The 144,179-nt window shown below is 34.3% G+C and overlaps 7 protein-coding genes across 8 annotated transcripts; 3 read left to right on the plus strand and 4 right to left on the minus strand.

Moving 5' to 3' along the window:
• The first annotated feature begins 4,039 nt into the window (after window positions 1-4,039).
• Window positions 4,040-5,161, plus strand: LOC129946073 (rab-like protein 3). The gene is made up of 3 exons (XM_056056100.1): window positions 4,040-4,196; window positions 4,251-4,718; window positions 4,789-5,161. Exons 1-3 carry the CDS (start codon window positions 4,148-4,150, stop codon window positions 5,037-5,039), a joined length of 768 nt encoding a protein of 255 aa, XP_055912075.1. The 5' UTR covers window positions 4,040-4,147; the 3' UTR covers window positions 5,040-5,161.
• A 3,563-nt stretch (window positions 5,162-8,724) lies between these two features.
• Window positions 8,725-24,107, minus strand: LOC129946833 (anaphase-promoting complex subunit 1). The gene is made up of 19 exons (XM_056057183.1): window positions 23,894-24,107; window positions 23,507-23,822; window positions 23,295-23,444; window positions 19,552-20,016; window positions 19,369-19,489; window positions 19,147-19,308; window positions 18,894-19,080; window positions 18,686-18,828; window positions 18,516-18,620; window positions 17,868-18,444; window positions 17,527-17,784; window positions 17,286-17,448; window positions 11,458-12,348; window positions 11,224-11,403; window positions 10,637-11,168; window positions 10,140-10,574; window positions 9,823-10,077; window positions 9,430-9,763; window positions 8,725-9,351 (listed from the first exon to the last, which is right to left on the minus strand). Exons 1-19 carry the CDS (start codon window positions 23,915-23,917, stop codon window positions 8,944-8,946), a joined length of 5,706 nt encoding a protein of 1,901 aa, XP_055913158.1. The 5' UTR covers window positions 23,918-24,107; the 3' UTR covers window positions 8,725-8,943.
• A 7,734-nt stretch (window positions 24,108-31,841) lies between these two features.
• On the plus strand, window positions 31,842-45,269 carry LOC129945831 (sorting nexin-25). 2 transcript variants are annotated; one of them, XM_056055762.1, is made up of 13 exons: window positions 31,842-32,427; window positions 32,520-32,616; window positions 32,692-32,826; window positions 32,918-33,094; window positions 39,078-39,250; window positions 39,315-39,563; window positions 39,629-39,786; window positions 39,857-40,561; window positions 40,622-40,768; window positions 40,845-40,982; window positions 43,697-44,094; window positions 44,163-44,445; window positions 44,512-45,269. In XM_056055762.1, the coding sequence occupies exons 1-13, from the start codon at window positions 32,307-32,309 to the stop codon at window positions 44,602-44,604; spliced, it is 2,874 nt and encodes a 957-aa protein (XP_055911737.1). In that variant the 5' UTR covers window positions 31,842-32,306; the 3' UTR covers window positions 44,605-45,269. The 2 variants fall into 2 exon arrangements, with proteins under 2 accessions (XP_055911737.1, XP_055911739.1); XM_056055764.1 differs by having other exon boundaries at window positions 31,843-32,427; window positions 39,857-40,558.
• Window positions 45,270-49,425: 4,156 nt separating this feature from the next.
• Window positions 49,426-71,235, minus strand: LOC129946197 (17-beta-hydroxysteroid dehydrogenase 13). Its single transcript, XM_056056289.1, has 6 exons — window positions 71,023-71,235; window positions 54,074-54,230; window positions 50,347-50,498; window positions 50,101-50,278; window positions 49,849-50,031; window positions 49,426-49,782 (listed from the first exon to the last, which is right to left on the minus strand). Exons 1-6 carry the CDS (start codon window positions 71,058-71,060, stop codon window positions 49,525-49,527), a joined length of 966 nt encoding a protein of 321 aa, XP_055912264.1. The 5' UTR covers window positions 71,061-71,235; the 3' UTR covers window positions 49,426-49,524.
• An 8,341-nt stretch (window positions 71,236-79,576) lies between these two features.
• Window positions 79,577-98,308, minus strand: LOC129946453 (calaxin). The gene is made up of 5 exons (XM_056056636.1): window positions 98,234-98,308; window positions 87,686-87,998; window positions 87,378-87,501; window positions 79,839-80,198; window positions 79,577-79,769 (listed from the first exon to the last, which is right to left on the minus strand). The coding sequence occupies exons 2-5, from the start codon at window positions 87,985-87,987 to the stop codon at window positions 79,650-79,652; spliced, it is 906 nt and encodes a 301-aa protein (XP_055912611.1). The 5' UTR covers window positions 87,988-87,998; window positions 98,234-98,308; the 3' UTR covers window positions 79,577-79,649.
• Window positions 98,309-101,653: 3,345 nt separating this feature from the next.
• On the plus strand, window positions 101,654-121,067 carry LOC129948001 (G2/mitotic-specific cyclin-B3). Its single transcript, XM_056058800.1, has 8 exons — window positions 101,654-101,995; window positions 114,193-114,371; window positions 114,444-114,654; window positions 114,734-115,216; window positions 115,294-115,524; window positions 115,583-115,738; window positions 115,812-115,989; window positions 120,329-121,067. Exons 2-8 carry the CDS (start codon window positions 114,295-114,297, stop codon window positions 120,529-120,531), a joined length of 1,539 nt encoding a protein of 512 aa, XP_055914775.1. The 5' UTR covers window positions 101,654-101,995; window positions 114,193-114,294; the 3' UTR covers window positions 120,532-121,067.
• A 5,871-nt stretch (window positions 121,068-126,938) lies between these two features.
• LOC129945635 (uncharacterized) lies at window positions 126,939-128,057 on the minus strand. The gene is made up of 2 exons (XM_056055478.1): window positions 127,900-128,057; window positions 126,939-127,779 (listed from the first exon to the last, which is right to left on the minus strand). Exons 1-2 carry the CDS (start codon window positions 127,924-127,926, stop codon window positions 127,168-127,170), a joined length of 639 nt encoding a protein of 212 aa, XP_055911453.1. The 5' UTR covers window positions 127,927-128,057; the 3' UTR covers window positions 126,939-127,167.
• Between the last annotated feature and the right edge of the window lie 16,122 nt (window positions 128,058-144,179).

Genomic DNA, 144,179 nt, shown 5'->3' on the forward strand with positions numbered 1-144,179 from the left:
CCTTTTCGTGAGTATGTTTTACGACATATTTTGCATTCGGACTTGTCAGGATCATTTTTGTTTAAATTAAAATAGATCCAGATGCTGCTTTTTGTTGGTGGTGGCATTCATGTTCTGTATCTGTATCACTTTTTCACTTAATATATAAAAATAAACTGTGTCCTCTGGCCACTTAGCAAGAGCTTTTATATCCTCCAATCTGTGAACTGTGCCCATTGAATATGACCTGTTGTTGCTTTTGTCGTCGGCTACTTGGGACCGAGATTTTTGAATTTAAAATGTTTACTAAGGGTGAAAGGGTCGTTTTTATTGATCATGGCGGTTGCTATTTTTCGAATTTGAAAAAAAGCGTTAGAAGACATCCGCATCCGCAACAAACTCAGCATCAGTTTATGCGGATGTTGGAATTATTGCGAATAATCCGCAATTGCGGATGCGGATGCGAATATTCGCAACATCTCTAGTAGGTATACATTTTATTGTTAAGAACAAGTTAAAAGCATAGTCTTAGGTTATCTTTGACATTTTTAAGTAATCATATTTTAAAAACTTGATGTGATAGAAAAGTTATAAGGTTAGATATGATTTCAGAACAAATGTGTCCTTAAGAAATTCAGGGGCCTGATTGTGGGATTCGCAGCGAATCGTTTTGCTAGCGAGTTTGCTATTTTTCAATTATTGCTTTCGCTTTCTTTTTCTTTTTCTTTTGCTTTTTCTTTTTGATTTCTACCAATTAACGAATTCGAAGACGAATTTGAAATATCATAATGTTTGTTGGCGAATTGAAATCCGACAGCTTTTTTTGCCGAATTCGCAGGCGAAAGAGTGCTTATTATTATTCACTGTTCGATTTCGTGGATTCTTTGTAGATAGTAATTATATAAAAATGTGAGCAAGCTTTATTTTTCTTTTCTTATAATTTATCCACAATACACAATAAAATATAAAATTTTGAATAAATCACTGCAAATTTCACAAATTGAATAAAAACAAAATAAAATTAGTGGAAAGCTGTCAAATCACTGGAATATAGGAAGATAAAGTCAAACCAAAAGTGTCCAATCATTGTAATATAGGACTATGTAATGTAGAACTATTTTCGCTTCGCCGCGAATTCGTTAATTAGTTAATACGACGAGAATCGAATATGAAAGGTCGAATTGAAAATGATCCGCCGCGAACCTCATAATCAACCCTAGTGTTTTATTTGTGGGATAGAAACAAATATCAATTTGCTCGACTTAATACGAGTGACACAGATAACAATTTGAATGTAAAATAAATCTCTTTTTCGTCGAAACTTTATCGAATGCAAAAATAAACTGAAATTAGTTATAACCAATTTTGTCTGAAACTTCTAACCCACTAAATTGTTTCGCTGATGACAGTACCCTCAGCTTTTCATATTCGTTTTTAGATTCTCATCCTTGTCCTTCAGATGTGAAACTTCAACGCCAGCGTATGATAAACTCATTAAATTTTGATCTGGATAGCATTGTACAATGGGGAATCAAAAACCGTGTAGAATTTAATGCTTCGAAAACTCAATGCTGTCGTTAAAGCGTAACCCACCCCGATGCCGATATCCATGGCACTTGCATCCAGGAAACTAAACAACTTTCAGTACTCGGTTTTAATATCACAGATCACCTCTTATGGAATGATCACATATTCGATATTGCAAAAAATGCTACTAGGTGCTTAGGATTTCTCCGACGGTGCAAGGAATTTTTCACCTCTTCTGATCTGGCTGTAATTTATAGAGCTTTCATTCCTCCAAAACTTGAATATAATTCGCATATTTGGGCAAGTACCCCTAAAACAAGTTTGAAAATGATAGGCGATAGAACCATAACCGAAACAATTACGTCACTTGAACACCGTCACTTGTTCTACCTATATTTTTATAAACAGTGTTCTATCGAATTAGCCAGTTGCATTCCCCCCTAAAACAATTCAGCCGTAATACTCGTATTTCTAGGAATGCATATCAGTTTAACCTTGAGCTCAATTTCGGACGTACTGTCAAGTACAGAGATTCTTTTTTTAACCACACATCGAGAATGTGGAATGCTTTACGCAGCTCTGTTTTTCCCTATCATTTTGATATTCAAAACTTTAAGACCAATGTGCATCGGTATCTCCTCTTTAATCCTTCCCTATTTTCCTAACGCTCGCACTGTGTTTAAACATACATGTTAAGGAAAAAAATAAAATCAACTCATTTAAATTTAATAGTTTTATTTCAGTTCAGAACTGAAGAAGGAAACACCTCAGGTTACATTACCTGTGTTTTGTTGGAAAATCTATCAATCTACAATATATTTAGTAGGGTTTACACGAATAACAAAAACAATATCCGCAGTATGAATACTACCGATAAACGTTAAAGTAGCATCTTACTACGGATGGGTTTTTGACATTTATACGAGTCTCGAATGGATCTTATGTGATTTCGTACTCAAATGTTAGTACGATTGATACTGCATTTGTATCTCGATGGCAGTGTTCGTTGAGTAGTTGTGAATTTGGAATAATGTGTTTTCCATTGGTGAAAAAAATCAATCTGTTACAGCTGATATTGTTTAGTCTTGTTAATGAAAATGGAATAACTGGGCTTTTTTTACAAGAGTAAACAATAGAAAAGATAATAAAGTTTTGTTATGTTTCCACCAAAGGTTTATCTTAGTTTAATAAAATAAATCTTTTTGGTGTTTCCACCACACAAGAAGATTTAAAAATGATTAAGTTTGACAGCACTTTCTAAAATACACATGGTGTTTCGATGTTTCTTATGAAGTGCAAGTGAAATAGTTTGATTCGTGTTAAACAATGAAAAACCACCATAGAAGAATATGCTACTAACAGCATGTGCATTTTTTTTTAAATTTAATAAAAACAAAACTATATTTTTTGTACACAGACATGAAAATTAACAGACCATAACGCATTATCTGTAAAACCAACTCCTCCACACAGGTTTTTCTTCACAAATTTTGACTCGACTCTAATCCACGACCGGAATCGAGGCGAAACAAGCTCATTTCAACTCGATTCAGGTGTATAAAGAATTAAGGCAAGCTTCAAGCTCGCTTCAACACTACATGTTAAAGTAAACTTCTTGAAGTTTTAATTGTGTGTCAAATTGTTTGGTTAAAACTTTGAAATCGACAACTTTCAAAAATCAGCTTACAAGATTTCACCCCTGGCCTGAATTTCGCTATTTTTTGATATATTATTCTGGCAAATATTCAATTGTATCAACTTTCAAATATAAAAACCTGACTACTGCTGATCGTTTTTTTTGGCAATTTCTCAATGTACTATACATAAAATCCCAAAAAAACACGGTTATTAACGCGTCCAATTTGTAGTGTTAAAGTGGATTGACGTTCAGATATTAATATCGCAACCTGAAAGCTGGAGTGAATACAAATTTAAATTGAATTGTTGAAAATGGTGTAAAACACGTGAAAGTATAAACATTTAAAAAAAAACAAGAAATGAAAACCTTCTATTACATTTGCAAAATTTTTCGACACTGATGCAGGCAAAGGTGCTATAATAAGGATGAACATTTTCATCTTCACTATAATCTTCAATCGATTTCCTATAATTAACATTTTTGAATGCGCCTGGCTTTTGATCATCTCTCTCTCTCTTTGAAACCAGTTTGATTTCATTATTTTGCATACTTTTTGTCTACAGACTTCGAAGTGGAGATACATTACATTTACCATTAAGAAACTGTTAGTCTAATGGGAATAAATGCTAAACCATAATAGAAGTTACCTATCACTAATATAAGAACTATAATAAATAGTTAAAGCTAACAAAGCTAGTGAATTTATAATTTGTGCATTACGCATTATTTATAATTTTTTTAAATGCGTTTTCAGTAACTTCACTACCTTTTTATATTTTCAATAAACCACACTGAATTATTTGCATTTAATCTCTTTATCTTCTTTGTAATAAAGTCAACAGGAAATGTTAACCTCGTTCCATCAGAGTCCGTCTAGCCGAACGTGTCTTTAATCATTGTGACGGGGCCTTAAATTTTAAATGTCACAATCAGCTGAGTACGACAACAAAAATAAAAACTATTTCAGTCGTCAACACAAAATTTTAAATCAAATTCTTCGAAATGGCTAAAAACATTGATAAAGTACGAATTCTTCTTGTTGGAGATTCAGGTAAATGATCTAAAAAAATGTAGTATATTTGTTACCAATAAATACCTTCCTTAGGTGTTGGAAAAACATGCCTTACCCACTTAATCGCCCACAATGAGTCCCTAACTCAGCCAGGATGGACGGTTGGCTGTTCAATAGAAGTAAAACTGCACGAATTCAAAGAAGGCACACCTCAGCAAAATACATTCTTCATTGAACTCTTCGACATAGGAGGCTCTTTAAATCACAAAAACTCCAGAGGAGTATTTTACAATCCAACACATGGAATAATTTTGGTTCATGATTTAACCAATCGGAAAAGCCATGAAAATCTCAAGGAATGGCTCTACGAAATTCTTAATAAAGATGGCAAGGATACTGCCAAGGGTAATAACACCGCGTCTTTAGCATCAGATGCAGCATTATTCGATCCAGAACAATTCTTTGGTTCGACCCAAATTCCCATATTGGTTGTTGGAACTAAACTTGATTTAGTAGATGAAAAGAGGCACCCAAAAATGTTACCAAAATCTGGTGGAATTGGTAGTTTTTAAATACAAAATTAAAATAGTGTACGAAAATGGGGGCATTTACGTTTTTTTTTTCTTTTTAGCTGAGCAATGTGGAGCCGAAGAGATTTGGCTGAATTGTAGAAATACCCGTAGTTTGGCGGCTGGCACCACAGACTCGGTTAAATTGGCTAGATTTTTCGACAAAGTTATTGAAAAGAAATTAAGCTCCCGTGAGTCTGGTATGTTTGGAGTAACAGATAGGAGAAAACTTATATCTTCGTCATCCTACACACCACTGGAAAGCAGCGCTCCCATATACATTCCAACTTCCAAGATCATCGATGCTAATTGATAATGTTAAAGTTGTTTCCAATAAAAAAAATATCATAATTATACAAAAGTTTAAAAATGTTTATTGTTTTTGTTTATAATTAAGGAGTTGGTCATCTTAAAACTCCCCAATTTCAAATTGAATATGAATTGTTATCGATGTTTTGAGGATCCTACGGAAATTGAAATGTTTATTTTTCTTGTTGCTAAATATGGCACACGGAACAGGGGCACCAGAAAGATGAAAAGGTACAAGCAGAATGAAATACTTTAAATATTCATTAAACTTTCAAGACGTTTATTTTGTGTTCATACTTTTTGCGCCAATTATTTTTTAATAAAACAAGAGTCATAATTAAAAGGGCTTTGAGACGGTGCTTACTTAAAATTTTTGAATTACAGGGCAAATTAGCTTTGTTTGTTCGAGCACATATGTAGATAATAATTGAATTTAAAATTGACGGTGTAACGACTTTTTAAATAGTACCCGTGGCGTAATGGTTCGTGCATGCCAGAGGTCTTGGGTTCAATCCCTGCCTGAAGTTTTTTTCACTGGTAATATCTCTAGGAATAATTCTTGTCATGAAAAGTGCTTTCTCAAATAAGCTGTTAGAATTTGGCGTAAAACTGTCTCCTCCATCCTCACATGATACGCACACAGTAATGGTTGAAAATTGTAAGTCACTAGGCACTATCAACGGCCTGTTGCAACACCTAATTTATCTATTTTTATGCCATGCTATTTGTGTAGCATTGACTGATGAAGTTAAATATTCATATTCAAGTATTGTTGGCTATAACTGATTGGCTTGCATTTCGAGCATTTAAGTTTATTCAAATAACGATGGCAAGAATAAAAATAATCAGCCAAATGATCACTGACCAGAGACAGAAAAGGTGTTATACTCAAAACTTATCTCTTAAAGCAATGAACTGTGTTTTTTAATTGGTTTTAATGACTCGAGTAAATGTTTCATTTCATTCAAAAATCATACATTGCCACTCATCTGAATAGGTTCACAAATATTTTCACCTCACTGTTGGCTTCTCTTCATATGTTTTGCAATGACACATCTTTTTTATATATGTAATGAAAGGGCATCATTTACCGCGTTTACAAGGAGAATTGAATCCGAATTGAATCAGGATTTAGCGCCGTATAGACCTGGATCGGATCGAAATAGGATTACTCGATCCGATCCCACTGAAAGAGGTGAATCGAATCGAAAATTTGTTTGTAAACCTGAATCGGGGAATCGAGTTATTGGTGTGTGAGGTCTTGCTTGTATGCGTGCGATAAGTTTTTTTCTATCTTGTTTGTTCTAAGCAAATATACTCCATTTAAATGGAGTATTTTTGGTTATAAGCTGAATTTTATTTGGCGCTCGTCTTTGTGTTGATAGCATTGTTTAAAAATTTGAAAAAACGTAGCAGTACGCACACAAATGCAACCCAAATGTCATTTCGATTCCATTTGAGTTCGATTCCTCGATTCAGTGCCATCATATACCTGGATCGAAATCTCAATTCGATTCGATTCGATTCCTCGATCTCCTCTTGTAACCAGGGTAATTATGTGCTTGTTTTGAGAGAACAAAAATTGTCTTAAAGCTTACCGTTATTCTCCCACGATAGTTGGACTAAATGTATAGCATTTTTTGGCTCATCTGAATAGGTTCAACAGCAAAACTTGCAGTTTGCGTTGAGTTGCGTGTTAATTGTAATCGAAATTTTATCTGTCAATAAAGTTATTGTATTTTTCCTATTAACGGGTCGCTGAAAATCTTTAAGCGAGGAAGAAAAAGGTAAAATAAAAGCATTTCGGGAATCAGGCCTTATCCAAAGACTTATAGCGAAGAAAATTAAAAGAAGTCAAAATTCGGTAGGAAGTTACTTGCGAAATATCCAAAATTATGCAAAAAACACGAAAGGAGGAACTTATACGGCCACGTCAATGGCTGATAGACCTGCTATCATCAGAGCAGTTTCTTATTCTCATGATTCCGCGTAAAAAATAAAATAAAAAAAAGGTTAGAAAAACGATAATTTAGAGGGCTCTGACGGCTATAATTATTACTTTCATGACATTCGAAAAGAGGAGCATTGTTTAAGTCGGCTGCATAGCTGTGAAGGCAGTGTTATGGTGTGGGGAGCTATTTCTTTGTACGGAGCTTTGGTGCTCAAATTTGTTACATCAAGAATGAATGCAAATTCTTATAAAGGTGTGCTAGAAAAGGCCTTTTCACAAATTTCTGACCTGTTTGGACCAATATCGTGGACATTATAACATGATAATGCCATACAGTATGGCAGTGTATTGAGAGTCAAAATGTGCAGATGGTGTGGCCACCATACTTTCCTGACCTTAACATAACAGAGAATGTGTGGGGACTTCTCTCACGTAAAGTATACGAGTCAGGGAGGCAATTCGAAGACAAAATTTGAATTTACGAGACTACATTAAAAAGAGGTGGCAACGCTCATTATTAACTTCTGTTAAATAATCATACAATACATAAATCTTTGAATTCAAATAATTTGTATTGTTTTAATCCATTTCATCCATTGAACCTATTCAGATGAGCCAAAAAAATGCTTGTTTTTATAAATACATTTAGTCCAACTACCGTGGGAGAATAACAGTAAGCTTTAAAACAAATATTTTTCTCCCAATATGATGCCCTTTCATGGCACATATCAAGTAAGGCCAACAGTGAGGTGAAAATATTTGTGAACCTCTTCAGATGAGCGGCAGTGTAAATGTATGGTGATCTTTATCAAAAGTCGTGGTCAATTCGAAAAAAAAATCTACGTGGATTTAGCCTTCGTCTCAACATTTTTCGAAAAAAAACAAAGCTCATACCATTGCTATATTGCCCATTTAACACTATGTGAAACTTGAGTGGCAAACCTACAGAAATTGTGTTGATAATTGCTTGACTGGTTTTCGGACATGCAACATTCATTTTGAGAACCCATAATCCATCCCATATGATTCCCTTTTAATTCTAAAACTGGACAAGATTTCGAACTCGCAACGTAGTTCAAAACGTATTTAAAATTGGAGAAGAGTACTCTTATCATAAAAACACATTAAGCGAGTGCAGCGGTGCTTCTGGTGTGTCCAGAATTGACAATGTCAATGTGAGGAATCATTGTGAGAGGTCGGCAAAAGTTGTTTAGAACGATCTAGTTTCTGGATTATTCTGGATTATTAACCCAGAATACTTCAAAAACACACTTACGAGTAGATTTTTACCTCCCGAGGCGTTCTTGTTTCTGGATGCACATGGCTATTTGTCCAACTCGATGAACGTACCTATAATATACCATATGGCAAGATTAGCTTCAGATAAAAGAATACTATATAGACCTTCTGAATTAGTAATATAATAGACCAATATACTGCGAAAGCATGCCTCAAAGATGTGAACAAAATTTCGATCGTTATAATCGCGAAAGATATTGGTGGCTTGACCGGGTCGTTGCAGACCAGTACTACTTTTAAAAATTAGTTTCTAAGAAAAAAATAGTCATAGTCAACATATCCGTCAATTCTGTCTTTGAAGTTGTTATAGGTCAGATTCTCCTCCATTGAAATTTCAACAAAAATAAGTTCATAAGAATCTGTACTCATTTCAGGCAGTTCATCAACCTTTTCTTTTACTTAAGATAAAACTTCTTCATGAAAGCCCATCGAAAAATGTTGATCCACTTGAACAAGAACGTCATTAGGTCCCACAAGAAGAAACCCAAAATTGTACAGGGTATCGGGGTCTTTTACACGAATAACAAAATACAAATATTTAATTTTGCTCTTCTGACTTTAAATGATAATTAAGTATTTATTAGTTTATTTAAATACAATCAGTTTTTAAAATTTTAGAGCTAAATTAATTAATTTAAATTTTTGTAACACTAACTCATTACGGTAAATCCAATACTTTAATTATGCAGTTAATTGTACTTGTCTCCATGTTGATTTTATTCAATTCATATAACAATCGCATGTAATTTACAGTTCCGCTCAAATCAACTAAACTCAGAACATTAGGCAGCAAGCCATAAAAAACAACCACCGCCAGAATTTTAGATATTTCATCAGATCCTAGTCCACATAAGCTTTCAAAGCAATGAGATGTAATAAAGCGTTTCAATTGATCCCTACTTGAGATCTGACAATTTTCAATGTACGATTTTAGATTTTCCAAAACAGAATTAACAATCTCCTTTGATATAAGGATGTTCTCCTTTTGCATTTGAATGTAGATTTCAATAAGCTTAAGCTGCCACACGTCATAAGTCTTTGCATGTTCCTTGATTGCTTGCAAAGTCTAGAAAAACAAAAAACATAAGAATAATTATAATTAAATACCAATTAAGATTAATGCACAAACAAAACTGCTGCTTACATTAACAATTGACAAATAAATTGGCAACCCATGCATCTTGTCTTTTATCACTGAATTATAAAAGATCACTATCAATTGTTGATAGCGCTCCATTTCGATTTTTGTTATTTTGCATTCCCTCGCATCAATGCTCAGGAACCGATCAGTGAAACCAATGACAATGGGATCCGAGGAAAATGTTTCCAAAGACTTAGTGTCAATTTTCCAGCAGGTGTACTGCTCCGTGGTTAGGGTTTGGGCGAACAGACTTTTCAGTCGATCCGGATCATCTAAATGTGAGTGACATCCGGAACGTTTTTTAATATCAATGCAACCAGATACTTCTAAAGCTTTTCTAAATATTAAATATTAGCCTTAGTGTATTTATGTTAATAGATTTAAAAAAAAACTTACACCAATTGATCCCAGTTACGTCCTTTTTCAAAACAAACTGGCCAATAATTCTGATCGTCTACTATCACTGATTTTAGAGTGCTCAATTCTGGTAACATACAAGGTGCCATGGGTAGCTTTTTAATCTCAGATGAACCGATTTCAATGTAGGAAATTTGACAGAGGCATAGTTTTTTTGTGTCGAGATCTCGGGGAAGGAAAAGTCTTGGTTCAACAGCCAATACGTAAAGATGACGGAATGCTTGAAGGTGATATCTACAAGTTTATGATTTAATCAAGAGAGTTATTCATTCGAAAGACTCAAAAATAACACCAACCTATTATCATTGCTATGATTTGGGAACTTTGGAAACAAAGCACACACAAGAGCTGCTACAGCTTCCGGTCTTTTTGAAAGTGTATATCGACCAGCGCCGAGAAATAAAAATCCCAATGACATGTGTATAGCCATTTGAGAGCCATAAGTAACCTGAGAATGAGCGGTGCCTATTCTAGAGCGCAAATATCGAATCATTCGCATTATTTCTAAATCTCCAGTTCCAGCATAAACAAGCGATATAGAAATGAGGATCAGCATAAGGCTACTCTCCACAGTTGCTCGTCCAGCATATTCGCCAACGTATTTGCCCGAGAATCCAAGGAAGAGTTTTATGGTTTTCTTCAGAGACTTGAAAGCTTCTTTGTTCTCGGTTCCCGCATATTTGAGACCTATACAAACAGCTGCTCCCGCAATTATGTTACAATACGCTTGCCTGAAATAGCAATCAATGACAACTCAAGAAATACACTAAAAGATAAAACAAATAAAACTCACGTAATTGCTTCATGATCTGTAAGATCTTTCTTTGGCACTGGTCCCCGATTGATATCGAATCTAAGATTTGCCGGAAACTGATTGAACAGCCATTCGGAGCTTGGTTCCACGTCTTTCCAAAGAATCAACCCTCGAGCGATTGTGCGAAGAAGAAGCAGATCTGGTCGTACTAGATCAAGAAGATAACTTGTATCGGGAGGATCCATCCATTGGGCAACTGCCTTATTGTCAGTATCGAAAAACATTAAACCAAGCGCCAGAGTTGCTCCTGGAGCGGTGACATCAATATTAACAGTGTCACCTTCTCGCACTTGGAATGAAGGCAGTTTGTACTTTTCTTTCTGTGATCCCAGCAATGGTCGTTTATTGCCGCCAACCATGTAATAGTGCAGCGTGTCAGGTAACTGCAAGTCTCTCAGACCAGCAGGAGCCTCACCATGCCCCAAGGTAACCAAACCTAAAGCTAAGCCAGCAGTCAATGCGTATGATTCACGTTCCACACTGTTTTCCATTTCCGGACCAGGCGGTCGACCTTTAATAAACATATGTTTGAAATTTCAAAGAAAATGTATGTTATTTGAATGTACCGATTTCTTGAAGCAAGACTTCTGCTATGTGTCGCTTTGCAGTTCCCTGGTATATGAGACCTATTCCCATTAGGGAAGCTACTTGAATATTTTGTGGAATATCTAATTCTAGAGCTGTGGCAGGTAATAATGCTTCAATGTGGACACTTAGCAGTTTTGTCGTCGTTGTATCCATTGTACCTATAAAAATAATGCATTCAGTCGAGAGCATTTAAAAATAAAAGCCTATTTTACCTCTGTGTGTAGCTGAAATTCCCAATAAGAGACCCACGCTTGTCATCTCATCGCATTTAACTAAATACTCATATATGCTCATAAACGAGAGAGTCTTAAGATGACCATTTAGACCAAGGGCCATTAAAAAGCCAGCGTGCTCGGTGGTGACTTCAGTTGGCCCTTTTGGTTTATTATACACAATCCAAGTGGAATCAACGTCCCTCGCATTTGGAGAAATTCTCAAACCAGCTGCAACACCATTGTGAAAACTTGGCCACAAGTTCATATTTGCGGGAAATTCAATTTGCTGCATCTCAATAGTTGCTCCCTTCACCGGTTCCTTTCCGGTGAGACATAACTTTGGAATTGGCATCGATTCCGTTGGAGTGGGAATTGATGTTCTCAATGTAAACATTCCTCGTCCCATTGGCAAGGTCATGGTTCTTGTACACAAAGCATACAATTGTTTTTCTTGCTCTTCGATGAATTCATGATCGGATATACCAGGCGATTGTGTAATGTCAATCAGAACTGGCTCCGAACTTATAAGCAAACGCCGGACTTCTGCTATTCTTAAGTCATCGGGAAAGCGTAGACTCAACAATTTTGTATCAATATTTTCCATGCCATCATCATCGGCAGATTCGGTTCGGGAAAATCCATTTGGATTTGGTGGACAACGTGGAGATAGGGAATCTTCAGCGTCTATGTTTGCTTTGCTAAACTTAACTGAATACAATTCTGTGGAATATTGATAGCGAGTGTGTTCCAGCAGCTCGGAACGCAATATAAGTTCGTAGGTTGGTGGTGCGCAACCCATCGGTGGGGAGAGACGTCCATGTTCTAAACATTCGGCTATTATCAAGTGCAAGGAAACAGGCAATCGTTCGACATCGGTTCTTGTCATGTCTGTCACAAAAAATGAGTGAAATATTTAAATTATATTGATTAAGCTTAAGTTGAAGCAAGAGCGATAACTCTAATTAACTTTGTGAATATGGGTGTGTTATAAAATAATTACACTAACAAGTGTTTGCCTAATTTAAATTAAATGCTTTTTTATAAAAAAGATAACTGTGATGAATCCTTGATAACAAGAGGAAATCATTTGCTCAGGAATTAGGTCATGATCCCTTCCAAGCTGATATACCTAATTACTATAATGTTGGATACTTTTCACTGCTCACATTTTTAAAGAGACTCAAGCAAAACTTTCGAAACTACTAGAGGACTGCGTCTCTCAAACTATAACTAAAATTAACTGATTGATAAATTTCCACTTGAGCCAGTTGGCATATTTCTACAGTGCACTGCTCAATTATCTCCTCACCTCTCATTAGTTTTTATTTTATCTTAAGCTCATAGGGAATTTCCACCTGTTTGGAAAGCCTCATTTGTTAAAGGATTTTAAACTATCGCCCAATTTTCAAAATTTTCCAAAACTATTTGTACGATATTTGACGTTTTCATTGCAAATCCTTCACTTCCTCTAGGTTACATGGTTTTAAGAATTTTAAGTCTACAGCTACCAAGTTTGTGGAATTTGTGTCCTTTACGCTCTCGGCGCTTAAAAAAATTTGATGTAATCTCAACAGACTTTAGCAAAGCCTTTAACAAAATATCCCACAGACTTATACTCTTTAAGTTTTCTAATTTCGGCTTTAAACCGATCTTTTTACCTACGCTTCAGATAAGCTCCCTCCCACTATTTTCTTGCTACCTCTGGCGTACTACAACCTCTTTTATATCCTCACCATTAATGGGCTGATGACACAATTTGTAAGGTTCATTGGGTCGATGCTTAATTATTATCTTAAGAAGAACTGCTTACATCTTAATAAGCGAGCAAAAACTTCATCTCGTCAAAACATAAACCTAAGCATTTTTTCTGTTGATACTATAGGCTCTTACGTTACCGAGGACTATATTTTCGGGCACAGATGATATAACACTCGAAGCTGTTAGGTTAGATTAAAGTGGCTGTTGGTTGGGAAGTCCAACACACTTAGACCAAAGTATGGTCCGTTGTGATACCACATGGATCAGTTGATCAGCTTAACTCGTCGAACCAATTGGAGCTTCTAATAAAGCGTAGGAGACAAATAATGCCAGATTTTTGTAGATCGCTGGTATCTTTGAAGTAGTAGCTTCCAAGGTGGATTCTACGTCTTTGTGATAAGGCAGGACATGTGCATAGAAGATGTGAGATTGTCTCCTCCTCCTCCTCGTCCATGCAACTCCTACAAAAATCATTTGCAGGGGCTCCAAGTCGAATAGCATGCCTTTCTATCAAGCAGTGCCCAGACAGGACACAAAAAACGTAGCTAATGTGCAATCTACTCAGAGAGATTAATTGTTTTGAGCGCCTGGCGCTAAGACTAGGCCAAATTAGTTTAGTCGCTAAACAGGTGGTGGTGTTATTCTACCTGAAGTTTGTTTTCTCTATGGTATCTTGCTTTAGCATGAGTTTACATGTAGCTAAGGGAAAACCTATGCTAGCATTGTGAGCCAGCAGAGGTAAAGTTGTTCCGCTTTTAGCAAGTTCGTCAGCTTTGCAACTTCCTGGAATGTCTCTATGGCCCGGCACCCAGAAAAGGTGAATGTTGAACTGTGCAGCCATCTCCGTAAGAGATGATCGACAATTAAGGGCTGTTAGTGAGTTAGTGGAGAGATATTCTAGGGACTTTGACGCAGCTTGGCTATCCGAGAAGATGCGTATATCATTAGTTAATATAACGTTTTCTCTAAGCCATGATTTGACTTCTTTTATAGCCAGGATTTCAGATTGGAACACGCTATAATGATCGGGTAGACGAAAGGAGAGGCTTAAGTTTAGTTTATGTGAGTATACGCCTCCACCAACACCAACCTCCGTTTTTGATCCGTCTGTATAAAAGTTTATAGGATCATCGTTAAAAAATGATATATTCTCCCAAGAAGACTTGGGAGGTATAGTCACTTTGAAGCTATGGTTATTAAACTGAGGATGGGGTATGGTGTAGTCAATATTACTGTTTATAGTTCTGAACGAGTTCAAAATAGTGGTGTGGCCAATTCCATTATTGATCCACAGAGAGGAGGCTTGAAGCCGTATGGCTGTATTAGCAGACGTTTGCTTGCTGAAAATGTCCAGCGGTATTAGATGGAACAGAACATCAAGTGAGGCGGAGGGGGTAGATCGAAGTGCTCCTCCCATACACAGGTAGGCTGTTCGTTGGACTTTGCTGAGTTTATCGCGATTAGTCGCTATATTTAGCGCCGTCCACCATACCGATACTTCATACGTAAGGATCGGCCTTATGACCGAGATATATAGCTAGTGTGTAATGCGGGGCTGTAGGCCCCATTTATTACCAATGGCCTTTTTACAGGAGAACAGGGCTACTCTTGAATATTAGGTTTCTTATCCAAAATGAGACCCAAGTATTTTGCTTTTTCAGAGAATTTAAGTGGTAAACCGTTTATGAGGGGAGGGTCAATGAGTGGGACTTTGTATTTCCTTGTGAAGAGGACAAGGTCGGTTTTTTGTGGGTTAACACCTAGTCCACACCGATTTGCCCATCTGTATATCTTTTAGTATATTGGGATGTTTACCCGTTACTGCAATAGCAACATCGTCCTCATAAGCAAACACTATGTATCCCTCTCTTTCTAGAATAATTAGTAATTCATTAAATTTTCAAAGGAGAGTGGATAGGACACCACCTTGTGGCGTACCTCTGCTGACACCCCTTTGTGCAGTAAAATCGCCCAGTTTTGAATTGATAATGCTGCTTATCAGCATCTGATTAATCAATTCACTGATCGACTTATCTACCTTCAGAAATGTCAATACACGTGCAATTGCAGATGTGTCGACATTGTTAAATGCACCCTCTAGATCTAAGAAGGCAACTAAGGTGTACTCTTTATGATGGAGGGAATAATCGATTGTGCCTCATACTTAGCAATAAGTCACTCCATCTCTTGAGTATGCAGATAAGAGGCATAAAAGCAAAAAACAAACGAACAGTTTTGATTCTTCATATCAATGAGAAGTAAACGAAGGAGGTTTATATATTGATCGAAAAGAGTCGAATACCATCAGATTTGTCAAAACGAGACTCGAAAATTTGTCAGGAAACTTCGGGGTGGTCTTTGGTTTTTTTTTTACCTGGTCATTTATAACAACTCTGTAAATGACATCAGCTTAGATCAAGCGCTGGATAACTCTTGGTAGTCGCTGTTTTTGTGGGTTTAGTGTGCAATTGAGAATAAAAGCCTTATCGAGAATCCATACCGGTGATGGCAAGTATGTAAACTTTTTGTCCTCGAGAGAAAAGTATGGGTTCCGTTGCAATAGTTCCACTGGTAATCTCATGGTTTATCTCACCGGAAAGTGGAACAAATCTTTACATCGTTTTGGAGAAAGTAAGATTATTTCGCTTGATATTTCAAAAGTATTTAATAGAGTTTGGCATCAAGCTCTCTCATCGAAAATTTGGTATTGATAAATCCCTTTCGGACCGTTCAATTCAAGTAGTATTGAACGGGTTCAAACTTCTAACCCACCAAATTGTTTCGCGGATGACAGTACCCTCAGCTTTTCATATTCGTTTTTAGATTCCCATTCTTGGGATGAGGACTACCAACGGCAGCGTATGATAAGCTCATTAAATTTTGATCTTGACAGCATTGTTCAATGGGGAATCAGAAACCGTGTCGAATTTAATGCTTCGAAAACTCAATGCTGTCCACTGTCGCAAAAGCGTAACCCTCACCCAATGCCACTATCCATGAGTGGTATGTGCATTATAAACCTCTTGTTGTGTAGTGATCACATATTTGACATCGCCATTACATTTATAAAGCCATTATTCGTCCAAAACTTGAGTACATTTCCCATATTTGGGCAGGTGCTGCTATAACCCACTTGAGTCTCTTGGACAGAATTCAAAACAGAGCTCTAAAAATGATAGGTGACCGTTGTCGAACTGAAACGTTTGCATCTCTCGAGCACCGTTGTAAGGTTTCATGTCTCTCATTATTTTATCGCTACTTCCATAAGCATTCCTCTAATGAAATAGCCAGTTGCATTTATCCCGTCAAACAATTCAACCGTAATACTCGTTCTTTTAGGAATGCCCTTCAGTTTACCTTTGAGCCCAATTTCGGTCGTAATGTAAAGTACAGAGATTCTTTTTTTAGTCACACTACACGAATGTGGAACGCTTCACCAGACTCAATATTTCCCACTCATTACAATGTGCAGGCATTTAAAACCAATGTGCATCGGTATCTACTTTCAAATCCTATCCTCCCCTCCAAATTACTCGCACTGTGTATAATCATTATAAGGGTATTCTTATCCCCTTGAGTGCGCGTACAGTATAAAAAAAATGCATACGCATTTCTATTCATAGATAAAATAATGTACATCGATAGGCCACGGGTCAAAAAACCGGGTATTTAACGGTCTGAAGGTATGTGAGGTTTTCAACTGTAATCCAGACGAGAAACAGAAGCAGACCTCATCTTTGGTGGTTATTTAAAACTGGAGACAGGAGGACCTCGCGCTTGGTTGCTTTCTCTTCCAAAAAACTAAAGTTTTATTCGTTTTAAAAAATGATTTAAATTTCGAAAAAGTACATCTAAAGAACGAAATATAAAACAAAATATTTATTATAAGAGCAAAGCGGGGTTCGCTACGACTTCAATATCGATAATGGTAATGCTTGGCCTTGAAACTGCTTAAAATCATCTGCTTCCTTATCACTTGAGAATAGTTAAGACTTTGTACAATTTTTTGACCTTTCTTATCTTTCCTCTTAGACAAAAACTTAAACTCTAAAACAATCAATACTCACCCATATTTATTAACATTTGTATAAGCTGTTCATGTAAAGGCACATTTGTTGCAATGTATTGCTTCTTCTTGTTGGGAAGATCCGAATACATTGTATCGGGAAATTCCAATGGTTTAATCCAATTCTTAATTTTTAAGCATCCATGAATTATAAGTGAAATTAACTGAATACAACAAGAAAAAACAAATACATAAGATCAAATCAAAATTCACGCCTTAGTTAAAACTACAAACTTATTTACCTTTAAAACATTTCTGCTAACTGTATTTATACCTTCTATACTGGAATATTGATAAATTTCCCGATTTTTAAGTATATTTTCAATTTGCTGGAAGATATTGGGCACCGGTTCGGCCAGTAGGTCTTTATGAAACATTTGTTTGGCATGATCTTCGGTGAAGATATTATGTGACTTAATGCTGGCCAAGTGCGGGAAATCCAGGAAATAATGAAGGCAGTGTGCAGTCAGTTGCATATCAGTCGCTAGTTGGTAAAGAAACTTAATGAAGCGAAAAAAAGAAAGGACTTTATTGTTGGAAAGAAAGTTCCCTATCGCTATTATCCCCCATCAACTAAACTTACCTCTCCCAAAGAACACAAACTATCATGCATTGTATTATCGAGCTTCAAGTCCTCATACAATAAATGGAAGGCAAAAAATATCTTTGGTATTTCCTTGAAAAGTATGGCACTGCAATCTATGAATTTAATTGCATTCGGCTTGAAAGGACCTTGTTTATTGCGCCGGTTCAAGATCGTTTCCAAATACTCCCAATCTTCGTCGGTGCCGTCGAGAACTTCATCATTCTTCCTTCTCTTTTTTGGTTCTTCTGGTTGACAAGGAATATTTATACTTGAATCATCAGAACTCGCTACTCGTCCCATCATTTCAGACAAAACAGTCTTGAACGTCTGCCATTCCTTTTCGCCACTAAAGTCCTTCGATCCGGGTGGATTTCGCACACCATACCAATGAGTTATCAGTTGAATAAATGTTTCCTTCTTCAGAATTCGTCGCAAGGCTTCTATGCATCGAGTTACGAAATAAGTTTCATTTATGAGTGGCAACGACAAGCGATACATTTTCCCCGTTGGATAGACAAGAGTTAACCGATTGCCAGCGGGATCGCGAAGGTTTAAGCAAACTCCACTGGTTCCGCTATATAAGTTAATAAAGATAAAATATATTTTCAACTTTCTCCCCAGATCAGTATCGACCATTAGACTCACCGATTTGGGAATAATGGCTGGAGTGGATGCACTGGTGATAACATGTGTAATTCTTCTTCGAAATTTGAATCACTTTTTTGAGATGTTGGCAGAAGACTGCTTCGTCTGTAAAATGTTTTTGAAAATTGTAATTTTATGGTGAGTAGAAAAAATTCCAAACAAAACTTTACCTTGGGAATGGAGAACATGATGGTTTGCTTTGGGGCAATGAAGATGGAAGAACAGCTACGACGTGAACCTTTGACACGAAAACTTTTCCTGTGTACAAGGTTAAGGTTCCACTTGGATCAAGAACTGCGATCATTTTCATTTTCTAAAATACATTGAAGAGTTGTAATTTTTGTTTTCCAATCAATTGAGAATACAAATAATACAAACCTCAAGGACAACAGCATCTTTAGCAGCTATTGAAAATATTTCACCTTCGATTTGAGTATTTTCCTCGTCGAAATTCAATATTCGAACTAATTGTAGCTTTCCCGATCTAGGAAGCAGAAAGCACAGATATGTCTGCCCGATCAAATCACTATGGATAAAAGCTTTTGTTGCAATTTCACAAAATTCTCTGAAATTCAAATTTAATTTGAAATTAAAAGTTAGTTAAAACCCTGATTATTTAGTCTAAACTAACTTTGACAATATCTGTTCGGTCCAAATGTGTTCCAAGCAATAATCTGGAACAATTGCTTTTGATGGCTGTGCCTGCCCGGGTTTCCTTATATCTTGCATTGACAATGAATGCGCTCCCAAAGAAGATTGCAATCGATTTAAAGCTGATTGACTGTTTGTTCGGCTGCAAGGATGGAAGAAATTTTAAGAAACCAGAAGCATTTATTTTCTAGAGACTACTCACTTAAAATTTCCAGCCCCACTGTTTATCGACTGGGAACTCAGAAATTTGCTAATATGTGGATTACAAGCAGTTGTTCCTAAACTCGATCGCGGCATATAGGCTGTACTGTTTTTGGCTCCAGCTAATTTTGATTTTTATTGATTTATGATTGTTCAGAGGTTTTTATGTTTTTAAAAATAATACCTGAAAATTTCATGGAACTTTGAGAAAAACTAGACAATCCAGGTCGTTGGGTTTGATTGACAGTTGTTGCACTACAAAATGCTGTCTCATTGTTACATCCAACATAAGATATTTCATCTTCTGTTGCTTTCCGCAATTTAGACACAAAATGTTTTCCCATTTTATTGTCGTAAAGCAAAACTAAATCACTGGATTCGGTGGTAAAGATGACACTGTAATCGGCTTCGGTGAGATAACTCACAACACCGCTTGATGACTTAATGAGTACCGGACATATTTCATCGAGAGGATGTGAAAGTGAAAATATTCGAGGCATTGATATAGCAAGATTTTGAACAATTGTATTGATGGCTTCCTTTTCAAGAAGTATTCCGAATTTTGTGACCCAGACATTGGAGACAGGAAATTCTAAATTTGATGTGAAATCTTCACCGTTGCTACAATAAACACGCAGGCAGGATGAATCTGAAAAAAATTATGAAATATGAAAGAATATTGGTTGTGGATGATATGACTTATTGGATCTGAAATTCGGAAAATACTTATATAGGTTCAGTTTATTAATTTTTCTGAGCTACATATATTCCTTCTGCTAAATCGAAGACGGTCTATTGTAAGCATATAAACAAGATAAAAAGCATGTTATCCAAATTTGACTGCTGCGAAACGAAAGTGTGTTTTCTCAACGACTAAGATAGCCGTATAAAGTGATGAAAGAATTCTTCCAGTTTATTTTATCAACTGAAATATACTCTTTGTCTAACAGCCATCAGATATCCCGCCTCTGAAGTGCTAGGTTTTACAGGGCCACCAAAGCAAAAGAGGAGAGAAGAACAAAGGTTTGTTAGTAGGAAAAAAGGAGCATGAGAAGCTTGGGATCGATGAGTTAGAGGGAACAGGAATGAGCTTCCTAAATTTTACCAAAAAATTAGAATATTGTTTGTTTACCAAAGCAACGCTATAAATTTAGACAATGATACCAGCCCTGAAATTAAACGAAGAATAACTCTTGCAAACCGCTGCTTCTTTGGACTTAGAATGCACTTGAAGATAAAATTCTCTCTCGAGTATCCAGACTTGGCGCTCATCATGAGAACGTCTTGCGATATTTAGAGAGGACAATTATTCTGGTGATTTTTGGTCCACTCTACATAGATGGAGAGTTTACGAGAAGATACTACGACCACCTGTACTGCCCATAATCTCGTTAAGGCCTTATCTACAAAATTTCCGATTTTGAGTTTTTTACATATTTGGAGTTAGGGCATTGTCTCTGTATTTTCTACATTCATTTCTTAACCTTAAATCTTCAAATAAGCCAGAAAAACACAATTTCTAGAAGCCCTAACTACAAATCATGTGCATCGAAATTTATAAAATAGGGACTTTTATAATGCACTGCATAGAGAATATTCATGTTCTTTTTTAAAAAGCCCTATGTGGCAGTTAGGGCTTTTTATAAATTTTGATGCAAGAATTTTTGTAGTTAGGGCTTTTTTTCTGGCTGCAATTTTTTATGTAAAAGGTTTTAACCTCGTAACGTGTTGAATCTTATTGAGTTTTTTTACGAATTTAGAATTTGATTTTGTTGGAGAGTGCGTTATTGGCCTTCAGTTGAATGAAATTTTTGATACGCAAAGGTCGTAACCTAGTTTCGTGCTTGGTCCTGTTTAAGCAGAGGGCTTTATTATTAATTTTTCTTATTTTTCTTCATATATATTATTTAAAATAAGTGATTAAACATGAACCGGTCAAGAATGCTTGTTAATGTAGCTTTAAATATTAATCACAGAAAAAAAATCGAGTTAATGAAAACAGAATTAAGAAATTAAAATAAAGAAAAATAGGTTGAAGTGGATCCTGATTATGTTCCCGAAAATAGTAGTGATTCAGAAAATGAAAATATCCTTGTTACTATTGGTGGTACAGAGACAGACGGAGTGAATCAAGTAGAAATTGTAACATTAAATATTGAAGAAGTGGAAGAGACAAACCCAGGACAGGCTGCGGAGTCCAACGATGATGGCGGAAGATTGAAGCAGAAGAGAAAAGGGCTGTCAGCCAAAGAAAAACAAAGAAAAACAAAGTAAAAGAAGAGAAAAATAATCAAAAAACATCCGGTTTGACTACCGGGTGGAAAAAAATGTATTAAAAAATGCATTTCAAATAATTGTAAAGGTAGGAGAATTGAAATAAATACTCAGTTTTGGTCTTTAGATTGGCTTGAATGGCGACATTTTATATTAAATTCAACACGCTAACAAAACACTGCTCGTGATACAAAAAAAGATAAGTTATCGTCAAGGAGAAAATTTAGCTTTTTCTATTTTTGGAAAAATGAACAGGGTAATATCTGTGCTGTTTGCAAAACCTTCTACCTTACTATGTTAGGTTTTTCCAAGGAAAACAACAGAGTAATTTATGACGTAATTATGACAACTCCTCAAAATTCATTAGCACCCCTTAATGATAAACGTGGACGATGTGGTCGTTCGTATCCCCGATTGGACACACAAAAAATAAAAGAGTTTATTGAGGCTTACAATCCAACGATTTCTCACTATCGTCGAGAGCACGCTCCTCTACGCCGTTATCTTCCAAGTAACTTAACCACGATAAAGCATGCATAAAAGTAGAGGGAGGAAGCAAACATTTGTTCTACAAATTATTCTTTGAGTCAGATTTCATAACGCTTAATTTTCTAAAAAATAAATATATGAAGTCAGGATTTTATAGGCCCGCTTCAGCCGTTCGTTCTCAACCAAGAGGAATTGCCATCGAACGAAAAAATTAAATTGAAAAAAATTAGTTTTCTTTCTCATAACTAAAATGTTTAAAATAAACTAATTTAATTTGAATTCTTATTTCATGTTTTATTAAGGTCTTTTAATAAAGTATAACGTAAATTATTACATAGGGCCTTTTTTTGTTTTCGTCCAAAGCAAAAAAGCCCTATCTACCTTGTTTTCCAAATGAATACAAATTTTGAGTTTAAAACTATTCCAAAAAATAAAGCAATAAAAAAGCTTTAGAAAAATATTTTTTGGTATTTTCACTTTTTACCTTCAGGTCACGGTTAACGATTTAGTGTTTACATCATTATCTCGAAATAGTTAAAATGTTAGTTAGGACTTTTAAGAAATTATGGGCAGTGTACGCGCTGTACAGCGACAATGATTTAATCAAAAGACTCAAAGTCCAACGACTTACGAATGCTGGCTCATGTAAAGCGAATGGACATCAACGCGCCAGCTCCAGAGAAATGCCGAGGCTCATTACCTTGAACAACTTGTTGTTGTGCGAAACTGGAAACAGCTAGCTGGGGTCTAGCTGGTTGTAGACGCATGTTGGTTAAGATCCAGGTCCGTTCCGGACTTTAACTCCACTTTAAGTAAGTATCTGATTTGTTTTGAGATAAAATGTTTTTGCGATATTATTGTTGTAGATTTGTTTTCTTATGCTTTTTAAACTATTCTATCTGGAACAATACTATTGTTTTCTCACTTAAAAGAAACAGTTTCAATAAGGAAGAGCTCATTCAAGGATGGACTCCAAATGCTGCTAGTCGCAATAAGAAAATATTTTGTAAAAAGAATGTTGTTATACCTATATTGAAGTTTTCATCTATTAAGAAAAATCGTTTCCCCTTGCCGGGAAAGACTAGTGGGATCGGCTTTTACAACAGCCTTAACAGGAGTAATAGATATCTAATGACAAACTTACTGCCACATAAAGATACTTACCAATTAAGCATATTGAAGTGAGATTACTCTTATCGGACTCTTTTTTAAGGGTTCCATGTAAAAAGCTTTGATTGCAGAAGAAGGCAAATTTTATAGGTGTTTCACAAGTAAAGCACATTCGCGGAAGAACTCCTCTTTCAGCATAAAGACCTTACAAAAAATAAAATAAATATGTATTGGTCTTTTTGTATTAATTTAAATAAAATACCTACCTCGATTCCAAACAGCTGTATTTTTCTTCACATACAATTCCTCCTCGGAATTCACATAGAAATCGGTCATGTATTCGGGGTTCTTATTATCTTTTGATTTGTTCTTTTCTTGATTTTGCTGCTGTGGAGTTTCTCGTCGACATTCAGAATAGATTTCACGAATATACCAAAATTCATTAAACTCATCATTCGAGGAAATATTAACATTTTGCATGCGATAGAGAAGAACATTCTCGGAAGGGATGCAAGAATTTGGCATAGGCACCACAGGACCTGGGTGCTCCTCAACCGCCTGACGCCCCCGAGGAATGAATTCCTTTTGTGGAAAACATTTTGTTTGTTAGTGTTTAAAATCTAAAATAATGCTAATCTTACAAATTTACTTACCAAAGGTTCTGAGGCGGCGATCATAGCTTCGCCAGTTTCATCCAGATTTGCAAAATAATGTTAAATCGTGAATTAAATATCCACTGAATGTCGTTGTTTTTATAGATTGAATTACTTTTGTTGTTTATATTGAAAATAGTTTTGTTTTTTGGATTTAATATTTTATAATTTTAAAATAAAGTTTGTTTCGGTGAATTGTTAACACCGCTAACAAAATTAAAATCCACAAAACTACCGGGAAAAGAATATAAACTAAAAAGAGGAATGTCAAAAATTAAAAATTAATTGTTGCTTTTTTGCAATTTTTGTCGTTCCTCTTCGGTTTATTCATTTTGTTTTGTTCAGATTTTTCTTATTAAGGGTGAGGTAGGTGTGTTTGTTTTCATGTTGGCGATGTTTTTTCATAGAAAATGTCATAATGGCGATTATTTGCCATAATTTTGATCACAAGTCTTGTCTTAAGACCCCTCTGACAAGATGAAACAAAATTTAATGGAAAATTTTAAGTTTTTTGTTTCGGTTAAAAGTGGATTAGGAAAATGTAGAAAGCCTAAGAAAGTGGGAGAGAATACACCAATTGTTCATATTTTTTTAATTCCTATAAAATACTATACTAAAACATTTGACATATAATAGAGCCTTACCAATAATTTTCGCTAAACACACGTTTAGATATCGTTGAGTTAAATTTTAACAGAGAGTTAATTTGTGTGTATACTAATAAGCAAAATAAACACGTTTTTTACTACATTATCTGTCAAAAAGACAGCATTGAATTGACATTAGCAAGATTTGCAAAAATAATCAAAACAAGAATATTTGATTCAAATTAAATTATACAATATTTAAATTAAAATTATTGAGAGTTCAAAATAATAAATGGTTTGAAATTTTGGTAGAACAAATAAGAACAAAACATATTTGTTTAACAATTATTTATTAATGACTTTTTAAAAAAGACATATAAGTTTATGTTTTAAAACTAAATTAAATACTTTTTCTACTTAAAATGCTACAAAAAAAATCACAAAAAAAATAAAGTTCAGTCCGTGCTCGAAAAAAAAACACAATGCTTATAAACTAATTACAAAATAGCACTTATGCACTTATAACAAAACAAATAAATACTCCAGTTTGTTAGAAAAAAATATTAATGACTCTTGGTATGATTCAGTTAGATTTACAGAAAATCTATCTACCAATCAAATTCCAGTGAAAGAAATGAAGCTAAATTCATTTAAAGGCACAATTCACGTTTATTGGCAGATAAATTATCCGTAAAATTCAGGTTCTGGTGGATTTAATGGGGATGGTAAACTGCATCAAAAAAATGCACGTACCTCTGACTGTTTAGTGAACTAATCTGCATGCTTTAACAAAAATACTTACTATATATTTATTTTATTTTTCATTAATCATTATTTTTTATTATGATAGAAGCAAAATCAAAATAAAATTTAGAATGCTATTGCAATGTCCTCGCTTAAGCCCATTTTATTGGCGCTGGCTTTTAAGTTCTCTCTTAGTATTTGCAAATAAACCATTTTACCCATCATTGATTCAACAAATACTAAATTTCCAAACCCGCTAGCCCCCCCCCCCCCCCATCGCTCCCCAAACTATGACATTTCCGCCTCCATGCTTCACTGTTAGCTGCATTTTTTTTTGTCTCCAAGGCCGTGTTTGGTTACCGCCACACAAACCTTCTTCCATCCTTGAACTTACTCTCGTCAAGAAATAACACGTTCTTCCAGAAATCATTCGGCTTTGAAACATACGCATTTGCATGGTCCAAACACTTTTGCATGTCTATCTTTGAAATATATGGCTTTTTTCTAATTGCACGTCCTTTATAACTAATAGAATGCAATAAGTTCCGAACTATTTGTGGGTTTAGTGATATTCCATGACTTACTGTGATTTCTGCAGCTATCTTAGGAGCACTTATTTTTGGGTCAACCTTCACTATTGTTATGATTTCGCGTTCCATTTTGTCGTTTTTTCGGCCTCTTCCTGAAGCCATTTCGAAGCTTTTGTATTTTTCATAGTTCTTATCATTTTTTTAACGCAAAAAAAAACACTTACAGCACACTTAAACAACACTTTTGCCAGGCTATAGATTTGGCTTTTAATAACTTGTCATCATGCGCAAGTGGTCTAGCTCCTTCGACCAGTAGCTCCTTCATTGCCATCGTTAAATTTGACGATCTTCTCCGTTTTATATTTTGTTTTCGGCCATTTCTAAAATGATGGTTATTTATTAGAACATATCACAATTACTTACTTTTTTATAAAATATTGTAGACAACAAGCACAACAAATCTCAACTCTTGTGACCTGAAAAGTTTTTGTTGCGTGTGCTGTCAAACCATGGAGTTTAATTTAATTGACAGACGAAGATGCTATAATAAAAATGTACATATTTGCTTCCACTACAGTTTAACTTCTTGCATTTATCGAATTACCTATTATGCAGAAATGCTTTGCTTCTTATCTCCATCTTAAAGACATTTAATTTAGAAGTTAAATGCAGATACATATGAATCAATTCACTGTAAATAATGTATTTATTTTCATTTTTAAACAGACTAATAGCCTTTCCACACTGAACATTTACACGTTTAGGTTTGAAATTTCAATTTTTATTACATCGACTGTTTTGATGTGAAATCTCTTAGTTAAAGTTTATTCCTTCAATAATTATTTTTGAAATTAAAATGTATTCTGACCAATTAAAATTGATTTTAATACATAAAAGAAAGCTGAATAAAATATGAACATTTCTTAAAGTTTTTTTTTCATTTATCAATAGAAAAAAATATAATTTTTGTATGAAAATCCCTGGAACTTCTAAGGCTAATAGCCTTTCCACACCAAACTGAAAACCCGGTTTTCTTCGAAAAGTTTTCGAAAACTCATAAAGTGTTCACACCGAGTATTTACAAGTTTTCCTTTGACATTTCCATTATTTTGATACTAATTGTCAGTTTTTGTATAAATAGTATATTTTTAATTTAAAAATTTATTGGTTTTTGAATAATTTGTGAAATAAAATGAATTCTCGCCAAATTGGTTTGATTTCCATACATACAAAGAAAATGGAACAAAGCATGAAGTTCCTGCTCAACTTCATATCATTACCTCAAGGCTCTACAATGACCAGAAAACGCCAGCGTTTTATTTTAAAAATGTTGAAAATGAAAAAAAATAAGAGTATGATTGATGCAATTGAGAATCATCATCGCCAAAGAAGCATGTGGACAAAGGTAAGCTTCCATAATACCATTTACCTCTAAATTATAAAAACAAACTTTCTACCTCAATCTCAGATACGTACAAGCACTTTTTGGGAACACGAAGTCTTAGAAAACAATGATGAGCTTTTTAAACACCATTTTAGAATGAGCCGTGAAACATTCGACATATTGTGCAATGAGCTGAAAAATCTAGAAATGCACGATACCAACTTTAGAAAGTGCATACCTTTGAAAAAAAAGAATAGCCATTGCAATATATACGCTTGGGTCGTCTGCTGAATGCAGGACAGTTGCAGCTATCTTTGGCGTTGGCACATCCACAGTAGGCATGATATTAAAAGAGTTTTGTAGAGAAGTTTGGCTTGTTCTAAAACCAAAATACCTTTGTGCCTATCCACTCACAGAACAAACTATAAAAGAAAATGTGAGTGGTTTTGAAAAACTTGGTTTCCCTCAGTGTTTTGGAGCTATTGGTATAGTATAGATTCAAGAATCTCCCAAACCAATGCGAAACGTTGAAGAAGACAAAACAACACGTTGTTGTTGTTTAGTAGTCGTACTGAATGTTTCGTATTGGTTTGGAAGAGTCATTTTTGTACTCTTAATAACTTTTTTTCATAATTTTCAATTTTACTGAAGATGGGTGCCATATTGAGATCCAAGCCCCAGCTCTGGGCTCTCTAGATTACTATAATTATAAGGGATGGCATTCAACTGTATAGCTAGCTGTGGTTGATTATCGGTAAACTCTTACAAAAATAGTCCTAATAATTATTCCTATTCATAGTTACAGATTTCTTTTCATAAATGTAGGAGCTCCAGGTCGCTGTAATGATTCCCAAATATACGAAGATTCTTATGTAAGACAACAGCATCGGCAACATATTCTAAAGGAAATGTCAAAAAATTTATGTGGTGTGGATGTTCCTGTAGTCCTAATTGGAGACTCAGCTTTCAGATTTTCTGAATCCTTAATGAAACCATTTCCTTTTAGTACCGCAGCTACGGCAGAAGAAAAGAACTTCAACTACTCTCTTTCAAAATGTCGAAGAGTAGTTGAAAACTGTTTTGGACATTTGAAAGCAAGATTTAGAAGAATTGGAAAGGGTCTTGATAACCGTATTGACAACAGTACCTTGATCATAAAAGCATGCTGTGTCTTACATAATTTTATGAATGTCAATAACGATGAAATAAACCTTCAATGGTTGCAGAATACAAACAATAATCCGCAAAGACAATAACCAGAACATTCAACGCAGATAGATAATTTGAGAAGTTCACCTTCAATCATACGAAATGCCATCAGCATGCATTTATGTAAGTAAACTTATATGTGCTGTTTGAGTGAAGCTTCATAGCTCAAAAAATACATACATAAAGGGTATTCACGATCCGATGTAACTGGTCTAGTATCATTGCAAAAGTGTAAAATTCAAAAATGTTCTTGCTCTAAAACAACAACACTGCCTTAAATTCCCATGTAAAAGTATTTTCAACATTTTTTGATTCTCAAAAAAAAGTTGAAACAATTTTTAGATGGAAATTTTTTGAAATAAGTTTTTTAATTTAATAGAGTTTACGGAATCAGTTAGCAGACATAAATTAAAACTCCGAAACGTTTGAACAATCCCAATGAAGAGAGTAGTTATGAAATGACGGTGGGTTGTATGTAACACTTTTAAGAATTTTGTATGATTTTCATTTGAAATTCTTGGAAGTTTTACATACAAACCCCTGTCATTTCAAAACTACTCTCTTCATTGAGATGGTTCAGACGGTTCTGAGTTCTAATTTATGTCACCTTAGTGTTTCTTACAAACATTTTCAATTTAAAGAATGATTTGAAGGAAATAAATCCACCTGTTTTTGCTGGATATCCATTCAACCATGCTTTGAAATTCCCACAGAATGCCTGAAGCGTATTATAAATACCTACCCTGCCCTACTTCAAATATAAATTGAGTTTCCATTCCAGTAATCTAAAATGTTTCAGAATTAAAAGAGATAATTAGAAACAAAAATGTATAATCCTATACTGCAGAATTAACTTTTTCTTTCTATTTTATCTAAGCTGAATTTGCAATTATTAGAACAAATGAATAATACCTACAAACCTCGAAAACAAAAACTATAATTACACCCACTCAATAACTTTAGCAAAAAAAAATATCAAAACATACATTTTAATTTTTTTTCTTTATTTTTTCATTTATCATTAGAAAAAAATATAATTTTTTTATGCAAATCCTGGAACTTCTAAAGCTAAAGCCTTGTTTTGTTCTGATGTTTGGGATTTATTGATTGAGAAAGGTTTGTTTCGTTAGTTTATCTTTAAATTGCTACTAGTTTTTGACAGGATTTTATTAAACTTGTAGTTTACGAAAACTCGTGGTTTACGTTAATAATAAATAGAAAAAAATTAAGTTTCCAATTTAGGTTTTTGGCTTGAACCGATAATTTCACGTAAATTCTATGACGTGTTTTATTTTGGATCAATTTTTGTGATCCAAAAATTAGTTTTTCAACAAAATATTGTTTTCACATTTTTGTGTGAAAAATCATTGTTGAACAAAATGTTCAAAGGGCAACACAGCTGCAAAGCATGATACACAGCTCGAGCTTAAATTAAGCTTCCATACAAAATTCTCTGCAAAGCTTAGTCAAGCTAAAATTAAGTAAATAATTTTAGACGGAGGATTATTGAAAGTCATTATCATAGAGGAAATATATTATCTAGAGTCCCGACTTAATGGGTTTGCTCTCTTTCGGCCTACAAACTAAATTGAAAGAATTTTGCCCGTTAGCATAAGCATGTGTTAGTTCTCCCGTGCATTTCTTATGGGAAAATCCAGATTCTATGTAGTTGTTATGGGCTTTTGGTGAAGTTTGCACAATCATGGGGAAAACAATATAAGGTGAACTCAGACGTTCAAAAAAGAAATACGTTGAATTCAAAAATTGAAAAATGAATGCAATATTTTTAGAAAAATGAATTTTACACATTCTTTTTAGTGAAAACTGTGCTAAAAATAATATTTGAATGCTTTTGGCACACAAATTCTATGTATTTTATAAAAAATTTCGCTAAAAACAGAAAAAATCGTGCTGAAAGTATAAGCGCACCCTAGAACTGTAATGCAAACTTGGAGATGGTGACACCTCCACCGTCAACGCCTGCGGCAGCTATGGCCCTTGATAAGTACATACAAACACAATGGGTATCTGTCGTTAAAAACTTTAATATTATTTTGTTAAGATAAATATAATATACAAAAAAACTTCCTGCAAATCAGCGCTTTGTGTGCTTGGACTTCCAGATTTCTTAGGGAAATTGCTTAATGTATGAGAGTATGTTATTGGCACTATCTTAAATGAAAAGACAGACTATAAAATAAATCGATTATTGTTGCACCTCCATCACTGCAATTTGACTTACTTTTTATTCAATGAAGTAAACTTTTATATACCCTTTTTATTATAAAGAATTTTGAAAAATATCAAATAATGTTAAAAATCAAAACAATTAACAAAAACTCACTCTTAAAATCCGAAACCTATTGTTTTGTTTTGCAAAATTGATTTTCTTTTTTGTCACAAAAATTCCATAAGATTCTTTTTAGCCCAATCCCCCATTTTGCTTTTTTTTCTCCACTCACATGTATTCACCGATAGCGAATTTGAGAGAGTTTACCTCGAATTTGAGAGAGTTCACCTCGAATAAAATTTGAGGGTGTTTCAGGTAGGACGGGTACCGGTCGGGACTCTAGATAATATATTTCCTCTATGGTCATGATCATGATTAGAAGTAGTACCCGTGCCATGATGTGCCCGTGCGAACTAAAGTTTTTTTTTCACGGGTACTGTCTCTTGCAAGGAATTGACAAATTCTCCAAGAGTAATTCCTGTCATGAAAAGTGCTTTCTCAAATTAGTTGTTCAGATTCGGCTTAAAACTGTAGGTCCCCTCCATCCCTGGAAAGTTGTAAGTCACTAGGCTCTGGTTCTCAACACACTGTTGCGCCACTTAATTTTGTTTGTATCATGACTAAAAGGGGAAGTGATTATTGTGATAATAAATCCCGACTATAGTTATCTTGAATTGCTAGATAAGTACGCGCTCCATGGACTTTCGACTCGCTAGAATATATTATAGTATACGATTAAGATCTTTTATAGAAAAATTGTTTATGTCGGGGATTTATTATGATTTTTAATAATTTGATGTTCGTTATGCATAAAACCCAAAGTCGTTTCATATTAATTGCTTACTTTACATTTATTTAAAAAGGCTTGTGTTAAATAAAACATTTCTTTCACAAGAATTGTATTTTTGTTCGAAAAAAAGTGTCAACTGATATATCCAAAACCCATCCCTACTCACCGCTACGCATTAATTCCACTCGGTTCAACTTCAGCATTCGGAACAGACCCACAAGAAAACTTAACGAATCTTTTGGTTTTTCATTCCACACCCCATTCGTAGTTACAAGTAGTCCACCAACAATGCTGTGTATTTTTCTTTATTTTGGACATCGTTTGTTGTTTTCCCTTTTCTTGTTATTGTTTTTCTTATCAGTATTATTTGACATTCCCTTTTGAACCTTCGTTATAATTATGGTACGCCCGTTTACGCCTGTTTTCCTATTGCTGTCATTCAACTTCTACTATAACTATTCTATTTTACATCGTTATTCTTATTACTTATTGGGGCTTTTGCGTTGCGTATGCCTTTTAGCAGCTATCGCTATCGCTCCCATTCGCTGTCGCTGGGGCTGCACTTCAAAGTTCAGAATCAAAAGTTTTACAATCCAAAAAATCGAACCAAGAATATTTTCCAATTAGCTAAAGCTGAAGAAAAAATGAAGTAAAACCTCATAACTTGTTGCAGTATTGATTGGTGCTAAGAAAAATCGAAGAACTATAATTGTTATCGCGTGATGTAGTTAGTGTTGTATTACCTGCCTACCTATTTGCAATTTGCCTATAGTCACAGAGTCTCAGAGTCACGTAAAAGCCTACGATATGAAATAGTGAACTATTATTAGTAATTATCGAGAACATGACCCAAAAGTATTTGCAGATAAAGTAAAATAATAATAATTAATTATTGTTAAAGAGGACTTTGTTCGAGACACAAACATTAATTAAGTTGAAATGAATATACACTACTGTCTTGGAGGATGTTTGGCGGCACTGCTGGCTACAATCTATTGTTACCCATCGTTTTTTTACATATTCTTGTTTATAGTCTATTCCATTATTCTTATCTTGGGAGGTAAGTTCAAGGAATAGTAATTCTCATTTAAATGATAAGCGAGAGCTCCTCTATATAATATATTCCATTTCCTGCTTATTTTTTTTTCTTAGCCATTGCTGGAACAATCTATATTCATTTTAATTTGACCTCAAAAACGCAGCCCAAGTTAATCCATCAACCCTATTCGATAGTGTACAATGCTACGAAGTAAGTACCTACGATGTGAATTAATCGTTAATCCAAGTTTAACACATTTATCGTTCCTCTTTTTATACTATGCAGGTCTAGCATATTTGATTTGCCAAAACCGATACAGAATCCGTCGAATTTGCCTTTGATTTTTGGGAAAACTGTTGACTTGCAACTTCAACAAATAATCGAGTATGTACTGCGGGATTTCATGTCACCATGGTTGGGGTAAATATGACTTGACTATATTTTTGGATAACATTTGTCCATCAATTTTGATAGTTATAAATAAAAATGATGGGAATTTTTTTAATTCAAGACATGTGGCGACTAAACCGAAGCTCATTAATGATGTATTGCGCGAGGATTTGTGGAACGCAGTACAAAAAATTCGTGAACGCGCCATCAAAGTCGATGCGGCCAAGGTTATAGCTGTTGATATGGTTAACCGTGTGACCGTTCATTTGGAAAAAATACGAATATCTGAAGCCAGAGCGTAAGATTTTTTTTTGTTTGTTGTTTAAACATTATTGGATTTATTTAAGGAAGTTCATATTACCTAGAAAGTATCCTTAGTTTTTGGGGGAGGTGTTTTTAAAAGTACATATTTACATGTCTATGTTAGCCTTGAAATTAAATTAGAAATTCATTAATTTATATCATGTCCTTCTTACCTACAAAAGTTACAAATATTATTGATGAATTTGAGAAGGGTCGTTTCGTTTAGGTACGTAGTAGCTTTGACAGTGAATAAATATCGATCGATTCTAGTTGATTTCTATCTTTAAGTAGTACCCTATTGTTTTATCATCTTAATCTTAATCTTGAGATCATTACAAGATAAGTTTATATGTGTATATTTTTTCTCAAAGCAGTTGGCTTATTGAAATATACAATATTAAATTCTAATTAATTATACTGTCAAGAAAACAGTATTATGTATTTTTTTTTCAAGCCTTAAAAAAGTAAAGTTTTTTCGAGTTCACACCTTGACTCTGTTTAAAGTTAGAGTTGCTCATTATTTAATGTATAATATTATTTATATGGAACGACTGCAGACTCATTTTTGTTGTGCCCTCCTCCAATTCGTTCGTGATTAGAATACCCGTTTTTTTATATACACTGCGAGTCATTAGGTTAGCACACCTGGCATTAGTTATTTTAGCCACCTAAATTTTTTTTAAATAATTGTTATTTATGGCCTTTACATTCTTATAGTTAGATAAAACAAAGTTCTACTTTTCAATTTTGTTTTTGTTTATATTTGTGTATGCATTAGGCGTATTCATTAAGTTAGAGGCTACGTAGTCAAGGCAACTATAAAAGTAGTTGAATATCCCCTCCGAGGTATCGTAAAATTTTCAGCTACAAATTTAGTGCACTCTTATTTTGGCGTATCACAATCAGCTCTTCGGGAAAGACGAATATGTATTTTATTTTATTGAATTTAAAATGCCCCTACTAGTTTTATGAATGCGCCCATTTTAATATAAAATTATTAATAATTAAAAATTATGTTAATGACAGTTGATCATGTTTTTTCATTCAACTGAAAGCTAAACTTTATTGCTTTATGATTTATTTATTTTCTGCACGTAATATTCCTGTTCAATAAAAAATGCGAATTGTGGTGGACTTGTAGGTTGACTGAGAAGTGTTTTTGTAGACAATAATGTTTTTGATAGTTTTTGTACGATCAACTGAAGGTAGAGGTTAGTAAAGTTTAGTTTCAACTTGACTGCAAATGAAGTTTCTTATGTTGTCCAATGTATCGATCCTCACTTGTTGAAAACGACCACAATGATATGATTGGGAAAAAATAAATTAGGTGGCGCAACAGTCCGTAGAGAACCAGGGCCTAGTGACTTGCAACTCTCAACCATTCCTGTGTGAGAGTAATTGCAGGGATGGAGGGACCTACAGTTTATTTGCCGAATCTGAACGGCTGATTTGAGAAAGCACTTTTTCATGACAAGAATTACTCTTGGAGAATTTGTCAATTACTCGCAAGAGGCAGTATCCGTGAATACAACTATAGGTGGAACAGGCAGGGATCGAACCCAAGACCTCTCGCATGGCAGTCCAACGCATTAACCATCATTCCATGGGTACTAGGATATGATTGGAAAGCGAATTTTAAAACTGTCTAATTAAAAAAAAACAGGTTGGACAGGAAGAGCTCATGTCTGTAACTAGTTCCCCTTCCTTGGAAAATTATAAACTTCAAAAGCCTTTCATCCTCAAACGCCTTCTATCAGACTGATCTCGTTTGAGTAAGGCACTCAATGCAATAAACTATAAACTGGCATTTTGGCTCTCAACCTTAACCACCCTAGCAATGTGGATGGAAGGATTGTCGTGTTGGTAATGCCATGGCAACTTATCAAACAAATTTTTCAAATGAAAAAAGCAGTTTTAAGAAAGTTCTTGTAAATTCTTGCGGTTACATAATATACATTTTTTTTTAAATAAAAACTGGAACCATATCGTTAAATAATATGATATGCCTCCATTACCATTACCATTACAACCATCAAAAGAACATCAAAGTAAATCAATTGGCTTTTCTTCTTTTTGAAGAACATATAATTTTTATTCGTAGCAGTTAAAATTATTTTTGTTTGCCTAAAAATACAAAGTACTGCCAATCAGAACTTAAGGTCATGTGACGTGTTCCTTTTCAGGGCCCGTTGAAGGTTTTTGTCTTGACTTGAAATGTGAGATGTAAATAGTTTCTTATCATTCTTTGAATTGTGGATAAGATTGCACTAACAATACCATTTACCTTGATCTTTGTGCGCGATTTATAGTAGTTCGATGCTTCTCCTCAAAATAGCTCTTTTATCAGCATTGAAAAATATTTTCTTTTTGCCGGGTTTATTGTTCTTAACACAATCCATCTTATGACACAGGGAAGTAGATATCAATCACCGTGCGACATCTACCAGACATTGCACTTTCGCTGATAGCTTCAACTCTTCGTAAGCCTTAAGTTTTGGCTTTTTCTCGATTGATTGTAGTTTTCTTTGTTCCGTGTTAATGAAAATAGACTACTTAGGATGTAAACAAAAAATTGCTTGTCATACGCTATTAACTTTGGAACAAACAACTAAAAATAAAATACGCTATCAGCTTTGGAAGAAAATAATATGGATGTGCTGTATGGGATTATATTATAATATGTTTTTCTTGGAAATGAGGGTTTTTTGCCTGGTTCTAGCTTTTTCTAATTGCTTTCTAGTTATAAGTCAGAACAAAATCAATCCCGTTTTTGATTAACCGTAAGTTAAACTATGTCCATCTGCGGCAATTCTTTATACGATATATGTTGTTGGCAGATGTGAGACGATATTTTGAATTGAATTCAAAAATTATAAATAAATTGAAGTGTTTATTCTTCAATGATCAAATTTGATGCATTTTCAGTTGGGACATAGACTTTTATTGGTGTATAGTTTGTGGTTTGCTATTTAAAGTTGTATACCAATCACTTTCTCATTGAACATCTTATTCTCTTTTATATATTTCCCATGTTATATTTTAATTAAAAAACCAATCCCTTATGTATCTGGTCTTTCTCCCTTCTTGTCATGAAAAAATGCTTTCTCAAATTAGCTGTTCGGATTCGGCATATAAACAGTAGGTAACCTCTACTACTCGCATACAGGTTGCATGAGAGTTTGTAAGTCACTAGGCCCTGGTTCTTTACGGACTGTTGCGCCACCTTATTTATTTATTTATATATTTTATCTTCACCTTCTAATAGAAGATTAAAAGTACGTGCCAATGGCTACTATTCATTAGACAACATAATCGAAAAGGGTGTGCCACAAGGATCTCCAATTTCTACAATGTACAATACGTACGTAAACCGCTTTTAAATGAATTGAACATTGATGGTGATCCACAAATCAAATCAACTTTAGCATTCGCCGAAAACATTTTCGTTTTAAGTTCTGGTAGCCCAGAAGAAGTTGCTAATGCGCTCAATCAAATCATACAGAAAGCACAAACTTGGTGCACAAATACTGGAGCTAAACTACCTGTTGGAAAAATGGAAGTTCTGCATATATGCAGAAAAAGATCTTGTCCGAACACAACTATCAACCTTAACAAAAATTAAGAATTCTTCGTCTGATTTGCTCGAAAACTAGGAAATGGCATGCACACACGAAGTTTCTACTTAAAACTAAACCCTAATACTATTAAACAAGTATGTAAGTCGGCCAAGGCTTAAAACCCCATCCCGACAACCCACTATCAAGTGCCGATTGAAGCCACCAAAACTGGTTCTCCTGCTTCACCCTATCAGTTCGGTCCCGTTCGGACACAGACCTACTGAACCGAAGGAGCTCTGCTCCGCTTTGTGCCATGACGTCCCGATTGTACAGGAGTCGCGGAATTGCCAATCTATCCTGTATCAGTCCGCATTTGTCTAAAAAGAGGAATGCCTCTGGTGGAATGAAGCCGCTCAAGCGTGCACTCTCAAAATACTCGTCGTTCGGATAGAACGCCCCGAAAATGAAATTGTTGGTCGAAGACATAGCTCTTGCAATGTGACCTCGGACGAGTTTTATCACGAAATTGTCAATTCGGTTGATTCGAGCCCCGTTGTATAGGACCTCCTTGGAATAGTAATGCACATAAGAAGATTCGGCTGTTCGATATAAGCGGGTACAGCGTCGTAAACACTGCCGCTCGAACACCCGAAACTTCTCCATCTGGGAAGGGGCAACGTTGAACCACACAGGACAACCATAAACGATCATTGGCCGTATGAGGGCCATGCAGCAAATTACCTTCACTCTGGGGTCAAGCCGACTGCTGCTAAAAACAGCCGTTTCGTCAGAGCGAAAGCTCCTCTGGCCCTGGTCAGAGCAGCATTTATATGTCTGTCGAAATATAAATACTGATCTAACCAAATACCGAGGTACTTCACTACACTTTTGCTCGCTAATGGCTGCCCGTGAAGATCAACGATGACCATCTTGCGCCAATTCTTACACGTATCCCTCGTGGCCCTAGCCAACGGAGTGCGGAACAGAATTGTCTCCGACTTCTGGACATTTATTTTCAGTTTCCAGTCGTCGCAATATCGCTGAATCTTGTCGAAATCACGCTGCAAGAGAATTCTAATAACCTCAACCTTTCGGGCCGTTCTGTACGCATTAGATCGTCGGCGTACGCAATTGCCTTTGTAAGACTACCTATCAGATCGCTGGTGTAAATGCTGAAGAGAATCGGCGAATTCACCGCTCCCTGTTGAAGACCATTTTTAATTGTGAATGTTGTGGTAGAAGTTACATTGCCACTTTTGACAACAAACTTTCTACCGTTAAGCATATCATAAAGTATATACAACAATGGCTTGCTTATGCCAAGCCTGCTCAGTTTTAGGTAAAGACCCTCTAACCATACGGTGTCAAAGGCCTTTTCCAAATCAACCAGAACAATACCTGTGCATTGTTGTTTTAATTTATTCCATTGGATTTCAGAAACGAGATTAGACGCAGCATGAATTGTGTCATGACCCGTCTTGAACCCGAACTGTTTATCCGGGATTATTTTGTTGTCCGCAGCCCACTTAGTCAGAGCCCTTTTAATGATCTTTTCGAAAACTTTGCTGATGCTCGGAAGAAGACTTATCGACCGAAGATTTGACGGGTTGGAGTTGTCCTTTCCCTTTTTCGGGAGAGGATGAACCACAGGGGTCTTCCAATGCACTGGATAATATGCATTATTCAGTGCTTTGTTGAAGAGTGTGGTACAGTCCAACGCACTAACCATCATGCCACGGGTACTACCTATTTGTATTGATACCTGTGATAAAATAAATAAAATAAAATATTTTATCTTCAAACTCCTGATAGATGGATAATATCCCACTTGACTTTATCCAAAGCTTTCATTAGTGGAACATACTTTTCCATTCTTGGTATGTTCCACCCATATTTTCTATTGCAATTTCCATTTTTAAAAATGTCCTTCTCTTTAACCGGAATTTATACGAGAGAGTTTGGTATCATATAAGCGTTAATATTTTATAGAAATTGATCTTCGTTTCATGTCTTTCAATTAGATTAATAAATGTTTTTATTAAAAGATCAATAAATTTGAAAGCGCTTCTCCAAAAAATCGAGGTACAAGTGGAGACTTAAAAGAAGTTTCTTAAAACAAATCCCTAAATTCATATGTTTTACCCTTGATTATGTTTCCTTCGACCTAGAAGAAAGCCTTTTTTATGAACTGTATTTCGATGAAAAACATACAATCGCTTTTTGAAATGAATAACTTCAAGATCTTATATCTTATAAACGATTCTCTTTACAAGCATCTTTTTTCGTTATGTTCATCTTTGTAAAATGTAGAATATAGGCAGTGATTTTTTGAAATTTAATTAAGTCAAATTCGTATTGTTTTAAATCCTGTTGGTTTTGTTCATAATGAGTTTTATTTTTTTTTTTTCATTTCATTTCCAGCATTGAAACTTCGTCGACCCCAGTTTTTTCAACTAATTCCTACCTGCAAGATATTGACCACGAAATGCAGTTTTTACGAAAATTAAGCGAAATCATGGTTATTCTGTTACTGCCACGAGGATATTCTTTGCCTCCATTAAAAATTTTACTTACAGAAATTCTATCATTCAAAAGTATGAATATCATTTAAAAGTTTGAAGAAACAAAACTCAAATATTAATTTAATTTCTATTTAAGTATTTTTCCCAATGATCAACATGCTTACTTCTCCTGATTACATTAATCAGAAAGTTGTTCAAAATATGGAGTCTAGATTAGCTGCTGCAGCGATAAATAAACGCAGCTATGAGTATGCAGCAAGTTTTGAAGATTTTTTAAAAATCATAAATAATTCTGGAAATATGGAAGAACTATCATTAATACGAACAAGTATTGTTAACGATTTGATGCATGCAACAACAATGCAAAATCTACAACGAGCCAAAGGTAAAGTCTAAAGTTTTCGCCAAAAGTGTAAAAAATAAAAATAATTTCCAAATATTTTTTTAAAGGACTTGATCCAGATTCAGACGAAAAGTGTTTGTCGCGTGCAGAACTGACAACTGCTGTGAGACTAAAGCGATATGTCCAACAATTATCCTTCGCCAAAGCACAGTGTGAGAAAAATCTCATGAAATTCGGATGGAAAGGAAATTACAGTAATGATATGGTATGTTTTTTTTTTAAATTAGCTTTGAGTATAACCTTTTTTTATATGTAAAACAATGTTTCCTCAACAGAACCTAACACTGACCGACATATTGAACACAAGCGTTGGTCGACGCTATTTGACAATATTCTTAGAACCACTCAAAGCTAGTTCTTTGGTTGGGTTTTATGTGGCAGTTGAAGATATGAAACACGCACCCAAATCACAATGGCATCACATGGGAACTGAAATTTTTTACACACACATTCGGGTACCAAAGCCCGAAATAAAAATCGATAAATCTGACCGCAAATTAATTGAGACATTTTTACTCGGTGATGCTGGTCCCGATATATTTTATCAAATTCAATCGAATGTAGTTAAAACTTTGGAAGACAAATACTTCCCACCTTTTTTACTTAGCGAACAATATCTGCAACTAAAAGACGCTCTAAATTCTGAAGACTTCAAGGACCCCACCCTTAATTTGCTGGCCGATGGTCAAGAAGAACAAAATACGTCGTCGGAAGCTGAAAACCAAATGGATGTAGCAACACACACCACCTATGCTAGAAAAAAACTAGAACAAATACAAGAACGTTTAGATAAGAAGAGTTTAGCCCTGGATGCACTGAAGTACTCTGTGAAACCCGAGTCGAAGGTACTCATAATACTGGAGAAAGAAATGGAATGGCTGAGGAATGAAAAACGACAAACCGAAGCCCATCTACGACGGACAGATGCTTGGTCTGATCACATAGGAAAATGGAAGGCAACAATACAAAGTCTTGAGGTGGTAATTTCTTGATACTTAAAACAATATGTATGGTTTTTTAATTTTTGATAAATCTATCAGATATCAGATGAAAAGGAATCTCTGCAGTTTATGGTTTTAGTGCATGTGGATGAGGATATTAACAATCCACAAAATTACTGCAAGGAACAAAAACCGAGTAACATCTCCAGTGGATGGGTGGTGCTTCGCTCTATTACACAGTTTCATGTAAATATTTATATAACTAATAAATCTAAAACCTAAAATGGTATCGGATATTAAAATAGAAAAATATTCTCCACAGGAACTTCATAGAAAATTACGACCAATGTGCAATGAACTTAAATCAATTGACCTTCCGACGAACTTTAAGCTTTTCTTTTTGAAGAACGATAAAAACTCTATGGAAAAAATTAGGGCACAAGTTCAGAAGTACTTAAATGTAAGTATTAAATTGTATGTGCAATATTTATGTATATTATTTAATTTCCTTTTGATCTTTAAGTAGAATACATTTTGCCGTCTTACTTACTTACTTAAGGTGGCGCTACAGTCCTGTGTGAACTAGGGCCTCACCCAACAAACTCCAAGTTGGGTGAGGTCACCTTCCACTTGTGCGCGCCACCTGATCCGCGGTCTTCCTCTACTTCGCTGGCCTGTGGGTGCTGATTCGAAGACTTTCCGGGCCGGAGCATTGGTTTCCATGCGCTCTACGTGACCGAGCCATCTTAGTCGTTGGACTTTTATTCTTCTGGCTAAGTCTACGTCGCTGTACAGCCCGTACAGTTCGTCGTTCCATCTTCTCATCCACTCCCCTTCGATGCATACGGGACCGTAGATAACACGAAGAACTTTTCTCTCGAAGCGACCCAAGGTGCTTTCATCCGCTTCTGTCATGGTCCATGCTTCTGCACCGTATAGCAGGACGGGGATGATAATGGTCTTATATAGCTTTGGTCCCTCGAGAGAGGACTTTACTACTCAATTGCTTTCTTAGTCCAAAGAAACAGCGGTTAGCAAGAGTTATTCTGCGTTTGATCTCAGCGCTGGTGTTGTTTTCTGCGTTTACAGCAGAGCCTAGGTAGACGAAGTCCTTGACTACCTCAAAGTTACGTCTGTCGATTGTGACGTTTTGACCAAAACTTCGATGTTGTATGTCCTTTCTAGACGACAACATGTACTTTGTTTTGCCCTCATTAACCGTTAAACCCATTTTTGCCGCCTCTGCCTCAATACTCACAAAAGCCCCATTGACATCACGCTGAGTTCTTCCCATTATGTCAATGTCATCAGCATATGCCAGTAATTGGACAGACTTTTGAAAGATAGTGCCTCTAGTGTTGACGTGTGAGCTCTGCACTATTCTTTCAAGCACGATGTTAAAAAAATCGCATGACAGCGCATCACCTTGTCTAAAAGCTTTTTTGACATCGAAAGGTTCTGTTAAGTTGTTTCCAACCTTTATGGAGCAGCGTGCATTCTCCATGGTCATCCTGCACAAACTGACGAGTTTGGCAGGGATGCTCGTAGATGCTGTCATATGCGGCCTTGAAATCGATGAAAAGATGGTGGGTGTCGATTTGGTGTTCTTGAGTTTTTTCCAGGATCTGCCGTAATGTGAATATTTGATCAACTGTGGACTTTCCTGGTGTAAAACCACACTGATAAGGACCTATCAGGTTGTTGACGATGGGCTTTAGACGTTCACATATTACGGCAGAGAAGATTTTATAGGCGATGTTAAGTAGACTGATTCCTCTATAGTTGGTGCAGTTTAGAGGGTCTCCTTTTTTCAGGATCGGGCAAACAATACTCAGGTTCCATTCATCGGGCATGTTTTCTTCCGACCATATCTTACAGATAAGTTGGTGCATGCTCCTAACCAACTTATCTCCAGCTGCCTTAAAGAGCTCGGCATTCAAGCCATCCGCTCCAGCGACTTTATTAGACTTCAGCTTAGATATGGCAATCTTTACTTCGTCTAAGTCGAGAGGACGGGATTGTTGGCTTTCGTCGTCTATATTGAATGGATCATCCTGCCTGACAGCGGAATTCTGTTCTTCGTCACCGTTATACAGTCTGCAGAAGTGGTTATTCCATATCCTCAGCATTGACTGCGGTTCCACTATGATGTTTCCACTTTCGTCTTTGCAGCCTTCGGTTCTAGGTTTATGTACCTGTGAATTTCGTTTCACCTGTTCATAAACTTTCGAACCTCATTCCTGCTTTTATACCTCTCAACATCTTCGACCGCACGCTTCTCATGCTTTTTCCTTCCGAGAAGTCGGCGTTCCTCTCGCCTCTTCTGCTCATAGAGAAACCAGGGGTTCCTTGTTGGTGGCTGTTTGAAACCCAGCACATCAGAGGCGGCTTCTCTGATTGCATCTTGGCAATGTTGCCACTGGTTTTCGATACATTGTGTTGGCGGCAGAGAACTTCGAGAGAGGCTACTTGTAACTCGGTCGGAAAGGATTTGGAGATCTCTGGCGATTGTAGCCGTTCGACGTTGTATCTTCCCCCAGCACCCCCCTGTTTTGCCTTGGGTTTGGAAATCCGAAGTGCTACCTTGGCTACAACGAGGTAGTGGTCCGAGTCGATGTTAGCTCCTCGGAAAGTTCGTACATCCATAATGCTGGAAGTGTGTCTGGCGTCGATCGCAATATTTGTCAATCTGGTTGACGGTAGATTGATCTGGAGAGGTCCAAGTTCCTTTGTGGATGTTGAGGTGTGGAAAACGCGTACTGGCTACTATGACGTTTCGTCCCGCAGCAAAATCTATGAGGCTTAATCCATTGTCGGAAGTGTTGTCGTGCAGGCTGTTCTTCCCGATTATTCCACCAAAGATGTCTTCCCTTCCTAGCTTGGCATTAAAATCGCCCAGGACTATTTTAATATCGAAGAACATATCTTTGGTGTTGTCGTCTTTCTCTTCTGTTGGGGCGTGCGCGCATATCAGGCTCATGTTGCCGAATTTAGCCTTGATGCGTATGGATATGAGGCGCTCATTGATACACCTATTTTGCCGTCTTGCAATGTTTAAATATTCAAAACCAAAGTAAACCAACGAAAATTCCTTCCTAATTCCTCCCTTTTTTGCTAATGCTCTAACTTTTAATGAAACTTTGATGATGACAAAATTATACATATTTTGTTTAGTTTATACTAGAAGACGACCATTTATGTGGAAGTGAAGCTATTTATACATTCCTCAGTCCCAGTTCGGATCATTTAAAACAAACAACCCCCTCACCGAGAAAAACAAAATTCTCCCTCTCAACGTTATTCAAAAGTGACAGTGCCAAAGCTGAAAATAACAAACCATCGGATCCCTTCTGGGGTCTTACTCATCACCGCGAAGACGATGATATATCTATGTACTTAGAAGGATCTGAATCAGATTCCAAGCTTCAACTGGATTTGGATAGTAAGGATTCGATTGCAGAGCCCTTGTACGCATTAATGGGTGAAATATTCGATATGGGTGGAGTTTTTAAATGGTTGCGAAAGAGTATTATATCATTTGTCCAAATATCTTATGGTAGAACCATAAATAGGTAAACTACCAAAATATCCTTTATTAGATCTTTGTTGTATAAATACAAGTTTGTTTTTGTAATTTAAGACAAATTCGTGAATCTGTGGCATATTTGTTTGAGGAATCAATGCTACATCACTATTTCTCGGCAATACTAAAATCATTTTGGCCTGGAGGTGTTCTTGCCTCGTCGTATCCCCTACGATCTGAGGACACGATGGAAATGACAAGAAACGCTGCCAAAGCTCTTCTCATGGATAACATTCCAGAAGTATTAAGTAATCTCGTTGGTGCTCAGGCTGCTAAGCATGGTGTGTTGAAAGTTTTTGATGCTCTTCAAAATCCCATCTATAATAAACAACTATTTTATGTAAGTAGATTTTCCTATAAAAACATGAACCAAGTTGACCGTTTTATTTTTTTCAAATTTGTACAGGAATTAGTTGAGATTTTGATGATTGAACTATTTCCCGAAATCAGACAACTTAAAGTAACAGCTTCTGCAAAAGCAGCAAATAATGTTAAATGAACTTGTGATTGTGTTATTATTATGTATATTACATTTTATGTGTATTTTTACAACAAACAAAAACCCCATAATTGATCCCTCTCTATATATGTATGTAATATATATATTATATACAATATGTTCTTAGTACAAATTAAGTTTGATAATTTTACTCGTGGTATTTTGGCGTGGAAAAATATAATACTGACAATTAACCAAAGGTCACATCTTAGAATTAAGACTAAAACATTAAGTTTTTAAATGTTATTATGTTTTAACTGAAAGCAAACTAACAAAAAAGAAAGAAAAACTCAACTCATTCTCAAATTTTTACTCAATTATGTTGATTTTATAGAATTATATAAAATTGTGCTCATATTATATATATTTTTAATTTTATGTTTGTTAAAAAATGGAAATTGATATTTCATAATCATAATGTGTTAATGCCGCAGTATTAACTTGTGTGTTTTTTGTTTTGTAATTATTATTATTCTTATTTAAATATCACATGTAGTGCATTTTTGGTGAGCGTGTATAGTTATCTAAAAATTGTGTATCTACAAACATAGCTAATAAAAAAAAAGTAAATTAACCACCCCAAAGCAAATATTTATGTAGTCAAATTATGCCTATACATACCTTATACAATATAAAATATAAAATGAATGAATTTTGTGTATAAATTATGTTTTTTTTTCAACTTCATAGTTTTTTCTCTGAAAAATTAAGGTTCAAAATTCTTTAATCATTTCATTCCATTGAAGTAGATGGTTATAGTAAAGTGTGAATAGAAATGTTGCTGTACATATTTCATAATATGTGCTTAATGGGTCTTATCGTGAACGATATATCCCTGGAAATATTTCCCTATTTCGAAACGCGAATAGTTTTTGAACATTTTTCCCACAGGAAATTTGATGTCATTTTTTTAAAATATATCCGCATTTATTTTGGCGGAAGAATTAAAAAGAGGCGAATAAATAAACACAATTTTTAAAAAGACGAACTCAATCAAAACCATATTGAACTGCTGCTCAGTACTATGAAAAAAAAATACAAGGAAAACAAGATTTGACAAAATTTTGGCAGAAAACGGGGACCGAGCTCAATAGTTTTTCTCCACCAATCAAATACTATCTGGTTGGAAAAAAGTGATATTTGTTTACAAAATTATAAAAACGTTATTTTCAATAGAAACAGGTACGTCCTGAAAAAAAAAATATATTCGAAACAAAATGTCAAGGTCAATTAAATACAAATTCGGAATGGCTTCTTGATTGAAGGTGGCTTTCGGGTTAATTTGAGGGAGCTGCGATATAGCCAGATTCCATTTGCATCCCTTTTTGGAGTCACCACCTACCATTTAGAAAACAATTGGGATGGTTCATACCACATACAGTTGTGTTCATAAAAATAGCTGTGTTCTCCAAATAAAACAAAAATACCTTCAATATCAACGTTATAACACATTTCATTAAACTTCTAACAATAAACTAAAATATTTTATTCATAATAACAGAAAATAAGTATTATCGATTTTTTACCGTTAGCTTTGTCACAGTAAAAACCGTTTTTTAAATATAAAGCTGTTCATAAAAATAGCAGTGCATGACAAATTACTAGATTTATTAATAAGTAAGAAAAATTGTAATAAGTTATAAGAAAGTGTAGAAATAATGATAGCTTACAATTAGTTTTTTGTTGCATAACCATTGTTTTTATGATGCTTCGTATCTACATGGCATCGAGTCCACTAAAACCTGACACCTTTCGACTGGTATTGAGTTCCACGAATCACGCACTGCTTCCCACAATTATTTCGAATTCTAGTGTTTTGTTTATGAACTGCGTTCTTAACATCCCCCCACAAATTTGCGATGGGGTTAAGGTCGGGGGATTGAGCGGAACACTTCATAACGGTTAACGACTTCTGCGCAAAACATGGTTTTGCCTTTTGCTTTGGGTCATAGTCTTGTTGGTATACCCAAACCAACGGCATTTCCTTCTCAGCATAGGGTAACATAACCTTCTCGAGAATGTTCACATACTCGGTTAAATCCCTTATACCCCCATGAGATAAATGGGCCCGACCCCGTAATATGAAAAGCAAGCTCATATCATAATTTTTCCTCCACCTTGCTTCACTGTTTTTATAGTGTACCTTGGATAGTATGCTGGGTCTGCTCACATATTCTCGACGACCCTTGGACCCAAAAAGGACGACTTTGCTTTCATCGCTTTAAAGAACATTCCTCTATTTCTCTTTTGCCCAATCTTAATGCGCTTCAACAAGCTATATTGTCTTAGCCACATGCCTTTTCGTCAATGACGTCTTCGTATTGTGACAGCGCTAACAGACAGTTGAAGTCCATTTCTTATTTTCCTAGAGCCTATTAAAGGGTTCTGTTTTGCTAACTGAACAATTTTTCTGTCAGTTCTTTCAGTAGTCATCCTTTTGGGGCCTCGCGTTTTTAGTTTATTGAGCCATTTTAAGGCGTTACTGACCATTTTTGCTGAGCAACATAGGATGTCTTAAATATTTGGGTAGGTTTTTCCTTCCAAACGCAGTTTTCGAACAAGTTTTTGAATTTCTTCGGTGCAGTGTCTTGACCGTCCGATTGTTTATTTTTGAGCTAATACTTATTAATTTTGTATATGCTTGTATGGTTCAAATACTTTAATACTTTATATAGTATAATATTTACTTACTGAAAATAAAAAAAAATTGAATTTTTAACACTTTTTAATTATAAAATCAAAAGCACTGCTATTTTTATGAACAGAGTTTGAAATAATGGGTGTTCACCGGGAAAAGTAGAGTGTAACTTCAAGCTAAAAGTCTCTAATATGAAAACGAAAGACCGCTAGATGCAAGTAAAATGTCAATTTTTTTTGTACGAATTTCCGTTCTTAAAATAATTGACAATGTAATAAAATGTGACCAGCACTGCTATTTTTATTAACACAACTGTACATTAAGTCCCTGAAAGTAAGGAAAGTTTACAGTAACTAGGTATCTGATTGGATAGCTTCCAAAGTGCAACTTTATAGAAAAGTTGCTTGGAAAGTTAAGCTAAATATACATGATTGGAAGATCTTCCATTCTTGACAGATTTTTCGCAAAACATTTGTCAGGTTCAGGCAACATAAGCTACTTCATTTGCAGTCAACTGTATTTTTTTACCGTACATTTTGCCTTAGGCTCTAAGTGAGTTTTCAAGTGGCATACAATTCAAACTTGGAGCTTTACAAAAATTACTTAAAACATTATTGTCTACATAACACTCTTCAGACAAGCTGCAAGTCCATCACGATTTGTATTTTGTATTGTAAAGAAATAGTACTTATTTATTTTCCAATTCGACAATGGACCCTTTTACACAAAACAGTGATGGAATTATGAACAAAATAAAAAAATAAATGAGGTATAAAGTGCAGCTTTCAGTTAAATGGAAAAACATGATCAACTGTCATTTTGACATAAGTAGATTTGACTTGACATTTAGGGAAATTTTTCTTGACTAACTTTCCAGTCAACTTTCCAACAAAGTTGCCTTAATTAGAAAGCAATTTTTTGGCGAGCTGGCTAGAAACTTGGCTTTCTTTCAAGTCCCTTATGTCGCCTGAACCTACCCATTTTAACCACTTTTCTATCAACCATGGGCAGGTTCAGGCAATATAAGGGACTTCATTTGCAGTCAACTGCATTTTTTGAACGTATATTTTGACCAAAACAACTAGTTAGCCTTTCAAGTGTCATGAATTTCAAATTCAGATATACACTTCGCAAACCTCTACTTTAAGTTCATAGTACAAAAAGTACCAACAAAATAAAGTCTACAAAACACCCCTCAGGCATGCTACAAGTCCATCACGATTTGTATTTTGTATTGTAAAGAAATATTTTCAAAATGACAAGGAACCCATTTACAGAAAACATTAAATGAAGTTGTGTAGAAAATAAATTAATCATAGAGTAATAAAGTTCAGCTTTCAGTTGAATGAAAAAACACGATCAACTGTCATTTTGATAGAAGTAGACTTGACTTAATAGTTAGGGCTTAGGGAGATTTTTCTTCACTAACTTTCCAGTCAACTGTCTATTGAAGTTGCCTTATTTGGAAGGTAATTTTTTGGCAGGTGGCCAATCAAATAATAAAAACTTGCCTAACTTTAAAGTCCCTTATGTAGGCTGAACCTGCCCCATGTAAACACCCAATTTCATCTGTCAAAAGTGACAGATCAAACATTTATTACTATAAATAATTTGAAAATAAAAGTAAATAAATAAATTGGCTGGAGCAACAGTCAAGAAAAATCAAGTCAAGTCTACTTATGACTTATGGCTCAACAAAACAAAAGTTAGCCCAAACAACTAAAATTGTTACTGTCAAAACATTGTTTGAGGTGGAGGGATGTTGTTGCTTTTCGGATTTGTAATTTAAAAGAAAAATATTGAAGAATGCTCAAACGTAAAAATCGTGTTGGCAACATTAAACAATTTAATAGTTTTGTTTACTGTACATTGTAAGGTATCGGAGAGGACATTTTTATACAATTCAGTTAAAATGAACGTACCCAATATGCATATGTTCTCTCACATTGAAGGGGAATTTAATTGGGATATTTTCTTTTATTGTAAATGGAATTTAAACCTATACAATTCAAAATTGAACTCCTAAAATAGTTTTGTTTTTCCAATGTTGGTTGTTTATTTCAAGAAGAATTTTTACGTGGGAAATAAAATTCACTTTATGATTCCCGACAGGGCTCATTGACAAGTTGATGATGAAATTTCACATCACTCACTTCATTTCATTTAAAAAAAACAGCAACGAATAAAAACAATTAAAATATATGTATTTTATTTGAAAACAATAACTTCATAGTAAATTTATAAAAGTACAAAAATACTGCTAAATGCTAAATTCCCTTTTTTTATAAATCCGAATCGACTCCACTGTTTAGAAAATCATTCACAGCTTCACTTGCTTTTCTCGGCAAAAAATTGGTGAATTTTTCCAAATATAAATAATGCTGAGGTATACTCATTTCCATGATTCCACGTCTTTGTGCACTAACAATAGTCTTTGCTACTTCTTGTGGTGATATCAGTTTCATAAATTTGAACCTGAAATGTGGCTTCTTACACAAACCAGTATCTACCATGTAAGGATAAATCGTTGTCAACTTAATCTAAAAAAAAAACACCATAAGGACTTCGTTAATTTGAAATTTTTGTCTTTGTATCAAATTGCTTACATGTTCATGAAGACCAATTGTTCGTAGTTCTTCATAGAAGGAACTCATAACACCTTTGACGGCAAATTTAGTTCCACAGTAAGGCACTAGGTTTTTCAAACCAAAGAGGCCGGCACACGATGACAGAGCAATAATATGGCCATGTTTCTTTTCAATCATTTCTGGAACAAAAGCTTGTATCATCTACATGAAAGTGTGAAAGGAATAATATTACTTTCGTATGCTTACATACAATTTTCAAATTGAATTTACCCAGAAATGTGCGAGGACATTGATGTCATACATCATCCGAATCTCATTTTCGTTGTGGTCCAAGAGAGGATGGCATGGCATTATACCTGCGTTATTGACTAGAATACTCACGAAGCCCACTTCCTTCTTAACTTTTTCAGCTACTTGTAAGATCTCTTCCCTTTTCGTAATATTACACCTAAAAATGAAATTAGAATTTTTTGCACAAGTTAAAATATAAAGTCCGTGAAAGGACTGAATACTTACACGTAAGCAAATGCTTTACCTCCCATTGCTTTGATTTCTTTGACCGTTTCAATATTTCCTCTTTCATTGATATCCCAACAAACAATTGTTGCTCCTTTGCTGGCATACTCTAAAGCTGTATCCTTTCCAATTCCGTGCGCTGCCCCAGTTATCTACAAATTTCAAAAAATAATAGTAATGGAATTTAAAATACTGGTAGCTTTTTAAATAACCAAAAAAAAATATTTTAAACTAATGTTTGTTTTGATGTGTTTGCAACCCTAAACAAATTTGACAAGTTTTGATATATGTATTTGTTGACAATGTCCAATCTGTTAACTCTCAGATTCTTTTATTTCTTATATAGGAAAGTGACAGTAGTTGTGGATCGGGCCAGGATGAAGTACTATGGGACCTTTACTCTATAATGGTCCAAAATGTTTTCTACAAGCTGAAAGACCCAAAGTGGATCAGTTATTCTTTCCCGTCGATGGAACTTTAAATTGACTCAGTGAGCAATTGGTGAATGTTCCGCATTTAAGCGTACATTTATTATGACAATTTCCTGATCCAAGCAGGTTGTTCCGTTTATATTTATTAAAATGGAACAGTGCTTCTAAAGCGCTAAAAGTTTACATATGAACGTCAATGGCAACATTATTTGATTGGCGGCCTAGTTGTCATCTGTTAAGATTGAACGTTTGGTAACAAGATAGTTTCACGTTACGGACTCGTGAATTGGTCTACACTTGACTTGGAGTACAATATTCACGCATTATTGACAGTATTTGGTCACAAATGTTGGAAAAGCAATCGAAAATTGAACTTCAAAATTAGACTACGTCCGAACCAGACGTGTAAGTCATATATGCAAAAAATCATAGTTATGTTATAATGCAAGAAATTCTTTTAGTCCAGAAGATTATCTTTCGAATAAAATGTCATGTAATTTAAAAAAAACATCTATTCTTGTTTTATTCCACTTCAAATTTATGTGCCTATCAGAAGAGCACCCTTTATAAACATATAAGAATAATTAGACAGAGAGAGGAGTTGTAGTTCTACTGCCATTCCAAAACCTGGGATTTGATTGCCAACGTTTACTTTATAAATTCAAAAACAGTTTTTTTTTTTTTTGAATTCATTTTTATTAGTTCATTCTTAAACCTATTTTAAAGCTAGACAAAAATTCATAAGACCAGCCTAATTATCCATAACTTAAAACTAACTTAATGGTCCCATACGGACACTCTAAGTTAAACTATAACACTAACTACTAATGCCTTTCGGCCCTAAGATCTATTTTAACTTCCATTCAATCTTATTAATTTTTGTATTAATTAGAAAATGTAAAAAACTAATATCAATATCCTTTTTATTTTTGCTTAAAAACTACTTAAAATAAGGTCCCTAATATAAAACTTAAAACTAACTTAAACTACCTATTCTACCTATAAACTTCTTAAAACTAGAACAACCACAGCAGCAAATCTAACTATCTAACATTTTTGTTTATCATATTTTGTTGTTTTTTTTTTATTCCATGTTTTTTTTTTTTTTTTTTTTTATTTTATTTTTTTTTACTGTTTTTTTTTTTTCTATTTCTTTTTGTGCCACCATGCCTATTCTACTTAAAACTAAACCCTAATACTATTAAACAAGTATGTAAGCCGGCCAAGTCTTAAAACCCCATCCGAAGGAGCTCTGCTCAGCCTTGTGCCATGACGTCCCGATTGTACGGGAGGCGCCTATCCACGGTTCTTCGTCTGACGTGGTAGATTGACGGAACTGCCAATCTATCCTGTATCAGACCGCATTTGTCTAAAAAGCGGAATGCCTCTGATGGAATGAAGCCGCTCAAGCGTGCACTTTCAAAATACTTGTCGTTCGGATAGAACGCCCCGAAAATTAAATTGTTCGTCGAAGACATAGCCCTTGCAATGTGACCTCGAACGAGTTTTATCACGAAATTTTCAATTCGGTTGATTCGAGCCCCGTTGTATAGGAACTCGTTGGAAAAGTAATGCATGTAAGAAGATTCGGCTGTTCGATATAAGCCGGTACAGCGTCGTAAACACTGCCGCTCGAACATCCGAAACTTTTCCATCTGGGAAGGGGCTACCTTCACTCTGGGGTCAAGCCGACTGCTAAAAAACAGCCGTTTCGTCAGAGCGAAGGCTCCTCTGGCCCTGGTCAGAGCAGCATTTATATGTCTGTCGAAATATAAATACTGATCAACCCAGATACCGAGGTACTTCACTACACTTTTGCTCGCTAATGGCTGCCCGTGAAGATCAACGATGACCATCTTGCGCCAATTCTTGCACGTATCCCTCGTGGCCCTAGCCAACAGAGTCCGGAACAGAATTGTCTCCGACTTCTGGACATTTATTTTCAGTTTCCAGTCGGCGCAATATCGCTGAATCTTGTCGAAATCACGCTGCAAGAGAATTCTAATAACCTCAACCTTTCGGGCCTTTCTGTACGCAATTAGATCGTCGGCGTACGCAATTGCCTTTGTAAGACTACCTATCAGATCGCTGGTGTACATGCTGAAGAGAATCGGCGAATTCACCGCTCCCTGTTGAAGACCATTTTTAATTGAGAATGTTGTGGTAGAAGTTACATTGCCACTTTTGACAACAAACTTTCTACCGTTAAGCATATCATAAAGTATATACAACAATGGCTTGCTTATTCCAAGCCTTCTCAGTTTTAGGTAAAGACCCTCTAACCATACGATGTCAAAGGCCTTTTCCAAATCAACCAGAATCAGATATCAGAAACGAGTTTAGACGCAGCATGAATTGTGCCTTGAACCCGAACTGTTTATCCGGAATTATTTTATTGTCCGCAGCCCACTTAGTCAGAGTCCTATTAATGATCTTTTCGAAAACTTTGCTGATGCTCGGAAGAAGACTTATCGACCGAAGATTTGACGGGTTGGAGTTGTCCTTTCTCTTTTTCGGGAGAGGATGAACCACGGCGGTCATCCAATGCACTGGATAATATACATTATTCAGTGCATTATTGAAGAGCGTGGTGTAAATGTCAATTGCTTCCATCGGTAAATGTCTTAGTACAACGATGGATATACCATCGACGCCTGCTGCTCTTTTGTTTTTAATTGAATTGAAGATGAGCTGAAGCTCAACCTTCGTCACTAACAAGGGACTTGGTCCCGTTCTCTGGGCGATTATGGCATTTGCCAAGCAATCGTCATTGAACCGCATGAAACCGTGGTTCTCAGATCGCCATTGTGTCATGTCATTTCGAAGGTAAAAGTGATTAAGTAGGGCTCTGTTTTCAAGGTCGTGGTTGAGGCGAATGCTAACATTCACCTTGTACACTTGCTGGAAAGCAGCAGTTCGTAATCTGCACTAAAGCAGCCAGTCCAACTTTAGGACGAATGTAGTTCCCTTGGCATGATGGTTAGTGCCATGGACTGTCATGCGAGAGGTCTTGGGTTCGATCCCAGCCTATACCATCTAAAGTTTCTTTCACGGGTACTGCCTCTTGCGAGGAATTGACAAATTCTCCAACAGTAATTCTTGTCATGAAAAGTGCTTTCTCAAATTAGCTGTTCGGATTCGGCTTAAACTGTAGGTCCCTTCTATCCCTGACAACAGTACTCGCACACAGGAATGGTTGAGAGTTGTCAGTCACTAGGCCCTAGTTCTCAAACGGACTATTGCGCCACCCAATTTATTTTATTTATTTATTAAATTAAGGATATGCATGTACATACCAGGACAATTTCTCCTCTCACATCCTTTTCCTCCTTTTTTAAGAACAGTTGGTATATGTGTTCAAAAATATAGTACCAAAAATGCAAGTGAACAATAATAATATCCAATATTAACTGAATTGTTTCGTACCCATAGCCACGGTTGACAGGTGGTTGGCTGAAAATAAAAGATATATTTTACTTTTATATAACGGTATACTAGTACAAATTAAGTGTAAGTTTTATTTCTAAGTAATAATAGTTTATAGATTTTATGAAAGCTTTGAATTTACTAGTATATAACTCATGATAATGTTTTAAGAAAAATTCAACGAAGTTATATTTTCTTATAATATACTTATCCTTTGAATTTGATTAAATAACATCAATTTCATTTTTATCAAAACTGTGAACCCAGCATTCAAGTAGACAGAACTGTCTACTTATTTTCTTAAAAGTCAAAATTACCCACAAATATTGCAGCACTATTGGTAAAGTTTATTCCCATTGTACAGTCTTGGCACTACACTGCTATCAAAGCGTTCCATAACTTTGCACTCAATATACTCCAAAAATACTTATGGGTGTTTCCGTTGTTAAAATAAATCCATTTATTGTTGAACAAATTTCACCTGCCTTTGAATTCCATGGGGTAAAAGTATTTATTTATTTTTGATTAATGATCAAATCTGAAGATCTGGATTTTAAAAATGAATTGGTGGATTTATCAACTTCATTATCTAATTCTGTAAATTAATCAAGTGTTGAAAATTTTGTTGATTTGATGATTCAATTTCAAAAGGATAAGAAATATCGAGTTCCAGAATCTGTAAAGGATGTTATAACAAAATATTCCGAGAAAGAGGTAAGCGATAAACATAAGAAACCTTACTTCATTATAATTAACTTGTAATAAATTATATTTTATAGTTGGGAGAAAAATTGCCGACTTTATTATAAAGAAACTGTCAACAAATTAATAGACATGTATAAAACTTCAAGACATTTAAAAAAAATGAATGCTGTGGTCTTCCACAGGTATGAGTGCCGAAACCCAATATCCAAAAATTTCGTTTTGTGTAAAAAAATCACCCGAAGAATTTTTCTCTCGAAGCATCCTAAGACGCTCTCATCTTACTTTGACAGGGTCCAGGCCTCAGCGCCATAAATGAGAACCGGGATGACGAGTGTCTTATAGATGGTGATTTTAAATGCTCGAGAGAGGACTTTACTTCTCAATTGCCTTCTACGTAAGTCTAAAGAAGCAAAGATTTGCAAGAGTTATTCTTCGTTTTATTTCAGCGCTGGTGTCGTTGTCTGCATTAATAGCGGTGCCTAGGTAGACAAAGTCCTTAACTACCTCAAAGTTATAGCTGTCCATGGTGACGTTTTGTCCAATACGTCGTCGTTCAGTGTCCTTTTTTGATGACAGCATATACTTGGTCTTGCCCTCATTGACCACTAAACCCATCTTCTTCGCTTCCGTCGCAATGCTCAAAAACGCTCCACTGACATCACGCTTTGATCTTCCAATTATGTCAATATCATCTGCGTATCCGAGTAATTGGATGGATCTTTGGAAGATTGTGCCTCTAGTGTTGACGGTTGAGTTTTGCACAATTCTTTCCAGAACGATGTTGAAGAAGTCGCATGACAGTGTATCGCCTTGTCTAAAACCTTTTTGGACATCAAATGCATCGGTAAGATCTTTTCCGACCTTGATAGAACAGCGTGATTAGTTTGGCAGGGATGCCAAAACTAGACATTGCTCGGTAGAGCTCTTCCCATAGATGCTGTCATACGCGGCTTTAAAATCGATAAAGAGATGGTGGGTATCGATTTGAAGTTCCTGGGTTTTTTCCAAGATCTGCCGTAGTGCGAATATTTGGTCGATAGTGGACTTTCCTGGTCTGAAACCACACTGATAAGGACCAATCAGGTTGTTGACGAATGGCTTCAGACGTTCACATAATACGGCACAGAGGATCTTATACGCAATGTTAAGGAGACTGATGCCTCTGTAGTTGGCGCAATTTAGAGGATATCCTTTCTTATGTATCGGGCATACTATGCTGAGATTCCACTCATCGGGCATGCTTTCTTTCGACCAAATTTTGCAGATGAGTTGGTGCATGCTCCCTACCAAGTCATCGCCTGCTGCTTTGAATAGTTCGGCAGCGATGTCGTCAGCTCCAGCAGATTTGTTTGACTTAAGTTTAGATATAGCTTCTTCACTTCGGGTAGGCGGAATTGATGATCTTCGTCGGTTGAGTGGTTCTATCTCCCTTACAGCGGAATTCGGTTCGTCATCGCCGTTATATAATTTGAAGAAGTGATCTTTCCATATTCTCAGCATCGACTGCGGTTCTACTACGATGTTCCCCTGATCATCCTTACAGGCTTCGGTTCGTGGCTGGTACCCTTGGGAGGTTTTTTTTTTACCTTTTGGTAAAATTTACGAACCTCATTAATGTTGTGACATCCCTATATCTCCTCGATCGCGCGTTTCTTATGCTCTCTTTTTTTCCGTCTAAGAATCCGGTGTTCCTCTCTCCTCTTCTGCTCGTAGAGCTCGCGAGCAGCTCTAGTCCTTTTGTGCAGCGCCGTTTTGTATGCCTGTTGTTTCGCTGCGTGCGCTTGCCGGCATTCGTCGTCAAACCAGGGGTTTCGCTGTGGTGGCCGTGTGAAACCTAGCACTTCAGAGGCGGCATCTCTGATGGCTGCAAGGAAATGTTGCCACTGGTTTTCAATGCTTAATGCAGAAAGCATAGGACTCCTTAGGAGGTTATTAGAGACTCGATCGGAAAAGGACATGGCAGTCTCTTGTAGCTGTCTGATTGTAGCCGTCTAACGTCGAATCTTCTCACAGTACTTCCTTGTTTTGGCTTGGATCGGGATATCCGTAGCCGTACCTTGGCTACAACGAGGTAGTGGCCCGAGTCAATGTTGGCCTCTCGAAATGTTCGGATATCCTGGATATTGGAGAAGTGTCGTGCGTCGATCGCAACGAGGTCAATCTGGTTGACGGTTGATTGATCAGGAGATTTCCATGTCCCCTTGTGGATATTAAGATGCGTGAACTGCGTACGGCCGAAAACCCTGTCAGAATGGCCAACGATTAGAAAAACGAATTCGATGTATTTTATATTCGGAGGCGAAAGCTCAAGAAGCCATTTTGCCAGCATCCCAATTACAGTTATATTTTTGTTTTGGCCAGGGCAGCCATCCGAAAACATTTGAATTTTAGAACAGCTTTCGAGATTTAGGCCTTTTAGGTAGGAGACAAAAATTGATGCGATTTCGTTGGAACCTTTAAACCGTTGATCTTCAGACCAAGAATAAATTTTAACAGTGTCGGATGTTTGTTTGTTTTTGATGTCCCTTCACAGATTGTGAAATTATACTGATAGAGCTGCCTTGAATAATATGCAGCTTGATCTGGAACTTTTAGTAAAACTTGATTTTTCTGACAGTCAAATGGAAACTTAAAGATTTCTTCAGAGGATTTTTGGAGCAATTCATGAAAAGCCTTAGCTTTCTTTTTATGCACCGCATACTTTGCCATTGTCAACACTTTTTCTTTCCCTGGTGAACACTTAATAAGCGACTTTAATCTAATGCACTCCGAACAAGCATCCGTCGCAGGTGTGTCAAAGCTAAGGTTGAAGTCTCGTCGAAAAATTTCCCAGAAAAAGTGATATTTTACCTTGATACCGGGTGTCAGCACCATTGTTGTACTGCCTCCAAAGCAGTTTAACGCTCCAGTCGCTTGGAAAATATTGCCGAACACTGTGTTCCCTGGTGTAATGGGACTCCACACAGTGCAACTTTTTAATAATAATGTCACCCCCCCCCCCCCGTTTTTCTTGTGGTGTTTCTCCAGCTGAGAGATGATTTTTGCATATATTTTGAACTCTGAATTTAGATATACCCAGAATTTGCAAAAAAGCGGTTTGACAAACTTGCAATAAGCCATCATTCTTGGACCTTACAAAGTAACTTATTGAAATGCCCTTGAAAGGAACTTCTTGTGTTTCATTTCCTAAATGATTAGACTTTTCAAAATACCACATAGTTGCAATTCAAATTATTACCAGAGCGTCTTATCCTCATTAGCTTTGTTTGAGATGTATATTTTAAAATGAAATTATCCTGTGCAATCTTTTCTTTATTTGCATAAAAGGATTCATAAAAACAACGAACATCTTGAATGGAAATGTTAGTGCATTTAAGATTTTTCTTATGCATTTACCTAAGGCAAATACCTAAGCAAAAATGCTATAAACTTGATAAATTGATGCTTGAAAATCTCACCTTTTCTTCCTTAGCTGTTCCCTTTTCCAAGAGCTTTTATTACACTTTTTTTTTGCCCCTACCTTCAGACAAAACTGGGATAGAATGATTATCCATCTTAAATCGATATTATTAGATTATCACTATCAAAAGAATGTAATTTCGTCTGAGAACAACGGTAAACACATGAAGAGAAGAAGTGTTTTGAAAACAATACCTACTGCGATGGATATGAAACGTTTTGCTGCAAAAGTCAAAGTCGATAAAAAGTACATTTAAACAAAACTTATGAATAATTGTAATATCTGTATAGTTTTCTAATAATAAAGACTCATACAGAGAACTTTCGAATTTATTTCATTTCTCTTTGATAAGTTCCTAGTTATAGGATTTTGAAAATTTTGAGCAGGAGCTTTCACGGCTATACTGCCCTCGCTAGGTTTGCATGCATCAATTTAAAAAATGTTAAATTTGAATAGTTGACATTAGCCACTAATTGCAAAAACTACACCATCCTTTATTTTATATTTTTTAGGTGTCAAGTGGTTCGGGAGTTCATAAATATGTGTGTTTACCATAAAGATCAGTTTAGGGTAAAATATCACTACTTCGCTGGCAGGTGTGATTGATCTTTGTTATGTCATTTTGGGGACTTTTAAGTTATTTTGGGTGTCATTGGTTCATATACCTCAGCGATGGAGAGATGTAAAGGTAGTTTTCATTCCCAAGGCGGGCAAATGCTCGCATGTCAACCCTAAGGACCTAAGACCTATTAGCCTATCATCTTTCATTCTCAAAACTCTGGAACGATTGATCGATATCCATATACGCAACAACATTGAGAAGAGACTATCAATGTCTCAGCATGCTTACTGCAAAGGGAAATCGGTAGAAATAGCCTTGCACACTCTGGTAAGAACTATCGAATACTCCCTAGAGAAAAAGGAATACACTATGGCCTTCTTGGATACTGAGGGCGCTTTTAATAACGTTGACACATCCGCTATCACTTCTGCTATGACGACCTTAAACATCGAATATTCAATCTGTGAGTTGATTAATCTAATGCTAAAAAGCAGGATCATCAACTCTAGTTTGGGAGATTTTTGCACAAAAAGGTCTGTCAGTAGAGGCACTCCGCAAGGTGGTGTTCTGTCCCCTCTCCTGTAGAACATAGTGGTTAACCAACTTCTAATATCCCTTGAGAGGGATGGCTACAGAGTGGTTGCGTATGCCGATGATGTTGCTATCGCTGTCACAGGGGAACATCCTAATACACTGAGAGAGCTCCTCCAAAATGCACTCAATATGCTCACTAGATGGGCTGATAACTGTGGACTTAGTATTAATCCTCCAAAAACAGACCTCGTCCTTTTCACACGGAAATACAAGATCCCAGTAATTGTACCTCCTTCAATAAAAGGTATACCACTAATTTTTACCAATGAAGCCAAATACCTTGGTCTGATATTGGACAAAAAATTAAGTTGGAAATCCAATATACAGGAAAGAGTTAAAAAAGCTACAGTAGCTCTTTTCCTTTGCAAGAAAGCTATAGGAAGCAAATGGGGTTTTCAACCTCGCATAACCTACTGGCTATTCACATCGGTCATCCGACTAATACTTATGTACGGGGTTGCAGTATGGTGGACTGCACTGGAGAAAGTCACATACTGCGACATACTCAGCAGAGTTCAGCGCACTGCATGTCTCTGCATAAGCGGGGCATTAAGAACCACACCCTCAGCAGCGTTAGACACTCTCCTCTATCTGACACCCCTCGACATCTTCAGTAACCTCATCTCAATGAGAACCTCTTTGGTTCTATACCAAAGTACATAGACTACACTATTCCTAAACCCCTATTTGAAAAAAAACTTCCAGGTATTCATTCCATCCAGAGATGAATGGGAAGACAAAAAACTCCTGGATAACAAAAGTATTCATTTTTATACAGATGGATCCAAGACAAATGAGGGAGTTGGTAGTGGTGTGTACTCAGAAAAGCTTAATCTAAGCATCTCATTCCGCCTCCCTAATCATTGTAGCGTCTTTCAAGCGGAAATTTTAGCGATCAAAGAGGTTCCCTGCTGGCTAAGAGAAAACGTGATATCAACTTCTGATATCCGCATCTTCTCTGACAGTCAAGCTGCTATCAAATCCCTTGACGGTGTCTCGACCAAATCTTTAACGGCCCTCGATTATCGATCGTTTCTTATGGAGATGGCGCAGCAATTTCACCTCTGTTTGGGTGCCGGGCCACAGAGACATCACAGGTAATTGTAGAGCCGATGAACTCGCTAAAAATGGAACCGTCATACCTATTTCACCTGAAAGGGAGAAGATAGGTATACCGATAGCTACATGTAAACTTATGCTAAAAGAAACAGCTTTACCAACATGCGCAGCCACAAAACTCATATGGCCTTCACTGGACCTAAAGCGCTCTAAAGACTTGTTATCTCAAAGCAGACACCCTAATAGGTGTCCTTACAGGACGCTGTCTTATAGGCAGACACGCAATACGACTTGGCGTCGCCTCAAATGACTTCTGTAGAAGCCTCAAATGACTTCTGTAGGAGCTGCTCTTTCACTCAGACGCAAACTTCATCTGGGACACTACTCTTTTGATAATCCCAGTGAACTAGCTAAAAAGGATATCAAATATCTTCTTCGCTTTATAAAAAGCTTAAAATGGTTCGACTAGTTAGAAGTAATTATCTAGATTCATGTGGTATCACAACGGGCCTTTCTCTTGGCCTAAGTGTGTGGATTCTAAATCCGCAGCCACGTTAACCTAACCTAACCTTCATCATTTGAATATATTATGTATAGAAATTATGAAATCCAACGTATTTAATGGCCTAGTATATAAGCCAAATTTATAAAAGAAATACCCTTCAGAACTGAACAAATTATGGAAAACTAATGTATATGAAATACAACCAGTTTAAAAGTTAATTAAAACATTATGTTACCTATTTGAATTGATATTAATCATCAATTGAAAGATAAACACTATCCCAATCAATATATGACATATAGCTTATCTTTACATCCTCTACCATTATTAAAATCGTTACATCTTTCATTTTAATTGTAGGCATAAGGCTAACAACTAATCAACTCTTGATTATTTATTATTCATTATTATTTAATAATACACCAACAAAGTGACGTTAACTTAACTTGCAATTAAAATAAGTTTTTCAATCAAATACAGTACAACTGATGCATAACAAAGGGAAGTTTATTCATTACATTTTTGTTGTGATATACAAATCTCGATAGTTCCACAATATCATTTGTTTTGTTCATGCTTCAGGCTCTACTTAACGCTTTATGATTATTTAAATACATGTACTATGATGTTTGTACAAACGTTCAGTTCATATCAAAATAATCAATCAGAGTCACGATAGGTGCATTATATCTGATGGATACACCATTTAAAGATAATTTGTCCCCTCACGCAAAATGTGTAGTTCATGGCATCACATCTAGCGACATCTATATATTTTTTCCATAAATGTATAAAATGTAATGAACCAGGTCCAGTTAGTTTTCAAGTTCGATATCATGGCCTTTTAGCTACATATACACATGTCTGTTATATTAAACATGTAAATGAATATACCTACGCAAAAAAGATGATTCAGCATCAACTGTCACAGCATTGAAGTCTAGAATTTCTCAGTTGCAGTAGGTGTACTTGAAGCATTTGGCGTTTGGGAGATCTTTAACCAAACGTCTATATAAAAATTATAATAGTTAAAAAAATGCATACCGGCAAAAGCTGTTGTGTTTAAATTCAAGTTAAAGCTTATAGAATATTATAATGATGTGGCTAGTAAACACGTCAGGGACAGGAATGTTTTAGGAAAAGATACAACGAACTGATGTGCTATATAAGGTTTTTAATAAGAATATTCATTTTGAAAAGCCTGCAATTTAGATAGATTCGACTTTTAAAGTTGTCATATTTTGACATTTGGCTACGCCACATTGGGCAGGTTCAGGCGACATAAGGGACTTGAAAGTAAGGAAAGTTTCTTGTATCTGATTTGCCAGCTTCCAAAAAAACGCCTTCCAATTAAGGCAACTTTATTGGAAAGTTGTCTGGAAAGTAAGTCAAGAAAAATCTCCCTAACTATCAAGTCAAATCAACTTATTTCAAAATGACAGCTGATCATGTTCTTTCATTCAAGTGAAAGCTGAGCTTTACTATTCTATAATTTATTTATTTTTTGCACAATTCCATTTAATTTTTTCTGTAAAAGAGTTCCATCTCAATTAAAAAAGAAATAATTATTATTTGTTTACAATACAAAAGACAAATCCTAATCGACTTGTAGCTTGTCTGAGGAGTGTTTTTTAGACAATAATGTGTTTGGTAGTTATTTATTTATTTAATCCGTTAATTATCTAACGTTAATATAAACTTTTAGCTATTTACATAATTTTTAATATAAAATTTTAATTAGCATAGAAATAAATAAATACTATAACATATTAAAAAAGCTTTCTTTAAATTGTTTACTTTTAACATTGTCATTAACAGATGAAATTAAAATATAAAATTTATTGAAGACTGAAATCAATTGATTTAAATGGTCACAGAACGTTAATTTACTGTCAAGAATAACACCTAAATCAGAAGCTTACAAATGGAGGAAGAATCTAATAAATAGTTATAATCTGTAATTGTTTTTTTGCGTGTAAAACACATAGTCTTACATTTGTCAATATTCAATAAAAGCCGGTTTGTATTGCACCATTCCCTAAAACTATGAAGATCTTCTTGAAGCTGGGAGCAGTAATTAATTGCACTAATAGATTTGAAAATTTTAATGTCATCAGCGTATATTAAAACGGAGGAGTTTTTTATAACGAATGTTATGTCATTTATATATAAGATAAATAATAAAGGACCTAAATGGCTACCCTGTGGAACACCAGAGTTGACGTAAAATTGGTCGGAGAATTCATTTCTGAATATAACGCTATAACTTCTGTTCTTGAGATAAGACGAAATCCACGTCAAGAATTTGTCGTTAAACCCTAAGGCCTTAAGTTTATGGACTAAAGTCTTGTGACACAATTTGTCAAAGGCTTTGCTGACATCTGTAAATACGCAATCTACTTGCTTACGATCTTCGAAGGAGTCAAGGCAGAAAGAAGTGAAGTGAAGTAGGTTTGTAATTCTGGACGAAACCATGTTGATTTTCACATACAATTGAATTACAATTAAAGGATAACATCTTACAGATAATGGACTCAAATAGTTTGGGAATAACGGAAAGTTTGCCAATCAGCCGGTAATTCGTTATTTCATTCTTAGACCCTTTTTTATGAATCGGAGTTATAAATGCACTTTTCCATAATAGTGGGAAAATTGAGCTTCTAAGAGATTCATTCAACAAAACAAACAGAAGGTACGATAAATTAGACACAGATTTTTTTAAAACACATGATGGTACTCCATCAGGGCCAGGGTGAAAACAGTCATCAAGTTCTGAGACACAACGAACAATTGAATCCTCACATATTGTCAAGTCAAGTGAGTTAAGGTGTGGATAATTTTGGGTTGGAAAGAACGAATCGGGAATTTGAAAAGAAGGAGGCACGTCGAAAGCATCTTTGAAGAAATTAGCAAACATATTTGAAATTATTTGGGAGTCATGACTTGTTGTGTTATTAAAAGACATAGAGTTTGGGTAACAGTCAGTTTTTCTTTTACCTGCCTTGGTCAAAATTTACGTTGAAAAAATGAAGTTGACTGCAAATGAAGTCCCTTATGTTGCCCGAACCTGCCCATTGGCTGCGTATTATTTTAGACAGATAGGGTATCCATATACCTTATTGTTATTGTTTTATGTGTACAGCTGATCTGGGATGTCAAAAAAGACATCCAAGAGCTTCTGGGTATATGAGAGCACAACTGATTCAACATAATATACACAGTTGAATTCGAAGGAACTCGAAAAAGGATTTCAAATGTATGTATGTATATATTTTTTGGTAAAAATAGGAGGAATTATTGAAATGATCTATTACAAATTTTATTTTGCAATAATTTAGTACCTCAACTTTCATCATTTGCCTCGTTTTTATGAACAGCTGAAAGTTATTTTTATATATTTAGGTATCGAACTCGATCCATTAGGTATCTAAGAATCCCCGCACATAGAATAGCCTAATCAACACGAGATTGAAATTTGATCAGTTTACTCAGATCTCAAAAAAGTCCTTATTTTTAAAACATTTCTCACTTTTGCTGTCAGAAATCTGATAACAGAATTTTTATGATCTAAATTCTCAAGTATTCTCCAACTATTACCTTGCTATTAAAAAAGAATGAAAAGAATTTTAAATCTTGCTCTGTCAATCCGCCTGAGAAAATGTTCAGAAATCTTAGAAACAAACACTGGACAATTGTTAAAATTTACTACAAAAAGGTGAACGTTTGTAGTCACCGAGTTATTTCTCGAAAAGTTGTTTCCAATTATCCACCAAGATATTTTGATCTGATCGTTAGACTTTTTTCTTCGAAGCCATTTACAAGATAGATCTTTATGTCAGTCCTTCAATACTCTTATTAAACCCCTTATTTGGAAAAATGGTTCTACGATTTACGAAAAATTCGCATAGACATGTAAACATTTTAGACTTTCTAGAAGACGAAGCTCTGCTTTTCCATACAAGTGATGAGGTTGGTGAGGATGTCCAATTAATTTTATACTTAAAATGTGTATACGGCTTTTGTACTGATTATTTTGTATAAAGAGAAAATAAAACGGTATAATCTGGAAGCATTAATTGCATACCTATGGTTTTGACAGCTGCTTTCATTTGCTCATTACTATGCTACATATTTCTTTCTTAAATTGAAAATAAGTCTTGAGAATCAATTGACAATTGTTGCTGAAGATGTGAGCATAGCATCAAGTTCATAGTTCACTAACATTTCGCTAAGTGTCACTCAAAGCACACATTTTTTTGAACAGTAGTTGTGAGTGTCAAATCATTATTCAGCAAATTCTTTGCACGCATTATCAGTTACTTTCATTACAGAACATACTAAATAAATCCAGAAAAGTCTTTATGCGGATTAAAAAACTACTTTCCAACTCAAAAGTTTCTAAATTAAGTGTTGATAAATTGAGCTAATAGGAAATTGGAAACAAAATTTCAGATTCTTAAGAGCGTTGAACTTTTGGACTTACCGATAGATTGTCATAAAGTAACAAAAATAGTTTATGATTAAGAAAATACAATACGATTAAATGGTTATCAATGACATTAACAACATTTAAAAAAATATAAAATATCAGTGTGATTTTATAAACAGAGATAACAGAGATTACATGTAGGTATACATTCAATCACAAATACCTACAGCAATTCCTGATAGAATTTGATGTTGTAAGATAGTTTATTTCCCTCAAATTGTAAAACTTTTTAATAGCTATAAAAATGCAATATTTCTTGCTAAAAGCACCGTTTTAGACAAAAGTAAAAAAATCAATTTATTTGTTGATACACGAGTTGGAAATAATTACAAAGATGATTTACAGTGATCAACTTAGCCATTGGCTGATTAAGTTGAAGTTTGTTAAGCATCCTTAGATATTTAAGTACCACTTTCTCATGGCTGGAAGTTAACTTAAAATGTCATAAATGGAAAACTTATTCTGTTAAGGGTATTTGCATTACACGAATCTGTTCCTCAGAGTTATTAATGCACTTGTCTACGATTTTTCAAAATCCAACATTGTAACAGTTTTACTTTTTCGCAATTTTAACCTAAAGAATTTTACTCATTAACACGGAACTTATTTATAAATTGCATGCGTGCAAGCGATGAATTTTATCAAACACATGACCTTGTTTTGTTTTCGTGATTAATTAAACAAATTTTGATAATTAAAGTCTTCTGAAAGAATAAAGCTCATACAAATTTGTTATTTACAAAAAAAAAAACAATTGCTTTTAAATTAGTTAGCCTAAAACATCAAAAAAGAATATTTATGAAAAATGTTCATAGAAGAAAATATTATGAATGTCATTGGTGAAAGATTATTTATTTCCAAATTGGACTTATTTGGGTTCATTTTGTCGTTTTGGTCCTTATCATTTTATTAAGATTTTGGTAACATTAATAAAAGCTTCTGTATCTCTTTTAGTTCACTTTATTGCCATGCGGAGTTATAAGATGATGGGACGTCAAAAGATTTCGCCTCGAATGAGTTCAATGTAAACACAACCGAAGAACATTTTTTTGACGTTACTATTTCGAGTTAAATGTTTTTGTAATATGCTTTTGTAAAAGTTTGTCATATAATGAGACGTTCATAAAAAAATCACTATTATAAAATATAGTACCTGAGGTTAGATTTATTCATTTGTACTCTAGTTTGTTGTTTTGCCTGCCACTTAGTTTTTTTTGTTGTTGTTCTTACTTCAAAATAGTGAAATGTATGTACTTGCACATGTTAAAAATGTACTATCAAAAAACAGGTCTTACTTTTTATTACAGGTAAAAGTTATTATTGTTTGTTTTTTTTTGCTGGATTGATAAGATTTTTCTGCAAATTCGTCCATTGATATTTGTTTTGAAACTATATCACTTCTAAAAGTCTTTTCACCGGTAAGAAAAGCTTTTTATCAATTTTTCACAAATCGTGACTACGCTTTATTTATACATTATTATTTAACTGCTTTTGATCTATTTAGATAATTGTACATATATATGTGTGTACAGTACATAGATTATAAATTATAGTATAAATCATATTCGATAAGGCTTCAACACCTTGTAAATCGTCGTTAAGTTGAAATTAGATTGACTCAGCTTGTCAGGTTATTGTCAGGGAGTGGAGCCGAGTTTAAATTTTATACAAAACAAAAAATTAATATAACTTGACATAATAAACAAAATCTTTGGACAAACTGATGTAAATACGAACAAAATAGATGCAAGCCATAAAAAGCGCTTGTGATAAAGTGATTATGTTGGCCTTCACATTTTCATTATGGCACTGCCTATTGCATTTTTGGTCTACTCTCTTTTTATCCATCTTATGTTATTTCATTATTTCGCATCCTCTTTTTGGGCAAATTTGGAAAGCGCAATTCCCAATAGTGTACACCTATCATTAAGTTCGAAGTTCCTATCAAGATGAAGCGAGAGAGATGCTTTCCTTAAGAATCTTCGAAAAAATGTAATTGATGTATAAAACAATTTCTTATGTTTGGAAGGTACTCATTTTTGACAGTTTTCCTTAATCTTTAACAATTTATCAAATCATTTGAAGCCCAAGCTTTTTTTCCAGATAACAGTGACCAGATTATTGAATAATCTAAATCTATTTTTCTTATTTTAATTATTAAAACCTGCACCCTTTTAGAAGATTGTGTTTTTAAAATTTGTTTTTGACAAATCAATATTTGTCAGAATGTGGTTTGATTGCTTTAACTCTTTTATTGTTCGGTTATAGGCAAAACGATATTTTCAAGAGAATTAAAAGTAGCCCTCCACAAATCTGCAGCAAAAATTTGTTTGATTTTTAACCCGAAAAAAAAACAAAAAGAACACTTCAAATTTGTCGTAATCATTTTGAAATGTAAAGAAGATATTGACAATTTTAATTGAAAAGCTTAAATTTTTCAGATTTCTCAGTCAGAATAACAGATCAGTATTAACCAAGCAATCAAATTAGATGCATATAGATAGAGAGTTCTTCAGAAATCCAATCATACCAAATTCTATTCTCAGATTTCTGACAGTAAAACTGAGAAATGTATATGAAACGTACGTTTTGTTTATAATTCTGAGAACACATACATAAATCTCTCAGATCCTGCAAATATAAACTGGCATGTAATAGGTCCGTTCGTGTACCCTTCTAAAACAGCCCATTTTTACGAAAGAAAAGGAAATTTGACCAAATCCTGTTCGCGTTCGCTCACGGGAGAGTAAAATATTTCCCCAAGAAATTTCTTTTTTCTGATTTGTGAAAAGTGTCAAATTTGATAGAAATTTAAATAAATTAAATAAGTTGCTCGCTTTTGCTGTCACTTATAAAATTAAAAATTCTTTTCCCAAAGAACAGCAATTTTTAAGTTTCAGTTTGATCAATCAATAACTAATCCTTTTATAAAAAAAAAACAAAAAAAACAAAAAAGAGGCTGGGATGCGACCCACACTGATAACTTCTTATCCCGTCTGTCGATTTGTCTTGCTTAAAAGTTTGTCTATATGTACTCGTATCAATTTTTACCAAATTTGCATACTACTTTTTGTAGATTTATTTTTTTATGAAAAAACGGACTGTTGGATTTTTATATAAAAATTACTGAATATTGAAAACAATATTTTCTGTGAAATGAAATAAGTTTGAAGCCAATATTTTTTATTTTTGAAAAGCTATTTGAGCCGAAAGTAAATTTTTACCAAGTTTTAGTATTGTTTTTTTTAGAGTTTATTTTTTTGTAAAAAAACTGTCAATTCGAATTTTTTAAAAAATTTTACCAAATGTTGAAAACAATATTTTTTATAAGAAAAAATTAGTTAGAAGCTATTATCTCAAAGTTTTTAAAAGATATTTGAGTCAAAAATAATTTTTTACCAACTTTTATACATTTTGTTTTTTAGGTTTTTATGTTTTGTAAAAAACTGTCAATTCGATTTTTCTCAAAATTTCACTGAATGTTGAAAACAATATTTCTTATAAGAAAAACTTAGTTAGAAGCTATTATCTCAAAGTTTTTAAAAGATATTTGAGTCAACAATAATTTTTTACCAACTTTTGTTAATTTTTTTTTAAGTTTTTAATTCTTTGTAAAAAAAAACTGTCAATCCGATTTTTTTCAAACTTTAACTGAATGTTGGCAACAAGATTTTTTGAAAGATAAAAGTAAATTAAAGCCAATATCTCAAAGCTTTAAAAAGATATTTGAGTCGAAAATCAATTTTTACCAACTTTTATACATTTTTGTTTAGGTTTTTATTTTTTGTAAGATTCGATTTTTCTCAACATTTTTCAAAATGTTGAAAACAATATTTCTTATAAGATAAAATAAGCTTGAAGCCTAAATTTCAAGTTTTTGAAAGGATATTTGAATTTTGAGTAATTTTTTTTTAGATTTTTATTTTATATAAAAAACACTGTCAATTCGATTTTTCTCAAAATTTTATCAGATGTCAAAAACATTATACTTCGTTGCACAAAATTGTTTTAGCGATGAAATCATATTTCAGTCGTAAAATTTTGGAGGCGACACATTTTTTTTTTCAGTTTTATTGATTTATAAAAAAAACCTTTATATTGATTTTTTTCAAAAAATATACCTGTTTGGTATCACGTTACCTTTTTGGTTCGTAAGATATTTAGGGTTGACCAAAATGTTCACCTTTTTTTCAAACTGCTATGGTAAAAAAAACACACACGCAATTTTCTTGAGAGCCCTTTCTGCATCTTTCTGCCTTATTATCTGTATAACAAAATTTATTTCAAATTGATATCTCTTCTAGTTCTTGAGCTATGGAGGACGAAACAAACGTCGCTAACGTACGGACGTACGAACGTACGTACACATGCACGCACAGACAACTTTCTAAAAATCTTTTATTTCGACTCTAGGGACCTTGAAACGTTGAGAAATGTCAAAATTTTCAGTTTGACAAATCGGACCCATTACAATAACTTCCTACGGGAAGTTAATAAATTCTAAATACGAAATTACGATGTTTTAAAATTTATATTTTTTTGACAGTATAATATTGTGTGAAAAATTTATTGCTTTCCTATGTGAGAGAATTTTACCCCCACTCTTTAAAATAACTGTTTTTTACGAAACGTAGTGCAGAAAGTACGCGAACGAACCTAATATACCGAGCCAATTTGACAGATATGATTGACCTTTTCAAGTTATCAACAAAATATTGAACATCTTTTGACTCGCGAGACCTCAATTAAAAATTCTTTGGTTCGGACAGTATCGAGATTCTGAAAATTAGAGTTCCTTTTGTTAGCTGACTTAATGTTTATGGGTGTTCCAAATATATTTTGGCCAATGACAAACCACAACACATTTTTTTTAATATAAGAAGTTATTACAGACAAAATTGTAGCTCTAACGGTTTTTGAAGCGATTTAGTTTTGTATTTTCTTCACATTACTAAATATGTTTACTATATCTTAGAATATTTAATTACGTATTTATTTGTATATTAAGTAAGTTAAGAGCAAGAGCGTGTGACAAAAATTGTATTTTTTTTAGTTTAGTTTATATTTTTGTATTTAGGTACACCTACAATCAGTTTAGTGTACTTATACAGACCTATACCTACAATGCAATATCAAAAATGTTTCTATGGAGAAAAGGTCAAAGCTTATCATCTTATTTGTGTATGCTTTGAAATTTATTTCAACTTCATGTTCCGTTCATATCCACTGAAATCATTAATATAAAAATATAAACACTATTTTATTAAATATAACATTGATTTTGATATTTCTATTGAACTTTTTATCAAAATTTTCGAAATATTATTTTACATTTTTACCAAGATTGTTTCACCTTTACAACTTTTATTATTATTAACCTTACTTAATCTATGTTTTACTTTTTGTTTTCACATCGTAAAAATGGCTTAAATCTTATTCACCTACTTTTCAGAATTGACTTTGTCCATTTCATGTTCCGTCATTTTGGAGAATGGCGATGAACGTTTTTACTTTTATTTATTTTTACTAAACTATAAACGATACGACTAGTTCAAAACACCCGTTCCTTAAGCTGTTTGCGGTACTACTGAACAGAACTGAAAATCAATTTTGAAATTTAAAATTATTACAACTGCCCGGTGCGGCGCGGCCCGCGGCAGCTCTCGACTGATGCAGTGTGACTCTCGTATCTGACAAGGAAAAAAAAAACATCGATAACAGGGTTGTTTAGAAGTAGCTTAGCTATACAGCATGTGTTCTTTCTAGTCTCTACTCTAAACAGAATTTGTAGTTATATTATATTTTTATACCCACCTCTTCGGTATCTGAAAGTTGTACTATATGCGCCTTCATAGGAAATATGAAATACGTTTTTACAATACAATATCTTAGGAAGTCGTGCGTCGTCGCCGCTCGGTGACAAATACTTTGGGTAGATATGGGATTATAATAGTCAAGACAAATATACCTACTACAAGGGGTGGTTTTGTTGGACAGAATTCTTATCAGACGCAATCAGGCTTTATAGGTGAATGTATGTATGTATGTATCTTTGGAGTTAGACAAAGTCGGTCATGCCTGGAACTAGAATATTTTCATTCATTTATTTATTTCTATAGTCTACATATTTTTTATTTATATTTTTATTTAAATTTCCATTGAACTGCGTAAAGTTGAAATTTTATTTATAGATTTAAAGATGAATGTTTCATACAAAGCAATAAATTTTGTAAATATTATAATTGGTTGGGCGGCTTTTTGATATTTTTAAGACAACAGGGCAGAGTCGTAGCCAAAATGTTTTGCAACAGGGGCATTGATTTTAATTGCTTTAATGATTGTACGTCAAATTTTAATTATTTTTGAAATATTGGAAACAATAAAAAAGGCACACTTATACACGTTAAATATTCCATACGAAACTTTTCCACTTTTAACCCAAAAAATGGTACTCATTACCCTGGAATTTCTCTAAGGTTGCAGTTAAGTACTATTGAAATGATAGCGACCATCGACAAATGAATGAATATTCGTCCATAATGACATTTCTTTTACAAGGCGTGTTTTTATTCGTCAATTCATTACAGATACACAACAAATTCTAGGATACAATTTTTAAGTTAAGACGCATGCGAACATTTTATTTATTATTACTTATGAAATGTGGATCGTATGTATATTACGTTTGACAGTTCGTTACAATCAAATTGCAACTCACGACCTCATTCTTGTCTCACGACACGATTTCTTGTTTTGTCAATGAAAAATCTAATTTTATTACCTTAAGATTAACTAAAGCTTTATTTCTACCTTTTTCAATTTGCACAGAATTCATATTTATAAATTGGTTAAAATAATAATTATTTAATCGTTCTTTGGTAATTTTTCGACCTCATGTGAATGGTCCTTTATAGCTTTAACTAAAATCAATCCGTGCAAATTAAAAAAACAAAATCTGAAGCATTTTATTGGTAAGCGTTTTTAATAATTAGTAAATTATGAAATTAACTTATTTAATAACCAGGAGTATCAAAACTCAAACAAAAAGGTTTTTTTCCTTTTTGCTGTTGATTTAATCGGTATTTTTTTAATGCTGCCATTGGAACCTTAAACATTGGAACGCAATCATCAAAACGAAGTGAATTTTTGCTGATATTTTTTAATCAGCTTACTTACTTACATACTTAAGGTGGCGCTATAGTCCGGGCGGATTTGGGCCTCAACCAACATGCGTCTCCAGCCAGCTCGGTCCCTATAGCTAGAAGTCTCCAGTTTCGCACGCCAAGTTGGTTGAAGTCCTCTCCCACCTGGGTGCGCGACCTGAGTCGCGGTCTTCCTCTACTGCGCCGTCCCTCGGCATGGGATTCGAACACCTTCCAGGCTGGACCGTTGATGTCCATCCGCTCTACATGACCTAGCCATCTAAGCCGTAGGACTTTAATTCTGCTAACTAGGTCAGTGTCGCTGTATAGCCCATAAAGTTCGTCGTTATATCTTCTCCTCCATTCTCCATCTATACGTACGGGGTCAAAAATCACCCAAAGAATTTTTCTCTCGAAGCATCCTAAGACGCTCTCATCTTTCTTTGACAAGGTCCAGGCCTTAGCGCCATAAATGTAAACCGGGATAATTAGTGTCTTATAGATGGTGATTTAAGATGCTCGAGAAAGGACTTTACTTCTCAATTGCCTTCTAAGTCGAAAGAAGCAGCGATTGGCAAGAGTTATTCTTCGTTTGATTTCAGCGCTGCTTTCGTTGTCGGCATTAATAGCGGTGCCTATAGGTAGACAAAGTCCTTAACTACCTCAAAGTTATAGCTGTCCATGGTGACGTTTTGTCGAAGACGTCGTCGTTCAGTGTCCTTTTTTGATGACAGCATATACTTGGTCTTGCCCTCATTGACCACTACACCAATCTTCTTCGCTTCCGTCGTAATGCTCAAAAACGCTCCACTGACATCACGCTTTGATTTTCCAATTATGTCAATATCATCTGCGTATCCGAGTAATTGGATGGACCTTCGGAAGATTGTGCCTCTAGTGTTGACGGTTGAGTTTTGCACAATTCTTTCCAGAACGATGTTGAAGAAGTCGCATGACAGTGCATCGCCTTGTCTAAAACCTTTTTTGACATCAAATGCATCGGTAAGATCTTTTCCGACCTTGATAGAGCAGCGTGCATTCTCCATCGTCATTCTGCACAAACGGATAAGTTTGACAAGGATGCCAAAACTAGACATTGCTCAGTAGAGCTCTTCCCTATAGATGCTGTCATACGCGGCTTTACAATCGATAAAGAGATGGCGGGTATCGATTTGAAGCTCTTGGGTTTTTTCCAAGATCTGCCGTAGTGTGAATATTCCGTGAGGTGAGGTTACGAACCTCATTCCTGTTGTGATATCCCTCTATCTCCTCGATCGCGCGCTTCTCATGCTCTCTTTTCTTCCATCTAAGAAAGCCGGTGTTCCTTTTTCCTCTTCTGCTCGTAGAGCTAGCGAGCAGCTCTAGTCCTTTTGTGCAGCGCCGGTTTGTATGCCTCTTGTTTCGCTGCGTGCGCTTGCCGGCATCCGTCGTCAAACCAGGGGTTTCGCTGTGGTAGCTGTGTGAAACATAGCAGGCAGGACATGGCAGTGTCTTGCGATTGTAGCCGTCTAACGTCGAATCTTCTCACAATACTTCCTTGTTTTGGTTGGCCGTACCTTGGCTACAACGAGGAAGTGGCCCGAGTCAATGTTGGTCCCTCGGAATTTTCGGATATCCTGGATACTGGAGAAGTGTCGTGCGTCGATCGCGATGTGGTCAATCGGTTGACGGTTGATTGATCAGGAGATTTCCATATCCCCTTGTGGATATTGAGATGTGTGAACTGCGTACTAGCTACCAGAACGTCTTGCCCCGCAGCGAAATCGACCAGCCTGAATCCGTTGTCGGAGGTGGTGTCGTACAGGCTGATCTCTCGATTATGCCACCAAAGATGTCTTCTCTTCTTATCTTGGCATTAAAATCTCCTAAGACAATTTTAATGTCATAACCATGGCACTGCCCATATGTCTTGTCCAAGAGCTCGAAGAATTTGTCTTTGGTGTCTTATCTTTCTCCTCTGTTGGGGCATGCGAGCATATTAGGCTTATGTTGGCGAATTTAGCCTTGATGCGGATTGTCGAGATGCGCTCGCTCACACTGTTGAAACTCAAGACTTTTTGCCTGAGCCTAGTTCCAACAACAAATCCACACCCAAATAGACGCTGTCTTTGTTCTCGGTAGCAGTCGCCGTAGTAGATATCGCAGTCTTTTAGTTTGCGTTAACCCGGTCCATCCCATCGCACTTCTTGGATGGCTGTAATATCTGCCTTGCAGCAGTTTAGGGCTTCCGCTAATTGTTCGGCTGCACGTGGTTTGTTAAGGGACCTAACATTCCACGTACATATCCGAAGTTCGTTGTCCTTATTTCGTTTGCGTGGGTTGTCAACAGAGAATTCGTCCGTATCCGAGGCTTGTTGGTGCTTCACAACTAAAGGTATTTTTTACGTGGTCAGGAAGTCACCCCGACGGCACAACCCCCAACCTGGAGATCCTTATTACTATTATTAACTCCAAGGTAATGGAGCCGGATAAACAGCTCCTTACAGGCCTGGGATCCGAATATGTCGAAGAAGCCCTATAAGGTGTTCACTAAGTAGTTCAACCTTACTGGAACTGTAGAAGCCACTCCGTTGACTCCATCTCGAGAATTCGTCCGCTGCCTAGATAAGGAGAGGTGCCTTAGTGGAAACACCTCTCCCCCCTCTCTCGTTTGCTGCCCCCAACAACTTTCCACTGGGGTTGGAACCCAATCTCCAGGTAAAGTACTAGGCACCCGATGTTCACCGCGGGGAGGTGAGAGTAGGAGTTGATAGACAGAGGTGGGTTTTGAGAAAAAACCTGTGGACGCTTGTGTCCTCTTGAATGCACATGTCTACCATTTAATCAGCAGTTCAGTAAAAATGAAATTTCATAATTAAAACTGCCTTACGTCAACTTTCTAAAAGAATTTGATCTAATTGGTAGAGTATGATATGATCTACCTTTTATCTAGAAGAAAATGCATTAATTTGTGGCGTTAATGACTTAGAAGACTTCTGGATGACAAATTGAATGTTCAATAAGTTAATTTGCGTAGGATTCTGTCAAATTCAAAAGTGACAGTCAATAATTTTGACAACTCACTGATGATGTGGAACTGCAATTTTAAATAAAGTTTCTTTTTCATTTCTTTTCTATCAATTTGGCACAAAGTGCAGTACCTAAATGTCACCCTCCAAAATGGTTTTTTTGAAGTTTAAATATAAGATAAGTGATAGTGAATTGGCTACGTACCTGTAAAAAAGAGGCAATTTGCATTATGAGAGTTCATAATGTCATATTGGATAGAAAGCATCTGTTTCTATTGTTACTGTCACAATAGATAGACATAACCGAAAGAAGAATACTTAGGGGTGAAGTTGATTCTAAATACAATATAAACAATAAAGATAGATACGTGTTTTTTTGCAATATGAATAATAGAAAAGTCCACGTGATTGTTGGAAGCTTCATCTTTTTTAATAGTGAGGTACACGAGAACTTATCTTGAAATTTAGTATAAAGCAAATATACATATAATACAATTCAATGATAGAAAATGTTTTACTAGGTCAGTGACTATGTCATTAATAAACTATCTAAAGAAGACTACCTTGAACTTGAATGATTCGACTGTGATCAACTATATTATTGTAATCAATTTAATGAGAGAAATGAATATACATAATCAATGACTAGGTCACACGTGCTTATGAGTGCAATTGTTCTTACACATTAAATAACAACCCCATATCGCAGAATTACATATCATATTCTATGTTCTAGACGTAGAAATGCTTGCTTATTAGTTGCAATTTTTCTATCTGCATTCTTTTTTAGGTTCAGATTTGTTTGTGGTTTTAATACTATAACCATCGATATTTATATTCACATCCATGGTCTGCATTTCGGAATAAAATGAATTACAATCAATTGCTCATGAAATAAAATTCGAAGTTCTACAGTTCATTCGTTTTCGAAAAATTCGAAATTTCTTCAAAATGTCAAAAGTAAAAATAGATAGTTAAATTTTGTTTTGTTTTTAAACCAAAATTACTGCTGTAATTAAAAATGAATTTTAATTGCAATTTTAAGGAAAAGGGGAAGCAGAATTAGCAGACACATGAGCTGAAATTAGATGAAGATTTTAGACTTTTGATAGAATATTGTAGAGAGAGCAACAATCAAAACGATATTTTCAACAAATTGACAATTAAACATCACCTTAGCCGATTCCACCATTGATTATCTGTTGTCAATTTCAAAATTACGATTTACAATAAAAACTCATTTTTTACTTAATAAAGCATTACTTACTTACTTTAGGTGGCGCTACAGTCCTGTGTGAACTAGGGCCTCACCCAACAAACTTCTCCATCTAGTTCCAAGTTGAATGAGGTCACTTTCAATTGTGCGCACCACCTGATCCGCGGCCTTTCTCTACTGCGCTGTCCTGGGCCGGAGCATTGGTTTTCATGCGCTCTACATGACTCGGCCATCTTAGTCGTTGGACTTTTACCCTTCTGACTAAGTCTACGTCGCTGTACAGCCCGTACAACACTTTGGTCCCTCCAGAGAGGACTTTACCACTCAGTTGCTTTCTTAGTCCAAAGATACAGCGGTTAGCAAGAGTTATTCTGCGTTTGATCTCAGCGCTGGTGTTGTTTTCTGCGTTTACAGCAGAGCCTAGGTAGACGAAGTCCTTGACTACCTCAAAGTTACGTCTGTCGATTGTGACGTTTTGACAAAGACGTCGGTCTTGTATGTCCTTTCTTAACGACAGCTTGTACTTTGTTTTACCCTCAATAACCGTTAAACCCATTTTTGCCGCCTCTGCCTCAATACTTACAAAAGCCCCATTGACATCACGCTGAGTTCTTCTGATTATGTCAATGTCATCAGCATATGCCAGTAATTGGACAGACTTTTGAAAGATGGCGCCTTTAGTGTTGACGTGTGAGCTCTGCACTATTCTTTCAAGCACGATGTTAATAAAATCAAATGACAGCGCATCACTTTGTCTAAAACGGGTGGCGTACGAATGGTCGACAAAAAAAATGTCGACTGACCAACTGAAAACTTTACAGACTCTTAAAATGTCGACTGAAGTTTGATCGACAAAAAAAAAGTTGCCCATTTAAATGTCGACTATAAAAAATGTCGACTGAAAAGTTGTCGGTTAAAATGTCGACTGTTGTAAAGAAAAAAACAAGAAACTCTCTCTTTAATGTGGAAACTCAATTTTATTTTTAATTCAATGATATACTATACACAACATTAACAGTTAACCGAGAGTGACTTGTTGATCGACAGTGACAAAGTGAATGATGTTCACATGCATGCGGCGCCGCATTGCATGTGAACATCATTCACTTTGTCACTGTCGACCTTTTACTAGTCGATATTTTCAAAATCGACATTATAAGAGTCAGCATTTTGTTCGGTCGGTATTTTTATCAATCGACTTTTCGACAATCGACATTATAATGGTCGACTTTTTTAAATCGACATTTTAAAAATCGGCAAATCGTACCCAACCCGTCTAAAACCTTTTTTGACATCGAAAGGTTTTGTTAAGTTGTTTCCAACCTTTATGGAGCAGCGTGAATTCTCCATGGTCATCCTGCACAAACGAACAAGTTTGGCAGGGATACCAAAACTAGACATGGCTCTACACAGCTCGTCCCTGTAGGTGCTGTCATATGCGGCCTTGAAATCGAGGAATAGATGGTGGGTGTCGATTTGGTGTTCTTGGGTTTATTCAAGGATTTGTCGTAATGTGAATATTTGATCAACTGTGGACTTTCCTGGTCTAAAACCACAGTGATTGTTGACGATGGGCTTTAGACGTTAACATATTACGGCAGAGAAGATTTTAGAGGCGATGTTAAGTAGACTGATTCCTCTATAGTTGGTGCAGTTTAAAGGGTCTACTTTTTTCAGGATCGGTCAAACAATACTGGAGTTCCTTTCAACGGGCATGCTTTCTTCCGACCATATCTTACAGATAAGTTTGTGCATGCTCCTATAACCATCTTATATTAAGCTGCTTTAAAGAGCTCGGAATTCAAGCCATCCACTCCAGCAGCTTTGTTAGACTTCAGCTTAGATATGGCAATCTTTACTTCGTCTAAGTCGGGAGAACGAGATTGTTGGCTTGCGTCGTATATATTGAATGGATCATCCTGCCTGACAGCGGAATTCAGTTCTTCGTCGCCGTTATACAGTCTGCAGAAGTGGTCCTTCCATATCCTCAGCATTGACTGCGGTTCCACTATGATGTTTCCACTCTCGTCTTTGCAGCCTTCGGTTCTAGGTTTATGTACCTGTGAATTTCGTTTCACCTGTTCATAAAACTTTCAAACTTCATTAATGCTTTTAAACCTCTCAATATCTTCGACCGCACGCTTCTCATGCCCTCTCTTTTTCCTTCCGAGAAGTCGGCGTTTCTCTCGCCTCTTCTGCTCATAGAGCTCACGAGCAGATCTTGTCCTTTTATGCAGCGCTTGTTTGGTTGCATTTGCCTGTCGACATTCCTCATCAAACCAGGGGTTCCTTGTTAGTGGTTTCTTGAAACCCAGCACATCAGAAGCGGCTTTTCTGATTGCATCTTGGCAATGTTGCCACTGGTTTTTGATACATTGTGTTGACGGCAGAGAACTTTGAGAGAGGTTCCTGGTAACTCGGTCGGAAAAGGATTTGGCGATCTCTGGCGATTGTAGTCGTTCGACGTTGTACCTTCTCCCAGCACCTCCCTGTTTTGCCTTGGGTCTGGAAACCCAATAAAGTATTAGAAATTTTAAATAATTTCGTGATTTTATTAAATTATTTTTTCCCTAGTATGATTTTACTTACAATAAATGTTTTGTATGCGTTAACATATTATAAATATACATATGTAGGTGCTGAAAGTTTTTCTTTCAGAATTTTTAACAATTTAAAAAGTAAATTTACTAGTATTATAAATTATATTTATATTTGAAGTGTTGAAAAGAATGAAACAATCGCATTTTCTGTGGGAAGGCACTGTCCAAAAGCTTCTATTAATAAAGGTTGAGCATTAATTGTTGCTAAAAAATCATCGAAAGAAACCTATTTGAAATGATAAAAGAAAGATAAATACTAAAATTGTTATAAGAATTTAAATATTTTCATATTTACTTTTCCATCTTTATCTACATCAAACTTTCGCAAAACTATTTCTACTAAATCTTTAACACCTTCATCTGGATCTTCATCTTGGGGTTGTTTAATTAAACAATTTTTCAATAACGTAAACATTTCATCTTTTGTGATAAATCCATCAGCATTTAAATCGTAAACTCTAAAGCAAAAGGCTGCTTTCTCTGCTTTGTTGCCACGAAGAAAAACTGACAATCCGGTTAACCATCCTTCTAAGCGAAGCGGAAGTCCTTCGTGTGTCTTATCCCAACTACAGAATATTCTTTCCATTAAGATTTCTTCCGTTACAATATCAAATGTACTGTGTAAAAGCTCACGAAATATTATCCTGTCGATGCCCTGTAAGAATTTAAAGTTACTTAATACAAAATAAAAGTTAGTAAACAATAAGTAAGAAAAAGAGAAAGTTCAAGACTCTCTGAATTTTCACGATAATATTAAAAACTACTGAACGGATTTTCATGCTGTTTTTATCTTTAAAGAGAGAGTTTTTTGGAGTTTAAGTGTTTATTTTGTTATGGTTTTGTGGAAATTGGTTTAAATATGACTATAATTGACTCGAAATTATTGAAGTTTTTGTATCTTACTGTATTTTACCTACCAATTCTAAGTCCTAAAACTTATCACATATAATGTTATGTTTTCAGAAACTATTAAGACGTATACAGTATTATTTAATTCATATTAAATAAGTTTGTTACTTTAAGTACTTAATACACATTGTAATAGCAATTTGCAAAAGACAGTTTAAATTAATATCTATAGCCACGCAAATAGGAAGTTGGCACGCAAGTTAATAAAATAGACACACTTTCGAAATGAATAATGAAAGTAAGTTATTGTATTATATATAATTATTCTTATTAAAGTAAACTAATTATAGGTTTAGAAAGATAGGGTTTAAGGTCAAAATAATAATTTCAAGCTATTTTCTGATTGGTTTCGATGCCGTGGTTAACCTTGAATAGCGTGTCCAAAGTTGATCAAAATCAACTTAGCCACGGAATTATTTTATTTGAACTTAAGGCTCTTCGTTTTCCACCATTTTTCTTAGCTTAGATTAAATCATACCTTGAAAACAGATCCTACTAGGTAAAATTTAGAAATTGTCATTCTAAACCTTTTGTTACTCAATCTGGTGTTCCTCAGGGAAGCCATCTTGGTCCTTTTCTGTTTATCCTGTTTATTAAAGATGTATCGTCATGTCTACGCTCAAGTGAACTTCTCATTTTTGCTGACGATATGAAGATTTTCAAAATAAAAAAGTCCACCCATGATCGTATTCTTTTAAAAGCCATTGCTAGTTTCACATTTTGGTGTGGGAAAAATAGCCTTTCACTCAACCCTTTAAAATTCCAGACGATAACTTTTACTAAAAAACTAATCAGTAACGTATTTGACTTCTGTATATCGCAGCAAAAACCCTGTCGCGTCTCCACATTTAAAGATTTAGGTGGTCATTTCTGTTCCAACTTAGAGTTTCCTCATCACATTCATTTTAATGATAATAAGGCAAGTTCAATGCTTGGTTTTATAAAAAGCTGGGCAAAGGAGTTCAATGATCCCTATGTTACTCTTTCTTTGTATAGGTAATTGCCATGTTCGTCCTCATCTTGAATATGCTTCGCAGGTATGCACTCCCTATTACGAAATTCTTAAAAAACGTATTGAATCAATTCAACATAATTTCATTCGCTTTGCCCTAAAGGGTCTTCCTTGGGATGATCCATATGATCTGCCTCCCTATGAACATCGTATTCTACTTCTTCAAATGCAATCTCTCCATTAAAGCGTGCTAATATTGACTTAGTATTTTTTCATCAACTCATTAAAGGTGAAATTGATGCAACTTATTTGCTAAATTGATGCAACTTATTTGCTAAATGAAATAAAAATCAATTAAAAAATTCAAATAAAAGTTTTGAGCTTTTTTAAATGAACTAATGAAAAACTTCTTTTAAATAATGTTTAATTAATGAAACTTCCAAGGTGTTTTAAATTATTTGTATGAACTAAGAATCAAACGATTCTTCAAAATTATTCAATGTGAAAGGTTGTTTTTGAGCTGTACGAAAACCGTTAAACTTCTAACAAAAACCTACTGCCAAAAATGAAAGGTGGTTAAAAGGTTTAAAGAACCAAAAATAGTCATACAAATGTTAAAGGTGAATGGGTGTTTTCGATTAGTTCTAATTTATTTATTTAATGCTAATAAACATCTCGGGTTAGGAAGTGAAGAAAGAAATTGTTTTTGTTTTATTAAGCCTGCGAGAGTCTTTTTTATCCACTTTCAGTTTTTGCTTACAACAAATATGACTACTTATTTGTTATTTTTCAGATGAATCTGAAAATTGAAAAACTGGATCTTAATCTTAAAAAAAATATTCTTTAGCAATAACAAGTATACGAAGTTAGATTCCATTTATAATACCACGATAGATTGTAGTGGTAAAAGAAATGTGAAGTGAGAATGAGAAGTTTCATAAGAAACATGCATGAAACTTCACAGTAGACAACCTCTTGAATCTAGACATGATCGTATACGAACATGCTTAAAAATTTAAAAAACTGGAACAGCTTTATCACGAAAATCGCCCAGCTTCATGGGACTGTAATATATTATCGGAGTTACTGCAAACAGAAACAAGAGTAAAACAAGGCTGCCACCTTAGTACATTCCTTTTCTCTCTCTTCTTGGATGACGCGGAAACTAAAATCAAAGTTTTGATATATGCGGATAACTTAGTAATATATTCCGAAACGGACCTGGACTTATCGAATGGAATAAGAAAAAGTAAAACAATATAAATATCCTGTCGTCCTGCTAACTTCCCAATTTTCCTTTACTTGAAGGAAAAGCTGAGAGAGGCAAAACGACCATTAACATAACCTGGCGTATAAGTGCCGAATATGTCAGCGGTTCAGGATTCCATATCACGCCAAACTATATACTACACTCGGAGACCGGATTACACCTAAAAGATCGGCTAAATTTAATATTGCTTTGAAGTGGCCAATATATGAACTACCGCGGTTCAGAATTCCAACAAACACCCCAAACTATATACTACACACGAAGACCAAATTACACCCTGAAGCTTCTTCTTGACTACATGAAGACGGTGATGAACCAATAAACAGATCGGCTAAATTTAATATTGCATCGCAGTGGTCAATATATGAACTCCTTTAAAAAGTTGAGCCAGCCCATTTTGCCAGATTCCACTACCAAATTCAAGAAAGCCAAAGGAGATTGACGTACAAGTACCTCTAACATGACCTGGAACTAAGGTGATCTATGTATGTGAAGATATGATCTCGACAAACTGTGAACTAGAGGAAAACTCTTGGCTTTAAACTTTACAAGCCATACGAAACAAACTCAGAATCAACATGCATCCTATGCAACCTCATTCATATAGACGACACGCAACATTTCATCATCGCAATATGATAATAAATTGAAAACAATAAGAATACAAGTCTGGGGAAACCCTATGCTACAAAGGGACGAACTTATCCAAATATTAAATGGATAAAACTGGAACTTTCCCAACCACTATATCAAAATTGCACTTAAGTACAGACAACATAAAATAAACGAAGACTTTCAATACAAAACGTAACGTAATCTAATTTAAAATGAAAACTCTTTTTCGGCTGTATAATAATACTGGTCAACAAAATTTTAACTTTTTTTTGCCACACGGGCTTTTTTGATATTTTTTGCTTTAGTTGGTGATCATTAGTAAAAATAAAAAGTTAAAAAAAATTTGTTGGCCAAATAGTAGGGGAGCCTAAGAAGGGATTCTGGGATTTACTACAGCGCGGCAGATTAATATACAGGGAGGTACCTAGTACCCCATTGAATACCTCCACCAAGTATTAGCCCCGTATATGTGGCCGCACGTCAAGGATAAAGGATCAGATTAGTAAAAAAATAATGATCATCTGAAATTCTCGAGCGCGTAAGATTAAGGTAAGGTAATTTAGTTATATGCTAAAAAGTGTATATTCCACTAATCTGACAATTTTCGACTGACGATAAAAAGTAGGCGGGTTACAAACTTGTAAAAAAAACGTCATCTTGACTTTCTCGAGTGTGGCTAATTATTTTTTATTTTGAAGGTAATAAATCAACATTCACAAATAATATATAATCTGACGATTTCCGTTTCCGTTAGCCGAAGTGAGGGAAGGGGCAATTTAAAAAAATTATTATTAAAATAGAAAAAAATAATTAAAAAATAACGGTAATACTTACAATTACGGTTTATACTTTTTTTTAAAGCGAACATGCTGTTTTATTAGCCAGTTTTTAATTTAAGTCAGAACTAATTTGAAAAATTTAATTTTAAACTCAAAATTTTAGTAAGAAAAGTTAAAAAAAGGGTTAAAGTGTAATTTTTTAATACTTCAAGATTATCTACCATTGTTTTTATTTCAGAATTTATTGCTTTTAATTGTTTTTAATCAAAAACTGAAAACTAGATGATTTTATGTCTTTCAGTCTTTGAAAAAATTGAAAATAACCACAACTACTATTTTAAATTAATTCCTTTTTTTTTTGCTTGAGTGGAGTTTTGATAGTAATAATAGTAGGTCTGAATGTGGGTGTATGCAACAGTGGGGTGTGTGCGAGTTTGGGTGCTGCCCCCCTTGCAACCCCCCTGCTTGGGCACACTATTGGATTTGGAGTGGGTCCAAGGTGCAGTATGTGCAAGGTGGGGAGGGTGAAAGGCGCGATGGATGCAAGATGGGGTGCATGCAAAGTTTCTTTTGCATTTAAATAAGCTGGATTTAAGAAAAAATAATTTATCTCAAATACCTAAGCAAGGAAAAAATAATAATAATGATAATAAAAAAAAAATCTTTCCATTGTCAGATTAGGTGAATCCCTCAAGATAATCGTCAGATTAAGAGGCAACACGTTTATGGTATATACATGAACCATATATATCAAAATCTGACGCGTTCGAGTATTTCAAAATGGCGATTTTTTTTGCAAGTTCTAATAATGGCCGCGAGTTTGGGTCACATCCAAATCGTCAGATCATTACATACGAGCGTTCTTTTAGGTTCACTTAACATCTCCCATGAAAATCTGACGCGCTCGGTAAATTTTTTTTTTACCGTTTTCAACCCTTACGTACGCCCACCCCCATCATGGAAACGGTCAGATTAACATACGTATATTTTCAAAAATACGTAGAACATGGATGCTGTTAATATCTGAAGCACTCGAGTATGTCCATGCAACTGTTTTTTTTTAACATTTTTGAAAACTTATAGCCGCTCCCCCCACCGATGAAAGTGTATATATGATATAACATTTTTTTGTTCTTATCATCTAAGCTTCGCAATCCAATAGGTCTCTTTGACGCTCGAGTAAATCCCGATTTAGCATCCTGGGCTCCCCTACTAAAAGATTTTATTTTATTGAGTAATTTAAAATATTGCGAAATAACACAGATCTTGTTAATCAAAACGGATTTTTTTTTATAAATTACTTAATAAATCTTAGATTTTCTTCCATGTTTCGCTTCTTGTAGGTCCCTTTCAATTGCCCAGCAGTAATCCGCTAACATATTTGGGTCCCATTTGCCCTAGTACCGCTTTTCCATATTCAAAATGTGTTGATGGAACGTCTCACAGTGCTCGTCGCTGACAGGCACTAAATTGTCAGGAAAAAAATCCAGAAGGGAGTATAAAAAGTGGATCTTAAGTGACATGTTGCAACCCAAAGCTTCATATGTCATTAACAGCTGGCTAACCAACTCCCTGTAGCTGTCACTCTTGTGGTTACCCAACAAATTTGCAACAACATTTTTAAAAGCCTTCAATGCAGATTTTTCTAAATCGCTTAGTTCTTAGACGAGATCCTAATAGTTCTGATTGTTTTTTGGTCAAATTTAGATTCCGAACTAAATCATTTAAGTCTCCTTGAGTTATGAAATGTGGCACGTTTGCAATTCCTTTAAACTGAAAGTCATTGTCCTCGTCAACACATTTATCTGAAGTGGACGGGTGTGAATGGTCATTCTCATCAGACGTAGTTGCAACTAGTAATAGTTCTGGCAATTTTTTACAATTAGAGACTGGTCTTCTAGCCGAAGATAATTTAGGGTAAATAACAGTATTTTTGTTCTTGTATTTTATACCGTTTATGTCAGTGAGACAAAAATAGCAATCCGAAACGTGATCTCGCTGTTCAGTCAATATCATGGGTACTGCAAACGGCATAGGTCGTGCGCCTTTCTTCCAGTAGGTTGAGTTTTTCACACACGTTATGCAACAGACATAACGAGCCCAGGATTTGTCTTGATGGGTGACAGAAAAACCAAAACATTGGTGATAACACTCCAACACAAGATTCGTAAAGTTTCGTTTTTGTTTTTTGAATGTGAGTTCTCCGCAAACATAACATAAATAGAGAGGATCATTGTTACACTTCCTCGACATGTTCACAGGGTTAATAACAAAAAAATGCTAAAACAAAAAGGTGTTAAAATTCAACCAGAAATATTTTTAAAACGGTTTACTTGGAAGCGCTTCTGTTAATTTGCTTCGTAGTACAAGTTTTGAGTTATACAGTATCACAGCAAAACTGAGGCTAATTGACACTTGACAATTGGGATTTAATAATGCGACTAGATTGACAAAACAAAATTAGCTATCAAAGTTTGTGTGACAAAACCAGTGTTGACCAGTGTAATTAAGAGGGTACCCATCACTAATTTTAAGTTTATTAAAGATTTCTTTTTTTTAACATATAATTTCACAACTATGTATGTAATAGGTAAGTTTTTAAAATAGAAATAAAGACGAATTAGTAAATGTCACTTACTAAAGTTTAACTTAAGTAACGACTTTAAGGACACAAAAGTTCAATATACTATTTATTAAAAAGTACAAGCCTCCCTTTTTAAACAGGGCTTATAGTTCAACTTATTACCTAGGAAAACCAATTATTTATTTAGTCGAGTTCTGGCCGGAAAAAGTATACTAAATAAACAATTTGTTTGTCAAGATGGGTTAACCTATTTTGAGAATGACCCCAAATTGATTAAAATCAGATAATTAAAAAAGTATAGAAACAAAATTACATTAAATTTCAAAGGTGTCATTAGAAATTTGTTTTAGCCCTATCATGAATTCCATCGCAATCGAAAACTTTTACGAAGATCGAAAAACGAAACCGATTACGTTAGTAGTGGAAAATCTCATACAATTTTGCATTTCGAACGGATTTCGTGATACGGTTTTTCGAAACTCGTCAACAAAATTGTGATAGGCCTAATTTTTTTTGTTTTGTTTTCAAAACTTCTTTTGAAAGCCCGCGTTCAAAATGTCAGAGTAACGTACTTTTATTCTAAAGGTTTACAGAAACAGATGAATTTGTTAAATTAAAAGTATTTGTTTAAAAAAAACGTCTTTTCCAGGAAGCACGGTTATGTTTTCAATTTTAATTGGACAATTTTAAATTATTGCAGTATGCAAAACTAAAGAAATACTCACCTCGACAGTGGAGTGGGGCTTAGCAATAACAGAACTTGAAGAATTAGCAGCTAGGGCTTTCGCTGCATATTGGCAGTTTGAGACCAACTTTCTGTAGATTCTATAGAGCGCATCAATTTCGTCCCTAAGAATAAAAAAGGTTTCATTAAATCGATGTATTACTAATTACTGGCCTAAGGCATAAAATTCAGAAAAATTATTTAGTTCGGGAGTTTCGTTCTAAGCTTCTAGTTTTCTAAATAATTAATGATATCAGCAATGTTCTTTTTCAAAATGAAGATGATTCAGTTACATATTGGTATACTCACTTTGAAAACCTAGTTTTTCTTCTCAAACTTTCCAGCAGCTTTGGATTTGATTTACCGTTCAATTCCATTTTACCTGTCCGCTTCCTTGTGGAGCCTGAAGTGTTCCTCGACTGATGACTATTTCTCTTGCCACTAGCCAAAAAAATCGAAATGCTTCTTAGAATTGTTTTGTTAGCTTGAAGTGAATGCGGTGAAGGTTGTTGTTCTTGTTGTTGCTGTGTTGCCTTGCCACGAGTGGTAATTGGAGTTGAAACACTTTTGGCGCGAGCGCCAACCGCCGCCGCCGTCACCTTTGATTTCATGTTTCTTTGTGCTAAACCATAAAAAAAGAAAAAAAAAAACAACAAAATAAATGAGAACCTTAAATCCAAAAACCATCACTTAATGTATCTACTATATTATTGCATTCATATAGATTGTGGGAAATCAAATATACAAGGTCCTTCGGAAATGGGTCGCCTGGTTGTGGTGTTTGTTCCTTCGAATAGACAGTTTAATCAGCTTGTTATGGAAAAGAAATGGCATATTTAACGCAATAAGTCACGCAAATGTGAAACAATATCAAAGGTAGTAGTTCATAGCAAAGGTTCTTGCTCCTGCAAGGATTGTGGAGGATTGTATTGAAATTCAAAAGAAAGCAGATGTTATTGCTTGAATCGTATCCATCAGATAATATAGTTTGTAATTTATGTTGTGCATGAAGTAGGTAGGTACTACGTAATGTAGGTACCTGGCATTTTATTAGATACAGATTGTAGTTTAACAAAGTTGGAGTTTTGTGCATGTATGCTTAACAATGTTTCCAACAAAAGAATAACTTGTATCAGTTAGGAACTTCTTTTAGTGAAGTAAAGGTATTCCTAGATTTTTCTTTAAAACAACAAACTTAACAAAGAGTAGATATCTGAAACGTAGGAAATGTGTTTTAACAGAAAAAGAAATGGGGTGGTGTTGTGTTAAAGTCGGATAAATCCTAAAACAGATAATTTTAAACCAGTCTCTTAATCGCACAAAATGCAAAAAGACGCCTAGACTAAAAATTAAAATAATAGGCGTGTACCATCAACTGAGCGCTCAGTGAGCGCTCAATGTCAGATTGGCGGAGGCAGAATCGTTTTGTGGGACAAGAATCTCCGTACAAACATAAGCTATCAAAAACATATGTACATATGTTGTCAATTGTAGTTTTTGATGTGAATTTATTATTTTTTTCTATTGATAATTGATAATTCTTTTTTAATTTTGGAAAAAAACTATTAAAATGGATAACAAACAAGAACAAGTTTCGCGTCAAATTTTAAGTAGTTCATCAGATAAAATAAGAAATAAAAAAAGGAATGAGGAGGATGAAAAGATTTTGATGGAACTCCTAATAAGCGATGATAGTGAGGATGTATCGATCAAAAGATATTGCACCCCGTTGACCTCAAAAATTTGCTGAACTTCTTCACTCATGTTAATCAATTTATAAAAATGTTTAAATTTTATTTCTTTTCTTAAAAATTATTTAAATTAAAAATTATAAAATGAGACAAATAGCAACTAAACAGCTGTTTTGGGTTGAGAAAGCAAATTGAGAAATGAATCCATGAAATTTTTGTCTCAGAAATCTCAGTGAACAGCTGAGATTTTTTGTCTCACTTAAAAAATATTTGAGCGCTCGGAGCGCTCAGTTGATGGTACACGTCAATGTGTCTTATTAACTTCACAAAAAAGTGATTGCAATCGTTATAACTGTCAAAATAAAAATGTTGACAATTCTCGACGTTTCAAGGTTTCCTGTATGTATGTGCGTGTGTGTGTAGCTTCGTACCTTTTTTCATCAGCCATATATAAACCAGACAAATCGGATTTTTGTCCAAAGGCATAATTGGGCCATTTTTCTTCGAAAATGTGCAACGTGTGGCCGTTATAGTCAATGGCGATCGTTATCGGGCCATGTTGAACGAATTTTTGTTCAATTGAAGAGGAGGATATTGGCAACATTTGATTTCAATAGGACGGCGCTACGTGCCACACAGCCGAAGCAGCACTGTTTTGCACGCATTTTCAAAAAAAAAGTTATTTGGCGGACCCTATATTTGAAATTAATAAATAAGGTGGCACAACAGTTTGTTGGGAACTACAGCTTAGTGACTTACAATTATCAACCATTCCTGTGTGCGAATCATTTCAGAATGGAGGGGGCCCACAGTTACCTTGCAAGACGCAGTACCAGCAAAGGCATAGATTGAACCCAACACCTCTGGCATGACAGTCCAACGCACCTACCATCACGCCACGGCTACTACGTTGTTAATATTAAATATCCTGCCAAAAATAATTCTCGAAGTTGGTCAAAAATGATTTTCGACTCAAATCCAGTTGTCCTTTCTTTCTAGAAAAATTAAAACCTACATATGTACATTGGCAAAATTTGTATTATGAATGAAATGACTACGTGACAAAAAAATACGGTTGTTAACAATAACTTAGTTTTTTCGAAGAAATCTATTTTTCGGAAGAAAGGCGAAAAAATGGCAGGTTGTATCAGTGTGGGTCGCACTCCAGCTTAAGATTGAAAACGTCATCCCCAATAAATTTATATTTATAAGCCACCGCAACGCGCTGTTATTGTGCAGAATTACATTAAAATGAATATTTGGGTTCTAATGCAGTCTAGTTTTTGCGGTTGATAGTTAATATATTTTTTTGTATATACAGTCAAACTTCTTTATAACGAATCTTCAAGGGAACAAAAAATTGTTCGTTATAAAGAAGTTTTATAAAAAATCGTTATATAGGAAAATTTTTTTTAACACTGTTCTTTTATTTTTTCAAAAAAAGTATACAAAAAACTCATTTCAAAAAATGTATGTCTTTCTATTTTTTAATTGAAAACATATCAATTTTTATTGAACATGAACAGTTCTGATTTTTGTTTTATTATAAAAATCTTCTAATTTGGTACGGTGAAAATATGCATTATCTGAGGTTTCATCTCTTGTTTCAATAAAACTTCGAATATAATCAAATGCAGCTCATTCATTCTTTAAAATTGTCGACAATTATCCAATTATTAATCCCAACTCAAACAATTGACATGTTGATGTGTGTAACATTACCTGTAGTAATAGTCTTGAGTGAGATTTGGGTATACGATTTTAAACTTAGTCTATATAATATACCGGGATACTCTTTATTTGCCAATTGTAATAACTCATATTCTGCTGGAGGTGTAGCTGTGCATGTTAAGGATGGTTTTATGTGCAATTGTTCGAAATTAAATCTAACTAGCGCTGACTCAATGAATCTAACGATTGTGTTCGATAATTTTAACTATACTATACTGTATAGATTACATGGTTCTAATAAAAAAAAACACATTGACGAATTTAGCAATATTCTTAAAACAATAAAGGCAAACAATTTAATTCTTTTGGGAGATATTAATATTGATATACTCAATGACTTAGATATTGATTCCGAAAACTATTTGTTTACAATGGCTTCCAATGGTCTTAAGAGTCTTATTAACGAACCTACCCGCGTGACCGATTCAACTGAAAGTTGCATTGATCACATATTTTTAAGATCTCATAAGAATAATAAAAACTTATTTAGTGGTAGTGTCTATGATTTTAAGCTTACTGATCACAGAATGACTGTGCCTACTTATCATAGTGTTCATTTAAGTTCTGAGAAACTGAAACCCACAGCTAATCAAACGAAATATAAAATTGATTTTGAATAATTAAAGGAATGCTTGAAATACGAATTCTGGGATCAAGTTTATTTAGAAAGTGACCCTTCCATTGCATTTGATCAGTTTATAAATATTTTACAAAACCACATAAAATCATGTTCCTTTGTATCTAGGCAAAAGTTCAGTATCCAAAAATTTTTGAAACCTTGGATGAATTCTTATCTTCTTAATCAAATTAAAAAGAAGAAAAAAATTAACATGAAATGTAAGAAACATCCTAAAAATAAAAAACTTAAAAAACATTATGCAAAACTGTTTCTGAAAAGATAGAGGATACTCGTAATATCCTCTGATGGCAATTTACGAGAAGAATGGAGAGTAGTTGATAAAATTTTAGGGACTGAAAGAAATCGGATTGAAATTGCTAAAATAGAAGTTGGCGAAGTAACAATATCAGATTATTGCATTATTTCTAATAAATTTAACGATTATTTCACAGAAATATCTGAAAACCTTAAACCTGCAACCGACAGCTGCAATACCTGCAATTGCTCAAATTCTTCAGATTTCGAAGATATCCAAGTTAACAGCTTTGTTTTTGAAGGGATAACTTCGAGATAAATCTATAATGTAATTTTGGGCTTAAGAAATACAAATTCTTGCACGACTGATGGTGTATCAAGTGTATTTTTGAAACATATTGCCTTCTACGTAGTAGACGTCTTGTGTTTCTTATTCAACCAAAGTTTGGTTTCAGAAAAGGTATGTCAACGGAAGATGCCATATTGAGGGTTTGTAGCCAACTGTATGCTATAGTCTTAACTATAATAAAGCAACCATGGGTCTGTTTATTGATATGTCAAAGGCATTTGACATGGTGGATCATGATCTATTGCTTCATAAATTATACAATGCTGGTTTTCGAGGTCATATTTTTCGGTGGCTTCAATCTTATTTAAAAGACAGAAAGCAGAAAGCAGGTAAATGTCAATGGAATTTTAATCAAAACCTTTAAGAAATGGTGTACCACAGGGTTCTGTACTTGGCCCATTGTGTTTCCTTATATACATCAATTCTCTCTTTAAACTAAAACTTAATGGTATTCCTACTGCTTTTGCTGACGATATCGCATTTACGTATGAATGTACAAACTTATTTGAATGTGTTGTTAATATTGAGGAAGATCTTGAAATCTTAAGATTGTGGTTTACCTCACATAAATTAATCATTAGTGAAAAAACTAAACTAATTTCTTTTAAATTATCCGGAAATAGCTTAGAAGAATATAACCTCTGTTTTCATGCCTACGACTATAATCGATTTGCATTACCTATTCACAATTGTGGTTGAACAAATTTTAAATCTAGCTTGCAGTGGTCTGAAAAATGTTTCAAAATTGAATCAGTAGATCACTTCAAATACCTTGGCGTTGCGATCGATTATAATCTAAATTGGAAAGTTCATATCCAAACGTTAAAAACATACATGATGTTGGTCCCACGTAAAATGTATCTCTTAAAAGAGTTTTGTTCTCGAAAAGTACTTACTTGAATTTATTATGGCCTTGCTCATTCGAAGTTGCAATACGGGATCACTTGTTGGGGTGGTTCGTATGCTAACTCTCTTCTACCTTTACTGATAGCTCAGAAGCACTTAATTAGAATTATTAACAAAAAGAATCGGTTAGCTGAAAGTTTGCCTTTATTTAAAGATTTGTGAATTCTTTCAATGAGACATTTATACGTATTTAAAGTGCTAACAGAGTTTTTTAAACAAAGCGGTAACATTCCGAGTAGGAGTTCTCAAATGTATAATTTGCGGATAAATAATTTGAGATTAGTAAATGTTCCAATTGCTCATAAAACTCATTTTTCACATTTTTATACATACACAGCTCCATATCTTTTTAATAAATTGCCTTTATGTATCAGAGAGACTCTTTGTTTTACTTCTTTTATTAAAAAAGTCAAAGACTGGTTATTCACTCTGAATTACAATTGTATTGAATCTTTTATCTAAATATTAGCTATTTTTCTTTTCTTTAAATTGTTAATGTAGGCCATGAACTTCTACGTATATAAATTTGTATTCATTATTTTGCTGAAAACATTTTCATAATTGTAAAATACATTTTTTTTTCTTTATTTTTTCTTCATTATATCATTAAACTTTGTAAACACTGATTGTCACCCCACATCAGATATTATTTGAATTATAAATAAAGCATTTGATGTTTCATTCACCACTAACTTCCAAAGTTACAGAATGAACACTATTATTCTATATATATTTCTATCATATAAACTTTTGTAAAATAGTTTTTAAGTATTAAATAAATAAATAAATCTAAGTCTAAATCTAAAATTTCTATTACACACCCACGCATTCACTTTAAAAAAAATTCTTCCCAAAACGGGGAGTTGAAAATTGCCATTTCGTTATAAAGAAACAACTTTGTTTTCGGGCCACAAAATAAGTTTCTTATAAAGAAAATTTCGCTATAAAGAATTTCGTTATAAAGAACCTTATTCGTATGGGATATTTCTTAAAAGGAAGGGGAACAAAATGAAATTTGCTATAGAGAGAATTACGCTATAAAGAAGTTTGACTGTAATTAACTTACATACAAAGTATTTTTAATAGCTCAGAGACGACAGTTTGAGCATTAGAAAAGGGAGGGAGTTGTTACATAGGAGATGACGATGTACATTTGTTTTGAATTATTAAACATTGTAATGACAGAGTTTGTTATGGCATTGTGCATTCGGATAGTATGGCTAAAGAACGAATATCTGTACTTCACAGCACGAGCGATGTCAAACTCGAGAGTTAACTGATTTGAATTTGAAGGCAAACGTGGACAGTCTTATTCTTAAGCTTAATTTTGACAACAGACAAAGAAAAACGTTAACATAATTGTGATAGTTTGTCTTTGAAATATGATTACCTTCCAATAATATTTGGGGCTTAACTTAATTAATAACATTTTTAGAAAACTTCAGAAGTAAGAAATAATAAAACAAACCTTGTAGCAAAACCTATATACTTTATAGTCAATTACTTAAATCTTTCAGTTCTTTTTTCAAGTACATCTCAATTCTTAGAATACTATGAACCTTAAAAAAAATTGGCCAACCACATTTTACTTATTCATAGGATTGCAGCCTATATATTTAAAAAAAAAACTTAGTCCAGGGACCCTCGAAATCAATGTTGATTATGACAGATTACAATAATAGGGGTTTTCGAAGGGCAAAATAAATCAATTTATTTTTGATTCCCGATCAAATCTGCACTTATAAATGCTTATAGCTACAAATTCGACAGCTCTAGTCCACTCGTTAACATGCTACGAAAAAAAAATCATTTCTTGACGGAAATCTGAATTTTCCCATGAAAAACCTCATTAATATTTTAATATGCCAAATTCATTGTAGCATAAAAGGAAAGTTGTACGATGATGGTAGTGGTTAGGGCATATGACTGTTATGCCAGTCGCTTATACGTTCAGTCGCTTCCTACGCCACCTACAAAGTTTGTTGACAAGTACTTCCTCTTGCGAGAAATTGAAGAATGCTTCAAGTGCTACTTAAATAAGTCGTTCGGATTTGACATAAGAACTGTGGGCCCCTTCATTTACGACATTACTCGTACATAGAAATGTTTGAAAGTTGCAAGTCACCAGGCCTTTGTTATCTACGAGCTGTAGCGCAATCAAATTTTATTTTTATAAACGGAAAGTAGACATAGACACGTAAATACAGTTGTGTTCATAAAAATAGCAGTGCTCTCCAAATAAAACAAAAAGGCCTCCAATATCAACGTTATAAAATATTTCATTAAACTTTTAATAACAAACTAAAATATTTTATTCGTAATAACAGAAAATAAGTATTATCGATTTTTTTACCGTTAGCCTTGTCACAGTAAAAACCGTTTTTTAAATATATGGCTGTTCATAAAAATTGCAGTGCATGACAAAGTATTAGATCTATTACGTACGAAGTAAGAAAAACTGTAATAAGTTATATGAAAGTATACAAATAACGTAAGTTTACAATTAGTACTTTGTTGCATAACCATTGTTTTTTATGATGCACAATGTATCGAGTCCACTAAAACCTGACACCTATCGACTGGTATTACGTTCCACGAATCACGCATTGCTTCCCACGGATAACTTCTTCTGCGCAAACCATGATTTTGACTTTTTTGACGTATGTTTTGGGTCATAATCTTGTTGGTATACCCAAACCAACGGCATTTTCCCTTCAGCATTGGGTAACATAACCTCCTCGAGAATTTTTACATACTCGGTTGCATCCCTTATACCCCAGATGGGATTAATAGGCCCGAGCCCGTTGTATGAAAAGCAAGCCCATATCATAATTTTTCCTCCACAATGCTTCACTGTTTTTCTAGTGTTCCGTGCATCGTATGCTGCATTTTGCGGTCTTCTCACATATTCTCTACGACCCTTGGACCCAAAAAGGACGACTTTGCTTTCATCGCTCCACAGAACATTCCTCCATTTCTCTTTTGCCCAATCTCTATGCGCTTTAACAAACTCCATTCTCTTTGCCACATGCCTTTTCGAATGGTACCTTGCGTGGACTTTGGGCTGGTAACTTCGCTTATAAAACACGTCTTGGTATTGTGACAGCGCTAACAGACAGTTGAAGTCCATTTCTTATTTTGGAAGGGTTCTGTTTTGCTAACTGAACAATTTTTCTTTTAGTTCTCTCAGTAGTCATCTTCTTTGGGCCTCGCGTTTTCGGTTTATTTAGCCATTTTAAGGCGTTACTGGCCATTTCTGCTGAGCAGCCTAGGGTGTCTTAAATATTTTGGTAGGTTTTTCCCTCTAAACGCAATTTTCGAATTTCTTCGGTGCAGTGTCTTGACCGTCCCATTGTTTATTTTTGAGCTAATATTTATTAATTATTTGTATGCTAGTATATTACAAATACTTAAAACTTTAAAAAGTAAAATGTTTACTTACCGAAAAATAACAGAAAAATGAATTTCTAACACTTTTTAATTATAAAATCAAAGACCCTGCTATTTTTATGAACACTATATTCAGAGAATTTGAAACAATGTGTGTTCAAGTCTCTAATATGAAACGAAAGACCGTTAGATGCAAGCATCATGTTGATTTTTTTTGTAAGAATTTCCGTTATTTAAATAATTGACAATCAAAAAAAAATGTGACCAGCACTGCTATTTTTATGAACGCAACTGTATAAACTCTTGGAAATAACTTTTTTGATTATATTTTCATAGTCATATTTTTGTTAATAGCCATTTGTTAAAGATAATAAATAAAATAATTTGCATGAACATATTTATACAGATTCTATTTTAAATAGGCAAACGGAGGTTAGGTTGCAGATACTTTATCATCAAGGAGGTCTTATTCAACATATGTATGTACGTATGTATACACATAATGTATGCATTATGTTGGCATACAAAATCGACAACAGTATGACTCCTTTATATGTCAATATTTAATAAATTTGATATCAATATTAACATAATATTAAAGGACTTATAGTTTTGTTTATATCTATCAAATAACAATCGATTTGAAACAAAAATTGAAGGCTATCGTGCGTGACATAATAAATCACACGTACATAGGTTCTGAGTCGTCTTGATCTAAATAGGACTCAAGCCCATTTTATTTAAAAATAAAAAACCCGTGGGTTACACATGAGAAAGCAAAAGTAACTAAAAATTTAAAGTTTTTAGGGGTGGAGGACACAAAAAAGGGAGTTGGTTTGAGATTTTAAAGATTTGTTTTATTATATTTTATTATTTTAACTGCAATTGATAATAAAATAAATATCTGACAGCCGTCTTTCCTCATGCGAAAAGTACAACAATTGTATATTGCGCAAACTAGTATCGCCTAGTAAAAGCGACTTGACACTTATTTGATTCAAAAGATGTACCATTTTAATGTAATAGATATGTAACCATCACCATAAATATGTTCCAATTCAACCGTTTAGACTTTCCAGCTGATTTAAGCATTAATAATAATTTTCCTACATACTTTCAAAAACTAATAATGATTATTCTTAAACCAAACAAATAATTTAAGACAAATCCTTCTTCATTCGATGGCAAGAAAAAATCAATTTATGGATTGAAATATCAATTTACCAATCGAAAATGACAAAGCGAAATCTAAGTCTAGTCCATGGCCCCTTTTATGGTGGGATTTGATTGGTTTCGTTTATATGCATTAACGTATTTTACAATCTGTGTAATTTACTACTTTAGATTTTTGTAGTGAGTAAACATCCAGCCGTTTTAGAATGTTTCAAATATTTAAAAGCAAGCAAAAGAAGAAATTCCTTTCAGACAGCTAATCTTTCTTGCCAAACAACTTAATTATGTTACACTCAATGTTTGCACATCACTCCTGAATCCTAAACAAAAACGGAATACATCAAATATTTATCAGCCAAGAACTACAAAAATTAATTCATTTTGGTTCAAATCATTTAACAATGAAAATTCAAAAAGCTACATACATGGATGTTCACAGATAACCTATGTTTGCGTTTTCTTCATTATTTTTACTTTAAAAACTGTTTACACGCACCGAGTTTTCTTATTTTATTTTTTTGTATCCAAAACACATCATGCATATCCTAGATAACAAAAAAATATTTGCCTAGCTTATGGAATTCACATGAAGATGTCATTAAAAATGCTTTTTCCTTATTCTTTCACACACGTTGTTATAGTTTGTTAATTTATAAGGAAGAAACCAATTTAACTTTATTGACAAACAAGCATTTTCGATGTTAAAAGAAGTTGTATGGCTTTGACTTTTAATAAATTATTACCTGAGTAAATTTCTTTGTTGAAAATGTTAAATTCACACAAAATTAAAAGAAGGAGATATTGCAAAAAAAACTTGAGAAAACACAAATTATTTTTTCTGTTTCTATGGTTTTAATTAAGCATTCATAATTTTCTATAAAGATAGCTGAAAAGAAGTTATCGATAAAACAATCTTGCATAAGAATTTCCTAGATGAATATGAGCTCAGATGAATTGTCCTTTAGCATTTTCACATAGGTATGTAATTAAGAACAGTACACAAAATTGAAAGTTAGGATATCTAGATGAAATTTACTTAAAAAATCTTTAAAAGGAGTAATTTATGATATAATATAAAATGTTGAAGTGTTTTGACAGATAAGCAAGGTTTATAATATTCTTTTATTTTTCATCGATAAACTTGTTTATTTTATTGATGAGTTTTCTGAAAAACAATTATCAATTAGGTACCAGCATTTCTTAAATCTTACTATAATAGCTTTTCTAGTTAGTGAAGTCAAACAATTCATACTTTTTTGGCGGTTGAAGAGCGAAGAAGAATTAATCAGTTTTAGTTTGTATTTTTTTCCAATTCATACATAAAATTAATTTCTTCACCAAGCTTAGGATTTTAAAGTTTGGTTTAAAAAATCTGGATCTAAATGTCAGAAAATAAAATTAGCGCATTCATACAGCTAGTTACAACGTAGTCTAAATTTGACTAGCTTTGTAAATGCGAAATTGCACTACAATCCGGAACTGTCATATAAGTGATAAATGCAAATATATGAAATAAGAAACATTTTTGAATCATGATTTTTGTTTTTAAATTACATAAAATCAAATATAAGACATAATTTGAGTAATTTATATTTGTATTTGAATAAAGGGTGATTTTTTTGAGGTAAGGATTTTCATGCATTAGTATTTGACAGATCACGCGGGATTTCAGACATGGTGTCAAAGAGAAAGATGCTCAGTATGCTTTGACATTTCATCATGAATAGACTTTCTAACGAGCAACTCTTGCAAATCATTGAATTTTATTACCAAAATCAGTGTTCGGTTCGAAATGTGTTTCGCGCTTTACGTCCGATTTATGGTCTACATAATCGACCAAGTGAGCAAACAATTAATGCGATTGTGACCAAGTTTCGCATTCAGTTTACTTTATTGGACATTAAACCAACCACACGAGTGCGTACAGAAGAGAATATTGCGTCTGTTTCTGAGAGTGTTGCTGAAGACCGTGAAATGTCGATTCGTCGCCGTTCGCAGCAATTGGGTTTGTGTTATTCGGCCACATGGAAGATTTTACGCAAAGATCTTGGTGTAAAACCGTATAAAATACAGAACTGAGGCCGAACGATCTGCCACAACGTCGAATTTTCAGTGAATGGGCCCTAGAAAAATTGGCAGAAAATCCGCTTTTTTATGGACAAATTCTGTTCAGCGATGAGGCTCATTTCTGGTTGAATGGCTACGTAAATAAGCAAAATTGCCGCATTTGGAGTGAAGAGCAACCAGAAGCCGTTCAACAACTGCCCATGCATCCCGAAAAATGCACTGTTTGGTGTGGTTTGTACGCTGGTGGAATCATTGGACCGTATTTTTTCAAAGATGCTGTTGGACGCAACGTTACGGTGAATGGCGATCGCTATCGTTCAATGCTAACAAACTTTTTGTTGCCAAAAATGGAAGAACTGAACTTGGTTGACATGTGGTTTCAACCAGATGGCGCTACATGCCACACAGCTCGCGATTCTATTGCCATTTTGAGGGAAAACTTCGGAGAACAATTCATCTTAAGGAATGGACCGGTAAGTTGGCCACCAAGATCATGCGATTTGACGCCTTTAGACTATTTTTTGTGGGGCTACGTCAAGTCTAAAGTGTACACAAATAAGCCAGCAACTATTCCAGCTTTGGAAGACAACATTTCCGAAGAAATTCGGGCTATTCCGGCCGAAATGCTCGAAAAAGTTACCCAAAATTGGACTTTCCGAATGGACCACCTAAGACGCAGCCGCGGTCAACATTTAAATGAAATTATCTTCAAAAAGTAAATGTCATGGACCAATCTAACGTTTCAAATAAAGAATCGATGAGATTTTGCAAATTTTATGCGTTTTTTTTTTAAACCGTTTACTAAGAGAATGTGTGTGTCCTTACTGATCAACTGATCCTGACATGTCAAAATCACTGCCAACTAACTTTGAAGCCGAAATTTGTAAAATACTTCAGATCAGAAATTTTATCTCATTTTGTAGTGCCTTGACTACCTACATACGTAACCACTAGCCTTGTGAATGCTTCCAGTATACATTGGTTTTCTTTATATAGAGCATTATTTTTCATACCTCATTTATTTGAATACAGCCCAATCTAGCAAACGTAAGCTTTATTTGTGTAGCCGAAAAGACGTGTTTTCATAGAGTTTTAAATAAATGCACAATACATACTCGTAATGCCGATTACGATTAATTAACAATACTTGTGATAAAGTATTTTGTAAAGCTTTTCTTGTTTTTACATGGTTAAAATATTATTTAAGATGCAGGTACATTCTTGTAACCCATTACATACAAAATTACAAAAAGTGTAATCTCTACTTTAACCCATGCATAAAACTTGTAAAACATAGAATTAACTATTCTTAGGTCGATATAATTGCAAAAATAAAATATTGCTTTTCTTTGACACAATTGTGGAGGCTTACAATAAAATGACATAACTTTGTTAATACCATCCATAAATAGCTAAAGTTAAAAATAAAGTTATAGTGAAAAACTATTTGTTTAGATGACAAGAGTCGTTAATATCAATTCATAACAAAATTTCAACTCTTCTTCAAATTCAACACATAGTTTAAAAGTAGATTTACATGTTTCTGCATCAAGTAGAGGAAGGCAGATATATGTCGAAACCCGAAAGTAGTAACTCCACTTTACTTCCTTTAAAATAACTTAACTTTTTGACAGTACAGTGTTAATCCAAGCTTTCACAAAAAATCTCAAAAAAGTTAAAAGTAGTAAGAAAATCGTAAAATATTTTTGAACAACCAAGAAATATTTTTTTTAAAGACAAAATCCAGTTGTAATAAGATGCACAATATTTTTCACAGTCTTATAATTATAGTTAAGCTGTACGTATCATTCTTTTTATAGGGGAAACGCATTGAAATTCAGAAAGAACATCACTAAAGTAAGCAAATTATTGCAATTTAAAGGAAATTCATAGTAACAAGATTTATAAATATAGACAAAGAAATTAAATCAACCATTAAACATCAAAAAAATCCTGGATTGAAAATTCAACCCTAATCGAACCACTACCTCACAGCATTGATGTAAACATAGCCTCGCAAACTGAACGAATTTTCACTGATGGCACTGCCAACACAAGTGACAGATAAAATTCTTTCGTTCTTGTGTACCCTCTGTGCGCTGCGTTCTGCATTCAAAAATTGAAATTTCAAAAAAGTGTGGAAAAACGATCGAACGAACGAAAGAACGGCATTTTTGGCTGGTAAAGCCGATTTAACTTTCAAAAATTATAAACTTTCAATCAATAATTTCAACCAAAAATCTGCGCCGCACTAAATTAAAAATATTAAATTTCCAATGAAAATCATTTGAACGAAATTGTGATCGTTTTTCTTGTTGTTTTTCGTGTTAAGATTTTGTTTTATTTCTTTAAAGAAAAAATGTTTGAATGTTTTTGAGATTTGTGGTTTTTGTGATAAAGTTTACGAGCAAAAAACTAGCTGATTAACTAAGCATCAGGTAAAAATTAATGTTATAAAATGTAATGTAATTTTTATAATCATGTCTTAATAAAAAGATGCTTCCTCGATAGAAGTAAATAATACATTATATAACATAATCATAACAGTTCCTTGAGATAAGCCGTTTAGTCTGCATTTTCTAATGTCGTTAATAGGTATATTCTGATTTTGATATAAAAAGAAAATGCATTGTCGTCTGTCTACCTGAGATATTACCAAACTAAATTATTAAATAATAGGAAAATCTCCCAACTAGTGCAGTGAAGTGAGCAATGCATTCGGCAATCGAATTGACCACGGAAAGGGACTTCTTTGCCATTGCCAGCTGCTCCTTCAGTTTTGTTAAATTTGACAAAAGATTAGGTATAGGTACTCTTTATATACACGAAACATGATTATATACTCTTTTCACAACCACAAACAAACAAAAAGGGGAAATTGAAACTGATAAATAGAACCCGTAAGGAACCTACGATCTTCTTTAAAAATGTTGTACTGTTTTCTCACCACGAGATCTCGAAGTCGAACTTCAGCACAGCACAAGACGAAGACGATTTACCTTTTTCCAAAGGGACGAAAAAGAAGGTAGAGAAGAGGACAGCCAAAATCGAAGATAGTGTTCACTCCTTTTGTTTTTTGTTTTATTTCTTTTTGCCGGGAATGTGATTTTCGAAAAATACCTACCTAATTTTTGAGGCAAGGCAGGAAAATCGAAGAAGGAAGAAGGAACAGATACAGATTTTTGATTTTTGAAATCCAAATCATCTGTCGATCTGATTTTTGGCGGTGTGGTTGATTATCTCTGCACCAGCACACGGCAGTGGAAGCATTTTTGCTTCCGTTTTTATTATTTTTATTTTTGTTTAACTAGTTAAATTATTTTATTTTGTTGATCAACCTATTTTGTTATAAGTTTTTACTTCTTTATAAATTGTGTGTTAATTGTTTTAAATTAATTTGGTGGACTGAAGGAATAATTATTTACTTGAAAGGAGCAATTAGGTAAGTGTAAAAATGTTAACCATGTGAAATGCATCTCGTACATCGACGATGCTGAAAGTGTTTCTCGTCGCCATTATGTTTGTTGTTTAGTTTATGAAAAAATAAAAACCTCTCTGGAATAAAAAGAAATAGTCATATTCTATGGATAATGACCAAGCAAAATATAACATAAAATAATTCATTTTTTGATGTAGCAGGACATGAAACGCTTCATTGTGGCGGGAGTTAGGTAACTAGATAATTATTATTTTGGGTTTTTATTTTTTTGTATACATTTTATTTCACATCAAGTAGACAGGGTAGCTGTATGATAAGTAGATGAAGTTAGGAGTGCGTTATCAACCAACTTAAAAGTTAGTTAATATCATAGTTTGTCACTAAATTTCTATGATATCATCAATATCCTCGAGAAATTAGGACCCATTAGAAACTTTTGTTCAATTTTCAGTAAGGAGGTAGGTGTACATAAGTAATAAAAACTCAAGGCGGCCAAGAATTTTTAGTTAGGTAATTAGTTGTACATTGAAGGATTCCTTAGTCCTTCACGTCTAAAAAAATTGATGCTATTATTGTTTTAGTTTTATTTTAAAAATTTCTTATTGGTAGTAGTAAAAAATTGATCAGTTTGTTGTAGGTAAATGGTTACTACATGGCTTGTATCTTTTTTTCTAAATCCATTTTGGAAAATGTTGGGAAATTATTTGTCTCCATTGGAATCAATAATTTTTGTTTCTTAGAAGTGGACAGTTTATATTTTGTATGATCTTATATTTCGGTATCCTCAGAAATATAAACCAAATTTCTCTTTTTGCTGTCAGAAATCTGAGAACAGAATTTTTATTATTCGATATCTCAAGGATTCTCTATCGCACAATTCAAAAAGGATGAAAAGAAATGCAAAGCTATTTTGTTTGATAGCTGAGAATTAGTAGTTAATTGTTTTTATATTTCACGCTCCTACTCTGTCAATATCTCTGAGAAAAATCTTAGAAATCTTAACCTGGACATAGGTACAATACGATACTATTTTAACCCGGTCCAAATGGCCACGGTTCAATCTTGCATATCATCCGTCCGCATTCATTTGTTCAGACAAATATGTGTAAAATTACAAAACTTGTAAGCAGAAAAACATGGCCGAACATAGTAACCTCATATAAAAAAGTTTGTTACTAAAATTCACCCACAAAAAATAAGAATGGAACGACACATCAATGATTTTTGTCCTTAAATGGTTGTATAAGATAGACTGAGATAGATGGATAGTTTTTGATGGTGAAATAAGATTATGTAAACAGACAGAACTACTTGGCTTGCCCCACACACGGTAGAACCAAACCCTGGCTCGTGAAACTGTTTTGACCCGCTGAAAATCTAAATGGATCGACAGAGCCAAACCGAGCCATCTTAGTTTCCTCCACACAAGGTCATTTTTGGATCGGTTCTGTCCTTTATGGCTAGTTTTGGAAATGTTCAAACAGTGATTTATAAATCTAAGTTTAAGGATGTAAAAAATTTGATTAAATTGGTGGATATTGAACAAAACAGAAGAACATAATAATTGAATGATTGAAGATACGAAATAAAAGGATATTAGAACATAATATGTGATGCTCTCTAACACACTTGGAAGATTTATAATCATTTTATTTTTACCATGACCTGTAATTTTTGTTCTTTAAATTGAGCATCATTATAATTGATTTTGTAGTGCAATCAAAGATCAAATTGAATGAAAAACTGTATTACATTCTTTAAAAGACCATACTGGCCTGTTGGGCCCTTGCCTTTCATTTGGACGAAAATTTGTACTCTGGTAGTGAACTGACAATCAAAATTATTATTACTTTCTGGAAATACACTGCCCGACAACCGATAAGCGCCCGTATGATTCTTATCTTTGAAACTTAATATAAGCCAATCAAATAAAACATTTGAAACGAACTTTTTGCCCATGAAAGTTTGTAACATTATCCTCAAAAATAAATGAAAGTTTCGGTACGATCTCAATAAATAACATTTTAACAGAATTTTAAAGAATTAACACTGGAGTGCACGTCCGTCCTACTATAGTAGACCACAGTTACAGTTTTCTTCATAACTTAACAGTTTTTCAATAGTATTAGAATTGAAATATTTTTTTTACTTGACACTCAAACCTAAAATTCATAAATTATGGTTATTAAATGCTTTAGGCTAATTGAATATTACGTCAAAATAGTTATTTCTTTTATATGTTTTTAAAATAAAAAATTATTAACATTATTAAATGGTCTACCATAGTAGACCACGCGTGCATTGGTGTACAAAAATAGGGCGCGTGTACTCCAGTGTTAAATAAGAAAAATCATCTTTTTTTCCGGACATTTGATTAGAACCCCCACTTGAAAATGACAAATAACATAAGAAAATGAGCAGAGAATACTTCCATTTTTTTTTTAATTTGAATTCCTTATATTTACAACTTATTCCTAAAAAAATTAATAATGTGTTGTACCACTACGGTTAACTATGACCTCGTACAGCCTGTTGGGTAAAGAATCATATAATTTCTTTATATAGTCCAGAGAAATAGTCTGCAAGGCACTTTTTATTCAGTTGGATATTGTCTTCCAGACTCGTAAACCTTGCGTGCTAGCCACCCCCAATTATTTTCCATTATGTTAAGGTCGGACGAGAATGGCGGCCATATCAGAAAGGGTACTTTTTGGAGCTCAATCCAATACTTTACGACCTTATTAGAGGTGTGGATAGGGGCGTTATCGTGTTGGAACTTCCATTCTAAGGGCCCAAAAATATCCTTGATTGCAGGGAACGCCGTTCTTAGTACACCATTGTAAGCTGTGGCATTCATACGATGAGTAAGGAATTGTAATTCAATGGTGCCATAGTACGTTATAGCTCCCCATACCATGACACCACCAGCACAGCTGTGCAGTCGATCTAAAGTATGCTCTTCCTTTCGAAGATCATGAAAGTAGTAAGCATAACCATCGGGGCCCTCCAAATTAAATTTGTTCTTGTCTGAAAAGACGACAAGCTGGAAATAACTCTTTGCACAGTCCGCACTCATGCTTTTACACCGGTTTTTTCTCAATCTTAGCTGCAGTGTCTTCTTGAATTCGATGCGTGCCTCAAAATAATTAGCTTGTCAGCTGCTGTAATGACAGAAGATGGCCGGCCCATCATATTTTTTCCATAACTATGCTCATTTCTTAAGAATGAGGAAATAACTTTGCGGCTGCGGTTAATTTTTTTTTGGAAATTTGATGGATTGATTGACCACACTCACTATAAGCCTTTATTTTGGCACTTTCGGCTTCATTTAACTGTTTTGCTTTCCCCATTTTTACTAAATTTAATTGAAAATTATTCAAAATAAACTAATAATAACTTAAAAAAGAAAAACACGACTACTTAACATGCAAAAACTTTTAGAAAAGCGTAGAGGGGCTAATCGACTGTCGCCCAAAAAATACATTAATTTTTGTCACATTTGACGGAATAAAGCAAAATAACGGTTCATTTCCAGAACTCAAGCTTTTTTTAGAGATAGAGTAAAAAAAGGAGAATGAAAAAAAAGATTGAGCATTATACATATTAATCGTTCCGAGTTACTTGCATTTACACAGAAAGATTAGAGGGGGCGCTAATCGGTTGTCGGGCATTGTAACAACTTTTTAAAGGTTTCATACCTAAATTGAATATATTTTTTATTTTTATTGAAAATTCATTCATAAAAATATATTTACAGTGTATCAATTTCATATTCGTACCCTTTCTATCAAAACTTTGAATGTTCTCCTGATCATAAATGATGATATATTTTATCAATTTTTTTTAGTTGGAAAAAATTATTTACCAAGTTAATGCTGAAGTGATAAAAACTACTGCAAAACAAGGACAATTTCGTATTCGTACGCTTAGTTCTAAGTTGCCAAGCAACTTTAATTTCCCCTGCATTTTCCATCAAATGCGTTTTGACAATTCATGTGTTATTTTCACAGAACTAGATCTACATCGATGTCCTGAAGACGAATTTAAAAGATAACGCTGCACAAATGGGTCTAGAAAACACCTTTACTTTTTATCAGGATAACGACCCAAAGCATAAAGCGATTTTTTTTTTTGACAGGAGGAAATCTTCAAAAGACACTTGGCAGTATTCGACACCAAGTAGTGTGGGACTTTTAACCACTAAAATCACCTCTTAATCAGGACTAATCTTGAAGGATCGACTTCCGATTTTTCTTTCTTAATTTTGTACAATCACTTTGGGGGAAGTTTAAACTTTTAATACTTTCCTATGTTTTTTTAGAGCATAAGCTCATGAGGCTTGGTTCTTCTCAATCTCCGAACATGGTTTTTTATATTCAAGACGGACTCCATTTCAGAATTAGTATGACTTTGCAGTCTCTGGTTGTGCGATACAGCGTATTTTTTAACAACTTCTGTAACCATTTCTATTTGTATGTCACAATGTAGACGGTATTTCTTATGTATTCCACAAAGTACTTTGTTTTGGAATTTTTGGATGATTTCGGTATTTGTTTTCTTTGTACAGCCCCATAATTGGATTCCATAGGTCCAAACAGGCTTTAGTACTTGATTATACAGCATTATTTTGTTTTGGATTGATAAATCAGAGTTGTTACCAAGCAACCAGTACATTTTACTATATTTCAAGTTTAGTTCTTCTCTTTTCTTTTTGATGTGCTCTTTCCACTTTAGCTTTGCATCCAAAGTCATTCCAAGGTATTTGGCCGTATTGGCGTAAGGCACAGCTTGATTATTAATGATTATTGGAATATTGTTTATCTTTTTATTTATAAAGTTTATATGTGAAGATTTTGTTTCATTGAGTTTGATACGCCATTTTTCGGTCCAAGCTGTCACTGTGTCGACGGCATTTTGTAGTTTTACTGCTGCCTTAGAGACACATTTGTCGGGTACCAAAATTGCGGTATCATCTGCAAAAGTAGCCATTATGGTGTGATTACCAACTGTAATATCCCTTGTGTATAGCAAATACAGGGTAGGACCTAGGACATTTCCTTTTGGTACACCGGCTTCTATTTTCTTCAATTCCGAGCATTCTTGATCGTACCTTACTCTAAACAATCGGTCTGAGATGTAGGATTTTAATATTTCAAAATACTGCCTGAGAAGGTCCCTTTGCAGTTTGTACTCAAGTCCCTCATGCCAAACCTTGTCAAAAGCTTGAGCAACATCTAAGAAAATAGCTGAACATACTTGTTTTGCTTCTAATGCTTTTTCTATTACATCCGATATTCAATGAACTTGGTCTATCGTGGAATATTTATTTCTAAGGCCAAACTGATGGTTTGGGATTAACCTTCTTTCTTCTATGATTTTGCTAAGTCTCTTCAGAAGCAGTTTTTCAAAAACTTTTGCCAATTGGTCTGTAAGCCGTCATTTCTGTAGGTGGTTTAGCTTGCTTTGGTATGACAATTACTTCAGCAATTTTCCAATGGTGCGGGACATACCGGTGCTTAAGGCATGCATTTATTATATATTGGAGTTTTATGAAGGCTTTCAATGGCATTTCTTTCATAACCTGAACAGTAATTAGATCGTAACCTGGTGATTTTTTATTTGGTAGTTGATGTAAACACATACTTTTTATTTCTTTAAGTCTTACAATTGGTATTTCACTTTCATCTATCTTATCAACAAACTGTAAGTTATTTTCAGCCGCGTTTGATGAGTATGGCTTAAAAACATTCGCAAGATGTTCAGCGAAAAGGTTAGCTTTTTCTTTCGGGTTACCGATCCATTTCCCATCTTGAGATTTCAAGGGCGAGTTTTGTAACTTCAGGCGCTTGGCTGCTTTCCATAGCGAAAAATCGGTTGAAGCATTAGTCGTTAAATTCCTTATGAATGTACTGAGTGAATCATTTTTGAATTTGTAAATTTGTTTTTAAGATTGTTGCTTATACGGTTAAACGTTGTTTTATCATCTGGAAATCTACTATTTTGCCATTTTCTTCGAGCTCTTCTTTTCTCTATTATCAACTCTCTTATCTCTAAAGGATATTTTATTTCATTTTGTCTTCTATTAGAAAATGTTGGAGTACTTTCTTCAGCGGCCTGTTGCACATCAGCAATAAATTGTTCCACTTCATGGTCAATTTGCTCAATTGTATCCATGGGAGATCTTAAATTTATAAAACTTAAAAGCCTTTCTATAAAATCATTCCAGTTTGTTTGCTTATTTACAAGCTTTGGAAATACATGTTAAGTATGTCATTTCTAACTTAATTATTACTAGAGAGTTGGACAAGCTTTGTTCACAATAGAATCATAATAAGTTCGGAAGTTCAGGTCACTCAAGTACAAGCAGTTCCAAAGTCGCTAATGGAAGTAACATTTTTTTCATTATTCATGAACTAACTAGGTACGTTAAGGAAGAAGAGGATGTTTGCGGGAGTAATTGTTTGGCATTTAGTAGCATACAACTCAAGGAAGTTGTGACGGCATCCGTGATAAAATATATATTTATGTAATCGGCGTAATTATTGTATTTAATTACCAAAGAATCCATAATACCTTATAAGAACAGCAAAGGACAAAGGCGACTCCCAATAGTGTTTCCGATTCCGATTATCTAAATAAGATTGAACGCAAGATATAAACAGAGATGGAAATCCATAAGTGTTTTAGTTTGGCAATATGTTACGTTGTTGATTAGCAACACTTAACTTTAACCTTTGAAAAATTGTGTTTGTGTCTATCAGACCTCTTATTCTTTTCATGCTTCGAATCAATTCTATTCTCTGCTTTTTTCGAAACATAACTTTCACAACTTTCTTGGCTTTTCTTTTTCTAGCTAGTATTTTTAAGGAATTCTTTCTATTGCTACAAGTTATGAAATTGGACTTTATTTTATTGGTTTTGGAAACTTTCAGGTAAAATGCTGAAGGTATAAAATGTGTATTAGTTTATACGCTTAATTTGATCGTCCTTAGCCAAACATTATAAGATGTTTAAGATTGCTGAGCTTAAAAAAACGTTAGGTTAGCTACATCAAAGTATGTAGTATCAATTGAATGAAATTTTGCTCTTTCTTCGCAACAATTCTTCTTTTTGTGAAACTTCTTTTCAACCGTTTCTTCTGACTAGTTAAACTGTTGCCTTGTTTCTTGTTCCTTGTTACAATCTTGATTAAATAATAGTATCGGATATGGTGACGATAATACCATAATTCAAATAATTTTTCCAATTTCGTCGACATTTACATATACACTGCTCGTCATCAGGTTAGCACATCCCCCATAAGCTTAATAAAACTGATCTGGTCGTTGTTGTGATGGTGTGGGTAGCCATCTCCTACTATGGTACGTGCGACTTACAATTTTTGACAGCAAATATGAATGGAAGTATATACAAAAACGAACTTGAAAATACTTTTCCACATTTCAAATATTTGTTTGGAAACTTACCATGGCATTTTCAACACGACAACGCTCCGATCCACACATCCCGGGTCATTAAGACATGGATTGAGGGACAAAATGTAAGTTAAATTCAGTGGCCGACTTAGTCTCCTGACATTTATATAATAGAAAACGTGTGGGGGTTGCTTGCTCGTAAAGTTTATGAGTCTGGGAAACAATATTCCAACAAACCAGAACTAATCGAAGGCATTAAACGCTCTTGGTCATCTATTTCCTTGGATTATATTGACAAAATTGTACGAGTCGCTTTCCAATCGAATCTATGAGGTCATTGTCAACAAGGGAGGATTTACACACTATTGAATTTATTAAACAATGTTTTAATTACTAAATGCATAAGTTAAGAAATAAGTTCTAAGCTTAAAAGCTTCAAACAAATTAAAAAAGTGATATGTGCTAATGGTAGTACCCGTGGCATGATGGTTAGTGCGTTGGACTGTCATGCAAGGGGTCTTGGGTTCAATCCCTGCCTGTGCCACCTTAATTTAAAAAAAAAAAAAAAAAAAAATAATTTTCGCGGGTACTGCCTCTTGCGAGGAATTGACAATTCCTTCAAGAGTAATTCTTGTCATGAAAAAGTGCTTTCTCAAATTAGCCGTTCGGATTCGGCCTTAAATTGTAGGTCCCTTCCATTCCTGACAACAGTACTCGCACACAGGAATGGTTGAGAGTTGTAAGTCACTAGGCCCTGGTTCACAACGGACTGTTGCGCCACCCCATTTGATTTTTTGATTTGATATGTGCTAATGACTCAAATTGAATTGTAATTTAGTGTGTTATTTTCTGAAAAAAAAAAATAACGGAAAACCAAAAATGTTTGTTTTATTTAACTTAAAATTGAATCGGCCATAAATAAAAAATAATATACAAATCTTAGCTCATTTAGTTTGGTTGGACTTACGCGAGAGTGTGTGCTAACCTGATGACGCGCAGTCTATTTTTGTTATCAACTTCTTCTTTTGCTAAACCCAGCATTTTTTATTTTTGAAAAGTTCGATCTGGTTTCGTATTCTCTTTCTAGCCCATTTTAAGCATAGGTATTTGGGATAAACGGCAACAAGTCATAACTTCTATCGCTTTTCTAAGGAAATCTTCAGTACTTCACAAAAAGTAAATTTTTTCTAAAAGGTTTGGCATTATTAAACTATTATTTTTATAGTCCATTTCATGTCCTTAAATGCTTCTACATCAATAAGCTGGTTAGGTTATGTGCGAAGTGATTACAGAAATTACTCAAGTCTATTATAAGATAAGATTGGTTAATGTTGTTTTTTGATATTATTTTCAGCTACTCAGCTATTAAAAGTACTGTCTGTATATTCATAATATGGCTTTGGTTGCATTCAGCATAGACTTTCAGATCGTCCAAAAACACATTTGCTTTACATATTTTTTTTCTGAAGATAATATATACAAACGGAAGCCAAAACTAACCCGATTTTCTCTATATTCCATTTTCGAGTTGACTTTTAAGTGGCGACCGATCGTTCGTCCATTTGGCTATTCCTTTACTGATTTGAGGGACAATTTGGCTTGTAAAAAACCCCAAACTATCACGTCTTCCCCGGAAATGATGGAGGAAAGGTTGAATAAGCGCAGGGACATTTTTTTATTAAGCGTGGCAATGTTGGCCTAAAATATACAAGTCTACGAATACATGTTTTGGATATGAAAATCTTCATTATATTCAAATCTCTATTTGAATTGATTCGTTTTGTCCTATATTTCTTTTCATAAATGTTAACAAGATGTGAGCTATTTGCAAGCTTTACTGATTTCATGTTTTCAATGAAGACGTTATAACCTTACTTCTGGCAATTTAATAACAATCATTTAACAATGTGCACCGGATCCTATTTCTCCGGGTGAAAACTTGCAAAATCCTCCACTAATTTTCAAGATGAGAATTTGCTTATAAGGAACCAACTTTGGCCAATTGCACTCCTTTTCTGCCACAAAGGATGTAGGCTTGCGGTGTCAAGCAAAATCTGCCTTTTTGGAGCTTTCGCCTTTGTGTGAGAAAAAAGGGTTCATATACACAGCTGGTCAAAAAAATAGGTGTGATAATTAATTTTTGTAATAATTCATTTCGTATTCCTTTTTTATGTTAAATATTAATTTTACGTAGATATTTTTAAAGCTGTTATATTAATTAAATAAAAAACACTTTAAGGCTATGAAATAGATTACAAGTATAGATAATATAGCCCCAAAACTATAGATGGAGGTTTTTTCACTTGGACAAAAAAATGAGTGTGTCTCCTAAATTAGTAAAATTATCGTTTTTAACAATAATTTCTGTATTTTATCACAATTTTTGTTTTACTCGCTTTAATATTAATAACCTGAGTATCCTCCATTATTATACAAAACTTTTTAAATTCGTCACGGCATTAACTCTATTAACTTTCGGCATGTTTGCTGGGGTATGTAATACCATTCTCTTTGAACTGCTTCCCACAATTGGTTTCCATTAGTGAAATATTGACCCCCTAACTAACGCTTAAGCTCATTCCACAAGTTCTCAATAGGATTGATATCAGGTGATTGACTTGGCCATGGGACAACGGATACTTGTTTCTCTCGAAACGAATCTTTCAGAAGACCTGCGGTATGTTTAGGATTGTTATCTTAGTAAAAGTACTATCCCAAGTTTTCCTCAGAAAACGGTAACATGACATCTTCCGAAATATCACTATATCCGTATTTTGTTAAGATGTTATTCAAACGGAATAAAGGGCCTACACCGAACCAGGGAAAACAGCCCCACACCATTATATTCCCTCCTGTGTTTAATAGTTTTCGGTGTAAAGCGGCGATGATAGTCCCTACCTTTTGGTCGCCTTAAATTGAGCCCAGAATTCGATAAAAACAAATTTACTTTTGTTTCATCATTCCACAAGATATTTATCCATTTTTGTACGGCCTCTGGTTCGTTGTAATTCGCATGGTTTAAGGCAAATAATTTTCCGGACCTTATATTGCTAGTCCTAAGGAATGGAACTTTCCCGGCGATTTTCCTGGGATATTTGAGTTGTGAAGCCTTCTTCAGATCGAGCGTGCACTGACCGCATTATCAATTTGAGCACCTATAGTCCTTGACGAAATAAAGTGGAAGCTGATGTTTTTTTTCGGCCACCCTCTATTTTGGCGTATTCCTCTGCGCGTGAGAGCATTTGTTATCAAATTTTGATTTGCCTAGGACCTCCGCAATAAATTTGTGGGTCGTGTCCTCATCTCTAAGTCGACGAACTAATTTTCTTTCCTCTGGCGAGCTTATTCAAAATGAATGAAAAACTATTGTTTGAAGCTAATAAAATGATTTTAAACAACCCACCTCAAGAGTTTATACCATAAAATAAAGAATACACACATATTTTTATGGTCAACTTCTAGAACACACAGAATCTATTCCAAAACAAATAACTTATCTGCTTAGCATTACATTACTTAAATGCAAAAATTTTAGCATCCTCATAGAGAAAATAACTGTTGGTTGCACTGCTTGCATTCAAAACAACCGCTAATCAGCAACAAGTCAAGAGTGGAAATCAAAAATTTTCTCACACCGATTTTTTGACCAGCTGTGTATTTAATGAAAACCTTTTTTTGATCCGTCATGTTCGTTTCCTAAGCTTTTTTCACTTTAATCAAAAAAATAAAACTAAACAAAAATTGATTGATTTGTATTAAATAAGTCGAATTTTATTTTCAGATTTGTTTTTTTTTTTATTTAAAAAAATACTGCATTTTTGTCAAAAGCTAGCGTTTTACTATAAACTTGTGTAGACCTAAAGTTTGGCAAATACATCACAATATGGCTTCAAAACAAGCAAAAAATCTTACAAACAAATCAAATCTCTTGCCACTTGCAAGAAAAGGAATAACAAAAAGGTAAAATTGATAAAACAACATTTAAACATTTTTGGTGAGAAAATATATAAAAAATTCGTTTGTTCTCTTTAGGTCACAAAACATTCAAGGCCTGAATGGAGAACCTATTATAACGCGCAAACGAAAAGCCGAAAACAGTCCATTGAAAAATGACAAGATTAAACGGACAGCATTAGGTAATTTAACAAACAATGTCAACGCGCTGCACTTGGATAATGATGTCAAAAAAGTCATAGCTAAAGTCCAAAATGATGCTCAAAAGAAAGCCACAGCAGCCATTAAGGTTATTTTAATTCATTGATAACAAGTTTATTGGAATATTATATTAATGTTTATTTATATTGTATTATTACCTTAATTAGAAGGACAATGGTGCTACGACGATAGTATTGCGGCCAACGAAAGTGTGCACCCGTGCAAACACCCGTAATGCAATTGCACAAATTGTTGAAGATCAAAAGGCTGCCACAGTAGTTAAGAAAAAAGATGATTTTGAAGTTATCAAACCACCGACAAGGCGTATCTCAAATGAATTTAATAAGACTGAAGAAAGCCTGTATATGTCTGCGCTGGAAGACATTTCGGGCACAGATTCAGCGCGTTCGTCTGAAATTTTTGAATCCAAACGGCGTTCGTTGTCGCAAGGCCTTCAAAAGAAAGAGATCAAGGAAGAAATTTTAATGGAATTGGAGAACGAAAACAGAATTTCGACACCGTCTCCATTGAAGAACCATCCAGCTGAAATACCTGACGAAGTCGTAGATTTCGACAAAGCTAACTGGAACGATCCCTTCCAGGTGTCTCACTATGCCATGGATATTTTTAACTATCTTAAAACGAGAGAGGTTTGTGTTAATAATCAGAGCCATTTGTGTAAATGGTTAAATTGTAAAAGTAATCTTAATGAATTATTTGTGTTCAGGTTGAATTTGTTATTGTGGACTATATGCCTAAGCAGGCTCATTTATCGAAATGGATGCGCTCTTTGCTTGTCGATTGGATGGTAGAAGTACAAGAGACTTTTGAACTAAATCATGAAACACTATACTTGGCCGTGAAGGTTGTTGATATTTTCTTGGGCAAACAAATTATACACAAAGAAAAACTGCAACTCCTCGGAGCTTCAGCTTTATTTATTGCAAGCAAATATGATGTAAGTTATAGAAAGTCAATTTCCTTTTTTTTGTGATTTTATAATTTTCTATACACAGGAACGAACGCCTCCATTGATTGAAGATTTCTTGTACATATGCGACGGAGCGTACAGTCATGACGAATTGATTAAAATGGAAAAGACTACACTAAAGACTATTAATTATGATTTGGGAATTCCATTATCATATAGATTTCTAAGAAGATACGCTAGAGTAAGTCTGCAGAATGTTTTTTTTTTTTGTATTTGAAACAAAAAATTGATTGAATTAATTTTGTTTTCTCTAGTGCGCCAAAGTTCCAATGCCAACTCTGACCTTGGCTAGATATATTTTAGAGTTCTCTCTTATGGATTATGAAACCATATTTTTTAGCGATTCCAAAATGGCTTGCGCTGCACTAATGATTGCATTAAGAATGAATGGAGAAGTGGATGCGTGGACAAAGACTTTGGTTCATTATACCGGTAAGCAACATTTTTACAAAATAGTGTCTTTCTATGCAAATTCATGATAAAAAATGTAAGTATGCTATTACACGATGCCTCACGACTCACGATTTACATGAGTGCGAAAAAGAAAGCAGATGTGAGAAAATGAGCTGCACAAAAAAATGTCCGGTGAGTCTCGGACAAATTTTTAGTAGACTTCCGTTTACGTTTCTTTTTTCTCATACTCGTTTTATGCTGTTCTTTTCCATTCGATTTTCTTGTTGCTGGGATAAACAACATCGAATTTGTTTGCAAAACCAGAAAAGTGTGTAACTCCATATTAGAAATTTTATAGGACAGCGAAAAATTTAAAATTTTACTCAACTTCAAAAACTATCGAAAAATTAAAGTCAACGAGAAGGAGCATTCAAAACAAAACAAACAATAATTGTCAAATTTGAGGCATGGGGCACGAGTCAAAGTGTAATAGAGTTTTGTATGGTACAGCCAGACTTTAATGACAAAAGCCTAGGTGCATGTAAATTGAAAAAATCCCTTTATGGTCTGAAGCAAACTATCCGTGTTTGCAACCAAAAATTAGATGCGGCATTACAGAGTTTCGGCGTTACAAGATCTAAAATCGATTCCTGCATTTATTATAGATTATGTAAGGGAAATATGTTGTATGTAGCAGTTTATGTTGATGATCTTCTCATATTTACTAACGATAAATACCAGAAGTTGGAATTGAAAAAGAACCTACAAAACGCTTTTTTTTTTCTTGGGCATTCAAATTAACAGGGATCGAAAAAGAGGGTTAATTTTATTGGATCAAGAGTTATACAGTGTCGAGCATAAGTCACGGTACTCAAAGTGCTCTCATTAAAAGCTTTGAAAGAAAAGAAAACTTAAGGACTTAATTTTCATGCATCAAGTTATTTATTATGATAAACCCTTATTCTTTGTTTTACCAATAGAAAAACTTCAAAAACAAATTCCATTTTCTAGCAGAAAATAATAAAACCTTGAAATCTATGAAAAAAGTAGTGCAGTAGGTACTTCTGCACTTTACTAGTTTTAACTGTTTATATTTGTAACGGTCCTGTTAGCTTTGTTTTTTTTTTGTTTGCATGAAGCTTTTTCTATGACATTTGTGTGTCAATCAGTACAAAATGATCGGTCGTGCAGGTTAAGGTTAAAGAAATTTTGTTGTTTAAAACCAAAAAAGCGATGGTTAGAAAAGAATTAACGGTAAATGAGCGTCAAATTATTATTAATTGCCATGAGCAAGGTAAAAGCTTTGCGGAAATTAATAAAATAGTTGGACGACCCAAATCTACCATACAAAACGTGATTAACCGTTACAATAAAGAAAAAAAAATTCGCCGTTGAAAACTGGTAGAGGTAGTTTTGGTAGCTGGTGGTTATTTGCCAAAATCTGCGGTTTGGCAGACGTAGCAGCAAGAGCTTTCCCATCTAGATTTGGAACTTCTGATAACTTATCTTTCAACGTAGACATGTGTTCGATGGCATCTAGATAATTTTCTTCGCAGCTACGATACATTTTGTTTTTAAAATAATTCTCCTCTTCGAATTTCTGTCGTGTTTCAACTTTCAGTGATGCTTTGATGGATGTGGCACTTTGGTGACTTTCTTTGAATAAAGTCCAATTTTCGCAGAGAGCATTTTTACGAGACTCTATTCTTTGGGTTGTTGGGTTGGAACCCAATTTATCGAGCGATTCTTTAATAGTGTCGAATAACTCATACTGCTGTTCTAAAATGGCTGACAACTGTGTTGCATTAGACATTTAGTTTGTGGTTATGGACTGCACTTTTTTCTCAAAAAAACTATATAAATAATTATTTCGCGGTAAGAACAATCCGTTTCGAAGGACCATTAATGTTAATTTTAATTCAAATGATACTCTTTTGATAATATTTAAAGATTACTTTTATTTAACAAGATTAAGATCGAGATAATGCGTGATACTTTTACAAAAGATCGTTAGATAAGAAGGAAGCAAAAACTATGAACATGTCAAAAGTGACAAGCAAGGAAAAGTATTAAATTTTGTTTTACTTTTTTTTCTATAATTGTACTAGATTTTGAACAGAATCGAAAATAAAGTCAGGTCTGGTCGTTCGCGCAAGCTTACAGAAAGAGATGAACGAAAAATCGCGAGTATAATAAAAAAAGATCCATTCAAAAGTGCTCCAAAGATTGCTACCGATATACAGATTAGTTTAAATAAAACAGTTTCTCCGTGGACAGTTGCAAGATCGCTCCAGAGATCTGGGTTTAAGTCGTGTACACCTCGTAAAAAGCCGTTCGTAAGTGAAATAAATAAAAAGAAAAGACTGGACTTTGCAAAGGATTATAAAAATAAATGAAATGAATTTTGATACAACGTAATATTCTCCGATGAGTCGAAATTCAACAAATGTGGAGAAAACAAGGCGAAGCCTTGAATCCTAAAAACACAATTAAAACTGTGATACATGGCGGCGGTGGTGTAATGGTATGGGGGTGTATGTCATCCAGTGGTGTCGGGAATTTGACAAAAATTGATGGAATTATGATTAAGGAGGTTTATTTGAACATCTTAAAACAAAACTTACAACAAAGTGCAGAGAAACTTGGGATCGTATATCATATCACTTCCAACAGGATGACGATCCCAAGCATACGGCTACAAATGTGAAGTTGTGGATCGCCTACAACACGCCCCACATGCTAGTTACACCCCCCAAAGTCCAGATCTTAACCCAATCGAACATTTATCGGATGTCTTAGAGAAACGACTTCGAAAACAAAATATAACGACCAAAACCCACCTGAAAGAGCTCCTGGTATAAGAATGGGAATTAATAGGGTCAGATGTCACGCGAAAACTTGTGAACTCTATGCCAAATCGTTTAAAAGGCTTAAAGGTTTTCCCACAAAATATTAGGTAATTATATTCTTAACATAAAACATTCGAAACCGAATTAAATTCTCTTGTCCTTCTATTGTACCAAGACTTTTGCACTATTGTTGTTAGGGACCTATACTTTTATTTTAACTTTTTTAAGATCCTTGAAGGATATTTTTCTGTTTTTCTTGTGTTAATTTGTTAAATAAACTTAAACTTGAATAAATCAAAACATACATTGAAAATTGTGTCTTAATATCATTTACACAACTCATTTATCAAGAATACCTACACGGGTACCACGAATTTTGCTCGAAACTGTACATCAATGAAATTCTTAATCGATTCCATATGTTGGATTGTAACTTAGCGAAAACACCTTTAGATGCTAACTAAAAAGTTGGCACGTTGACAAAGGAAATGTGCCCACAAAACAAAAAGGAGTGTGCTGAAATGAAAGATGTAGCCTATCAAGAAGCTGTGGGAAGTCTTATGTTTGCAGCTCAAGTTTCACGTCCTGATATTAGTTTTGCTGTAAGTACAGTCAGTCGATACAACCAGAACCCGGGAAAAGCCCACTGGACAGCAGTAAAACACATTTTTCGCTATCTTAAAGGAACAGCTCATATGATATGAAACTACCTGGGGAAGGACATGTTTCCGGATTTTGTGAAGCCGATTGGGCTACTGACTCAGATGAGAGACGATCCGTTACCGGTTACACTTTCTTGCTTCATAATGGCGCAATCTCATGGAATTCGAAAAAATACTAACAGCAGCGACTCAAGAAGCAACCTGGTTGATAGGCCTACAGAGAGAGCTAATTCGAAATTCACCAGATTCAACTATCATTCGTTGTGATAACAAAAGTGCTATAAGCTTGGCTCTAACCAGCACATATCATGGAAGAACCAAACACATTGATTTTAAAACATCACTTTATACGAGAAAAAATTGACGAGGAGAAATTGTTTTGAAATACGTCAGCACTGAAGAAATGACAGCTGATTTGTTGTCCAAGGCTCTTCCTAGACCGAAGCATATTACTTGTTCTTCAGCTCTTGGACTAAGCTTTGGTGTTATCTAATACAGTGAGGATGTTAAAATAAACCTTTAGAATTAGATTTTCATCAGCTTATCATTTTCTTGATTTGTTTGTTTTATTTTTACTTATAAAAATAAATTAGTTATTCTTTTCTGAATCTTCAAACTGTTGAAGCGTATATTCTTTTATTTAAATATAAAGCAGCTTTTAACATCTTTAACTCTTAACTTATTCCATTCTGACATAAAATTAGAAATAATTCAGTGTAGGCCGACGGCAACTTTCACTATGCGATTGTTCTAGATATATACAAAATTATTAAAATAAACCCAACTTCAATAAAGGATTTATAAAAATAATAATAAATAATACTATTGTCAATGTTCAACGTATGATAATTTTCTATTTACTTTTAGGTTACACACTAGAAGACTTTAAACACATTATTCCAGTTCTTAATGCTGGTCTCCACCGGAAACCTAAAGATACAATTAAAACAATAAGAAGTAAATACTCCCATAAGATATTCCACGAAGTTGCCAAATGTCCGCTTTTGAGTACGGCAAAAATCTTGGAAAATCCTGACACAAGCATGACGCTAGAAGACAAAGAAAATTAAATTCGTTACCAATGTGCAGCAAAAAAGACATTGCAAAAATATTTGCCATTCCAAAAAAAAAGAAGAAAAAAACAAACAAAAACTTATTTGCGATTGGTGTATTTTCTGAACTGTTTATTTTATTTTATTTTTGTTTTTATATCCAGTTGTCTATTTTGTATTTATAACTTAAAAACAACAGCAAACAAAAAATGGCGATAACTTATTTGCGATTGATGTATTTTCTGAACTGTTTATTTTCTTTTTTTTATTTCTTTTGTTTTTATATCCTGTTGTCTATTTTTTATTTATAATTCGTATTCGTCGCAAATATACATACATAAAGCACAAAAATATTAAACATTAATCGCATGACGAGTAGTGCCCTCTTGAGGTTTAAAACTGCACTCACAAACATTGTCATTGTCATAACTTAATACGTTGTCAAAGAATTATCATAGTTTTTAGAATAATAAATTAATATTAATAAATTAAAATTAAACAAAACGAGGTTTAGTTTCGCCTTGTAGCAAACAAAATACATACTTCCAACAAGACTTATGATCATTTCGTTTTAATTATCATTACAATAAACACATTCACTTTACACTTACACTACAGATATACATAGCATCAAACAAAACAGTTGGCTTTCCTAGATCTCAATAGACTTAATTAGTATTTTGATTTATAAACAATTTTTGTGCATATTCTTGGTTTTCTTCTTCTTACAGATCTTTTCTTTATTATTATTAATATTTTATTTTTGCTTTGATATCACGTTCGGCGCGAACATTATTTATATTTTGTTTTTGGTATTTATTTTTCAAAACGCAAAAATTTATATTAAATGCCATAAAGTTTATTTTTTCTTATATAAAATTTGATTTATTATATACATAAATTTAAAATTATTGTACAAATAGGTTAAAAGAAATTAAGAATGTGCTATAAATAAGAAATTTAAGTTAGAGAATTCACAAATATTTTAAGCAATAGCATAAAACTTAATACCAATTGGTTAAGACTAATAATAAAAAGTCTGTTTAATAAAGATATTTTAAAATTAACACTACAATAAACACAACGAAAGTATTCCCGCCAAATTTAATAACATTAAATATTTTAAATATGAATAGAAAAGTTTGTATAGCGAACATAAAGACTCAATTATATTAAACAAATAATAATAATGACGACAGTTTAAAAACAAATTTGAAGCGCGCTTGCTTAGTGCCACTTAGATACAATTTTGCATCAATTAATAAAAAAATACGTTTTGAAATAAATTATTTGTTGTATTTTTGTTTAATTAGTTATTTTGCAATAAAAAAAAAAAAACAAGTTAATTTATAAGATTGGAAAATTGTGATCTTCCGTAAAGGGTGAAGGTAATCACGAATATAATTTTGTATAGGATTTTTTCTCTCCGGACAATTGTCTCTCGGAATTCAATCTGTCCTAATGGCCGTCCCTCAAAATTGGATTCGAAGACCATGCAGGCTGGAGCGTTGATGTCCATTCGCCCTACATGACCCAGCCGTTTAAGTCATTGGACCTTTATTCTAGTAAGCAGGTCGCACCCGAAGAATTTTTCTCTCGAAGCATCCTAAGACTAATATTTCTTTGAAAGGGTCCAGGCCTCAGCGTCATAAATGAGAAATAGGTTGATGAGTGTCTTATACAGCTGTTTTCAAAATAATAGGAGTGCTTTTACAAAATTTGCTCAAGTGTTTTTTTTTTACTATGAGTATACTGGGGCCTGATTATGAGGTTCGCGGCATTGTTTTGTTTTGATTGAATTTGTGAAATTTGCGGTGGTTTATTTAATAAACAATATTAAAATTAAAAAATGGAATCAATTATGGTGTATATTAATCTGAAAGTGAGGAATCCTCAAGATTACGGGTGTCCAGGAGACTACTAGGATCAAATCTTCTCCTCTTTATCTCCCTTCAACCGATTAAGTATTGTTTTCTTTTAGTTGAAATCAAATTAATCAATTAATTTACACACTTTGTCTTAATATATTTATGAAACTATTTCGACTTTCGAAAGAAGCTTTTGTCTTCTTTTTGCAAGAGATCAGAGAGGAATTCAAGGATCAGCACAGCAACGACATACTTTCAATTTTAAAGCTTGCCGCTACTATGAGATTTCTTGCTGAGGGATCGTACCAAAAAGGAGTTGGACAATTAAAATAAAGAAATAATCCACGAAATCGAACACTGAATAATAATAAACACTTTCGCCTGTGAATCCGCCGAAAAAAGCTATCGGATTCAACTCGCCAACAAACATTATGACATTTCAAACTCGCCTTCGAATTCGTTAATTGGTCGAATTCAAAACGAAGAAAGCGAAAGCAATAATTTAAAAATGGCAAAATCGCTAGCAAAACGATTCGCCGCGAACCTCATAATCAGGCCCCTGGTAATCAGCCCATTTCTCTACCGGTAAGTATAACGGGACACTCCTTTTGTTAGCTCTTTAGAGAAAGCTAATCTCTTTGCTAGGCAGTTCGCCGCCAATTCTACGCTGCCAGTGAGTGTTATGACTCCGCCTGTACTTGAGCGAGTTAGTGATTCTATGGGACCAATCATTTTTCGCACTCGTACTGTGGCAAGAGTCCTAAGAGATCTAAACACACATAAATCCGCTGGTCCGGATGGTATCCCCGCTATTGTTCTGAAGAGGTGTTCTTCAACGCTGGCAAAACCACTGCGTAAGCTTTTTCATCTGTCCTACTCCTCAGGTCTCGTTCCGAGCGGATGGAAAACGGCATTTGTCCAGCCTATTCCCAAAAAAGGCGAATCTTCCTCACCCTCTAACTACCGACCGATTGCACTTACGTCCCTTCTTTCCAAGGTCATGGAAACGCTGATTAATTATCAGCTCAAAAAATATCTTGAAGATCGAAAGCTTCTTAATGACCGGCAATACGGCTTTCGTAGCAATAGGTCCACTGGTGATCTCATGGTTCATCTCACCGAACAGTGGAGCAAATCTTTACATCGTTTTGGAGAAAGTAAGATTATTGCACTTGATATTTCAAAAGCATTTGATAGGGTTTGGCATCAGGCTCTCTTATCGAAAATGCGTGCATTCGGTTTTCATGAATCCCTGCTTCATTGGATTAGTAATTACCTTTCGGATCGTTCAATACAAGTAGTATTGGATGGATTCAAGTCTGAAAACCATAAAATAAATGCTGGTGTGCCCCAGGGCTCTGTTTTATCTCCAACACTCTTTCTCATTTTTATTAATGATCTTCTGTCTGTAACATCTAATCCAATACATTGTTTCGCTGACGATAGCACTCTTAGCTTTTCATATTCGTTTCCAGACTCACAACCCTCCTCTTCGGATGTGGAACTGCAACGACAAAATATGATAAGCTCATTAAATTCCGATCTAAACAGCATTGTTCAATGGGGATTAAAAAACCGCGTGGAATTTAATGCTTCGAAAACCCAATGCTGTCTTGTATCGTTAATGCGAGATATACCCCCATTGCCATTATCCATGGATGGCACTTGCATCAATGAGACTGAACACCTCGATATTCTCGGTATGTGTGTCACCAACCACCTCTTATGGAATGATCACATACGCGATGTCGCCAAAAATGCCGCAAGGTGTTTGGGTTTTCTTAGGCGATGCAAGAAATATTTCACCCCTTCTGATCTGGCTGTTATCTACAAGACTTACATACGTCCAAAGCTTGAGTATAACTCCCATCTCTGGGCTGGTGCTCCTGCAACTTACTTAAGCCTCTTGGATAGTATTGAACGTAGAGCATTTAAATTGATAGGTGATAATATCATCATAAGTTCATTTACTTCGCTTGAACATCGTCGTAAGGTCTCTTGTCTGACCCTTTTTTACCGTTATTTTAACGGCTTATGCTCTAGTGAAATAGCCAGTTGCATTCCTCCCCTTAAACAGTTCGACCGTAATACTCGCGCTTCTAGGAATGCTTATCAGTATACCCTCGAGCCCAACTTCGGTCGTACTGTCAAATACAGAGATTCGTTCTTTAGCCGTACTACGCGAATGTGGAATGCCTTACCACACTCTGTCTTTCCTAGTCATTGCAATATTCAGGAATTCAAAACCAATGTGCACCGACATCTCCTTTTAAACCCTCTCTCCTCTTCCTAGTGCTCACACTGTGCATCTGCATAATAAGGGTAGTAATATCCCCTTGAGTGTGTGTTTATTATAAAAAAAAAAAAAAAAAAAAAGAAGCAGCGATTTATAAGAGTTAGGTATTCTTTGTTTGATTTCAACTCTGGTGTCGTATGATGGTCTTTAACTACCTTAAATTACATTGCTCTATAGAGCCCTTCCCTATAGATACTTTTATACGCGGCTTTCAAATCGATAAAGAGATGGTGGGTATCGATTTGAAGTTCCTGGGTTCTTTTAAATATTGTACTTCCCTAGTGTGAAGCCACACTGATAGGACCTATCAGGTTGTTGGCGAACGGTTTCACATGTTCACATAATATGGCAGAACGGATCTTATGCATATGCAATGTTTAGGAGACCGACGGCTTTGTTGTTGGCCCAATTTAGAGGGTCTCCTTTCTTGTGTATTGGCAAACTATGCTGAGATTCCACTCTTTGGACATGCGTTCTTCCGACCATATTTTGCGGATGAGTTGGTGCATGCTCTCTGCGCTTTGAATAATTCGGCAGAAATGTCGGGAACCACAGCAACTATGTTGGACTTCAGTTTAGATATAGCTATCTTCATTTAGTCGAGCTCGGGTAGGCGGAATGGTTGACCTGCGTCGCCTAGGTTCAGTGTTTCTATCTCTCTTACAGAGAATTTGATTCGTCATCGCCGTTATATAATTTTAAGAAGTTGTCTTTCCATATTTTCAACATTTTGGTTAAATAAACAAAAACGCCGAATTTGGAATGATGATAATTCTAAAATCCACAAAAACTGACTGTTTTTGTGTGCTTTATGGGTTATTGGAATAATTGATCCCTACATTTTTAAAAACGATCCTAAGCAGAAGGGTGAAAGCTTTAGGAACATGATTACAGACTTTTGTTCATCAATTGAACAACTATGATGTGCAGGAGCAGTGGATTCAACAAGAAGTTTTTCGTTACAGACCCGTAAACTGAATTTGCCTCCAGATCGTTCGATTTAGGACAACTTGACGATTTTCCGGGTGATATGTGAAGTTGCTAGTTTACACTCATAAGCTCGAAACGATGGCTGCCTTATTGGCGATATACGGCTACAAATGTTGGAAAATTGAAACTTTATATTAGACTAGGTCCAAGGCAGCCATGGCGATCATATGCCATAAATCTATTTAAATTATGCCAGCGAGTTTTATTTGTTTAAATTTATCTTTAAATTTGGATATTAATATTTTATTTTCCAAATAGTGAATTGGAAAAAAGCTCAAATTAAAAAAAAATAATTGAGAAGAGTCTTGTCCCGAAGACCCCCAGTAAAACATGTATTAATTTTATTTGTTAACAATTCATTTTTCTCTATCCATCTTAGAGTCTTATTGCTGTTAACACTCGAACATTCGTTTTCAGTCGAATGGTTGGGAAATATTTGCACTTATTTATTTAAAAAACCTATTTGTCATTCACTATTTTGCTAAAAGAAAATCAAAACGCCAGCAACTGCAATATCGCTGCTTTTTTAAAAAATTATGAGAGGGTTTGAACTAACATTTTAACACTAAGGTTTTTACTGATTTTATTTTGGTTTAAGAAGCTTGGAAAGTTCTCATATATTCAACATGATTCTAAAACGCTTACAAATTGTCTAAGAGAGACTTCTTTTGAAGTTTTTTTTAAAGCGAAGAACGTGGTTCGTATCCACCAAGGTCCAACTCAGTCCTTAATACATTTCTTTTTTTTTAAGCAAAAGCCACATAAATAAATCTAAGATTACAGAATGAGAAAACGTCTGTGTCAAAACGCTAGCAATACGATTGTCAAAAGTAATCTTAAGTAAAAAGTAGTATCGTTTCTAAAATACCAATTCATATAATGTATGTATCTTTATCGATTTTCGTTATTCGTAAAACAAGCTTTTGATTAAGTCAATTTGCTATGCAAGGCCTGCTCCCGAGTCCCATAACAACCTATCCGTCCACAGTAGTTGGACATAGAAAAATAAAAATTGTAACAAGTACAATAGTAACGGTCATTTACATTGAAAACATTATACACATTTTACCATGAGAGAGGTAGTCAATTTTCAAAAAAAAAAAGAACAACGGGAATATTTACAAAATAGTGTTAAACTTTATCATAGAAATAGAGATTATCTTAATGTTAAATACGTAGCCACTTTCGGAAATGCATCTCAGATCTATCTGATGAGTCCAATAGCATACATTTTCTTTAAAATATATTAACTGCAGTATTCAAAGGCGATATTTACAACAACAACAGATGTATAATTTATTTGTTTCAATTTAAAGTACATACATAGAAAAAATTTCTTCAATCACAAAAATATTATTATATATAAATCAAAACAGACATTTTCTTTTAATTTGTTTGGTATAATTTTTTACAAAATCTTATTGTTTTCCCATCGAATAGATATATACATCCAAAAATAAAATCAGTAAATTTTGTATCGTTTGTTTGAGGTTGAGCACACTAAGCCTTGAGGTCTTTTAAACAATTCAATGCGAAAACAGTAAAGAAACTCAGTCCAATGGTTACAATTTCAGCTCTTGGTACCTCATAGCGATAAGATAACTGCTTGAATACAAAATGATTCAAAGCCGTCAAAGCAATCAAGCCTCCAGTCCATACACCGGTTTCTTTAACCACTTGCATATACACCATTGATCCTAGGTTTCCAAGAATTGCCAGATCAACAACCGATTGGGTGTGCTCTTCGATTAAAACTTGTGCAGCTAGCGGCAAAAGAGCCGTAACTAAATGTGCGTATGCGTATTCATTTGCAAATCCGGTCAGGAGATAGAATTCTGCATTAAGTAGGGCTAAAGGTGCTACCTCGGCCAGCAGGGTTGTCTGTTTGAGTATTTGTTTGAGAATATTCCCAGGATCTGGATGAGTTGTGTGCAAAAATCCGACCAAGCTGTGGCCCAACAAAAATGAAAAGGCTCCCAGAGTTACGTATGAGGAGGATGACGATGTTTGCTTAATAGCCCAGCCAGAAGTTCCGGTTAGTATTAAATAAGCCACGCATAACGATGGTTGACTTCCTCCGGTTGGCAGCTCTTCCATACTTCGTAATCTTCCCTTTTAAAATAAAAATAAATAATTTTTAATTCTTACTGTGACGACAGTAAATTCAAATTTAAAATGAGAACGCTACTTTATTCGATAAGCAAGTAGAAATGGAAGGAAAAAAACACTCACATTATTTGAATTTTGTGCTCGTGTCATAGTTTGTGCGTTTGGTGATTAAGGAGCTTAAGTTAATTAATCAATTTAATTAGATTTAAGATGAATTTATTGGGTGCCAAAAGATGTACAAAAAGAAAAACAACAAATCTATTTTGACAGTTTACCTTTTGAGGGATACCGTCAAAATCAGCCGGGCGTCCAGAGCACTTCAAACTTTCAGGTAGATAGAAATGTTGGACTCTTCCGAAGCGACATCTGTCAGTTCGTCACTGTACTTGAAAATGAAAGTTGCGAGGTGAATTTAATTTCTTGAATTTGTTTGGTTGTAGCCCAGAATATCCCAGGGATGTAATTTGGTGGTTTTTAGTTTTTAAATGTGCGACAATAGAATAATTCAAAATTTAAATTTTTCTTTTTCTGTTGTTTTCATTAACAAACATGTGAGTTGAGGAAAAATCTCAAAACAACTAAATTTTGGTGGTTGCTTTATGACAACAAACAAAATGGAGGACCATATTTTTTTTGCTGTCAGAAATTACAAATGTCAATTCATAATAACTAAAAGAAAAAAAGTCTTGATTAAATTTGCATTTAGATACACATATATCACATATCAGGGTCATGATTTTCAAAGTTAAGGCAACATAAGGGACTCCAAAACTTTTAAAATAAATGTTGATAACGCACGTTGAAAACAAAAGTGTCACTAAACAAAAAGCCTAGTTTTCGAATATGGTCGATTAAAGATCTGGACTTACTTCAATTGTCTATAGCTCTAAGAAAAAATATTATTAAATATTATTACTTTGACAAAATATAGTATTACTATCTTTTTATAATATGTCATTTATTCAAAGAAAAAAATGTGTTTTTGAAAAAGTTTGTATAGTGCAACTTTTGTTTTCAGCGTGCGATATATTCTGTCATCTATCGACAAAAAACTGTCTAATATTTGGACAAAATCAGCCAATTGTACAAACGGGAACTTGTTAGAAAATTGGAAATTGTCTCCTTTTTTGATGCTATTGGAAGACTTTTGACAGTTTATCCAGTATTGGAAGATCTTCAAATTGTGCATACTAAGCTAAAGGCAAATTGATAGTATTTGACTCACAAGACATGAAAACTTTACTTTAGTTACAATGCCATTGGTTCATGTTAACGTTCAAAGAATACATACTGCAAATGAGGTCCTTTATGTTGTTTATTTTTACTTCTCACGAAAACTGTATAAATTGATATTCATACCGCTGGTTGATGCATTTCAAAGTTCAACATTTAACCAAACAATTGATAAGATGCAGGAGAATATTCCAATACCAATAAATTGAAATTTGAAAATCGCCTTAGGGATTTTAGACTTACAACCTTTTATATAATTTTTTAATTTACTTTTCTAATGAAATTAATTAAATTAAAGTTTACAGTAACAAAAATAGGCACACAGTGTGTAAGAATAAATAGGAATTAGTAAAATTTGAATTTTTAAATTAGGTTAAAGCTTCTAGTGGATAAGGAGTTCAAAATAAGATGCATTGATGTTTAACAAACGAATTTGCGTACCTTCGTTAACACTTATAAGGAAAGTTTTCGAAAATTCAAAGTATAACCGATTGAATATTGATTTGAGTTCGAGAACTGTAAAGAGAGCCACCAAATAAAATCTTTAGAGACTGAATTAATTGAATGTGCTTAATGAAAGGAGGTTACGATACACATAGGTTTAAAATTTTTAAACATTGATATGGAAAGATAGATGATAGATAGATAGAGAACCTCCATACTTTGCATTTCACGCCGAAATAGGACTCAAGTACAAACTGATAAGAATTTATTAATGCTCTAGTATTAGGTTTGAATTTGTATTTCACTAGAGACGTTGGTCACTTTGGTCCGTTAAAATAGTGGTAAGAAAGTGTGAGATTATTAATACTGTCACCAACCACTTTAAAAGCTATTCGCGAATATTGTAACATGGGCTTAAAAGTAACTACGTTAAATTCTACACGATTTTTTATTCCCCATTTAACAATGCTGTCAAGGAATTTATTGAGCTGATCACATATAAACCGCAAAGATATCAAAGAAAACGCAACAACATTTTTTTCTATTTATTGACCTTAGTAAAGCTTTTGGCTCTTTTCAATATAGAATGATATGATGTAAAATGCAAAATGAGAACTTATGTTAACCCAAAAATATTAAAGAGACGATTAAAAATATATGCAAAAATAACACAGCACGAAAAAAAACAGAAAATATAGGACGAATCACACAAAAGACGATAAACCGTTGGACGAAGACAAAATTGATTGCGAAGAAGATTACATATATTTGGGACAGCTAAAATCATTTGAGGACCAAGAAAACATAGAAATTAACAGACACATCACCAATAGCTGGAAACAATTCTGGAGCCTTTAACATATTTTACAATATTGTTGTAAAATTAACATACCGAATTATTATTCTACTAAATTATGATTTAGGTTGGCGGGACAATAATCAGCAAAATTCAACAAATCAAAACTGTAAGAAAAACAAAATGATTTAAAATAACAATGGGAAGGTAGCCGGCGCGCACGAGTGGATACCTACTTATTGAAAACAATTAACAAATGTCAAATTCCAAAAAGGTTGGTTTGTTAATTTTACCACCGAAAGCAAAAACAGTGCTGTCACCCAGTACCTCAGTTTGGGGGTGGGTTTGGAAAAAGGTAGATTTTATTAATAAAACTCGAAATAAATTATAAAATTAATAAAAGGTACTAAAGGTACAGGGGCGTAGCAAAAAATAATAAAAAATGGGCGCCAGGAAGTATTATGGTACTTACCATCACCAATCAAGATAAATAATAATAAAAAAGCGGAAATTTACTTCCCAATTTAAATAATTCAAGATTAATTTTTCACCTAGAAAGGTTAAGATATTTTATTTTTATATCTGGGAAACCTTTATAAATAGAGGGATAAAACCCAGAATTTTTTTCAAAAAATGTTTGCACACTTTCGTTTTCTCCTTGTGTGGACCACCTGTCACACACTCAATAGGCCGTCTTCTTGACTCATCCGTCACACAATTATGTATTTTGTGACCGCCCGTCACAAATTTCTAAAGTAAATGAAAATGTGGACCCTATGTCGCACAACCGCATTACCACTGAAACCTATTTTGTTTGCTTTTCCAAAATACAATAAGATCAGGCCACTGACTGATGGAAAGCAGGATTCTACTGAACTATTAAAATATTTTGGAGCCGCAACGACGAAAGGAAGGTATCTAGACTTCAGGGCAAACGGTGGACAAAATTTACAACCACATGAAGACCAAAGAACAGTAGACCAGCAGGACGGCCCAATAAAAGATGGAGTCACGATCTGTCACAAATAACCACAAATTGATACAACGAACTTAAAAAAAAAGAGACACATGGATAGGCTTGGGTTGGGAGAGGCTTATGCCAGTAACCAACATTTATTACTTTTAAATGATTCATTATTTTCTTTTATTTCTAATTAATTAAAAGAAGCAAAGAGAGGTTCGAAAGGTAATTTCTAATCTAACAAGGGAGGAAATCGTCCAAAAAGGTTAACCGAAGGCACTCATTTTCGACAAGGGATTCTGATGCCAAAGTTTGTCAAATGATTTCGAAATATCAAGGCCAATAACCTTACGTTTTCCAAACAAATGTAAAGATTTGTTTTACTGTTCGGTAAGATAAGTCAAGGGATCATCAATGCACCAACTTCTAAAGAAGTTTTGGTCCTCGAGATAAATCCTGAGTTGATAATTAATTGGCGATTCCAATGCTTAACATAACGGGCCAGCCATAGCCATAGTGATTTTTATTTTATATTATATATTGATTGGATATTTTATTATGTATTTGTTTCGAGATTTAGAAGCTTTTCTTTTAGTTAATTTTTCAACAATGAAATCGTTATCAATGAACAGCTGATTTTTGATTTCATGTTTCAAAACAAAATTGTTCCATTTTCTTTGTGTACCCACCTGTCAATTTCCTGTCAAACATCAAATGCTTGATTCCAATCAGGAAATCAAAGATTTAGGCCCCAGTTATAGTAATCATTATTTTTCTTCATTGACAGTTTATGACACGTCGTTTATAGCTATCATAAAAAATGTCTGTCATTCAAAAAATTTTCCTGATTGAAATCCACCGAAAAATTTTAACTAACAAAAATCTGTCATTGAAATTGTGTAGAATTTGAACACAAATCAGTGGAACGACTCGTTTCACTTTTGAACATAGAAGTATCAGCTGTTCAGGAAAATTAACTTCCATTCGGAAAATAGAAAAAAGCATTTTTAGATAAAAATAATTGCGTAATAACACTTTTTTTTCTCAAAAAAATTCTTGTGTGATTTCCGATGGATCAGTATATAGTTTTCACTTCCAATCAAAGGGAAAGACCGTCAAATATCGATTCAAAAATGTTTCCGAATCGTTTTCAACGATAGCTATAACTGGCCCCTTAACCAACTTAGCTGTAACTGGCGCCTTTCTGACGAACAATCATTTTTCTGACTAACTGACTTTATTTTGCCAGAAAATTAAACGATTTCACAGATTTCCGTCAGAAAATGTCTGGAGGATTTCAATCAGGCGATTTTATTCAATGATTGGCTCTATTGATGGGAACCAATAATTCGTCATATTTTTATAAAATTGTCAAAATTTTGTACTTTCGTCTTTTAAAATATTGCAGTAAATTTGTACTGCAATTTTTTGTGTTGAAAGAATTTAGTCTCCGATTTTCCTAAGATGGGTTTTTCAAGCTGTTGTGATCGAACTAAAACATTGAACGAAATAAATTCATTACGTTTAAATTGTGTGTTCATGCTATAGATTATTTTCGAAAAAGGTAATTTTCAAATGATAATTATGAAGCCAGCGGTATATTATCATTATCAGTTGGACGTGCTTCCACTTATTCATACATATAGTCGACGTCTTCCATATATGTACGACTTTCTTCAATTAAGGCAATGATGCATGAAACCACAAAGTCATATCCCGGACAATAGTAAACTTATCCAGCACCTTGATATTATCTCATAAACACTATAATGAACTCTTTTGAATTGTCTTTAGTAGAATTTCAAAAGAAAAAAAAGTAAGTATAAAGAAAAGCGATAATAAAGTAATTCTAGAACTTCTTCTCTGTTATCATGTTGAATGGAAATAATTTGCTTCAAACCACAAAATGTAGTCAACCTATTCTTAAAGCCTTGGCAAATGCAATGTCTGTTCACGACTTTTTAAGACTGCAGCTCTAAGTAGTTAAACATAAGAGAACAAGATAAACTATCTTTAATGCGTCGAAACCGAGAGGATTGTATAGGATGGTGAAGCGAGTAAAACTTTTAGGTTTGTAAGCCAGGTATTATAATGTTATGGTAAATATAGACGATCATTCATATGTGGTCCTGCTGGATGACATTAAATTTCTCCCCACACGTTAGCGATTAAATTTCATGAAGCCAAGAAAGAACACTCTTTCACTTGGGTGGTATTCTGGTATTATTGTTGATTACATTTTGAAACGATGGAATTCTCATTTAATTATCTAGTTCATTGAATATTGTTTGTTTTTGTTTCCATTGGCTTGCGACAAAGGTGCAGAGACACGAGACGTAGACGTTCTGCCATAAAGGGTATAGGAATTTGTGCCAACATCAACACGCGTCTTTTCTTTTGGAAACAATTGAAATTTTATGCTTTTGCAGATACTTCTATGTTCAAAACTGAAACGAATCGTTCCACTGATTTGTGTTCCAATTTCACACAATTCCAATGACAGATTTCTGTCAGTAAATATTTTTCGGTTTATTTTAATCAGGAAATTTTGTCCAATGACAGAAGTTTTAAATGACAGCTCTTAACGACCTGCTAAACAAATTCCAATGATTAGGGGCCGGTTATAGCTATCAGTAAAATCCATTAATAAAATTTGAAACAGGAGGAATCTGAAATGTTTTACGGATGAGCGTTTATAGCAATCAGTAAATTTCCGTCATTAAATGTTGTTTTCTTCCGATCATAACATCGAGCTTCGTGCCTCAGACAATTTGTTTACTGTTGCTTTCATCAGTAAAATTTTTAATGATGTGACCGGAACAGTAAAAAATTGGAACACCAACAGTTAAACGAAATGGATTTTGTTTTGGCTTTTGGCAGTCAGTTGTTTAGTAAAGTGAAATTTCATCATTAAACAAATTAAAATGGATTTATAAATTATTTAAAACTTTAAATGCATTGTTTCTTTTTGGAAAAAAATACTTGAATATAGTATTCATCTTATTGCATTAATCTTTTGATAGAAATAAATAAACATTTTACTGATGGATTTTACTGATAGCTATAACCGGCCCCTTATTTCTTATGATGAAAACCAATGATTGCTATAACTGGCCCAAGTTTTTGGAAACCAACAATGAAAACATATGGTTTTTCATGAATTCCCAAACAAATTTGTGTGAAAAAAAAAACAAAACCAGTGCTGACAACTAATCTTTCAGCTGTCAAAACAGCAATCATGGTGTTTCGCTTTCGAGTTGTGACATTGAGCAGAATCAGACAAAATAAAGGACTTGAAGGTAAGGCAAGTTTCTAGTATATGATTGTCTAGCTGCTAAAACAATGGTTTCCAAGAAAGTTGAATTTATTGGTAAACTAACTGGAAAGTTAATATCAAGTCAAGTCAATCATTCACCGTTTCATGATGGTTAGTGCGTTGAACTATCATGCTAGAGGTCTTGGGTTCAATCCCTGCCAATGCCATCTAAAGTTAAGTTTTTGTCACCAGTACTGCCTGGGAAATCCTCCAAGACTAATTCCTGTCATGAAAAGTGCTTTTTCAAATTAGCCGTTCGGATTAAAATTAAAACTGTAGGTCCCCTCCATCCCTGACAACAGTACCCATACACACGAATGGTTGAGAGTTGTAAGTCACTAGGCCCTAGTCCTCAACGGACTGTAGCGGCACTTAATGTATTCATTTATCAAATCAAATCTACTTACATTATGTCAAAATGTCATCTGATCAAGTTTTTAAGTTCAACTGAGAACTGAGGTTCATAATTTAGAGATTTATTTTTTTTACTGTACAATGTTATTTACATAAAGTTTACTTGTATTGGAAAAGAATAAGGACTTTTTTGTTTTATCTATACAAACAAAAACTTATAATGAGCTGTGTGTATTATTTGTAATACTTTTTGTTATTGTCTGCAAGTAAACGATAAACATATAAAAGCTTTATTTGTGAGATTAATGACGTTTGAAAAAATAACTGACAGCATTCGTTTTATTTTTAGTTCAAAGAACGCTGTTGACTTCAAATAATATCCCTTATGTTGACTGAACCTGCGCATTATAATGATGTTGATAAACTATAGTGAAAGTATTCTGCAGATCTTGAACTTGGCGCATGTACACATTTCTCATTTTTGTTTTTTGAGAAAATTAAAAAATAACATTGTTATAAACCTGTCTCAAGAAAACATAACAGCAAAAAGTATCACGTAACATAATCTAACTTATAACTTAACGGGATGAAATACAAATCTCTTCTTAACTCTTGTTCAATGTTTCAATTCATTTGCTTCCACATGAGTCCCTTGAATCCATAATATTCAATTTGCCATCAAAGAAATTTGATATTTTTGATTTGTAGCACTCGCCGTGTCGTTAATATTTATGGTTAAAGACAACGCCGCCATTATCATGCGAGTAAAAGGCAATGCAGAATATACGCATTAAATTGATAATAATTTAAGTTACCATGAACACAATGGCAAATTTTGAACTTAAATTTCAAAAAACACTAACATCAGAAACTATAAACATTAAATTATTGATGATTGTATAGTTTTGAATGTAGTCTCTTAGTGACGATAATTATGGTTTCTTCTATCAATATGAATAATAACTTATTGGCAGAAACTATTTGTTTATTTGCGGTTACAAAAAAAAAACAAGTCGATCGTGGGTCTTTCAGCAAAACTAGTTCTTTGTTTCAAAATCAAAATTAGAAATTCGTTTAAATTTGATTTTTTTCGTTAAAACTAAGCGTAACTTAATAATTAATTTGGTTTTCAAAGCGAACAATAGTTTGACGGCAATAATTACCAATGATCTAAATTTTATCAGATCGGATTTTTTCAAAAACTACCAATATCATATTATCACAGCAATGTCATATAATACACATGTACATATTTAAATTAATATAACAGTAAAAGCATAATCACACCTGGGGTGGAATCATGTAAGGTGATTTGTGACTGTCATATTGGTGACAATCAAATGTGATCAAAAGAATTTATTCGTCTGTGTAATGTGATCACCAAAATATTTCCTTAAATTTGGTATCACTTTAGAAGAAAAACTTTGACACTTGCTTTTTTTTAATTTGCCGGCAAATTGGTTTGTGTTTTGTTCTTCTAGACTAGACCTTGTGCGTTCTTAAAGTGGAATTAATTTCAACAAAAATGTAAGTAAACATTTATGTATATTGTATTACTGTTTACTAGACTGAAACTTGCATTAAAAGGTTTCCCAACAAAGCTCAAATACAATTTCTGACTAATTATATGAAACAATATCCCGATTTGGCCAAATCCTTTTCGGTAAACACTATAAATTCAGGAGATTCACAGAGAATCCAGTGGGAGAAGCTCACTCGAATGTTAAACGAGAATGGGCCTCCTACAAAATCAACAGCAGATTTGATTGGTGTCCTCTAATTGTTTATATTGCACAGATTTGGACCATTCGAAAATACAACGCAAACAAAAAATTGATTGAAAATAAAAAATCAATAGCACAAACGGGAGGAGGACCTTTTACAGAAAAAGCTTTGGTCAGTGTCGACGAGGTTATAATCCAAGCATGTGGTATCGAAGCAGCAGTGGAGGGAACATTTGGAGTATCCAGTTTCGGATACAGTGAACATGGTGAGTTTTCAGAAATTTTAGTTTCAGTATTAGTTTACCATTTTTTTTTTTGCAGAGTTAGATAATGCTTTGAAGGAACTCCTTTCCGAGCCAGTGGATGTGGCATTGAAACCACAACCAACGCCGATCCCAGCGTCTACTTCCAAACGCAACAAGCCACCAACAAAAGTCGAGGAGAATACGCTTCTAGCCAAAAAGCAATTGGAACTCCAGCAAAAATTTATTGATTTGCAAATCAAAAAGCTGGAAGACATCGATAAAACTTTGCAAACAGTTAACACTTCAATAATTGAATTGAAAGATTGAATAAAGTTGCTATGCCAGGAGAAGCAAAAGGAAAGAGAGTGTACAAATGCACTGAAAAAAGAAGAACTCCAACTAAAACGAATCGAGTTGGAGCTAGCCAAAGCAGTCAAAGAGATCCGAGTCTTGGAGTTAAACAAGAAATGAGCTGGCACAATTTTATTTTAATAATTACGTACCTATGTATGTATGTATGTGTTCAAAATAAATAAATATATATTTCGTATAAACATATGTACATACATACATATATGTATATTTATTATAACATTCAAATCCATGCTGTGATTTTGTGATGTTTTTGTTTTAAGAAGTTTTTTTTTTGTTGATTTTGTTTATAAACAAAGCTCACTTACCTCCAGGTATGTCATACTTCTCATAAAAGTACCTTTTGGTTGCTTCCGAATTCGATGGAGTAAACTTTATTTTGGGGGAACACAATGTTCTCCCCATTTTTTTCAATGTAGACTAGATGACTTCACAAACTGCCATGGGAGCTGACCAGTCAGCCCCAACCTGCCTTTGATAGACACCACCTCCAAGAAAATTAAGTGTTATGGCTTACTGGAGTATAGGGGAAATGTGGGTTGAGCGAATTCCACTTGGCAATTCCAAAAGGTGAATGATATGCAAAAATGTTTCTTTTGTTAATCGAAAGTTTTTAAAAAATCTATTTTATTAAGAAAGATACATTAAATAAACATGTATGAAGGAATATACATACATATGTAATGTACACTTACTTTGTATTTGGAAGATCAAGTACGTTAAATTTATTCCGGAGGTTTATTCTCAAAAGCCGGACATTTCTATTACGATTTATATCTTGATTTTCAGCATTATGAGATGGAAAAAACAATGGCAAAGGCACGAATACATTCATTTTGACTAGCCACAACAGACAATAGAAAAAATAATAGCAATTTCATACGAAAGTGACACCTAAACAGCTGTTACGGGAAATAATCAAAAAATTATGATTGTCACAGATGACTATCACCTTACACAGACCGAATTTGTTGATTGTGACTGTCAACTTGCACAAATCACCTTATATGATTCCACACTGGTATAGATGATGTCACATCAGTGATCATCATCTTTTTTGTGATTACCTTACCCAAATGAAAAAAATTAAGGACTATCACAAAATTTTATCCAAATTTGGTATCACTTAAGAAGAAAATCATTGACTGCATAATTCTCCTTGTTTTTCTTGTATTTAATTTTGCCGCTAACACGATATTAATAAAATGTAAGTAAATGCTCAAATTATATGTTTCAAATATTAAGGAATGAAACGTTTATATTTTCTATAGGTCTTAAACCAATAAATCACAGTTAGATTTGCTTAGAAATTCCATGTAAACTCTTTCGGACTATGCCAAGTCATTTTCCATAAACTCCAAGCCACTTATTTATACAATAAAAACTGAAAAAAAACTAACGATTACTTTTCATTTTTAAGCTCAAATATATTTAATTGTTCCGCACATTTAAATTCAGTTAACAAAATTTTGTGTGGTAATTAGTAACACGGTCATCGTTTTTGTTTCTAAAAAATAATTGCACCGGCAAAAACGCGTTCATTTTGTATGAAAATACAGACAAAATTATAAAACTGATTTAAAAACCAGTCACAAGTAAAAGTCACGAAAATGTGCCAATCACCTGACTCAGACGGAATTTGATTTTTGTGACTGTCATCTGTCACAAATCAACTTAGCCGATTCCGTCTCTTATTTGGAGTACTTTTTAATGCGAAAGAGTATTTAAGGTGTGAATTCCACTTCACCGTTTCCAATATCTAATAGTTGCTGAGAAAATACTCGTGCTGTCGGATAATTTTGGAGTTGTACTCGCATGTTTTTTTGTTAATATTAGTGTTTCGACGTTTCTCCATAAAAATGATTGTTTTAAACATGCATTCATTTCATCAGCAAAAGTAGAGCGAGGAATCACTGGCAATGTTTGCCGAAAATCACCAGATAATAGTAGAATAGCTCCACCACAAAGTCTGTAATTATTGTTTAAATCCTGCAAATCCTGATGATGCATTTGCTAATGCAATTTTCTTTTGTGACCGTACTTTCGCAAGGATCAACGATATCAAAAATGTTTTACCGGTTCCACCTGGTGCATCCAAGAAAAAGAAACCACTTTGTTTAGCATCAACAACCAAAATAATCCGATTGTATACATTTTTTTGTTCGTCAGTTAATAATGGTTCATTATTAGCAACAATTGTAGTTAAATCAAGATTATTAAATTGTTCTTCTCGTTGCAAATCGCTATTCACTAAGTCTGTAGCTGGGCGATTAAGTGATGGCATACCATAATGACTAAGTGATGAATTTGAGATCATAATACATACGTTTTCAATTAATATCAATGCTTCATTATACATATCTGGTGAGAAATCTAGATTTGGAAATTGGTTTGTTTGTTTAAGTCGGTATAGTATATCTTCATTCATGTAGCTTTTATATTTTTCCCACAGTATAGATGACTGTTTTGGAAAACATGTCGTCAATATGATGGCAAATAGTTGACGAATACAACTTGCCGAGGACGTTAAAGCTGCATCAGCGAGTGTCAGATCCCAATTATTGTCATCTTCTAAAAGTTGCAACTCACGACATGCATCTTGATACGTACTGAACACTCGACCATTAACTTTTCGTAAAAATTGGAAAGATATTGGTCCAGGAACATTAACCAACAACAAACGCAAAAAGAAGCATTCACGTTGTTTTGGATGTACTGTATAAAGTCGCCCCAGTGTCTTGATGTGGTTCTACTTTTTTTACGTGGCTCCCATTTTTTGTTGACATGTTCCATGTAAAATAGCATGGAATATCGGTATACAGTAATGTTCTTCTGAATTGGCCAAAGGCATCAGTTTTTTGACAAAGTGAGAAAAATCAAGTTAACCTCGTTTTTGGTGGTTCAAATGCTCTTTGAAAAACATTCTCTTCAGTGAAATATACACGCTGACTATTTTCAACATGCACTGCAAGATATTGGATAGATGGTTCTCTGAGGTGTATGGGAAAACTAAGTATACGTCTGATAGCTTCGTTGCTGCTAATGCATCTGCCCATTTGGTATCGTGCTATTTCGTCATTTTCATTTATGTTTTGTACTCCAAACATGGCTAAATCACTGCCCTTATTGACGTACTTGCAAATGTACTTAATGCATTTAATTGAACTACAAAGCTCAACATTAATATGAGCCTTGTATGTTTTTGAGAGCAGTGGTGAGTACGGTAACACCCATTGATTGTCAATTTCTAATTGGTTAGAAGTCATGTGACTTCTAACAATGTCAAATAATTCTTGATCAATTGATGAATCTGGAATTTCTGCTGAAATAATTTGATCAATTTCTTCTGGACGAATTTTAACATCAAGTCAAATTAAAATGTGAGCATGACGTAAGCCTCGCTTTTGCCACTCAATTGAATACAACCAACAACACGTTTTGCCAAAGACTGAATATTTTACAATAAAATCAATTAAGGATTTTAATGTTTGTTTAAACACAGTAATGCAGTAATGCTGTGACGATGTATCGACTGTTGACCTGGTAATAATAACGTTTGTATTTCCTCCCAATTTGGATTGCACGTAAATGTTATAAACAAATTTGGACATCCGTAATGACGGACATAAGTCATCGCGTCCTAAATGTATTCTTGCATGTTTCGTGGACTACCGATGTAGTTTGAAGTTAATAAAAAATTGTATTTCAAAGTCAAAATATATTTCAGAAAACATAATGATCATATATAATTAGAAAAGTAGATTTTATATATAATAAGTATTTTTCATTTGCAACACATATGTAAACAATTTAGACCATTAATCGAAATATAAACTATCCTATATCTTAAGTTAGACCAAATTACACATAAAATGCCAACTTTCACCGAAATCGGTTGACTTGGTGAAGAGTTCACTGGGAACATACATATGACACTGGATTTTTATATATTAAGATTAATGACAACTTTCAATTTTGTCTCCCGTTGCCACTATCCATGAGTTACACGCCAGGAAACTAATAAACTTTCAGCACTCGGTATGTATATGGAATTATCGCATACTCGACTTTGTCAAAAATGCTACTGGGTACTTAGGATTTCTCCGGTAATGCAAGACATGTTTCACCCCTATGATCTAATTTCAAATCATTAATTGGTCAAAAACTTGAATATATGTAACTCGCATATTTGGGCAGGTGCCCCTAAAACGAGTTTAAGTCTTGGGTTTTGAAAATAGCAGGCGATAGAAATATAACCGATGCATTGTAGGCCCAACTATAATAGACTTAACCGAGCTTAAGCCAGCCAAAGGGAACGAATCAATACGCAGCCTTATATGTAACTAACCATTATAGACGTTCTGCTCAGTTTCGTTAAATTTCGCTAACTTTGGCGCAATTACGCAAATGTCAAATTTGCTTAAGTTACTTGATTCCATTATGGTTACTTTTTATTTTGACGTTAACTTCTGATAACATTTCGTTCGGGTTTGACATTAGCTTAATTTCGGTTAAGTCTATTATAGTTGGGCCTTTACATTATTCAAACACCGCCGCAATGTTTCTTGCATTTCGTTGTTCGTTGGGTTACCGATATGTTCACAAACAATTAGCCAGTTGCATTGCTCCCTTCAAACAGCTTAGCCGCAATACACGCACTTCAAGGAATGCTGATCAGTTTACCCTTGAGTTAAATTTCGGAAGTACTGTCAAGTATAGAGATGCTTTTTTACCCGTACACCAAGAATGCCAAATGCTTTAACCAAATCTGTTTTTCCCTCTCATTTTGATATTCAAAACTTTAAGACCAGAATGAATCGGCATCTCCTCTTAAAACATTCCCTCTTTTCCTACGCACACACTAAAGTTAGTGTGGGCAAATTATATAAAGCAAAAACATACCTTTTAGTGGTATAACTTCGACATAAGCGCTCTACAGCTTAATTTAAAAGCTGTCGTTTTTTATTTCTATTTTTTTGCAGAATAATAATTTTCCTAACATTGAAAATCGAGGACATTAAAGTTTTTTTTTTAATAGTCGTAAAAACACAGTTTTCTACTACATGCATTTCTTAACTTTAGGCTAAAAATTGTTAGTAGGCTCTTTTAGACTTTTATATAAAATATTTAAACTACAGAGAAAGAAGGTATTAATATTTTTAAAGTTTTTATGTTATATTCACAGGAAATTACTTGGTTTCATTGTCTAACCACAAAGAATATTATTTGAAAAAAAAAATACTAAAATGAAAAATGAATCTGAATATTTTACATATTTTGTCGTTGGTTTTTATTTAACAAAGTTCATTATGGTTGAATGTTCTTTAAATTTATGTATGTACATATACACATTTCTGTACTCAATGAGAAAATTGAAAACCACAAACTCATTTCTGTTGGTGATTATGAAATGTTTCGTGCCTTGACGTTTGACTTTACCTCTTTCATAGTCAGGTTCTCAGAATCAGAAGCATTGGTTCACATAGTAAATCTCAGTATGTACTACAAAGAAAATCGATTACAACATGAAAAGAGTTGTTCTTCGATTTATATTTTTATCATAACTGATATTTTGTAATCCGATTAACTCTTGACTTGTGCGAGAGTCATTTGACCTGAAATGGTAAAAGATTTGTATCGTTTGCGAAATCGTTGTGAGAATTGTAAACAACTTTTTCGCTTGTTTAAAAGAGGGAAATTTATGTAATGTGTAATTATACATTTCTGAGAAAATTACATGTACCTTGATATTCCTTATGGAACCTGACGAATGAATTGCGAATGCATTAGAAATGGTTCTTTTTACAGTCATCAGGCTCAGGCAACATAAAGAAAAACATAAAGCACCGCACTCTTTGAACGTACATTTAGACCAAAGGCAACTGGTTAGTTTTGTAGGTCTCATAAACTTCAAACTTTGGATCTTTACTTTATGAACCTCTACTTTCAATTGATCGTGTAAAAACTACCATCACGATTTGTATTTTCCATCGTAAGGAAATATTAAATATTTATTTTCCAATTTGACAGGGAACTCTTTTACATAAAATATAAAAACGAAATAAAATAAATAAATCACAGAGTAATTAAGTTCATCTTTCGGTTGATTGAAAAATCATGATAAGCTGTCATTTTGGCATGACTGCAATTGACTGGACAGTTAGGGAGATTTTTCTTGACTAAGAAGAGTTTTTTGGTAGCTGGCAAATCAGGTGCTAGAAAGTTGTCTATCTTCCAAGTCCCTTATGTCGTCTGCCCAATCTATCAGCTTGCCCTTGAGTCCTCTTAATCAACCCATTTTAAGGTAGAATTGTCAAAATTGACACTTGATTCCCTCCATAACCTTTCTTATCGGATTCTATAATCGGTGCATAATAGGCTCTTCACACCAAATCCAAAACCCGGTTTTCGCGAAAATATCGGTTTTCGTCGAAAACCTACACCGACAACTCAAGTTTTCCCATACATTTTTGATAAACGACAAGTTTTCGTAAAACACAAGTTTTATATAAAACCTCTCGAAAACTAGTTGCAATTCAAAGTTGAACTAAACAAACAAACCTTTCGAAAAATTCAGAGCTCGATTTAATGTAAACAAAACAGCTAATGGATGTTGTCAAAACAAAAATTTCACTTTGAAATAAATTTGGTAGTGGAAGGTAATATTATTTATGATCCTCCAAAATTTCAAACGCTCTTTGTTAAGCGAGGAACCGGAATTCACTATGGCTACTGGCGTGACGACCCCAAGGGATAAGTCTTCGAACTCGTCGGCAAAAATATGTTCGACGCTTTCGCTTACTACCTGGAGAAAGACTTTCCGGTAACTCCGTTCAATCACAAGGGTTTGGGAGATATAAGAAGGGCGATAAGTTCATTCGTGGAGGAGAATAAGTATGAAAGGAAATCTCTGGTGTAGGCCAAGTCGCAGCGATCTAGGAAAATTTGCGCCAAAACA

The sequence above is a fragment of the Eupeodes corollae genome, chromosome 2 (genome assembly GCF_945859685.1).
Source record: "Eupeodes corollae chromosome 2, idEupCoro1.1, whole genome shotgun sequence".
NCBI lineage: Eukaryota > Metazoa > Arthropoda > Insecta > Diptera > Syrphidae > Eupeodes > Eupeodes corollae.

Bases quoted from the DNA above. Each gene is read 5' to 3' on its own strand.
- LOC129946073 (XM_056056100.1), top strand. From the start codon at position 4,148: ATGGCTAAAAACATTGATAAAGTACGAATTCTTCTTGTTGGAGATTCA. The intron at 4,197-4,250 runs GTAAATGATCTA...TACCTTCCTTAG, and splicing joins TCTTCTTGTTGGAGATTCAG to GTGTTGGAAAAACATGCCTT. The intron at 4,719-4,788 runs GTAGTTTTTAAA...TTTTCTTTTTAG, and splicing joins ACCAAAATCTGGTGGAATTG to CTGAGCAATGTGGAGCCGAA.
- LOC129946833 (XM_056057183.1), bottom strand. From the start codon at position 23,917: ATGATCGCCGCCTCAGAACCTTTG. The intron at 20,017-23,294 runs GTAAGTATCTTT...AATTTTTTTCAG, and splicing joins CACTTCAATATGCTTAATTG to ATTCATCCTGCCTGCGTGTT. The intron at 9,352-9,429 runs GTAAGCAGCAGT...TTGTTTTTCTAG, and splicing joins TTTATTTGTCAATTGTTAAT to ACTTTGCAAGCAATCAAGGA.
- LOC129945831 (XM_056055762.1), top strand. From the start codon at position 32,307: ATGAATATACACTACTGTCTTGGAGGATGTTTGGCGGCACTGCTGGCT. The intron at 39,564-39,628 runs GTAAAGTCTAAA...ATTTTTTTAAAG, and splicing joins AAATCTACAACGAGCCAAAG to GACTTGATCCAGATTCAGAC. The intron at 44,446-44,511 runs GTAAGTAGATTT...AAATTTGTACAG, and splicing joins ATAATAAACAACTATTTTAT to GAATTAGTTGAGATTTTGAT.
- LOC129946197 (XM_056056289.1), bottom strand. From the start codon at position 71,060: ATGACGGAACATGAAATGGACAAAGTCAATTCTGAAAA. The intron at 54,231-71,022 runs GTAGGTGAATAA...TTTTATTTTCAG, and splicing joins GACAAAGTCAATTCTGAAAA to CCAACCACCTGTCAACCGTG. The intron at 50,279-50,346 runs GTAAGTATTCAG...TTTCATTTTTAG, and splicing joins GGTAAAGCATTTGCTTACGT to GTGTAATATTACGAAAAGGG.
- LOC129946453 (XM_056056636.1), bottom strand. From the start codon at position 87,987: ATGAAATCAAAGGTGACGGCGGCGGCGGTTGGCGCTCGCGCCAAAAGT. The intron at 80,199-87,377 runs GTGAGTATTTCT...AAATTCTTACAG, and splicing joins AGCCCCACTCCACTGTCGAG to GGCATCGACAGGATAATATT. The intron at 79,770-79,838 runs GTAAATATGAAA...CATTTCAAATAG, and splicing joins ATGTAGATAAAGATGGAAAA to GTTTCTTTCGATGATTTTTT.
- LOC129948001 (XM_056058800.1), top strand. From the start codon at position 114,295: ATGGCTTCAAAACAAGCAAAAAATCTTACAAACAAATCAAATCTCTTG. The intron at 115,525-115,582 runs GTAAGTTATAGA...TTCTATACACAG, and splicing joins TTATTGCAAGCAAATATGAT to GAACGAACGCCTCCATTGAT. The intron at 115,739-115,811 runs GTAAGTCTGCAG...TGTTTTCTCTAG, and splicing joins TTCTAAGAAGATACGCTAGA to TGCGCCAAAGTTCCAATGCC.
- LOC129945635 (XM_056055478.1), bottom strand. From the start codon at position 127,926: ATGACACGAGCACAAAATTCAAATAAT. The intron at 127,780-127,899 runs GTGAGTGTTTTT...TTATTTTAAAAG, and splicing joins GAGCACAAAATTCAAATAAT to GGAAGATTACGAAGTATGGA.